The sequence below is a fragment of the Vombatus ursinus genome, unplaced genomic scaffold (genome assembly GCF_900497805.2).
Source record: "Vombatus ursinus unplaced genomic scaffold, bare-nosed wombat genome assembly UNPS02014832.1, whole genome shotgun sequence".
Taxonomy (NCBI): domain Eukaryota; kingdom Metazoa; phylum Chordata; class Mammalia; order Diprotodontia; family Vombatidae; genus Vombatus; species Vombatus ursinus.
In genome coordinates this window covers 12,504,827-12,649,005 of record NW_020954610.1, presented here as the reverse complement: position 1 = coordinate 12,649,005, position 144,179 = coordinate 12,504,827, and the positions used below count along the sequence as shown (strand labels likewise).

Below are 144,179 nucleotides of genomic sequence, written 5' to 3'. Positions count from 1 at the left end.
TTGTATATGAGAGATGTTGTGAAGGTAGAATCAACAGACCTTGGCATCAGATTGCATATGTGGGTTGAGTGTGAATGAAGAATTGAGGATAATGGCTAGGTTGTGAGTCTCAGTGACTGGGTGGATAGTGGTACCCTTGTTAGTAGTAGGGAAATTTGAAGAAGGTGAGGGGTTGGGAGGAATTAGAAACAATAGGTAGTTAGGGACCATCTACAAAGAGGTAATAATTAAAATATTTGGCCTAGATTATTAAGAGTAGAATGAGAGAAGGAAAAGCTCCAGGGAAAGATTTTTGGGAAATACTTAACATGAAGGGATAGAAAGAAGAAGAGCCAGGAAAGGACGCAGAAAAGGACTGTTGAAGAGAACAAGGGTAATTTAAGGTCACAGAAGTCAAGGAGAAAAGATATCAGAATGATCAGGTATGTCCAAAAGTCCAAGGAGGTCAAGAAAGATGGGGACTAAGAAAAGGCAGTTGGTTAATATGATATCGCGTAATTCAAGCATTTATTAAGCACCTACTATCTATCATATAATATGTGCAAATCATAGACAAAAAAGAAAATGCCCATAGCCTTCAGGAACTTAAGTTCTGCTGGAAGTAACACTGGGCCTGTTTTCAGAAGGTCTGGATTTGAATCCTGCTTCTGCCCTTTATGATCTATATCACCTTAGACAAATCACTTTTTTGCTCTGGACCTCAGTTTCTCATCTGTAAAATATAGTGTTGGAATAAAGAATCTCTGAGGTCTCTTATAGCTTTAATATTCAATTAGAGATTGGGTCTTTGACATTTGAGAGAGCTGATTTAATAGAGTAGTAGGAAGAGAACCAGATTCCAAAGGATTTAGAAGTGAGTGACGGGGGGTAAGGAAGTCTAGGCATCATTGTAAACTCTTGAGAAACATTCAGTGTTTATGGATGGATCATGTTAATATAGTAAAAAATGATAATATTCCTCAAATTAACATATTTAGTGCAGTGAGAAGTTTGTATTGGAGAGAAAGCTGGCATTGAAGACCTGACTTCAAATCTTACCTGTGATACATACTGGCTGGACAAGTCACTTAACCTCTTAGTGCTTTAGGAAATTCTCTAAAAGACAATAAGTTGCAGAGAAGGTTTTGTCCCTCACTTTTAAGAAGGAGTTTCCACACCCAGAAATTCCCTATGCCAGTGAAATCATAAATCCAGTCCCTGTCCCTTTCACTATTTATACAATACCAACTAAAATATAAAGGAGCTTCTTAATAGAATTAGACAAATCCATAATGAAATTTATATGGGAAAACAATTTGGCAAGAGTATTAAGGGGTACACTGAAAAGAAATGGCAGTGAGGGGCGAGGTTTTACATTCTCATGCTTTAAAATAGAATTGTTATCAAAACTGTATGGTACTAGGCAAACAACTGAGAAATAAATTAATGAAATAGAATAGATGTGCCAGATATCCAAGAACATTAAAATATGAATTTGATAAATCTTTAGAAAATGAAAGTTAGAAAAAGGAAATCATTATTAAACATATCGTTTTGGCAAGATTAGTTGCCAATTTGGCAGAAAAGGAATTTGTACCTGTATTTTACACCATGTACCCCTTTGAATTTTAGTTGGATGAGAGGGTCAAACATAAAACAAACTCTAGAAAACATGGCATGTAGTGAAATATTTATCATAGTAGTTGAGGGGGGATAACTTTCAGTTCAAGAAGTGGAAGGAATTGTTGGGGACACAATGATGTAAGCTGTAGCAAAATTGAAAAATAAACCTACAACTAAGAATGTTGTCATTTAAAAAAGAAAAATAACAGATTGGGAAAAATGCTTTTGGCAAATAGGAATGTTAAAAATATCTTTAATGTAAGGGGCTGTTGAAAAGGCAAAACAACAGCTCTTGTTCAAAATAGTTAAATGGTCAAAGGATGTGAACAGTTTTCAAAAGAAGGAACAAATTATTAGTAGCCACTTGAGGAAAAATCACCCTCATAACGAGATACAAATTAAAACAACTTTGAGGTATCACCTCACATCCATCAAACTGGCAAAAATAATTAAAAGTAATAAAACTGGACAGATAGGATTATGGTAAAACAGATGCACTGATTTATTGATGTTGGAATTGCAAACCTGTAGAATATTTTTGGAGAGCAGTCTGGCAGTACACAATAAAAATTACAAAACTAATATTGTTTGACCCATTAATCCCTTTTTTAGGAACCATGCCCATTGTTACACACACAAAAAAACCCAAACCTAAAAAAACCCCACAAAATCTGTTCAAAGATGTTCATGTTAATACTATAGTTAATTAAAAAAAAAATAGGAAGCAACCTAAGTGTGTAGTCCTAGAGGAATTAGAAAATTATGGTACAGTGGTTTCATGGAATAATATAAAGAAATAGATGGATAAAGTGGCAGGATTATGAAAAAATATCTGGAAATAATGTGAAGCAATAATAGGGATCAGAGGAATGTAGTGTAGGGGCAGCTAGGTGGTGCAGTGGATAGAGCACCGGCCCTGGAGTCAGGAGGACCTGAGTTCAAATCCGGCTTCACGCACATAATACTTACTAGGTGTGACTCTGGACAAGTCACTTAACCCCAATTGCCTTGCCGAAAAAAAGAAGAAGAAGAAGAATGTAGTATACACTATAATCATTTGACAAGATAATTCTGAAAATAAATGAGAGAAATGGACAGAATTTTAATGGGAGCTTAGAGTTTGGAACTGAAAAGATGTTATGCTTGAAATTAATTATTTTATGTGTAATTACTAAGTATTTTAATTAATACTAATTTTTAAAATATATTTTTAAAATAATTCCCAATTACATTTTAAAATATTTTTGTACAAATAGGTCCTTTTTCTTAGGATACTAATTTTTCTAATTAAACGTAACATTTTTATTGATAGGGAAGAGTTTAGGTAGTCACTTGGAGGGTAGGAGGTTTGATAAAAGGCTTCTTAATTTTTTTTTTCAGGAATCAGGAAGGTCAAAATTTGTTTGTAGGCGGTTCAGTTTGAATGAATGAAATTTATTAACTACCTCTTGTGTTCAAATATGTGGATAGAAATGAGACAGTACAGTTCTTCCTGTCATCTTCAGCAGATTGCTTCCTCAGTCATCCTCTGTCTTGAATCATACCATTTCCTATGTACTGGTTCCTTCCTTATAACCTTCAGATATTCCCAACTCTCCCTTGTCATTAAAGAACCTTCAGTAAACCCCATGTATCCTCTCAGTCTGTTGTTCTATATCTCTTCTCCTTTTCTCAACCAAACTCTCTAAAAAGAATTATTTACGCATTAACTGCATTTCCTCTCTTCTCAGTCTTCAGTTGTTTTCAGTCTTCCGTCATCTTAAACATGCAACTGAAACTCCTCTCTCCAAGTTATTAATGATCTCTTAAGTGCCACATTTGATGGTCTTTTTTTCAGTTTTCTTGGTGTATCTACTGCATTTGACACTGTTGACCAAATGTCATGCTCCATACTCTTTCCTCTGGTTTTCATGACATTACTCTTTCCTGTTCACCTGTCTGACTGCTTCTTCTCAGTGACCTTTGCTGGCTCATCATCCATATCATGCTTCCTAGCATGTGGGTGTTCCCCAAGATTCTGTCCTGGTCCCTCTTCCTGTATCCTTCTGTAATCACTCAGTAACCTCATCAGCTCCCATGGATTATTATTTCTATGGAGATGATTCCCAGGACTATATATCAGGTTCAAGTGCCTATCCTGAGGTTTAGTCCCGTATCATGATTGAATAGTTCAAAATTACTATGGCTAATGCAACTTTCCTGAAGAGCAAATCTGACCAATTGATTTCATTGCTCAGTCAACTTCAGTGGCTCTGATTGCTTCTAGAATAAAATACACATGCCTCTGTTTAACTTTTAAAGCTCCACACAACCTGACCCCAACCTAGGATTCTTACTTCATTAGACATTACTTGCCCTCCCCCTACTTTGTGATCTAATTTAACAGACTTTTTATCTTACAGACAATACTGCCATCTTTTATTCCTTTGCACTTAGACATGCCTGTCATTCATTCATTCTGTATCTCCACTTTATCTGTTCCTTTAAGATGCAGCTCAGACACCATCTTCAGCAAGAAGCCTTTCTGATTTTCCTCAACTGCTACTTCCTCATAGACTACCTTGTATTTAACTATTTTGTTTATATTTGTGTTTATTAACTTTATATTTTTGCTGTATATGTTTTCTTATGTGACTGTTTCTCCAATTAGAATGCACGTTCATTGTATCATTATTTGTATTTATATCCTCAATGCCTGGCACATAGTAGGCACTTCTTGATTGATTAGTTGAAATATAGCAATGCTGCCCTTAAAAATGACCTAGAAGGATGTGTGGGCCAAGATGTTGGAGTAGCAGGAAGAAGCGTAACAATTGCTCTTCTCCTCCTTCCTTCACCAACTCCTTCAAACAGATCTAGAGAATGTACCAGACCTCATCTTGTATGGGAAATCCAAGAAAAAAAATTGCAGAGAGTATTTTTTTTAGCCCACATTAGAATAGGGAGATAAAGAAGTGTGTGGATGCTGAGGATAAAATCTGGCTAGGAGCGTGCCAAGACACAGAGCATTCCAGGGCAGAGAAAGGCTGTGTCACAGGCTAAATGAAGCCCCAGATCCAGCGTGGAGGGGCCTAAACTTGTGTAGGGCAGAGGAATGGGTGCCAGCTGGTTGCTCTGTTACTCACCACTCAACAGTCACAATGCCAGGGCTCCTAGAAGTGGTAGTCTAGAATCAGGTGCTGGGCTATATCCTGGTCCAGGATTGAGTTCAAAAACAAATAGCAGGTAAATGGCTCCCAGGAGGTGAAAAGGGTCTTAACCCCTTCTAGCCCAGTCTGAAGCCTGCAGAGGAATAACACGAAAGAGAGTCCCAGACAAAAGGGAAGTTTACAGTTAGGTCACATTCAAAAGGTATTCGAAAAGGAATGGTATCTTTAATCTTTTCAGACCAATGTTTCTTCCTATGCCCCTTGCCAAGACCTTCATCCTAACTTTACTTTATACATCATCCTCTCTCATTCATTCAATATTTCTCTTTTAATGGCTCCTTTCCTGTCTGACTAGTAAACTGTAAATCCAATAGCATCTAAGTAGAATGCAAGATTCACGAGAGCACGAACTACCTCACATTGTTTTATTCAGTTCCATCAGCCATGGTTTGGTCTGGATGAAGCTAAATGATTTGTCCAGGGTCGCATAGGTGAACGTCAGAGGTAGTAGGATCTTTTCCCAGGTCCGCTCTGACTTCAATCAGTGTTCTTTCACCTGTATGAGGATGCTATTTCCTTATTATTATTCTTCCTAATATACAAGAAAGAGCCCTTGCTAAGACTTAAAAAATCTGAATCTACTCTCATCTTTGCTTAAGATCACACAAGCTATTAGCAGAATAAATAATGGTAAATCACTATCATCACCATGCCTCAGTGTCCTCATCTGTAAAATGGTCAAGAAGGTGATTTACCATTATTTTTCTACCTACGTTGCTTCTACAAGGGGAGAAAAACATGTAATAATATGGGAGTAGTGGGAGGTGAAGGAGGTTTGGATGTGTTTGATGTGTCCCAAGATTTTTGAGATAATTACTCTTGATTTTGGATTTATTTCTAGCAACTACTCTCCATGACAGATCATTCACATCAGAGATAAAATTATAAAAGTATGAATAAGAATTAAAAAAAAATCTTTAGAGTTTATTTTAAGTGCTGTTGGAAAGAGTTGAATGACTATCCTGTACCTATACTCAGTATCTCAGAGGCAGGGTACTTATTACAATTTCTGTATAAGTGAAATTATAATCACAGTATTTATGAAGTGTCTACTGTATTTCTAGTTTTATAGAGAATGTAAAAAAGTGGATAATGAGGTCCTTTTAAGGGAAGGACAAATATTCTGGACTTTTTGTGCAGTATACCATTAACAGCACTTAACTTCAGCATTTTTGGCATTAATCAGAAGCTATTAAGTAGAATTTTAAATTCTTAATTTGCATTTCGATGTGCGAAAATGGTGGTTGGTATTTAATTTTTGTTCTGTTGACATGGAGCATTTTCAGTGTACTTTTCTCATAGTAACTGTGTCTGATCATAAGTTTGTAGTAACTTTGGTTTAAAGTTTTGGTTTGAATTTCTCTATTTCTTCATACTGTTCCTTGGGCCTCTCTGAATAAGCAGATACTCAGAAACCCAGGTAATTCCAGATTGGCACTTTGCTAAGCAGTTTTCATTTAAGGATATCAGTGTTGCCAATGTCCAGATAGTTATTCATGCCAGAATTAAACAAGTCACTTATAATATTGCTTATATAAGCTAGTGTTACAAAAAAGAATTCCCATGTATTGTGATTAATATTTCTTTTTTTTTGAAGATTTTTTTTCTTTTCTTTTCTTTTCTTTCCTTTCCTTTTCTTTTCTTTTCTTTTCTTTTTTTAGGCAATTGGGGTTAAGTGACTTGCCCAGGGTCACACAGCTAGTAAGTGTCAAGTGTTTTGGTCTGAGGCCGAATTTGAACTCGGGTCCTCCTGACTTCAGGGGTGCTTTATCCACTGCGCCATTTAGCTGCCCATGTGATTAATATTTCTAAAGGTGAAAGATTAACTATAACAAACATTTTTCCCCATTTAATAGTATTTTATTTTTTCCAATTACATGTAAAGATAGTTTTCAACATTCACTTTTATAAGATTTTGAGTTCCAAATTTTTTCCCTCTCCCCTTCTCCCTCCATAAGGCAGCAAGCAATGTAATATGTAGGTTATACATGTATAATTATATTAAACATCTTTCCACTTTAGTCATGTTGTAAAAAAAGAATCAGAACAAAAGGGAAAAACCATGAGAAAGAGAACAACAACAAAAAAAGTGAAAATAGTATGATTTGATCTGCATTCAAACTCCATAGTTTTTTTCTCTGGCTGTAGATAGCATGTTCCATCATGAGCCTTTTGGAATTGTTTTAGATCATTGTATTGCTGAGAAGAGCCAAGTCTGTTAAAGTTGATCATCGCACAATGTTGCTATTACTCTATCACAAACATTTCAAGTTATATTGAATCTGCTATGATTTTCGTACAATGTAATGGAATTTTTCAAAATGTCTTAGAACTCCTAATTATGGAATGCAGTTGACAAAAATTTGAACCACAGCTCTTTCCTTTCCTGGCAAGAATCTTTCTTAAAAGGAAGGATAAAAGGAGGAAAGTTATACTAATGCTCTTTAGTCACTTGTTGGCAACTTCTCTATAACTTCTCCTTGTAAGAAGGAAATAAAATTAGGCAAAACAAAGTCATCTTAACCACGTCTGAAAACGTGTGCATTATTCTGCATGTGTATGCTACTGCCTCTCTGACAGAGGGAAGTGTTGTTCTTCATTATTCTTCTGAAGTCAAGATTTATGACTGCATTGATCAGTGTTCTGATGACTTTAAATGTTGTTTTCTATTATGTTATTGAGGATGTTGTGTCTGGTCTCTTGATTGTGCTTACTTACCTTTACTTCAGTAAATATGACCTCAGTTTTTTCTAAATTTTTCATATTCCTTGTTCTTAAAGCAATGGAGTAATATTCTTGCATTCATCCTCCACAGTTTGTCCAACTCTTCCTCCAACCAGTATTTGGTTTACTTTCAATTTTTTGCTACTATAAAAAGTGATTCTATAAATACTTTCATATCTGTTAGACTTTTACCATCTGTCTTTGTCCTCCACTCCACCAACCCCGGGTATATACTTAGTATTTGAATCACTGCATCAATGTGTATTTATAGTTTAGTAACTTTTGGATCATAGTTCCAAATTATTTTCTGTAATGATTGGACCCATTCATAGCTCCACCAACAATCCATGAGCGCACTCATCTTTCCACAATCCTAACAACAGAGTCTGTTAGGTATGAGATGAAACTTTGGAGTTATTTTAATTTGTATTTCTCTTAGTGATTTGGTACATTCTTTCATATCTTTTCTTTATTTTCATATATATATAAATATAAATCATAATTTCTATTTCTTTTGAAAAGTCTGTTCATGTTTTTTCATCACTTATCTGTTAGGGGAATTTATCTTCATTGTGTCAAGCTTTTTTTCAGTGATAACAAGCTGCTTAAATTGGGGGGGAGGGGAAAGCAAAGTAGACAAAAGTACATATTCCACAAGGACTGTTGCCATGGGACTATTTCTTTTCTTTGTATCCCCATTACTTAGTATAGTGCCTGGTACATAATAGGCACTTAATAGGTGCTTGTTAGTGGACTACTTTTCTGGTGGAAGTTTAATTGATATAAACAGTTATTACGTCAAGGAAGCCAAAGAACCTGGAAAAACACTTAACCAACAAACACTTGATCACCTTGCCTAGAGGAAAGACATGAAAACCAAGAGAAAGCAACACTAGTTTGGAATATAAACTCATTTGCAAAATCTCATGCAAGAAAATGACAGAAGATTGTGTGTATATCACCTCAAGACAGGTCAGAAATGATCATTTTGGGAGGGAAGGCACTTGCACTGTAATTCAGGTCCTCATCATCTCTGGCCTAGAACAGTGCTTCTTAAACTGTGGGACCCACATGGGGTCTCAACCCAGGGTTTAAGAAGTGCTGAAGGGGTCATGAGTGGAAAAAGTTTAAGAAGGCCTGGCCTAGACTATCATAATAGCCTCCTAATTAGATTCTCTGTTGCCTTGCCTCTGTACAACTGTCAGTGATTTTCTGAAAGTATAGGTCTGAACAGGTCACTCTTTTACTCAATAAAATCTATTAACCTGTCAGACAAAATGTAAACTCTTCTATCTGGCATTTAAAGTCCTTTACAACCTGGCCCAATCCTCCCTTTCTAGACTTATTATATATTACTCACTCATTCTGTGGTCCTGCCAAACTAGTCTTCTGATTCTTCCTTTAGTGTGGCCCTCCATCTCCCCTCTCTGGGCCTCTGTGCCTATAATGCATGCCTTCTTCATCTCAGCCGCTTAGAATCGTTCCTAGCTTCCTTCAAGGCTTGCTTAATTCAAGTGCTCATGTGACATCTACTGCATGACTCCATTACTACTATCCTTCCACCCTTCAGCTGCTCATTTCTTCATACACCCCCCCTCCCCAGTTATTTTGTTTATATCTACATATGTACACATTGTCTCTCCTTCCTAAGGTATAAGCTCCTTGAGGACAAACTGGTTTGTTTTTGACATTGCTTAGCTTAGTAGGCACTTCATTAAGGTGCCTATTGCTTTGTGCAATGACAAACATGTTGATCTTTTGTTGGGCTTGTTTTTTTATGCCGTTTTTACTCTGCTTTCTTTATCCTGTTTCACTTATAGGCCTTCTCATTTTCTTTAAATTCTTCATATCCAACATTCCTTATGGGATATTATTGCAATGCTTACACATCCTATAATTTTTCTTGCCAATATCCATATATAGAGCATATATCTAATTTCCATCTTTTCTTATTGTACTACTTCAAAATAATAATAATAACAACTTGAATTTATATATTGCTTTAAAGTTTACAAAGTTCTTTATGTAGGCCATTTCATTTTATCCTCACAACAACCCCAAAGTGATATATTATTCTAGTAATATCATCCCTTGATGAGAACCCTCCATTAAGATTCAGCTACTCCATCCTAACCTGAGGGATCTGACCTGGTGGTTTTTGTTGGAATCAGAACCCTATCCTGCACTATTCTTAGAAACTCAACAGTCTGGTAGAAGAAGCATCATTCCTTAGTCCAGAGATGTCCTTGAGATGAACCTCAAGCATAGCCAGCCGTGCACTCACATTCCAGCATCCCTTGAACGTTCCAAGGTTGAACCTGGTGACTCCCTAGGTGGCCTCTGCCCATCCCCAGATTTGTTTCACTTAACAGCACCCTTTACTGTACCGCTTTACGTTCTCTGCACACATTCCAGTTTTTCAATGTCACTCTTAAAATGTGTCACCCAGAACTGAAGATCATGTTTCAAGGATGGTCTGTCAAGTGGAGGACAAGGATTGTGATTGAATCAGGTTTTGCTTTCAGTCAATTAGGACCCTTCTATTTTAATACGAACTGCTATCCAATCTTGTCTTTACCATCCTGTGCTTAAAGTTATTTTTTTTTAACCTGAATTGAGAAATTTACATTATCAGGGGTCTTTTGGATTCTGATTCTGTCATTCAGTATAATAGTATTCTTAGCTTTGTGTCTTTCTCCAATTTGAAAGACGTGCAATATAAATAATTAAAATGGTAAGCAGGACAGAACTGAGCACCAAAGCTTTCTGGCACTAGAGACCTTCTGCCAGGTGGACAATGATTCATTAATTCTCTTTGGACTCTGTCATTAAACCAGATATGAATCCGCCTACATGTACATTGTACACATTTTTTTCAGACTTGTCCGCAAGAGTGTCATGCAAGATTTTTTCAGAATGCACACACTAGCCTTTCTGAAATCTAGACAGGGAACATTTGTGGCATTCAATTTAATTCAGACTGTTACCAATACAGTAAATGTATTACAATGAAGAATAATGTTGGTGTGGCATAACTTATTTTTGGTGAATTCTAGACTCTTGGTGATCTTCACTTATCTTCTTATGTGCTTACAAGCCATCTGTTCAGTATTTCTAGAATTTAACCTGAGTTTGACTTTAAATTTGCTTAGCTATAGTTGGCAAAATCTACCTTCTTTCCCCTTAAAAAGAAGAGTTAAGGAAAATTTGTTGGAATCAGAACCCTATCCTGCACTATTCTCAGTCTTATAGCACACCCTTCCCATTCTCAGCTATAGTTCATAGATTATCCCAGGTGGTCTACATATCACATCTTTAAGTTCTTTGAGCATCCTGCAGCTTAATTTTTCTACATCAAGAGGTTTGAACTTATTTATAGTTGCTAAGTATTTTCTCCCTGTCTCCTTACCAGTCTTTGGCTCTAGTTTACGTTTAATCATGTTTGTTCTACCCATTCTAGTCTGAAGATCATTCCCTTTGACAGAGAAGTTAGAACCAAAATGGCAGCTGAGCAGCTTCATTTTTTTTGCTGTCCATTAACACAATACCATCTGCTTAACCATTAGGCTTATTCCTTCCTTTATTCTTTTCGTATTTGGCAAATAGATTTCAAAGTTCATTTTATTAATTTTGACACTTTTCGTAACACTAGGCTCATTTTTGGGTTTTAGTCTTCGTGATGCTGTTTTTATAGATACGTGGTATTGTTTTGTATTTGCCCTTGGTTAAGTACCAGTACCCTTGCTTCCATCTTTTGTACACATCTATTTTTAATATAAATCCACCAGAATTCTGTGAAGCCATATTACTGTCTTACCATACTTTCCTCCTTTCCTGTGTAAACTGACCCACAGTGGTTGGTTTCTCTGGCCCTCTAGGACTGGATTCAGTTATGTAATAGAGAGGCCTCTCCAGGTAGCTCTTTTTGAGACAAGGAAACTAGTACCAGCATATAAGACACTGTTCCCCTATCCCAGAGAAGGACCAGTAAACAAATGCAGCCAGTTGATGTTTTCTCCCTAACAAAAAGGGGAGGGGAGAGAGAGACAGAGACAGAGAGAGAGAGAGAAAAAGAAAGAATTCTCTAATAGATAGAAAGTTGACCCAGGAATCAGGAAAACCTGGATTCACCCAGGGATGGGTTTCCCTACCTCTGACACAATTGGCTGTGTGACCTTGGGGAAATCACTTTACCTTTTAGTGCCACAGACAGCTCTCTGAGACTAATAGTTGCTGACCTTGCTTTGCTTATACTTAGGCCCTTCTTGTTTTAAGAGCAGTGCTATAAATATTTCTATTTAGACTGTTTTCCATGGGATATTTTTTGTATTGTTGCATGCTACTATTGTTGGTTTTCTTTTTTAAAGTTATATTTTGCTGTATTTTAGAATATAACTAGAACTAAATGAAAATGTATAACAATTCTCATTTAATACTTTCTCTATACAGGAATTGACAGAAGAAGGACTGCCTTTTCTCATACTTTTCCACATGAAAGAGGATACAGTGAGTTTAGATGTTTTCCAAAACGAAGTAGCCCGGCAGTTAATAAGTGAAAAAGGTAGATTAACTAAGGTTTCTCTTTTATCTTTGCTATTCTTTTCAAATATGCTTAAAGATATTTGGTATGGAACCTACATGTGAAAATCTAGTGAATAATTTTAGAGATATAGCCAAGTCATAATTTAGCATGAAAATAGAGGGGGACATTAGCAGAAGAAATAAAAAACAGTGATTCTCTTGACAATTCAATTCAACTCAACAAACTTTTATTTAAGTATCTGTTATGTGAAAGGCTCTGTACTAGGTACGAGGCATACGAAGATGAAAAACAGTGTAGCCTTTTCCCTTAAGGGAGAAGATGTACACAAATAACTATTATACAGTTTATAAAATGATGAAGTGAAAAGGAGGGCTGAAATGGTTTGAGAAAGCCAAAGAAGAGAAGGATCAGTTATGGCAGGGGGAATTATGAAAAAAAGTGAAATTTGAGCTGGGCTTCAAAGGAGAGAAAGAGTGTTTATGGGTTTGGGGTGGGGTCCAGTTCTAGCCATGAGGGACATCCTTCACCAAAGGATGAAGGCAGGAAAAGGCTAGAGGAGATTGAGAGAATTGTATAGTCTAGTTTGGATGGAGCATAGAATATGTGATGGGATAAGTGTTACTCCCTCCCACTGAATTAAGGCTGGTAAGATGATTTGGAGGCAGATGTGTAGGCCTCTTGATGCCAGGCTAATAAGTTTGTATTTATGTAATAGGTAAGGGGTTTTAGGCCCACTGAAGAATATTAAGCAGGGGAGTGCCATGATTAGATCTATCCATTACACAGATAACTTTGACTTTAGCTTCCAGTCATTAGTATGTCATAGCTGAGAGAAGCAGGAAACTTGGGAGGGAAAGTGATAAATTTAGACACTTCCTCTAGCCCTCAAATGACCCCTTTTTTAGTTCCTTGTTTTTTACTAAAGTTCCCCAATCTTATAACCAAGAACTGTCTGATCAGCAAATAGAATATATTTTTTACACAAAAAGAGGTTATCAAGTTGTTGTGGAATTCTCAGAGTATCAAGAAGTCTGTAGTTAGAAAAATAAAGAGACACGGGGCAGCTAGGTGGCGCAGTGGATAGAGCACCAACCCTGGATTCAGGGGAACCTGAGTTCAAATCCAGCCTCAGACACATAACACTCACTAGCTGTGTGACTCTGGGCAAGTCACTTAACCCCAATTGCCTTAAAAAAAAAAGAAAAGAAAAATATAGAGACAAAGTGAACTAAGAACATGACACAGTGCTATATACATAGTAGTTGCCTAATAAATTGAGTTGAATTGACTATCAAGTGGAATAGAATAGAGAAAATTTTTGATTGGATGTTGATGTTCCCCATGTAGATAAGTAAAAGTTGGTCATGGTATCATTGGCTAGTCTATGACATTTGGACTGTGTCCTTAGGACAGTTAGGTAATTTAATGTTAGAAAATTAGACATGAATTGTAACCTTCAAATTATAATCTCTTAAGGTATGATGTCATTTTGATAAAATAGAAATTTCACTCTTAAAAATCTCTAAGTAAAATATTTGCTGCTTCAAGTGGTACATTGGAAAATAGCTACAATTTTTAGTTTTTATAATTCCTAGATTACTTTAAATAACTCAAGTATATTGCTTTTATATTTCAGTGTTTTTTTTTTCAAATATAGTATTGGTCCAAATATATAATAACAGCAAACTTTTATTTAATGCTTGCAGGTTTGCAAAACATTTTACATATATTATCTCATTTTATCCTCACAACAACTCTGGTAGGTAGATGTCATTACTGTCCCTATTTTAATGATGAAGAAACTGAAGTAAGTAGTCAGAGGTTAACTGATTTGCCCAGGGTTACATAGCTAAGTATCTGAGGCAGGATTCAAAATCAGTTCTTCCTGATCTGGAGTCCAATGTTCTATCCATTACACCACACACTTTCCCCCAAATCTGGCATATACAAAACCCAAAAATATAGGCTATTGTATCATGTTTTACTTGATTTCCTTGATGAGAGGCTGTGGTACCCACTGACAATACTCAGCTTTTCCTTTGACCTCTCAAATGTGCCTGTGAAATTGTTGAGAGTGCCTGTTTGCCATTTCTACTGTAAGACACTAGGGCAGCTCTTGACCAACCCTATAGTCCCCACACATTCCCCCCTCACTTAGAACCCAGTTTTCACTCAATATACATATGTGGTTTTGGGTAATTTTGTGCAATTGTTTTTCATAGTATACCTCTGTTTTTTTCTTTCAAAGGGCTCTCATTTTAGACAGGTGACTTATATTTGAACTAGCATGTTACTGTTAACATTTTAGGAATGTAAAGCCAAATAATTCTAATCTTCTCTAAATACTCTTTCTTTCTAAGGTACAATAAACTTTTTACATGCTGATTGTGATAAATTTAGACACCCACTTCTGCATATACAGAAAACACCAGCAGATTGCCCAGTAATAGCCATTGACAGCTTCAGGCACATGTATGTCTTTCCAGACTTCAAGGATTTATCGTAAGTATCCATTTGAGGTTTTCCTCACTATTGACAGAAATAAAAAATTAACTTGAAATGTTTATGCATTTTTTCAGGTAATTCTGTATTGAAATAGTAATTTAATTTGGTAATTTGATGGGAGAGAGTACTTCCTTCCTCTACTCAATTGCATTGAATTTTACTTTTACGTGATAGTTGCTCCTGACAAATAATTTCCTATACAGAAATATCACTACAATTGAGCATGATCACAAGGATATTTTTAAAAGTCCTTTTCCTATGGAATGGTTTGATGAGGAGGGTAAACCAGGATGGTGAGAGGACTTAAAATTTTGTTATACAGGGATAAGTTGAAAGAACTGGGAATGTTTAGCTTAAATTAAGAGTGAGAAAATTGGGGGAAGGGGGAAAGAACAGGTGAATTCAAGTCTTTGAAGGGTTGTCCTGTGGAAGGATGAAATAAACTTACTTTGCTTGTCTTTAGAAGGTGGAACAAGATATAATCTATGGAAGTTGCAGTGAGGCAGATTTTAACTGGATTTAAAGGAAAATTTTTTGATTGAATTGTCTAGAAGTGAAATGTGATTCTCATCTCTGGGAATCTTCAAATAGAAATCATGAAATAATTGGTCAGGGATGTCTTAGGGGCAATTCCTGCTCTCAATGGATTCTTAGTTTTCTTTGCGAATTTCAATTGTATCATTATTACTATTATTATTTTGTAAAAGAAGTCTTTCTGTTAAGTAAAACATAATCTAACTTATCTCGTCGTCCTAAAGCTTGATGACTTGTAAAGAGAATTAGAGCCCAGGTTTGTGTTCCAAGGTAGCTGTTTCAGTATAAAGCTCTTGGCAAATCTTAAAGCACTATGTGAATGCAAGCTGTTATTATTATTGACAAAGCAGCAGGTTTGGAGTTAAATTGAATCTATCCATATGACCTTGACCTCCCTGAACCTCAGTTTCTTCATATGTAAAATGGGTTAAGAGGGTTGAACTCAATCAGTTCTAAGGTAATTTCCAGTTCTAAATCTTATGATCTTCACAAATGCCTTAACTTTCACCAATTGGAAAAAAAAATTGGTTCAGGAAGTATATATACTAACTATTCACACCTCATGTGTATTTTATGGGAAATTTGCCATTTACAGGAATAGTTGTGTAGAACAATAAATGAGAAAATATTCAAATAATATATCAATAATAAAGAGAACTTACTAAAAAAAACTTATAGTGTTTGGGTAACACTACAAAATAACTTTTATATTGACTTTTTATTACAGTAGCAAAAAGTCATTCACTTTGCTGCTGTGAAGTTATTTTAAACTTTGTCATACTAGTATCTTCTGCCTTCTTGGAAATTTTGATGTCGATTGAGCCTAAAGGAAGAAGTGGGCAGTAAGGGCAGGGTTGTTATTCCTATAAGAAAAAAGCAAAGAATAAATACTTACCTTAGGAAGCTGATTTGATTCTTGGTAGCAGAAATGATGGGTGATGAGCTGTCCTTTGATAAGACAGGTAACAAGGAAAAATCTCCCTTAAAGGGATGTTTTTAACACCCCGAAGTTGTGGGAGATGGCAGCTGGACATAGATTGGTGGAAAGGTACACTAGCTTCTACTTTAAAGGGTAACATTTTAAAATTTACTATATTGAATATAAAATTTTCAGAGTATAATAACATTACAGTGCTTGGGGAGTGAATGTTTATATCATATATTCATAACTGAATCTGAAATCCAGAAATCCTAAGGATTTCCTATCATTTTATTAGTTATGAATATTTTATTCTGTACCCTAAATTCATCACCTCTCTGTAATGATTACATCTTTCATCATTGGTCCTCTGGAATCATGAATGGTCATTATATTGATCATAATTTTGACAGTTTTCAAAGTTGTTTTTACAGGGTTACTGTTATGTAAATTGTTCTCCTGGTCTACCCATTTTATTCATCATTGGTTTATAAAACTCCTCAAAATTGTTCATTTTAAAAATATTGTTATAGTATACATTGTTCTTCTGTTTTTGCTTACTTCACTATGAATTAGTTAATATAATTTTTTTCATGTCTTTTTGGGCAGCAGTTTGGATTGTAATCATGGTCCTGTTCTAGCACAGTTTATTGTTCAAGTTCTCAAGAATATTTTGGTCTCTGTGTGTAGTTTACAGACTAGTCATTTGTCAGTCCATGAAAAAAAGCAAGTTTTTAATGTCTAATTCTAGTCCCCTGGTCATGTCTTATTAGGTACTTAGTATATGCTAACTTTTTGTAGCCTAAACTGACCTGTTGTGTAATTTTTGCTGCTTCATTGAATAATGTATGTTGATCACTAAGTCTGGACTCATTATAAATAATGAGCTCCTTTTATAATTTCTAGTTGTAATGACCCAGTCCTGAATTGCTGTCATAAATCCTTCCTTTTCCACAAACAAATCCCCATTACTCATTGTTGACATATGTTTAAGTTCATGAGGGTCTTGCTCATGGCATTGGGACCTTTTAATTCTACTCTTAGATTTTAATAATTTCATAAGCAATAAATACATTTTAAAGACTCTAGTAGCAGGTACCTGTTTAATAGCCTTTACTATTACAGTGTTAGGTTATGTACCATATGTTATGGGACTTTGTGACAGCTTATTCATTAATTACAAAAGAAGTAAGTTGCTCTTTATACCCCTGGGACTATTTGGCACACTTTTTTTGTGTCTTAGACAATGTATTATTTTCTTGTGGGTACCTGTAGATTTTTTTTTTCATTCTACAAACTGAATGCTTTATATAAAGTGCATAAACACATAAATCACCTATATTTCAGGAGATCACTGGTATTCTCATCTTTTGGTAATGGGTGATAATATATAATTTTAGTTACTAATATATAATTCCTTCTGTTAAAAAAAATGGGATTGGGCTTACATCTGAAAGGAAGCTGATAAAGAGGCCTTGCTAGTAATTCAGACAGCACTGCAAAGTATTTGAGCCAAAACTTACTTGGCTGATTTCCAAATTTGCCTTGAGATTAGACCTCCCTTGACATGACTGTTTTGTCAATTCATTTCAGTAATATGGTACAAGCTTTCTCTGTCTTAAGTCAACTTGCATTTTTATTATATTGGGTTCTTCAGTTATATAGATGACCAGAAATTTTCCACATCCTCCTTAAGGGGGTCTGTGTTGCCTTTAATTTCATTGTTTTTCAAACCTCTGGGGTAAAGTTTTTGATTAATGTTGAAATGTTTATTCTTTATGCTGCTTTGACTGCTTATGCTGCCCTAGCCTTTGACTTTGGCTTTCAATGGCTCATTAAAGGAATCTAGAATTTCTGATGTACTAATGTACGCCAGTTTCCTTTCCTCATGTTGCTTTGAGTTTGTTCACAAGGGGTTTAGGTTTTTTGTGACTATTTCTAGCTGTTGATGGCATCTTCCATCACCTTTCTGTAGATTTTAAATACTTTCCTCAAATTGCTTTTTCTACCATGGTGTTTGATCTGTAGCTCATTAGCTCCACCTTTCCCTTCTGTGGTTTTTACTGTGGCAACAACTGCTACATCTGTTGCTGTGCAGGTCCTGAAATATTTTTATACTTTATATCAAATTCTGCAGGAGAATGCTTGATGGTTATAATATATGCTAACTTTTTTTAATTACTCTGTTTTGATATAAATTGGTCTGATAGTTGGATTCATGCTTTCCCCCCAAAAAAAGCTTTTTTGAATTTAAGTATGGTCATTTCCCTTTCAAAATAATTTGAGACTTTAGTGGGGTTTTTTGTCATCTTTTTCATTATTAGGTATAATTTCTAGAATTTGCATTAAGTAAAAGTTTTCAACATCTTTAGCGTCTTCAATTTTTTCCTCTTTTAGATTTTAGTAGCCCATCAATTTCATATTTTTTTTATTTGATCTAGGTTTAGGGATGATATTCTTTCTTAATGATTGTCCTAAAGCAGTATGTTTTGTGACTTGGAACTGAGAGTGTCGTTGACAGAAAGCAGTGTTAGTATCTAGCCTGTAACTGATGAGATTTGTTTTTTTATGATCTAGCATTGGTGCATAATGTATGTATTTATAGCTTCAGTCCATTTCATCCATACTCATGGTTTGCCCATTTTAATTGTCAGTGCCATCTTCAATGAAGCATTCCCAGCACATGGAGTAAGAGTATTCTGATTTGTTTTGATAAAACTAAGTCTTTTTGTGGTACCAAAACATGAAAGAGTGTGCTCACTCCTGTCTTCTCTACAACAGTGAACATTGTGACAGTTTGAGGCAGGTCCAGCCTGCAAACCTGTATAGCATTAAAAGTATAAATTAATTTTGGTAGTATTAACATTTTTATTATATTGATGTGGCCTAGCCATGAGCACTGAATATTCCTCCAGCTATTTAGGTTGCTCTTTAATTCTTTAAGGAGTACTTTGTAATTGAATCTGTACAAGACTTTTGTATGCTCTAGGAGGCTGATCTCTAGATATTTTATGCATTTTATAGTTATTTGGAATGGGATTTCCCTTTGTATTATTGCTTCTTACAACTTTGGTATAAATTCCACTTGGTCATAATGAATGATTTCTTGGATAAATCACTGTAATCTGTTAGATAGGATTTTGTTTAAAAATTTTGAGTCAATGTTTATTAATGATATTGGTCTATAGTTTTCTGTTTATGTTTTATCTTTCCCTGGTTTAGGTGTCAGGACTATATTTGTCTCATAAAAGGATTCTGGTAGGGTTTTTTCTTTTTTAATTTTTGAAGTATGTGGTACTAACTGTGCTTTAAAAGTCTGATAGAATTCTCCTTTTAATCCTGCAGATCTAGGGTCCCCTCCCCACCCCCCACTCCCCATGGTAGTACCTTTATAACTAGTTCTACTTCTTTTTCTGAGATTGGGTTATCTAAGATCTCTATCTGGTTTTCTGATAGTTTGAGTATATGTATTTTTGAAGATACTCCTTTATTTCTTTGATGTTCTCAATTTAGTTAGCATATTAACTATACATAATATGTTCTGATTATTTGTTTTATTTCTTCTGGTTTTGCTGTAATTTCCCCTTGCTCATTTGCTACTTTTATTGATTTGATTTTCTGCTCTCTTCTTTTTAGCAGATTAGTAAAGGGTTTATTCATCTTTTCAAAAAAACACCTTTTAGCTTTATTTATCATTTCCATGGGGTGTTTTGTTTCCAGTTTCTTTTGCACTTATTTTAGGTTTATTTGTTGAATCTGTATTTTTATATGCATATTCAGTTCATTAATCTTTTCTTTTTCTATTTTATTTATGTACAATTGTGAGGATATGATTTTATCCCTGAGGACTGCTTTAGCTACACCCCAGAAAATTGTGATATGTTTCATCATTATAATTTTTACGTAGTTATCAATTATTTCTGTGCTTTGTTCTTTGGCCCACTCATTATTTAAGATTGCATTGTTAAGTCTTCATTTGGGTCTGTGTCTTTTGTTTGTGGTCTCTGAATCAGTTTCTATTCTTACTGCATTATGGTCTGTAAAGAATGTATTGATCATTTCTGCCTTTTTACATTTACTTGCAAAATATCTGTGCCCTAGTACATAGTCAGTTTTTTTAAAAGGTCCATGTGGTGCAGAAAAATATGTATGTTCTTTTGCTGTCTCATTTAGATGATGCCACAAGTCTTTTAACTCCAGTTTCTCCTGAAATTTGTTCAGTTCCATATTTTCCATTTTGTTTATCTTTCTGTTAGACTTACCCAAAACTGAAAGAGGGATATCAAGAGTCTCCTGTAATTATTGTAATACTGTCTATGTCTTCTTGAGGTTCAGATGTTTCGTTTATAAATTTGGAAGCTAAGGCATTTGGAGCATCTAAGTTTGTTACTGATATTGGTTTATTTTCTATGGTTCCTTTCATTATAATATAATTTCCTTGTTATCCCTTTTTAGTTTTTTAATATTTGTTTTTGCTTTGTCTGATAGTATGATGACAACTCCAGCTTTTTTTGATTCACTTAATGTATAGTAAATTTTTTTCAGTTTTAGTTTGTGTATGCCTTTGTTTTTTAAATGTGTTTCTTGTAAGCAACAGATTGTAGGGTTTTGTTTTCTTGTCCAATCTTGTCACTCCTTTTTATCTTATTGGATTGTTTAGTCCATTCACATTTAAAGTTATAAGAGTTAGCTTTATGTTTTCCTCCATCTGTCTCTAAAATTGTTTTTTTTCCCAAATTGCGATTTTCCCCCCTTTTGCTATAAATGCAGTTATTATGTTCCTTCAGTTACTTTAATCTTTTTTTTTTTAAGATGGCCCTGTTCCCATTGGCTCTCTTCCCCTTACCCCTGATTCCCTTTTTTTGATTCTTCCTCCTTTCCCTTTAGGGATTTTTTTTGGTTATTAGTTTCTGTTTCCTGCTTTTATTTGATTATATGTTTCTTTTGTTGTTGTTGAGTCATTTTCAGTGATGTCTGACTCTTTGGGATCCCATTTGGTGTTTTCTTGTCAACATACTGGAGTGGTTTGCCATTTCCTTCTCCAGTTTATTTTACACATGAGGAAACTGAGGCAAATAGAATTAAGTGACTTGCCCAGGGTCACATAGCTAATAATAAGTGTCTGAGGCCAGATTTGAACTCAGGAAGATGAGTCTTCCTGAATACAGGCCTGGCACTCTATCCACTGTGCCTTCCACTGCCCATATTTCTATATCTTTCTCTCCCCTCATTTTTCTTCTGAGCCAAGTAGATTTCCCCTTCTTCTCCTGCCCTTCGGCTAGTCTTATTTATTATTTTTTTAAATTTCAATTTTTGTGTCCCTTTTGAAAAAGGATTGCTTTCACTCTCTTTATTTTCTGTCTTCTCTTTCTGTTTATTCTAGACCCTCATTGTCTGATTCATGGCCCCTATAATCATCTGGTCTTTCTCCTTTCTCTGTATTCTTCATAAAATGAAAGCTCACAAGGTATGCATCAAAGCTCTGCCTTCTAGGTGATTTCTGTCATTGCCTAGTAGAGCTTACTTTGTGGATGCCCCTTTCCTATTGTGCCTCACTGTCAGAATAATGACAGTTAATGGAAGTGACAGAGAGGACATTGCCCGATGGTGAGGCACCTACCTCCGTGTATCTATACTCTCTCGTTGACCTTATTTTGTCTACATTTGCAAAGAAATTTCCTCCTTGGGTCTGTGATCTCCTATTCCTCCAAGTGCCAGTTGCCCCCAGGGGTTCTAACTCCCTTCCAAGATAAATAGATTTTTCAGGCTCCAAAACCCCTACATCTTATCTAGGGTAAAGTCTTCATCTCCCTTCATATAGGTACATTCACCTCCACAGTAAAGCCTCCGACTCTTCCTCTCATTTTCAATCTTTTCCCCTTCCTTCTCACCTACTCCCCTGTAGCCTGAAACCACAGAGGTCACCTCTGTCTTGCAGTTGACCCTGGATTTGACTCTGGTTCTTAACTCACTCCTCTGTGTCTTCCTCCTACCCCCCCTTCATATACTGTCCCTTATTGTAATGTAGTCCCACACACGAAGCATTCACCTGTATGCAGGGCATTGCCCAGTTCTGTCCATAATGTCCTTGTCCACCTTTTCACGGATGCCTCCTTCGGATGTTCACCTTTATCCCTGTCTTCTTGTGTACACTTAGTCAGAAATCTCTTACTGTGCTTTCTGTTGTCACTCTGTTCCAGATATCAATTCCTCTTCCATTTATGTTGTTTGGGGTATTTGAGATGCAAATGGTCTCTTCACTTCTGGATTCATTCTTAAAAATTTTCAAACTCTTTTTTATTATGAACATTCGTTGGTGGAGAGAGCACTAGACTTGGAGTCAGGAAGACTCAGATCCTTCCTCAGACACTTACTAGCTGTGTGGCCCTGGGAAAGTCACTTAACCTCATTCAGGCTTAGTTTCCTAATATATGAAACAGATATTAATTACACTTCTATCACAAGGTTGTTGTGAGGATCAAATGAGATAATATGTAAAGTGCTTCATAAACCTTAAAGTGCTATATAAAGAATAGCCATTATTATTAATATTACTTTTCTCTCGTTAATTTACTATAGGTTTAATTATCTTTTCTATGTAGGTGACACATAAATCTGTATATTGCCCTACTGTCTACCCCGAGCTTCAATCCTGCATCACCAGTTGCCTGGTGGACATTTTTAAGTGGATTGTCCAAGGGACATCTCAAATTCAGCATGGCCAAAATTGAACTCATCTTTTCTGCCAAATCTACTCATCTTTGAAACTTTCCTGTTTGGCTGCTTTTCATACTCCTGGGGTTTTTTGCTCTTTAGCCAATATATTATTTTTTTAAGTTTTTATAGATTTATTTTTAGTGATAGAAGTCGTGGCACAGCAGTAAAAGCTATGAAAGTATGTAAGCACATCATTGTTCAGAGGCATCATTGGAGTTCCCATTTTTTGGAAAGAGTTATGTGATTCTTGTTGTTAAGTAAGGAGGAGTCAGACTTGCATCAGAGAGGAAGTTTGTTGCTAGTCATGCCACTGGAAGTGTTTGAATCAATAATTATGGATCTTCTCCAGACCTACTACTTTTCAGTTTTTCAGAGAAGCTGGAATTTCATTCACTTCCCTGGATATAGCCATTTTGTTGTTCATTGTATTAATGGTATGTAAGCTTTCTATTTCACCTTTGATCCAGCTTATTTTTTCATTGTGTTAGATTTCTTGCAGTCATATAAATAACCAGAAATTTTCCACATTTTTCCTCCTTTCTCCTTTAATCTTTGTTTCTCGGGCCTCTTTAGTGAACTTTTTGATTGACATTGAATGTTTATTTTGTTCCTTGCACACTTTGACTCCTTATATTGTATTAACATTTTGACTTTTGCTTTTAATTGCTGATTAAAGGCATCAAGAATTTGTTACACTTTTGTTATATGGATTCCATTATGCATGTTTCTTTTTTATTATTTTTAATTAATTACATGATGTTCAGGTTTTCTACTATGCATTTAACTAGATATTGAATATTCCAACTTTTTTTTTTTACAGGTTTTTAATAGTTTTCTTAAGCTATTTAAGATGGCCCTGTTCCCATTGGCTCTCTTCCCCTTACCCCTGATTGCCTTTTTTTGATTCTTCCTCCTTTCCCTTTAGGGATTTTTTTGGGTTATTAGTTAATTTTGGTTATTAATTAAGAAAGCATTTCCTTTCTTCCCATAGTCTTTTCTGTGTCAAAAAGACCCAGCATGTTCTCCTTTATGCAGGCTTGAAATATTTTTTTAACTCTGTTAGATAATGTAGGAGAATGTGTTCATTCATGATGGCTATAACAAATAAGTTTTTAAAAATTGCTCTGTTTTGGTATAGTTAGTCTTTTAATTGAATCCATGCCATTATATTCACAAAGGACATTTTGGAATTCCATTCTACATATGCTCATTTTTAATATTGTTGTTGATTTGCCCAAGATTATACCTATATTTAAATGGAGGTATTAGGGCCCATACTTGGTAACCTGACTCTGGGCCCAGTGCTCTTTCCATTATACCAGTCATATGTCCCACTCTCTCATATTATTGTTTTGCATATGAGAGATTGCTGTGCACTAAAAGCCAATTTTCCTAGGACCCATTTCATGTTATAGACATATTACCATGGGCTACCTTATTCAGATTTCTAAAAAAGCCACAAGATGGCAATATCATGCCATAGGATGTTAGAATTAGAAGGTGCCCCAGTCATCATCTGGGCAAAAGCTTATATTTTATGGAAGAAGAAACTCAGACCCGGTTAGAGGAAGGGACTTGTTCAGGATCACCCAGTGAAGATACACTGGCAGAATGGATGGTTCCTTAATTCCTGGGTAGCATATTTCCCTTTTTACAATGCTGTCTCCCATAAAATAAACTTTTCTTTGCTAAAATTGAAATATCATCTTTCCATATGACCAAATTTGCAAATTAATGCTTTTATGATTTGAAATTATGGGAATGGATAAAGGTTTTCAAATTGTCCAGTGCTTCTTTACATCCAACAAAAATTTTTTTCTAAGGACTTTTCCTCCAGTTGTATATGTTTTCCAGGTAGAGGTTTATAGATTTTAAAAGGTAGAAGAAGTTAAGTTCTTTATTTGATAGTTTTGTTTGTTCCCACCTCTAAGACTCATTCTTGCACCTACTAGACACTCTGCATACCTACGGTTACACCTACAGTGATTTAAATATTACAAACAGAGGTACTTTGTTTCAGATTTCTTTGTTTCTTGGACACTTGAGCTATAATTTTGGCAAAGTCTGAATCTAAGTTTTGGCTTTCCACTTTCTTTCTTTAGATGCTGATTTATCAAATATGCAAAAATGCACCTGAATAGATGGGAACTAAAGACTGAAAAGCATGCAGAACACATAATCAGTATTTCAAAAAGATATCAGTTCTTGATGAAGGTGGGGTGGTTATTGGGGGTTCTGAGGGGAGCAGAAGGGGAAGGGTATTGAAATACTAGGAACTTATTGACCAAACCCCAGAATTATGAATTATAAATCTTTCAAAAGATTCCCATTCTAACCTAGGGAGTTTCTTGTTTACTTCAGCCTAGGTACCTTCCCTGTAAGATACTGCACCCAGTTTTCATCACTCGTTCATCTCATGACAGACCTCCGCTCAGAAATCTTCAGTGACTCCCTGTCTACCTAATAAAGTTTAAACTCTATTTCTTGGTTCAAGATCTCCCATAATGTGTTGCCTCCCTACCTTTCTGGCCTTATCTTGCTCATATTATTCCTTGTCATATATTATGTTCTCTCCAAACTAGACTAATTCCAGTCCCAATTTTATACCTCCATACCTGTGATCACATTGTATTTCCTCTGCCTACTATGTCTTCCCTTTACAGGCAGTCTGTTGAATTTTTGCCAAACACAAATACCTCCAAGAATTTTTTCCTATTAGCCTCAATGTACTTTGTTTTACACTTCTCAGATGTACTGATATGGTGTCTGCATTATAAGCACTTAATAATGCTCGTTGATTAATAGTCATGTATTACATGACTGTTAATTACATATTAATACAGATACGTATAGGTTTTCATTACCTGTATGTGTATTATTCCTCTGTTTGACTAGCGAATTATCTTACCTAAACTCTGGATCTACCTAGTTGCCCAGCATAGTAAGCAGCTCCCTCTAGGCACTTAGTAAATCTTTGTCCAATTTAAAATTGGCCCTAGTGATACTACACACTTATACACATGCAGAATGCACCCAGAAACAAACTTTGGTTGTTAATGACATGATGAACTTAAGTTTAAATGTATCTTGTTAAGATTAAACAAAGAGTGAAATAAAAATTTCTATTAGAAAACCTTCCTTTAAGCAGGAAAATAAGATCTGTAGTTGATCTCAAAATCCAGGAGCCAACAGTCAAACAGAAAGTAGTTTTACTTTAAACATGAAACTTGATTCAGTTTGTTAGCCAAATAAAAGACCATTTTGGTAATACTGAACCTTGATAGAAAATGATAGAAGGGCAATAGTAAATGTATTTTCTCCTTCATGACCCTGTGAAAAGACAAAGGACCCAAACATATTGGAAAAGAAATAAACTTTTTTCTCCCCCAAAGTGACCCATGATGGCCTCAGCCCTAAGCTAGAGTTGCTTTCCAGCAGAGGTCTACTGTTACACCTATTCATTGTTCTCCCACTATTATCTAGGAACTCTTAACCCAGATGAAGAAGAAAAATGTATTTTTATTTTTATTTTTTGGCTTTTTCGTGAGGCAGTCGGGGTTAAGTGACTTGCCTGGGGTCACACATCTAGTAAGTGTCAAGTGTCTGAGGCCAGATTTGAACTCAGGTCCTCCTGACTCCAAGGCCAGGGCTTACTACACCATCTAGCTGCCCCTAAGAAAGCATTTTTAAAAGCATATTTCAGTGAATTTACTTTGACTCTCTGCCATCTCTTGACCTGATCAGCTAAGAAATTGAAACATTAGACAGTCTACCCAACCTACTTCCCAAATAACACTAATAATACTTCACTTTTGAGTAGAGGAAAAAATCTCTGACAAAGTAGGTAGTCCTAAACTTATTAAAGTTAAAGCATGTAAACTTTCCTTTCTTTTAATAAATGGTAAATTAAAAAGTTTAGAAATATACTTTTTTGGCAATAAAATAAAAAGATACCAGGCACTTAGGTTTTCTAATGGAAATTTAAATCAGCATGAGGTATGCACGTATTTCAAGTATGTAATTGATTTGCTTACAGCTTAACCTGCTTATTACAAGTTTAAAGGATGACTAATTTAACTGTTCTAATAAAGTTGCACAACTGGAAAGTATTCTGACATTTCTTAAAATACCCATTACACTTCTGTGGACCATATCTTTATCATTTCTATAGTTTTGAATGAGAAACATTTATATCTGTAAGGCAGAGATTTTTAGAGTGTGGTTTGGGGGCTACTTGTGGCCCACAGGCTGGTCCAGAAGACAAGGATAGAACATAATCATGTTGGATTAATGTTCCTAGTCAGCACAGGGTGAAAAAAAGAGAAGGGGAACACTGTTCATGCTTAGTAGCTTTATTGCTGGTGTTGTTTGTCCTTTGTTTTCCAAGAGGACCAGTGGCATTATGATTGATGTCTTGATTTGAGTGTGAATTGGATTAAAGTGAGGCAGCATTGCCTGAAGTACTCAGCCTCACTCTCTCCTCCTTAGTGATGGCCCAGGATGCAGTGGATGACCTTGTTGTCTTTGATGCCTGACTAAGCTCTAAGCATTCCACAATTCCTCATCTGCCCATTCCACCAAGGAAAGTCTTCACTTGCTTGGAGTAGACTTTCACCAACAGATTTGAGGACTGTCAGTTATTTTCAACCTGATTTAGCCTGTCTGTTGAGATGGTTTACCAGGGTGTGGCCACTGCACATGCTGTAGCTTCTTGGAGTCACAGGTGAGAGCTGGGTGAATTAGGTGGGCATCAGAGGTGGATAAGCAGCCCTGAAAAGGGCTTGGCAAACTCTCACACCAGAGATGCTAACTGCAGTGGATAGAGTGCTGGGTCTGGAATTAGGAATATTCACCTTTGTGAGTTCAAATCCAACATCAGACACTTACTCGTGGTGTGATCTTGGGTAAGTCACTTAACCCTATTTGCCTCAGTTTCCTCATTTGTAAAATGAGCTGGAGAAGGGAATGGCAAAACACTATATTATCTACGCCAAGAAAACCTCAAATGGGATCACAAAGAGTCAAACACAACTGAACAACAACAACAAAAAAAATTGCTGGTAACTTCAAAAGACTGTGGGTAGATCTACCTGTGCTTCATATCCATTCCTCCATTTACTATACCAATGCAGAATGAATGAGACATGGGCTTTGTGGGTATTTGTTCCACTGAGGTGATGCTTTTACTGAAAAGTTTGAAGAAAACTACAATGAAAGTAACTTTAAAACTAAAACCTTCAATATAAATATAAGATATGGAGGGATAGTTTAGAAACCTGCTAACTAAATACTCAAATGACTAAGGAAACATTGCACACTCATATTGATGCAGTATTCTCCCAATAGGATATAAATCTTTAAAATGTTTAAGAGTATGTAAATTAGATTTATATCTATTTGATCAAGATTATTTAATACCAACCATTTTAAGATAAGCTTTGAACTCTGCTAAAGTTGTGAATAAATTAAAAGAAAAGCTTATAAAAAACAGTCCAATAGAGAAAGTTGGGGTGGAGAGGGAAAATGAGATGTTTACATCAGGAAAAATGTGCTTTTAATGGAGGAAAAATTATTTTAATATTCATTATATGCGTATTCACTTTCATCTTTAGCAAGTAAACTTACTAATTGATCCTAGTTATGTATTATTTCCAACCAAGTGTTAAAATGTAAAATTCATTGTTAGCTTCCAGGCCAAATAACAGGTCACAGTTTGAGGACCCCTGTCATTTTTTAGACTTTTCCCCCAAAGTGTTAATTAAGATGATTTGTACTTTCTCCCTTATCTTTCCCTTTCTCATATCTTTTCTATCTTACCCCAAAGTCAGATATATATATATATATATAAAATCTCCTTCCTGCCCTAGAAAACCATTAAGTCTTGAAGAATATTAAAGAATACCCAATTCTTAGAGCACTAGACTGAAAAGAACCTTAGAGATCAACTAGCCATAACTCTTCCTCTTCCTTAGTAAAGAAACTGAGTCCCAGAAAGTTGAAGTGACTTATTCAGGGTCACAGAGTGGGTTATTGGTAGTGCTAGGAATACAATCCAGATGTCTAGATCCCTAGTCTAGTGTCCATTCCAAGCCACTAACACTTCCTTTTGCAGAAGCTATTACAAAGGACCTTGGTGGCAGCTAAATGGTGCAGTGGACAGAACACCGGGCTTGGAGTAGGAAGACCTGAGTTCAAATCCAGCCTTAGATACTTACTGGCTGTGTGACTGTGGGCAAGTCACTTATCCTTTTTCTGCCTCAGTTTCTTCAGCTATAAAATGGGGATAATAACAGTACCTACTTCCCAAGGTTGTTGTGAAGATTAAAGGACATAATATTTGTAAAGCACTTTGCAAACCTTAAATTGCTATGTGAATTCTGCTATTTAGTCAAACCTATATTTGAACAAGAATCCTTTGAAGAACTGCCTGACAAGTGGTCATCCATCAGTGGCCTAACAAATTCCAGTGAGGGAGAATCTGCTACCTCTCAGGGCAACTCGTTCAACTTTTGGACTGTTCTACATTTTAGAAAGTTTTTCCTTGTATCAAGACTAATTTCTCTTTGCACCTTTCATCCATAGCTCCTAGTTTTGCCCTCTGTTTTCAAACAGAAAAAGTCTTCTCCCTCTTCTTTATGACAATGAACTATCAGACACCTGAAGGTGACATTCTTAGTTCTCTCAACTAATCTTCATAATGAATTAAAAACATTTAATAACCATTTACTATGTGCCGTGCATTGTGCTAAGCATTGAGAATAAAAATTGAGACAGTCCCTGTCCTCAAGGATCTTACATTCTAGTGGGGAAGACAACACATACAAGGGAATGGTAGCCAGGGAAGAAAGTTATGGTCCGATACAGAAGTGTATGATATGTGAAGACATCATCAAACCAGACTGAGATGTAATTGGAAAATTTATATTTAACAAAATAAAAATACAATAGAACATAGTATTAATATGTGTTTTCTAAATTAATATGCAGCCCTCAGGGATCCTTATTATGGTTTAGTGGCCCATTTCTGTTCGAGTTTGACATCACTGGCTTGGGGGACTCATGGTTGTAGTTTGTGCTTTGTTCTCAAAGAGGACCATGACATCACGAAGATGATGCCATGATTTACAAGTGAATTAGATATGTGAGGCAGGGCTGTGCAAAGTCATTGGTCTCTCTCCTCCAGAGCCATCTGGCTCTGGCAAGATATAGATCAGGATAGGGGCAGCTAGGTGGTGCAGTGGATAGAACACAGGCCCTGGAGTCAGGAGGACCTGAGTTCAAATCCACTCTCAGACACTTGACACTTAACTAGTGGCAAGTCGCTTAACCCTGTTGCTTAGCCAAAAAAAACCAAAAAAGATATAGATCAGGATGACTGGAGATGGACTAGGATGCAGTGGGAGACCTTGGCCTTTTTAAGCTAAGCTGTTTCTGAGTTCTCACTTTAACCGAAGCAACAACCATTTAGTCATTAGGGCTGTTCAAGAAGTGAGCCAAGGGGTGGGGGTGGGGGGCAGAGCCAAGATGGTGGAGTAAAAGCTGTGACTTACTTGAGCTCTCCACCAAACCCCTGCAATACCTATAAAAAATGGCACCAAACAAACTCTAGAGCAGCAGAATCTACAAAAAGACAATGAAACAAATTTCCAGCCCAAGACAACATGGATGGTTGATTAGAAAGGTCTATTGTGTCAGGCTGGGAGAGGAGCTCAGTTCAGCATGGGTGCGCAGGCAAAGACCAGGCCTCAGCGAACCTGGAGCAGGCCTCAGGGGACTGAATCATGGGCAGCTTGACTTCTCAACCCACAAATGCCAAAGACAACTTAGAAGGTCAGTAGGAAAGGTCTGTGACCACGGTGAGAGAGAAGCTCAGTTCAGCCCCAGTCCTGGCACAGCCCCAGAGTGGTGGCTGCTTCTGGAGCTCTTGGCCCACAGATGGAGGGGGAATCGAGTGGCTGATCAGAGGGGGATTGCAGGGATCTCTTTGCTGGTGCTGAGGCAGGAGTCTCTTGCTTTGCCCCTGCTTGGATCTGGGTTGCGGTCCTCGGTGGCAGTCCTGGGGTGAGGAGGAGTGCTGGTATGGTGGAGCTTGTAGTGGTGGTGGAGAGGGAATCCTTACAGTTCCAAGGGAGAAAAGAGTACTTGTGGTCACTCATAGACCAGAGAACAGGCCAGGAAAGGAGTAAACACCTCACCCTTAATTTACTTGGAAGAACTCAAAATTTACAGGTCCCTAGGAGTATCTCTGAAAACAGTTGCACAAAAACCCTGAAGTTTGAGATAGTACATTCTCTACACTGGAAGACCCCTACCTTAATAAAGAGTTTAAAAGTTAAGTAATTGGCTGGGAACATGAGCAAACTGTGCAAAAAAAAAAAAAAAAGTCAGACCATAGAATCTTTCTTTGGTGACAAAGAAGATCAAAACATACAATCAGAAGAAGACAACAAAGTCAAAGCTTCTATATCCAAAGCTTCCAAGAAAATTATGAATCAGTCCCAGACTATAGAAGAGCTCAAAAAGGATTTTGAGAAGCAAGTAAGATAAGTAGAGGAAGAACTAGGAAGAAAAATGAGAGTGATGCAACAAAATCAGCTTGCTGAAGGAGACCCAAAAAAATACTGAAGAATATTTAACACTTTAAAAAATAGTCTAAACAAAGTGACAAAAGACGTCCAAAAAGCCAGTGAGGTTAAGAATGCCTTAAAAAGCAGAATTGGCAAAATGGAAAAGGAAGTACAAAAGCTCACTGAAGAAAATACTTCCTTAAAAATTAGAATAGAGCAAATGGAAGCTAGTGACTTTATGAGAAATCAAGACATTGTAAAACAAAACCAAAAGAATGAAAAAATAGAAGACAGTGTGAAATATCTCATTAGAAAAACAACTGATGGGGCAGCTAGGTGGCACAGTAGATAGAACTTTGGCCTTGGAGTTAGGAGGACCTGAGTTCAAATGTGGTCTCAGAAGCTTGACACTCACTAGCTGTGTGACCCTGGGCAAGTCACTTAACCACGATTTGCCTCACCAAAAAGAAAAAAACAAAAACAACTGACCTGGAAGATAGATTGAGGAGAGATAATTTAAAAATTATTGGACTTTGTGAAAGCATTGATCAAAAAAAGAGCCTCAGGTGCAGCTAGGTGGTGCTATGGATAGAGCTCTGGCCTTAGAGTCAGGAGGACCTGAGTTCAAATCCGGTCTCAGACACGTAACACTTAGTAGCTGTGTGACCCTGGGCAAGTCACTTAACCCTGATCGCCTAGCAAAAAAAGCCTAGACATTATCTTTCAAGAAATTATCAAAGAAAACTGCCCTGATGTTCTCAAACCAGAGGGTAAAATAGAAATTGAAAGAATCCACTGATCACCTCCTGAAAGAGATCCCCAAAGGAAAACTTCTAGGAATATTGCAGCCAAATTCCAGAGTTCCCAAGTCAAGGAGAAAATATTGCAAGCAGCCAGAAAGAAACAGTTCAAGTATTGTGGAAACACAATCAGATAACACAAGATTTAGCAGCTTCTACATTAAGGAACCTGGACGGCTTGGAATGTAACATTCCAGAGGTCAAAGGAGATAGGATTACAGCCAAGAATCATCTACCCAGCAAAACTGAGTATAATCCTTCAGGGGGAAAAAAATTGACATTCAGTGAAATAGAGGACTTTAAAGCATTCTTGATGAAAAGACCAGAGCTAAGTAGAAAATTCGATTTTCAAATACAAAACTCAACAGAAGCGTGAAGAGGTAAACAGGAAAGAGAAATCATAAGGGGCTTATTAAAGTTGAACTGTTTACATTCCTGCATGGAAAGATGATATTTGTAACTCATGAGACCTTTTTTAGTATTAGGGTAGTTGGAAGGAAAAAAAATTATATGTATATATATATAGATAGATAGATAGAGGGCACAGGGTGAGTTGAAAATGAAGGGGTTATATCTGGAGAATAAAATTAAGGGGTGAGAGAGGATTATACTGGAAAAAGGAGAAAGGGAGAGGTAGAATGGGGTAAATTATTTCACATAAAACAGACAAGAAAAGGCTTTTACAGTGGAGGGGAAGTGGGAGAAAGTGAGAAGGGAATGAGTCAATCTTATTCTCATTGGATTTGGCTTAAGGAGGGAATAACATACACACTGAATTGGGTATGGAAATCTATTTTACCCTACAGGAAAACAGGGAGGAAGGAGATAAGAGAGTGGGGAGATGATAGAGGGGAGGACAGATTGGGAGAGGGAGTGATCAGAAGCAAACACTTCTGAGGAGAGACAAGGTCAAAAGAGAAAATAGAATAAACGGGTGGCGGGATAGGATGAAGGAAAATATAGTTAGTTTTCCACAACATGACTACTGTGGAAGTGTTTTGCATGACTGCACATATATAACCTGTATCAAGTTGCTTGCCTTCTCAATGAGAGTGGGTTGGGAGGGAGGAAGGGAAAAAATTTGGAACCCAAAGTTTTAAAAACAAATGTTGAAAATTGTTTTCACATGCAACTGGGAAATAAGATATACAGGCAATGGGGTATAGAAATCTATCCTGCCCTACAGGAAAATAGAAGGAGAAGGGGATGAGAGAAGAGCGGGAGATAGAAGGGAGGGCAGATTAGGGGAAAGTGTCTTCAGGATACACACCTTCTTGGGGTGGGGGGAGGGACTAGATGAGGAGAAAATTTGGAACTCAAAATCTTGTGGAAGTGAATGTTGAAAACTAAAAATAAATTAAGAAAAAAAAAGTGAGCCAAGGAATGGCTCTTTTAATAAAAAAAAAAAAAATCAAACTGGATGGGGAAGACCCTTAGGATTTTTGGCCAAAAGAGAAACAATTACTATTTACTTTCACTCTGAGGCATCAGGCCCTAAAAAATAACCCTTAAGTGGTGTTTGGGCAGAGAACTATTGTTGTCCAGTCAATGAGAGCCAGAGTGAATTGGGTTTAAGGCATGGTCTTTAAGAAAGAAATGTAGCCAGTAATCCCAAGATATCAAGGTAGATTTCAGCCATCAAAATTTACCTTCCTTTGGGCAGAGCACCCTCAGGTAAGGGCATGATACCCCATGAGGAGAGGAGTATGTTGCCCGACTAGAACTGGCCAGTTGGGTCACCAGTGGGGTAGCTCTGACTACTCACAGGTTGTGGTTTGTCCTTTGTAATCAAAGAGAGCTGTGACATAAGGAAGATGATGCCATGACTTGCAAATGAATTGGATTTAAGTGAAGAAGGGCTGTGCAAAGTCACTAGCCTTACTTTCTCCTCCAGAGTCATCTGGGTCCAATGGCAAGATATATATAAATCAGGACGACTGGAGATGGCTCAGCCTTGGGGGAGTTACAAAGATGGTAAATAGAGCAGTCGGGGCCACTGTAGGCAGGACAAAAAATGATTGAGGTAAAAATGGGAATGGGTGATCCCAGGAAATAGAGTATGAAACACATCTTACTTGAGGAACCGTTGGGTCCTTTACCCTTCTGGCTGTCCTCAGCTTATCAGAAGCTTTCCTAAAATGTGGTACCCAGAAATGAACACAATACTCCATATGTGGTCTGACCAGTAAGACTATCACATTTCTTAGTCCTGGACATTATGACTCTTAATACAGTCTAAGATCATGTAGCTTTTTTTGGTTGCCATAAGGTGCCCTTGACTCATTGAGCCTATTGTCCACTAAAACCCCTGGGTCGTTTTCAGATGAAATGTCCTTTAGCGATGCCTTCCTTATATTTATGAAGTTGCCTTTTTTGTAAGGCTTTACATTTTGTTGTTGCTATTCATTCATTTTTCCATCATATCTGACTCTTCATGATCCCATTTGGACTTTTCTTGGCAAAAATACTGGAGCCATTTCCTTCTCCAGCTCATTTTACAGATGAGGAAACTGAGACAAATGTGGTTAACGGACCTGCTCAGGGTCACACAGCTAGTAAGTGGCTGAGGCCAGATTGGAAATCAGGAAGATGAGTCTTTCTGACTCCAGACCCAGCACTCTATCCACTGCACCACTTCACTGTCCTTTAAGCTTTACATTTAGCACCATTAAATTCATCTAATTAGATGAGCTGCATGTTCTGGCTCAGTGGTATCAGAGTCAAAAAGAAACTGTACATAAGGATCTCTGAGACCATATGTTGATTTGAAAAAACCATTTATGAAAGTGATCTATGTTCTGTTGTATTTATTTTGTTAAATATTTCCCAATTACATTTTAATCTGGTTGAGACTGTGCTTCGGCGCACAGGGTCATGTGTTTGACACTCCTGTTCTAGCTTGTCCCAGTCTTTTTGTATCCAGGTTCTGCTATCAAGTGTGTGAACTCTCCATCCTAATTTTGTGTCATCTGCAGATTTGTTAAGTATGCCATCAGGGCATTAAATCCATATAATTATTAAGGATGGGTGGAAGTATGATAGAGACCCCTGGTAAAACACAGGACCAAGCAACAGTCCCAAGAACAAACTACAGAAAATCTTCTTTGAAATTAACATCGCTTATTAATGATTTACTCTTTGGGTTCAGGAATTTAACCATTCTAAATTCTCCTAATTATATTGTTGTGTAACTTAACATCTCCCCTCCCCCCCAGCCCACTTAATAGTACATTCACTTTTATAAGATTTTGAGTTCCAAATTTTTCTCTCTCCTCCCTCCTTCTATCTGCTCTCCCCTCCCCAAGACAGTAAACAGTCTGATATAGGTTATACATGTACAATCATGTTAAACATATTTCCATATTAGTCATGTTGTGAAAGAAGAATCAGAACAAAAGAGAAAAACCATGAGAAAAAAAAAACAAAACAAAAAATAGTGAAAATAGTAGGCTTCGATCTGCATTCAGACTGCATAGTTCTTTCTTTGGGTGTGGATAGCATTTTCCATCATAAGTCTTTTGGAATTGTCTCAGATCATTGTATTGCTGAGAAAAGCTATGTCTATCATAGTTGGTCATCACACAATGTTGCTGTTACTGTATACAGTGTTCTCCTGGTTCTGCTCACTTCACTCAATATCTGTTCCTCAGTGACATCATGTCCACATTTTTCTAAAATCTTCCCGCTCTTCATTTCTCATAGAACAGTAGTATTCCATTACATTCATATACTACAACTTGTTTAGCCATTCTTCAACTGATGGGCATCCTCTCAATTTCCAATTCTTTGCCACCACAAGAAGAGCTGCTATAAATATTTTTGTCCATGTGGGTCCTTTCCCCTTTTTTATGATCTCTTAACATCTATCATTTTCATAAGAATCCAATGAAAATATTTTAAAATTTTTAATTTAAGATCCAAGTAATCTATATAGTATTCCCCTAATTCTTCAGTTGAGTGTCAAAAAAAAAAAGATTAGACCAGCGTGACCTGTTCTTAATGAAGTCATGCTGATTCTTTATGGTTACCTCTTCCTTTTCCTGATGTTTACTAAGCATCCTTTTAATTTAACAACCCTAGAAATATTTATCAAGCACCTAGGAGAGGCAGCATTGAGTAGTGGAGAATGTATTAGATGTGGAGTCGGGAAAACTTGGGTTCAAATCCCACCTTAAAATGACTAGCTTTACTAAAATTTATGTAAAATTTCTCTTTAGGCCTCAGTTTCCTCATTTGTAAATTGAAGGCATTGGACTCATGAACTCTAAGGTTCCCTCTAGCTCTAGATGTAAGGTCTTATGTTTGAGGCACATAAATTCTAGAACTTTGCCCCTAATGGAAATCAAACTCAGTGACATCATTTACAGACTGTTCCTTTCCTTTCTTTTCTTTTCTTTTTTTTTTTTTTTGGATATCATGATAATATTTACCCGTCCTTAATCCTGTGGTACCTCTTGTTCTTCAAAATGTTTAAAAATTTTTTCAGCAAATGAGGATGAAGTTCTTCTGTTTCTGTTTACTTTTACTCTTCAAGTATGGCTAATCCTCTAATGAGGGGCAGCTACGTGGTATAGCAGATAGGGTGCCAGACCTGGAGTCAGGAAGACTCATCTTCCTGAGTTCCAATGTGGCCTCAGACACTTACTAGCTGTGTGACATTAGACAAGTCCCTTAACCCTGTTAGCCTTAGTTTCCTCCTCTGGAAAATGAGCTGAAGGAAATGGCAAACCACTTCAGTATCTCTGCCAAGAAAATCCCAAAATAGGGTCACGAAGAGTCAGATACGACTGAAAACGATTGTACAACAACAGCAAAACCTCTAATGAGTTTCCTACTTTATCTTAGGTATCAGTAATATCCTATTTGCCATTTTTTTTCTCTCCTTTGCAGCCCAAAGATCATTCTCCTTGGCAGAGAAAACAGAGACATTATAAGAGTTGAGAAGCTTCACTAATTTTTCAACTTGTGATTGTAGATGGTGCTTTTGAAACATTATTAATTTGTTACCTTGAAGGTTTGATCATTCATAAATTTCGAGTTGCCCAGCAAAAGCAGCTCATGCTGTTTGGATATGATATAGTCTTTAGACCTTACAAGAACAGCTAAGAGTAGTTTTCATCTTAAGCATTATAGAACCTTTGAGATTCATGGATAGAATTGGTATTTTAGCACTTTGCTGTGGGGGACAGTAGATGATGTCAGATTAAATTTAAATTGATCTCTTGGTGTTTATCTCTGGTCCATGTGCAATTACTTCAGCACCGGAGAACCTTTCACAGGCATCCTGTCAATACAGCTCCCTGACGGTCATTTGTATTTGTAAACTGTGCATTTGGCACCTGCTGTTCTCTGTTGCTCTATGGCTAGTGGGGAGTCAGAATGGGTATACAATGAAGTTATTGGTCAGTACAACTCAGTGGGAGTTATTGAAGGAAAGAAACAACACTTGCATGCCCTCAGGAGAGGATAAGAGAGAAAAAGAAAGTGGTAACATTAATGCATACCTTATTTTCTTTAGCTACCAGAAAATAATTAATGACAGGAGCAGCCAACCAGTTGTATCCATAGCATTAAATTGTTTGTAGCAATCCCTCGTTGTTGTTTTTACTCTAAAAATACATTTTAATAATCTAACCTGAATTTATTTGGCTTCTTTGATTTTAGGATTCCAAACAAGCTTAAGCAGTTTGTATTAGACTTGCATTCAGGAAAACTGCACAGAGAGTTTCATCACGGCCCCGATCCCACTGATGGCGCCCCTGGACAGGTAGGAGTTCACTTGGTCTTTCAATAGCATACTTTGCTCCCAGGAGTGGAAAGCGGAGCTCTTTTCCTCTTGCATTGAGTTAATAAGTTTCTGTTGTAGAAAGAAATGCTGTCAAGCAATCTTGAAGCAATGGCCAAAATTGAAATAAGCAACAACAAAAGACCATTTATGTTGAGAACAAAGTATTAAATAGTATCTGACTAGAATGGTATAAGGTGGCAGGATTTAGAACAGAAAGATTGGTGAGTTTAGTAGTGGATTCTATTGTTTAATTACCACCTGTGGCTAACAGATTGATCACAGTATATAGAGAATAATGATTTAATTTTGAATTTTTCTGATCTCATCAGTATAATATTGCTTAGAGTTTATGATGAGTATATTTTTATGTAGTTTTCATTTTGGGGGGGATATATATTATTACCTTTCTGAATACTCAGGAGGTAATAAGTAACCTGTAGAAGTTGTTTCATTTTGCTTGTTTTTGTTTTTGAAACTGATCCTCCCTATTTCACCCAGGCCAGGACTGCAGTGGCCCCACAGGCCTGATCCCAATACTAAACTGCACAGAAGCTTTAAACCTGTTCTTTTTTTTCTGACTTGAGCTGGTTGGCCCCCTTCCTTAGGCAGCCTTGGTAGCTCTCCACTTCCTGAGGCTCACCATATTTGTACCAGACATAATGTGGACACGCAAACAGCTTTAGTCCTGCTGCAGCTCAGATCTACCAAATTCAAGTAATCCACCAACCTCAGTCTCCTCCTGTAGCAGTGATTACAGGTGTGCACCACCATGCTTATCCCATTAGATTTTTTATTTAAAAGTTTTTAGCTTCTTTATGTTCTCGAAATAAGTATTTTTGTAATTCACATAATTTCTATTCACTTTTTTCCTACCTTAACATCCCTTCATTCTGCACAGCTGTGGCGTAAGTCACTTTTTCTTCTAGGATATCCTAATTTTTGCCTCCCTTGCCCCTTAAAAAAAAAACAAAAAAAACAAAAAAAACCCCAAACCCATGTTTCTTTTCATTTAACTTCTTTATTTAGTGGTTAAATTCTTTTCAGTGACAGGAGCCCCCGTTAGAGTACTTTAGAGTTCCTTTTTTCATTGAAAATTTGAATTCAGGAATTTTTTTAATAATTTGAAAACTATAGAAGCTGATAACCTCATCCTGCTGAGCTTTGAAGAAGCACTCCAAGGTTTTTTTCCCTAAATGTAAAGTATGGTTAGTGTTTTCCAAGGCTTGGTCAAAATGATGTGCATCATAACATACCAGTTAATATTGTCACTTGAGCTTGGTGAAGCTAAACATCTATTTAATGAGATGGGGAAATTGGAAATTGAGCATGACAAGAAAAAAAATCAGAGGGATGGACACAATGTCATGTATATGGCATAATTTTATTGGTTTAGAATGCCTTTGCTTCTTCTTGATGGTTCAAAAGACAGGGTCTTTTTCTTTTCTACTGGTGTACATTGTAGAATATTATTAAGGTAAATTTTAAGTATTAACATGTTAGCTTTTCTCTTTATCTCACTAAGTTTTAGGCTATTGTACCATTTAAGTAGCTTCTGCAGAAAGGCTACTATATAAATAGGAAATTTTGTTAAGTGGGGTCAGAACTATATGGCTTCTACAGAGTACATTAAGAAAAGGCCTAGGTTGTCTAGCTATTAGGGCATTCTCTCCACCCAACAGAAATGTGTCTTGTCACCTAACATGTCACCAAGAAAAACTGGGGTCATTTCTGAAGTAATTGAGACTGGGAGAGGCTGTAATTTTTTTCAAAAGCACTTAAAATAAGGAAAGCAGCATCCAAGTCCTCTCCTTTGGAAAATGAAATCAATGGCTGTCCCCTCAAATAAAGTGACTATCTTTAGTCAATAAACCATCAAGTATTTATTGAACTTCAACTCTATCTTAACTCTGTGCTCAAGTTACAATATAACCTCAAAGTTGAAATATATTATATTTTTATCTTTTACAGCACATTCAAGATGTAGCAAGCAGTCCACCAGAGAGTTCCTTTCAGAAACTAGCACCCAGCGAATATAGGTATACCTTATTGAGGGATCGAGATGAGCTTTAAAAACTTGAACAAAAAATTGCAAGCCTTTCAAACAACAGCATCAACTTATGTGGTGGAAATAGTAAACCTATATTTTCATAATTCTATGTGTATTTTTATTTTGAATAAACTAAAAGAAAGGTTTGGGTTTTTAATTCCCCTGACTCAAATTATATGGTTTGGTGGGTCATCCAATATACTTCTTTTTTAAAGTCCTATTAATATTTAATAAGAAAAATGCATCAGAGGCCCATCTTCACTTTGGATCTAACTAACCCTGACCTCCAAAACATTCATAAATCTAATGGAAGGTAATATTGCCAGAGACAATATGTTTTTAACTTGCACTGCTCCATTAAATAAGAATTGGGATGTTTTCTGTGTAATCTGGTAGTATGTACACTCTTTTCCCCCTTCCTTCCCATAGGAACAGTTCTCTTGGTACTTTTCATTGTCACATTTCTCACAGCAAAGAGGGTATATATTCTGGATACTTGGGAGGGGAATAAATTAAAGTTTTACAGAACTTTGTGTTGTGTTACTGATTCGTGGGATGCTGCTTGTGAAAATTTGATTATAGTCTTTTGGGATCTTTGACATGTAACCTAAACCTATTACTGAAGAAGCCAGAAAGCCCCGAGTCAGAAATTTGGCCTGACATTGTCTGAGCTTAAAAAGAGAAAGAAAAGGGAAAAAATGCTGTTAAGCTTATAAATGTTTACATAATAATGGCTGTGAGAGGTATTTCAAACTATTAAGAGTGATTTATTCATAAATTTGGAAAAAAAATTCTAATTCAAATGAATACCAGTGTTTCTAATGGGGAATACAACAAATAAAATCTCTTCAGTTCCTTGTGTACATTTAGAGTAGATCTTCCCTTTAGCAAATTTTGATTTGTATGACTATCTAAGGTAGTACTAACCCAAAACCTCAGATTATGATCTAAGTTCATCTTACAAAGTGTTCCTCCACCCAACCCCAAGTACCCACTACCTTTTCTGGGTCTCCCACTGACCTGAGTGGGTTACTGAGATGGCTGCTACTCAGCATTCTGTCCACTGGATTCTTGATGCAGGATGTAGAGGAAAGCAGCGCAAGAAAGAGACCAAAGCCAACAGAGTGGTGCTTTGCTGGCTTGGGCTGGCACTGTATGCATCAGGAGTCTTTTTATACTTTTTATACTAATACATATAAGTCAACCCCAGTTTAGGGGGAAGGATGTTTTTGGGTTTTTGTTTTGTTTTGTTTTTTAATTTAAAAGGCTGATTTATGTGCCATTATATAGAGTATGTAATGATACCTGTAACACCTACCAGTTCTTTCAAAATAAAAAAAAAATCTTCATATTTCTGCTGGATATTTAATTATTTTGTTCTTTCAAAAAAGAACCAGCTTAGTCAATTCTGGATATATTCTAGATAGATAGCAATCTTTTACCCAATGAAGGAATATTTAAATATCTTTAGTGGGAGCAGTCAGTCTCTATTTGAACACTTACAGTGATAGGAAGATTACATCCCTACACAACAGTCCATTCTGTTTTTGCATGGTTCAGTTATGAAGTCTTTTCTTAACCCTCATATAACTTCCACATATTGATTCTAGTCTTGTCCTCTGGAGCCTTTTCACAGATAATAGGTCTTCAAATATTTGAAGACAGCTACCACATCCTCTGTCTTTCTTTTATGCTAATGGCTTTCAGTTACTTCAGTAGCCCCTCATTTGATATCCTGGTAGTCCTACTGACTATTTTTCATTTTGTCAGTGATACTGCATAACTGGACACATTAGTCCACACATGGTTTGACCAGAATAGAATACAGTAGCACCATCACATTATATTTCTGTTAATGTGAACTGAAGCTTCTTAGATTTTTGTGTTGTTCCATAGGAATATAAATTTAAAACTAGGTAAGACTTTAGAGGTTATCTAATCCAATATCTTCAATATACAAGTGAAACTGAGGCCCAGAAAAGTTAAATGACTATCCAAGGTCACATTGTAGAGCCAAGATTCAAACCCAGATCCTCTGATTGTAAATCTGTTGCTCTTTCCATTGCTTCATGCATCTTCCCCATCATTTTAAGCTTTCAGTTCATGAAAATCCCCAAGCTTTTTTCCCCCCTATACTTACACATTTGATATTTTTGAACCTAAATAAAGAACTTTACATTTGTAAAATTATTTGTTTTAATATTTGGCCTGTTGTTACAGTCTGTTAATGTTTGATACTAATTCTATCCAGTATATTCGCTATTCCTCTCAGCCTTGTGTTATTTATGAATTTGATGAGCATTCCAAATATATGTTTAAACCATTTAGAAAAGTGTTGACCAGAATAGAATCGAGAGCTATGACACCCTACCAGAAACCTCTTTTGGTTGACATCAAATCCATCTTACATATACTCTCATTCAGTCCACATATCTTTTGTGTTTGTTTAGGGATGTTGCAAGAAATTTTTTTTCAAATTCTCAGCTGAAATCTAGACACTGCATCTTTAGTATTCCTTTTGATCTGCCAATTTAGTGAAAGAAAAAAGGAAATTACTTTGTGACCCACATTTAGTATATTTATTGTGATGAGTCTGGATGCTATATTTGAAGAGGAATGTTTGCAAAATATAGTGTGTTCATGAGAATAAAATAAAAAATTTAGTGATCATTTTATAAATGAAAAAACAAGCCCAAAGAGGCTAGTTTGCTCAAAGTCACTTAAGTGATTAGTGACAGGCCTAGGTCTTTTGACTTGTGGGTCAATTTTCTTTTTCCTATGCCAGGCATTTTATGGCTAGGGTTGAGGAAGCATTGTCACAAGGAACAAGTGGACACATCTGGGGATGTTTGGCCTTGAAAGGAGAATACTTAAGAGACACAATCACTGTCTTTAAAAATTTGAAAGGTTGTGGAAGATAAGGAGGTTTGTTTTGTGTTGCCCCATAGAGGAGAAATAGGATCAACGAAAAAAAATTCCTAGGAGCAAGAAGGCATATTTCATCTGAATGTCAGTAAAAATTTTCCAACATTTAGATTTGTCCAACAAATGGTGAAAGATTATGAACAACATTTCATTCCAAAATGGCAAAAAAAATAGTTGCAGAGAGGTATGCATAAGACTCAACTGAGCCAAATCATAAGAGACTCTGTAAATGAAACTGGGAGAACAATAGACATCAATCAGATCTGCCAAAATTTCTGTGGCAAAAAAGAATGCGACTATCACATTTGAACTGCCCCATCTCAGTGCTAAATGTATTAGGTGAGGACATGGTGGTGGCACTTTGAAAGGCAGGAAGAATGGTTGGACTTGAACAAATATATAATAGTAGAAATTAATGCCAAGATGGGTGTAGTGGCACCTATCTGTATCCTCTGCTCCCCAGGAAATTGCAGCTGGAGGATCTGAGCTAAGGAATTCTGAGCTGCAGTAGGCTGAGTCAATTAAGTGTCTTCACTAAGTTTGACATCAATATAGTAAGCTCCTGGGTGGGAGGGGGAGGTTGCCTTAGGAGGGGCAAATCCACAGAAATGAGGAGGGTTAAGCTTATGACTAGCCCCTGAACTTTCAGCCTGGCAAGATAGGGATTTAAAAAAGAAAAGAAAAAAAAAAAAGACTTTCCCTGCAAGAGGCAAAGTCTTAGAGGTACTTAGGGATCAATTCAAAGAATGAAAAATCCAGTGGACTGGAAAAGACAGCTGACAGTACTATGACCAAAAGAAAAAAAAAGGCAACTTGAGAAGACTTTAGCAACCAGTAACATGCCTATTTTTGCTTTAAGGTCTTTATGAGAATGAACTACAACATTGAGGACATCATTAATGCAAAACATGAGCAGGGAGCATGCAGACTTTGGGAGATTTTCTACTGTAGCTCACATCTTTGTAGTTCTACAACTGAGATGTAGAGAATGTAACATCCCACTGTACATTGTTTGTTAACTTACAAAGCTAATTTGACTTAGCAAAATACAGCTTTGAAGATTCTCAAACACAAAAGTGTCTCCTAACACATCAAAAACATAGATGAGAATGTAGTTCAATCCACTGAGTATCAGTGTCAAGAAGGCATAAAACAGGAAGATATGTGCTCACTGAAGGTGACCATCAGTGTCACCAGAACTTAGCACAGTGCCTGGCACATAATAGATGCTCAATAAATGTTTATTGATTGACTTAGACAATCTTGGGCAAAATCCAAGTAAAAATAGAATTACTTATCGGTGGCCAGGTTCTCTGTATGTTTCTCTTTGTGTTTGATGTGCTGATTATGTTGAACCCTAGAAAACTGTTGGGCTTCCACAACCACTCATGAGCTTGGCCTAGCCATATATACTGGGAAAAAAACCCAAAGAAGATGAAAAACACATTTCCTGGGTGAGCAACCCCATTAAGGTAGTGTCTCTGTGTGTGTGTGTGTGTGTGTGTGTGAGAGAGAGAGAGAGAGTGTTTTGAAAGGATGCTACAGATGGTCCATTGTCTGAACTTGGAAACAAACATGATTATAGGATTTAGAAGTTATATTTATTATGGGATTTTAGATTTAGAATTAGAAGGGATCTTAAATCACCTAGGCCAACTTCCTCATTTTATAGATGAGAAAACAGACCAGAGAAGTTGACTTGCTCAAGTCATGCACTTAGCAGGGAGCCAGTAATCAAGGACTTCTGACCCTAAATCCAATACTTGTTCCATGCCACCATATCACCAAGAGATTGGGCTGCATTACATTTTAGGAATGTTAATTATCCTGTTTATGCTACATTACTATAAACTCTAGAACATTAAAATCTCAGAAATTACAAGTTGGAAGGGTCTTCAGAAGCCATCCAGCCCAGCCTACAAATGATAAAGAATGTTCTCTGGGATATCTCCAACAACCGAGGGACCTTGCTAGAAAAGCTCTAGTTGGGCTACTTCCCAAAGCTGCCAGTTTGACTTTTGGATAGTTCTAATGGCAAGTTTTTTGTATTGAGCCTAAATCTGCTTCCTTGCCCCTTCTACTCCCAGCTTCTAGTTCCTGCCCCCTGATGCCAAAGAAAAAAAAAACTAATAACCTTTAACACATGACAATTTCTCAAGTTATTGAAGATACTTAACATGGCCCCATTAAGTCTCATTATGCTAAGCATCCTCAGTTCCTTATTAACCACTCCTTGTATGGCATGGCTCAAGAGTTCTCATCAATCTAGATGCCCAGCCCTTAATGCTCTGCAGCTTGTCTTTCTGAAAATGTGCCCAGAACTGAACACAATACTACAGATGTGGTTTGATCAGGACAGAGTGCAGCGGGACTACCAGTTCTAGACAGGTCCTTGAGGTAGCCTAGTTTCACGAGTTGTTCTGGCTGCCACATGGCATACTGTGTCACGCAGAGGCTGCATGCCACTACGACCTTTAGATCTTTTCCACACAAACTTTTGTCTGGTAATGCCTCCCCTCTTGGGTGTTTACGGAGTGTTTTTTTTTTTTTTTAACTCAAAGGTAGGACATTTGCCTCTATTGAATTTCATTATTACAGACAGAGGTAATATAGTCCAACCATAACACTTTAAAGATGAGTAACATGGGTTCCAGAGAGGCCTGCTTAAGGTCCCACAGATCTTACTAGATTCACCCCATCATTCCGGCCTATAGAAATCTTTTTTGGATCCTGACTCTATCACAGGATGTTAGCTTTCCCTTCCCACTTTGTGCCATCTGCAAATTTGATACAAAATTCTATGCCTTCAACCTAATCATTGATTTAAAAAAACAAACAAACAAAAACAAAACTGTTGAACAGCACAAGGTCTAGCTCTCTAGGGCAGATCTAAAGATCCGTCTCTCCAAGGTGACATCAAGTCATTTATTAGTACTTCTGGGGGACAATCATTTTCAAAATCCATCTCATTGTACTGTTATGTTAAATGCTTTGCTGAGATCTAATTAAATGATCTCTGCAGTATTCCCCTGATCTATTAGTGTAATAACTCTGTCAAGAAAGGAAATGATGTTAGTCTGCCACGATGTCCTGATAAAGCCATGCTAGCTCTTCATGATCTCAAGAGAATCAAAATTGCAGATGAACCAAGAGACAATGGAAAGGTGTTTAGTAGATTAAAGCATGTTGCATCCTGTTACCAATGATGATTTGTTTTTGATAAACAGCATTAAAGACACCAAGGACAAAACAAAATGTGGTAGGCTGAGTGTAGAACACAACAGACAACACAGATAGCTTGAGTGTGTTGCATTGGTATCCATGAAATACTGAAAGAAACAGAAGGCTTCCAGTGAATTGGGTGGGTTCTTTGTGGAGGGTTTATGGAAAGTCTTGCTCAAGACTTGTACAGTATGAGAAGACAGTCGTAGGTTGCCATACGTACCAGTCAGAAGAGGAACCATGCTGATGAATGGGTGAATTAGAAATATTTAAATAGAGCTTTGATGACCACTTATCAAAGATATTTTGTAAGAGTTCCTTATGTCTTTGGGAGGTTGAATTAGATAACCTTTAAAGTCCCTTCATTCTCTAAAATTTATTATTGTTTTGCACTAATTTGCTGAGCTACAAATTATTCAAAATGTTAGTTTTTACTAAGACACAAATCAGAATTTTACGTTTAGAAGGTCTTAGATATCTTCAGTACATGGGTTTGGTTAGTGGCAAGACAGGTGAGACCAAAAATGACTGAAACTTGAAAATTAGATAGATCTAATAGTGGATGGGTGAATGGGTCTGGTCTCTGTTAACAAACATGCAATAGAAGGAAGTTTATACAGGCATGCAAATCCAGCAGAAGTCAACAATCAGATCCCTCAAAAGATGGGCATCAGTAAGGAATATAGAGACATCCTGGGTGGCAAGTGGTAATCATAAAGAAGGTTTGGCAACTATGTAGATGCTCTGGCTGGCCAGTGGAGCACATTAGTCAAGGAAGAGGTCATCCAGCAAGCTTGGTCCCAGGAAGCCAAGATTCAGCTACATCCCTGAGCTTTAGTGGTAGGACTATGGTCTCAGAGCAATTGGAAGAAGTTAAAGATAGGACCCTAAAGTTCTAGAAGAAATGGGCTAACAGGAGTTAAGTCAGAGTCCTGGGTTCAAATTCTGACTTCTACTTAACTACCTGTAGGAATTTAGTCAATTATTTTACTTCTCTCTCAGTCGAACTAGATAACCTCTAAGGTCACTTTGGCTTCTAAAACTATGATTCTGCAACTTTGGGAAAGTCACAACCTCCTTGAATCTCAGTTTTTCAGTTCTAAATGTGGGGACAATACTACCTGTACTACCTACCTCAGAATGCTGTTGTGGGGCATCTCAAATTCACCTCTTCTCCCAAACCCTGCTCTTCCAAATTCTGCTATTTCTGCCAATGGCACTGCCGCGTTCCAGTCATTCAGGTTCACAAAGGTGGAGTCATCTTCAACTTTCACTCCCCATATCTGATTAGCTCCCATGTCCCTTGTCCATTCTACCTTTGAAATCTCTGTCATGTATTTCCCCTACTTTCCCTTCACACACACACAGCCTCTACCCTAGTTCGGGCCCTCATCACCTACTGCCTGGACTATTGCAATAGTTGGTCTCCCTACCTCAAGTTCCTTCTCTCCCTTAATTTGTTTTCCACACAGTCACAAGCAAAAAAACAACTCCCCCACAAAAAAATCCCCAAAACTCCACTAGCTCACTTTTGCCTCTGAGAGTAAATATAAACAACTCTGACTGGTTTTTTTTAAGCCCTTCACAATCTGACTCCAGCCTTCCTTTCCAGGCTTGTTACCCACTACTCTCATTCACACAGTATTGATTCCTGGCTATCCTTTTGACATGTCTTCCATCTCCTAACACTCCATTTCCCAACACTTTGCCTTTGCTGCGCAAGCTGCCCCTCCCACTTGGATTATACTCCTTTCTTATCTCTGCCTCTTAGAATCACTAGCTTCCATCAAAGCTCAGCTTATGTTATTTCTGCATTAGTTTTCCTGTTCCCCCAAACTGCTAGATCTGGCATACCCCACCCTGCCCAATTTACTATGTATTTTTCATTTAATAGCATGTATAAATGTTGTTTCCCCCATAGAATGTAAGCTCCTTGAGGGCAGGAATTGTTTTTGTCTTTGTATTCCCAGTATCTAGCACAGTGCCTGGCATAGACGCTTAATAAATGCTGCTTGATTGATTGACGCTCATGTGACATGTGTTAAATTCTTTAAACTTTAAAATGTCAAATAATTAATAGCCATGATGATGATGATGATGATGATCTTGATGATGATGATGAAGCGCCTAACTGAAGCTGGGCCACAGGTACAGAAGACAGATAACCAGTTACTGGAGATCCGGGGTATTAGTTCAGTGGTCAGTGACAAGGACACAATGAACCAACACACAAGATTAGAAGGGAACCAGCAGCCAGACCGACTTGGTACTAAGCTGCCTGATCGAGAGGTTGTGTTAGCTCCAGACTGCTAGGGCAGGGTTAAACCTACCAGTGGTGATGATGGATACCCAGTTGTAGGCACAGAAAAATTACCTTGTACTCGGTAGGATTCAATAAATGTTTTCTGAATTAAATTGAATTGAAACTACATTAATTTCCTTTATTAGATTATGTTTTAAAGGAAATGCTATTGACATAATAGTAAGCCTCCCCAAGCGTAGTACGTACTCAGCCTGCCATCAGCACCCTCCTTTATGCTTTTTTGGAACCCCATCATGTTGTGAACCACATCCCTTATGTAATTCTCCTTCTGCCTGCCCCCAACCCCTAGAATTAAGTGTAAACTTGATATTATACTAAAGACAATCTTCTTCCTAATCTATCTATATACCTCCATTCTCTCCCTGTTCCAATGTATATTACTTTTGTTAGTTTTTCTCATGCACATCAGTACTCTGCTCAAAACTCTTCTTCAATTGTTCCCTAGTAACTACTGAATTAAACTTCAAACTACTGACTATTTAGGGCCCACTAATGTTTGATTGAACTCTGCTCTTCTCTAAGTACTCTATGCTCCAGCCAAACTGGATCAATCCTCTCCCCATACCTTTCCTGAGCCCAGCTGGAATGGTATCTCCTCCATGAAGTCTTCCCTGATTGCTACCAGTTCTTAATGATCTTTTCTCCCATTGATCTTCACATGCCACTTTGAAATTCTCATACACTTATGTCTTATTTTGTATTCTAGTTATTTAGAACTGTTCAAGGGCCTTGCAAAGAATTTGGGCTATATTTATGTTTCTTTCAGAGTCAATCAACAACTATGTGTATCGAATTCAAGTAAGTTTCCCTCTTAAAGAATCTGAAAGAACTAAGGGAATACCTCTCTTTTCTTCAGCTTATCAGAGATAATATGATGTTTCTAGACAGGATGGAATTTTTTTAAAGTTAACCATGTGGGAAAAGATGCTCAGGAGGCAGAAGAGAATATGATTCAGTGTCAAGGGGGTGCAAAGTGGAACAGAGGAAGAAAAGGAGAGCTCTCAACTGTTTTCTTGGACTAGGATAGAGTATAGCTTATGAGAGACCAAGTAGAATATATACATACACACACACACACACATATATATATCTATAGTGTGTGTGTGTATATATATATATATATACACATTATATAGTCTTGATGATGTGATCAAGAGGTATTTAAACTTAACATAAAAGCAAAGAGAGAAAAGAAAATGGCAAAACAAGGTAATAAACAAAAGCTCACATTTACATAGCTTTTTTATAGTTTACAAATTGCTCTTATCATATTTGAGCTTCACACAGGTCTGTGATGAGCAACCAAAGCTCTGAGAGGTTAACTTCACCAAAGTTGAACAGCTAACAACGGTGGAACAAGAACACATATTCAGGTCCTCCGCTTTAGAATCTTACACTCTTTCTACTAAACCACACTCTCATGGAAAGCAAACATAAGATTTCCAAGAGGAGCCTGGACGATCATATGTCAGAGATGTAGAACAGGCTTTCTCTCAGGCATGGGTTGGACTAAGTGAACTCTGAGGGCCTTTCCAATTCTGACTCTGTGATTAGCAGTGTGATCTACTAGCAGTCAACACATACCCCTGAAGTCATCTCCTGACGCCTCCTTCGGGAACGGAGGTGATACTGGATTCTTAAAGGTTGTGACATGCGACATAAGCTTTTGTAGGTATTACTGATATGCAAAGTGTTCATATACACACCCGAGGATTTGTCATCTGAGAATCATCACCCAAAGACTGAATACCAGTTTGATTTTTTTTTTTATCAACTCATGAAGCCATCTGCCAAAGCATGGATGGTTTTTGTAGGTGATAAATTATCGGAGGGCAGAGATCTAGTGTATGACTATCGTTATGAGTGGATGAATGATGGAGCAGATCATGGGATTTAAGAAGGCTAAGGAATTGGGAGGTTAGGGAGTTTGAAGAGTATCATGACTACCCCTCCAGGATGAGTATGTCAGGGGGTATGAGAGAAGTTACCACCAGTGCTGCATAAGATGGCTGGAGATACAGTGTAATAGGAGGTTGAGGGGCTGCAGTCAGGAGTAAGGACAGGCAGATTTCAGTAAGGGATAGTAGGTAGAAGGAGTGTTAGAAAATATGAATAAACACACACATACACACACACACACAAGCATATTCCACTCCAAATGTTCAAATGGACTATTTGTGTCCCACTTGCAGTAGAGCCTTCTAAGTTCATACTGGTCTGATCAGCCACAGTCAGACACACTGTGCCTTGACCCCACCATAGTGATGTAATTTTGGTCCTCTTCAGTGAATCATATCAGTAGGTCTCTGGCCAAACACATCTTTACTGTCATCAAGGTATCTGGCTATTCACTACTTTTCCAAAATCATTAACTTCAACTGGGAAAAGGAATGAAAATGCCACCTATGCCTTCAAGTGTTTCAAGTTTCCTACCTAGGACTTCAATACCATTAGAGAAATATTCCAGCCTCATTTTGGCTTTATCTTTCTTTCCCATGTGAATCAGCAAAAAGGGATAATGTTTAGTAGGTTTTATAAGTCTTTTCTAGCTCTCTGTCTCATCATCCAGGAAGATGGTACACCTCCCAATAGGCCTTGTTAGCTCAACAGCCCCTGTCCAGGGTTTATCTTTGCACCAACTACCACTTCATGTGGATGGAGTTTCCTTAATGGTACACTCCCTTTGAGGGGTGTGGCTTTTCCTTTCCATTCCCCCTCCAACCAGTCAGAAGGGACTGGGGGGTAATAACTTTCTTTTCAAAACCAGGGGCCAAAGGGTTACTCTTTGAAAAAATGGGAAGGAAAATTCTTGCCTTTGTGATCTTAGCAACCTGCTGTTCTTACCAGCTTATGATTTTTTTTTAGGGGTATCCAAATTTTGAACTCATTGCTAGGCTTATACAGTCCAATAACAATCTATCTACATTGCCTAATTGTTTTTAATTAGCTCTATCCAGGGCTAAGGGCCCTCCCCATCCAAAGACAAACTGAATTCTGAAATAAGACAAAAAGGGGAGGGAGGAAGGGAAGAATGGATGAAGATGCACACTGGTCTGAAGAAGTGAAACTGAGGGAATTCACACTGCATGTCTTCCATCACCAAGCAGAGAGTGATGTCACTCGTTGGGAGTGAGGGTGCACCTCAGGATGAGGACTTAAAGAGAAGGTTTGTAATAGCCCCTGAGGGGATATAACAGGGAAAGAACTCAGCAGGGAAAAGACAAGGTAAAAGGTGACTTCAAGCTTCTAGTCTAGGATAATAAATTCACAAGAATGAGCAGCTAAGGTATATAGATTATGTAGGATATGCATGTGTAAATGTAGTTTGGACTATATTTCTCCCAGATTTGCTACCTTATACATGCCCACACTGAGACCCATTTCCCACTTTTCCCCCCCAAAGGCTTCTCTCTGAAGTTTATTCCCTTTTAATTAGTTTTCTTTTACTACCCGTGAGTTTAGTATCATCATAACATAAGCAAAGTGCTTCTCAAAGCTTAAAGCACTATACAAATGCTAGCTATCATTTTTTTATATTATTTGGATATTTCACTGTGTACATCTCTTTCAGACCCTTTATGCAAAAATTAAGACCTTTCTCAGTGAGAATCTCCATTCAGAAAAATGCCCACTTGTCCCTACCTGCACTCACTGTCTGGGGTTCATCCACAGAGAGATTAGCCCTGAGCTATTCAAGGTTAAGTGTGTTCTATTTCTTTTTCCTACAGCTCCTTATCCTAGGAAGCAGTCATTTTTCTTACATAGAAATCTCACCTCCATATCTGTTCTACCATTGAGGTAGATAACTGAGGTCCTTGTTTCTTGGTCCACATATAGCTAGCTTCCTGCTCTTGTTAAATATTTTTAGTTCACCCTGTGGCCCTGGGAGAGAACAAAGAAAACGAGGTTTAAACCCCTGACTTGGACCACTTTAACATTACAACAAACTCAAATATCTGAGATGAAAATTCACTCATGTTTTTGAAATGTTGGCAGATGAAATCTGATCCATGCTCTAGAAAATGTCAGCATTCTGGATCCAAGGGAAGGAAAACATTACACATTCACTGATGTCCCCTTCTCATTGTGTGAATTTATATTTTCTCCCTATGTTTTTTGTTTGTTTGTTTTTAAAGAGGCCTCAGAGAATAAAAAACTCCTTCATTCCTCTCCAGGCTCCACTTCTGACTCTCTAGACTTCTTCACAACTCTCCAACACTGATGAAGCACCTACTAAGTGCAAATCCCCACAGTAGGCACTGGGGATAAAAAGACCAAAACAGATTTGTCTCTGTTGTCAAGGATGACATTCTTACTGGTAGAAAACAACATTTAAAGTAGATGAATAAATGAATATATTTGATGAGGTAAAATGCAAGAACAACTAAAGGGATCTGATTTACTCCATTATGTTTAAGTGATGTACACAGGCTTTGGAAAGCTTTTATACTTTATAGCAGGGATTCTTAACTCTTCTGTGTCATGTACCCCTTTGTCAGTCCTATGGATTCCTTCTTTGAATATTTTTAAATGCATAAAATACACATGATTATAAAAGAAATAAATTATACTCAAAGTTATTAAAATAAAACTGACTCCAGCTAATGAACTACTACTCTATACCTATAGACATATAACTTATAATTGAAGAACAAGTGTTTAGAAACAGTTTTACAAAAAGTTGTCACTAAGCTCTTTTAGGACAGGAATATAATTCCCATTATAACCATTGTTCTGTGGGAAAATCAGTTGTAACATATCAATTTTCCAAAAATATAATTTGAAACAACTTCTCCAGAAATACATCTTAAACATGGTTACTGCCGATGTAGAATTCAACTCTGAAGGGCAGTGAATCTCTCAAACAAAAGTACACGCAGCGCTTCCTCCACTGCCCCCTTAATGGAGGCACCATAGTACAATTAGAGGATCTAGGTTTGAATTCCCTAAACTCTGTTACTTACAATTTGTGTGCTCTTGGACTAATTGACTTCTACGGTCCCTTGAGGCTCTAAATCTATGCTCTTATGACAGACAGACAGACAGACAGATAGACAGATAGCTACCTAGCTAGATAAAGCATTTACCTAGTGCTTACTACGAGCCAGGCACTGTGCTAAGGGCTGAGAATACAAACAAAAAACCAAAATAAAATTAGACCCTTCTTTCAGGAAACTTATATCCTAATAACAGACCTAAATGCAGTAGAGGAAGCGGGATAGGAGGAAGGAATGAGTTTGGCTGGCTCGGGTTACTTCCTCAAATGAAGATTTCAAGGAGTATCACCAATCAGAAGAGGGGGCTACAGAGGTAGAGGGATCCTCCAGGGTGAGAAGGATGCTGGGCCATGATAGAGAAACCCAGAGAGTCAGGAAAGGGGCTGGAAAGAAGAGTGAAGGGGGAACTGAAGCTTGATATTGGCCAAGTGAAGATGAAGGCTTCTTTTAATCTTATGTGTATATATGTAAAGTATGGGTAAAGTAGGCAGGAACTCCCCTTATGGACCTCCTCCCTCATTTTCAGGCTCTGGGGCTAAACTTCTGGGTCTGTTCCCTATTGTTTAGACAAATAAGTGATTTGGGAACCATAAAAAGTAATGTAAATGAGGTATTTTTATTCTTAGTACCACTGTTGGAAACAAGTTAGTTCTAAAGGTAGTAATCCAAGAGTTTAGCTAGTGAGTCTCATCTCATTTCTGAGTCACTGAAAAAAATACCCCCATACCCCCATTTGCTTTATATATCTCAACTGCAATGGCTCAAACAGTGCCATCTAAGAGGCAAGGCATGGAGGATGCCCAAAGTGTTAAGATAGATGATTGGGAGAGGAATAACATGGGAATAATCAGGAGGCCACATGGAAGTAAAAATGATGGTAACATAGAATTTAGCAAAAAAAGGTGAAAGAATATAGAATATAGAGATGCCAGGCATAGAACACGTGTAGGAAACTGGAGCCATTCCACAGTTACCACATAACATCATCATAGCCAGCATTCATATAGCATTTTAAGGTTTGCAAAGTGCTTTACAAATATCATCTCTTTTGATTCTCACAACATCCTTGGGAGGTATGTGCTATAATTATTCTCATATTACAGATGAGGAAAATGAGGCAGGCAGTGGCTTGCTCAGGGTCACATAGCTAGTAAGTGTCTGAAGGTGGATTTGAACTCACGTCTTCCTAACTCCAAGCCCAGTGAACCACCATCCACTGAACACCTACCTGCCTACGATAACATTATTTTTGCTGAGAAAAATTTAAGTGCTCAGCTAACTCCAGGGGTAGTATCTTTATTATCCTCAATGCTCAGCACAGTGCCTGGCAGCCACATTATGGTACTTAAAAGCTTGTTGAATGAAGGATTGATTGAATGTATCCCAATTTAAATGCTTCTACCAAAGCCTTGTGACAAGGAAAAGACTGGAAAACTAAAAACAAAATCATAGTGCTCCAAGGAGCCATATGAGTACTTTCAGACATAAATACTAACACAATATTGGATTAAAACCTGGCAGGGTGATATTAGAAAGGAGCCAATAGATATCAAAGCAGATAGCAAAAAATACAAGGACAGTCCAAACAAAGGGGAAATAGTGCTCTCTTTCATTATACTTCGCCTAACTGGTGAAAATGAATAAAAACTTTGATAATAAATCATGGTTCTCTCTAGATCTGACACTAAAGGCAAAAAGTAATGATAAACAGAAATTCCTAGAAATAAACTCAATCCTAGAGAAATCATAGGACCCTCTAGCTCACTGTGATATCACGTGACCCACAACCCTCAAAAGAGCTGCCTTGGCCACTGCATAATCAAACTGGATGGGTATGTGTCACAGGCCCTGCCTCTCAGGGTAGGCAAAGACCTGTTCCCCTCTGCTCAAGGAGCACTAGAGTAGGAGGTAGGTATTGTCTCTCTCCTCATCTAAAAGATAAATGCTACAGACAGGCAAATTGTTAAAGGGAGAGGGAAAGAGGGACAGACAGAGGGGGAGAAGGGGAGGGGGGGAGAAGGGTAGAGAGAGAGAGTGAAAGAGAGAGAGAGAGAAAGAGAGAAAGAGAGAGACAGAGAGAGACAGAGGAGAAAGGGGGGAAAGGGGAAGGGTTTTAGGAAGAGAGGTTACCAGCCAAGTGCAGCCCAAACCCTTGTGAAATCTTCAGACATTAAATAGCTTATTAATAATTAGGGTAGATCCTTGATTGGCTAGACAGTGTTTGTGGTAAGAGGTGAAAAATAGGCAGGCCATTATTTTTACTTGAGAAACCTGAGTGTTTTGTTCAAAAGGTACTTTGTGAGCAAGGAAAAAAAAGTAATTCCTTTCCATATGATAGCCTTTCAAATATTTTTATGACTACTATTACACACGCTCCAAATTTACTCTTCTCTAGGTTAAACATTCTTAGTATCTTCAACTGATTCTCCTACGGCATAGTTTAGATCAGCGGTATCAAACTCAAATAGAAATGGGGGCTACTAATTTGTATATAAAGATCTCTGTGGGCTACATTTTGACTGAGTTTTAAAATGTAATGTTATTTCTGTTTTATTGTATTTGTTAAATATGTTCTTAACTGCATTTTAATCTTGTTTAGGCAGCACATGAGTTTTGCAGGTTGCATGTGGCTTGTAGCTCACATGTTTGATACCCCTGGCTTAGATTCTTGACCACCCTCCCATGTATGCACATAAACTTGTCACTCTCCTTCCAGAAATGCAGCTCTTAAGAACAGGATGCAGGACTGGAGATATGAGTCGTGACTAGTGCAGAATCTAGCAGGGTTATCCATTAGACAGTAAGCTTGCTGAAAGTAGGGACTGTCTTTCGCCTTTCTTTGTATCCTTTGCTTGGCAAAGTGCTTGGGATAAAGTCAACCCTTGATAAATGATTGCTGACTGACTAATTTCCCTTGATCAGCACACTACACTTCTATCAACGAAGCCTAAGAATGCATTAGCTTTTTTGGCTGTCAAGTAACATTACTGACTCACATTGATCTTGAAGTCCACTAAAACTTCCAGGTCCTTTTTACATCAATCTGATGAGATAAGCAGGTTAAGTTCTCTGTTCTCTTAAAATGTTATTTAGGGGGAAGGGATTCAGAGCAGGTTACCTCCAAGGAGCACACTGATGTCCTGAGATTGAAAGATGCCAAAGGAAGGTGTCACCTGGGCTCTGTCCCCTCTCTGACTTAAATGCTAAAACAAATTGATGGGGGATAGGATCTTTTTTGTGTTGGAGGTTCAGGAAAGTAAGTATGGAGAGAAAGAGCTATAAAGTGCTTATTACAAACTAAATTTCTCGCTACAGATGGGTTGAATTAATCCTTTAAAGTAGAGAGCTTTCCATAGGAAGAAAGATGCAAAGGATACTAGAAGATGTAGAGAGACAGATGAGCAGGGATGTCTGTGACTGGCAAAATAAACCTCCTACCATTTGTTTTCTTTATTTAAAGAGATGCAGAAGAAAAAAGGGAGGAAAGAAGGCAGGGTCCAAAGTAATAAATTAAAGAACTTGGAAGAAAGGTAGGGGATGTCTTGACAAAAAAATCCCCCAAAAACAAATTATGAAGTATTGACTGTCTTTCCATTCTTTTTACAGTTCTGGGCAGGGCTGTGTTGGACTGGGCTTCATTCACTTCAGCAATCTGGGAGTGTGCCAGACTGAAGCAGTCTCACCCATTGGATACATGCTGAACATGATGACATCTCAATTGTGCCTTCACCCAGAGGTCAAGTTTCCAGTTTCCTGATGAGAAAGGCTTATGGAGTAACCTTCATTTTCTTTCTATTGGTTGAAATAATTTCCCACAAACTTGCCAATTCTTAAGATCTTCAAGTCAGAGTAAATGAGGAAAGCATTTCTCTCATAGCCATTTTTCCCCTCCACCTTGAACTAAACACTGACAAACAGATTAGCATATGGATCCTAGTCCTTGTGAAGGTCATAACTCAGCTACCACATAGTCAGGTAGAAAATTTGTAACTTGTCAGTCTTTGAACTTCACCTGAAAGGCAGTTCTCAACTCACCTGGGCTCCTGAATCACTAATATCCCAATTAATACCCTGTCAAATGACAAAATGTTTCCTGATCCCAGTTCCAATCCATGTGATTGTCTACATTCTTTATATCAATAAGCTTGTCTTCCATGAGCTGATTGTGTGTCCATCATTGTTGGCAAAGGACATCATCAACACTGCTGCAGGGATCCTAATGAAACAGGTCTAGTTTCAGCTGGATTTTTTGTCACTTTGCCTAGGAAGATCTGGACAGCTGGAAGTGATCGCAATCATTTTCTGTTTCTTTCTTTGTATCAATTTTCCACCTGTGAAGCCCAACAACCCACCACCAACTGCAGCTGCAATTCCTGCCTTGAAGCCTGCAAAGAGGCCAAGCGGACCCCCTACTACTCCTCCAATGATTGCACCTGTCACAGGCAGAGCTGCCAGCTTGTATTTTGCAGCCTGTAAAAAAAAAAAAAGAGAGAAAAAATTCAATTTGGAAATGGAATTGTGAATATTTGCTTGTGGGCATGTATATTTTCCCTTCATTACTCCTGGCAATTCCTCTTTAACTCTTATATAGTTAACTCTCACAATTGTACTTATGAAAAAAAAAAGGTGGAATATTCCACAGGTACGAAGACTGGGTGCTGCAACTGCTCATGACTTCAGGACTCAGATGGGTAAAGACAGAATGGATCATTTAAGTTGCCTCCAGCTGACTTACAACACAATTAATTCACTAATTATCTGATGGGTTTATTTAAATGAATGGCAATAGCCACTGAATGCCCCTAGAGCTTTTCTGTCACCGTGGGTCATGCACCTGAGATTCAAAGCCTCTTGGGGGGTGAGGGCAAATGGCACACGTGGTCCCAGAGCTGTACAGTGTCTGGCAGGTTGATTCATTTTGCCTTTCCTCGGTTCTTGCAAACTAGCTAGGGCCCTTCTCCTTTTTGATAATTCCTCTGAGGTATATAACAGAAGTGCCCATCACCAGAAGGCTTCAGTTGATTCTCTTTTTGCAAAAAAAAAAGGGAAAAAAAAAAGAAAAAGAAAACAGTCCCTCTCGACAGAATGACTCTTGGGGTAGAATATTACAACAATCATTGATTTCTTTTACTACCTATGTGCCATTTCTTCCTTATTTCCTTAATTGCTGGTTCCCTCAACATTAAAGAGGGCAGATCAATGGGGTTAATACTGAAGATTCCTGGGAGGCAGAGGACCATTGATTTGTCAGCAGGAGCAGAGCCTTACCTTCCTCAAATTTTTGGTTCCCTCTTCAACATTCACAGCAGCACTGTTGACATGGTCTTCAATGCTGTCAATCTTCTCCTGCTGAGACTAGATGCAAAGGAATTATGAGGGAGATTTCCTGCTGGGAAGCAGCAGTAAGCCAATACACACTATTTTAATTCCTGTAATCAGGGCCCTCATGTACTGTAGCCATGCAGTCTTAATGGTGGTTCATTAAGAGCATCTGATAAAGCATACTGAAAAGTACAAATTTACTTTTTTTTTTTAAAAAGGGAAATTTAACTACTAAGTAATAAAAGGGTAGTACCTTTGTAGCCAAATACATCTCATATTAAATTGGGTTCTTTATTAATTAATGTGCTGTTATCTGAATGAATGAACCAAATCCCAAGAGGAAAAATGCCAAACAAGTACCTAGGTGGCATGCTGTGCTTGCTTCAAAAAACAATTCCCATTCTGAAATTGTGAAGATTGGGTTTAAAACAGGGACAGGTTACATTACAATTAAAATGCCACTGAGTCAAGAAATACAAATTAGTACTTCTGATCTCTCTGAATGAGATATGCTTATTTTAACTACCACAAAAGGCATTTCCCCTTCTAACCTGCAATGGAGTGCAGTGTATGAACTTAGTGGTCTTAGGTTTTAATACTTTAATGCATCATAAAATGACAAATTAAAATATTTCAAATTTAGAGAAATGAGAGAAAATAGCTAACTAATGAGTCAATGTCAATTTAATTAAATGTAACAGTCAAAAGAAAGTAGTAACTATATAACACAATAGGAATTGACTTTAAAATTGACAGAGAAAAGAGTATATCTTTGGAGCCAACTGAGTTACTTAGTAATAATTCAATCTTAGGCCAATTTTAGTACTGTTTTAATACCTTATATGAATACCATCTTACACTGATGCTGTAAACAGAGAACACAATTATAATCCCAGCTGCCATTCCATCATGTAACCTAAGAGATTGAAACATCACAGTCGATTCTTTTCCATAGCTGGCATGTTTTCTGTTGTTGACATTTTCTCCCCTTCATACAACAACATATTTAAGTACTCAATGCTTTCCTTGTATTTGTTCCATCTTGCAATCTACATTTCTACCTAGATCCCTCTACTACCATAGCTATCAGGGCATTATCAGTATTCCATAAGGGAGAAGCTCACATGCAACCTCTTCCAGAAACCACCATTCTTCTTCACAGCCCATAAAACTTTATTTCCTGACCCTGCCCTTCATTTGGAGTACTTCTCCCCCATTTGGTGTATGACATACCTTGGTTATGCCCCATGCACTATCTTTTATAACATTCCTTCTCTTTTGATAGTCATCTCTTTCCCAGATGTCAAACCTCCAACTGAAGTCGTCCCTTTCAGAGCCTTTAGAGAATGAGGACCTGGTCTAGTGATTCTACCCACTGAACTCCATTCCTAAAAATGTCTAAAATGTAAAGGTCCTTAACTATTCACTCACAAACTTCTGGTCAATCATGAAGCCCAAACTACTGGACTTCAAGAAATCAGAAAATGGAATTTCTAAAAAAGAAGGTACTTCTATGCCTCCTTCTCCACTTGGGATTTTTACATGATTGCTACTAATTATTGTTGATCTCCAGGGTTCAGGGAAATATAAAGGAACTTCTTCCCAAACATATTAGATACTGGATTGGAGATAGCACAGTGCCTTAGCCCAGAGCATATTCTTAGCAAATATTTGTTGAATGAATTATAGTTATCTTAAAATAAGTGGATTAAATTAATTTTAAGTATTTTACAAAACCCTTTGGAAATAACTGGAGATATCCCAGAAAACCTAAAAGCAAAACTAGAGTTGTAAATTACTAGATGTTAGAGCAGTTAGAACTCTGCCACAATTATGAGTAAGTACAAAAATCCTACCTTACTCTGGGGAACCATACCCTAGGCTTTAATGACCCGGACCATGGCATCAATTTAAAAACCAAGATGGGTAGTCACCCCCCAGCTGCACTGTTTTATGAAACCAACTAACCTTTTTGTATCTTAAAGTGCTATTTTTAGTTTGCCATGTTGAATTCTATTCCCCACTTGCTTTTTCTTGTCTGACTTCAATCCCTCATTAAGCATACACATGTGACGGACTACCAAACTGCCAAGTGGAGATGCAGTCTGCTCTTTCTGGGGTTGAGGGATTATAGGATCCTTAGCAGTTAGGCCCAAACTCTAGCAAGAGGCTGAAATTATGAGCCCTTTTTATGGTTTTTCCCCATGCATACTTTCTTTATATGAATGTTTTATTAGTATTTTTAATTAAAGCTAAATTTCCAAAGCAAAAAAAAAAAAAAAAAAAAACCCAACCTGGTAGATTGACATACTTAACTCTGAGCTAATATTTTCCCCCAAAGTAATAAATGTATATTTTAATCTCATGTATTCAATAAACAAATGCTAATTTTTAAGGAAAATGTGCATAATTTTTTGGATATAATCTGCCACTATTGCCAGTGTCAGAAGATTCTGAATTTCTCAAAACTACTTGGAGCAGGTATGAGTGACAGGTTTGCTAAATGAAGGGTAGTCTAATTCTGGAGAAGAATATAAAAATGACTTGACAACACAGAACTGATGTACCTTTCAGAAGTTAAAAGGTAATTCTACTTAAGTTATACTGAAGGAATCTAGACCATCAAATCAGCTAATTTCTGATTTCTCAGGTTGATGAGTCTTCACCTTCAGGAAATGCCTCATCCTGACCCTAGTGAGGGATGTGATTAGATTTAAGCCTAAGAAATCCCAACCTTTGTTCTCATCTCTGCCAGGAAAGAAAATATTTTCAAGTATTCCATGAGAGAGTTGAAGGCTTCTGTGAACTTTATCAACAACTCCTTAAAGATTATGAATCCAGAGATTATATGCCACACTATCCCAGGTCAGCCATCAGACACTACTAGAATTGGAGGTTTATTCATGTCACAAAATGCCTTTGATTTGATGAGGCCGAGTGGGTCTTTTATTTCAAAAGAAAAAATTACTACTTATTGTTCTTAATAAAATCTTTATTATAAATATATACCTCACCCTTCTACAATTGAGAGAATAAAAAGGAGAAGAAAAAAAAAGCAGTTCAGCAAAAACCAACACATCAACTAAATCTGTAAGTATGTGCAATGTTTCAGCACATCATCCTCCACTTCTATGTAGATGAGAAGAATGGTACATTTTCTTATCTCTTGCTATGGGAAAAACTTGTACTTTTATTTTTAGTTATAAATTGTTCCAGCTTACAAATGGACACATTTTCCTGCAGAGGAAGAAAGAACCCCTGGAGGGCAATTGTGCTCACATTATTCCTGACTCTAGTCAACTTTCTGATGATGAGGATCATGACACCATAATGGTTCACACTGCACAATCCTTGCTGATACCTTTTTTTGCTTTGTTATGTTTTGTTTTTTAAAAGTAGCAGTGGTCTGACTAACATGTCCTTTCTGAGGCTCAGATTTCCTCCTGTTTTTTTTTTTTTTTTCAGGACCGTTCTTGACAAAAGGACTGTCTGTGGGTTACTATCCGTGAAAGAAAGGTCAGACAAAATGAACATGTCCTTGGCTTCTTGAGGTACCAACAATAAGGTGACATCCTCATCTGGGACTTCAAATCTGCTGGCAACAATTTTCACATTCACAACATTCTTCCATTATACCACTTTCCCAAACTATGTTTTCAAATTCTTTACCTAACTCTAATGACAAACTATACTGGTCTGCCACTTAGAGGAAAAAATCAAACAAACAGGCTGCTATTTTCCATGGAGAACAAAGTCTGGCTGTCTATATAACCACTAACCTAAGTATCCCTTCCAGGAACTCAATTACCAGTACCATATGACCTTTGCTATTATTCACCAACTCTCAGTTACAAAATTCAAGTTGGGCACTCTTTCTCCCTGCCCCCAACACCTTCATGTCCCCTTAAAATTTATTGTATGTCTGTCCAGACCAGATTAACTTTTGTGCAAGAAGGTTTACTATCTCTTAAACTCCCAGTGATAGAATAAAGACAGGAAGAGTGCCAGGTCTGCTTTTTTCCTTTTCTTTTTTTTTTTTTAATGAGGCAATCAGGGTTAAGTGACTTGCCCAGGGTCACACAGCTAGTAGTGTTATGTGTCTGAGACTGGATTCAAACTCAGGTCCTCCTGACTCCAAGGCCAGGGCTCTATGCACTATGCCACCTAGCTGCCCCCAAGAGTGCTAGTTCTGATGCACTGCCGTGGCCAGAACCCCATCCTAGGAATCAGGAGTCCTTGTTTCTAATCCCAGCTCTGTTTCTAAATCGTTACGTAACTTTTGGTGGTCACTTATGCTCCTACCAAGTGGACAACCAGCTTCTGTTGAGAGATCTCCAGGTCAGACCATTACATTCTTGGACAACTTCAAATGTTAAGAAATTCTTCTTTATTTTGAAAACCAAGTCTACTTCCTTATAATGTTTACTTATTGTCTTAATTTTTCCCCTTTAAGCTAAGGAAGACTTTTTTATTAGTGGGGAAATGGATGAGTTCATCATATTTATGCATATCATAAGATTATATTTGAAGACAAAGATATCTTTCCAGTCCTCCTTCTCTAAGGCTTATTTCCAGCTACACATCCCCTTCCTACAGATCATCAATAAACTCTCCAGATTTTTACTCTTCCTTGTTGGTCTGATTAATATCAAATGCCTACAGATGAAAGACTTCTATGACATCATGCTATCAATCTTGAGGTTAAAGCAAGATTGTTATACTCACATTCACTAGCAGAGAGAAATCAGTAATTAGCTGGTTGAGTTCCATCAAATCCTAAACAGAAAAAAAATGGGTATTACCTTATTTTCATGAATTATAGTCAATAAGAAAGGAGAATGCTTCTTAACATACCGCTTCTAAAGTTTCCCAGGATTCTGCAGCATTTTGATCTTGAGGAATCTCAGGCAGGGATGAATCCATCTGGACCAGACTCTGGGGACCAGCTTCAGCTCTGGCAGTATGAAATGCTTCTGATTGAAAACATTACCACACGTACAAGCTTATTAACTTCATGAGAAAAAGTGGCAGTGTGGAATTAGTAACAACTTTTCTATAACTAATTCTAAAATATATTTATTGTGTAAAGTCATTAATATTATTAACTATCTCTACATTGGTTCAGATTTATTTTAAAATAATTATTTTCAAAGAATCTTATTGTTACAGATATTGTTATCTAGGTTTGCTATGAAAAGAAAATGTTATAAAACTCAATATCTAAAAATATCTAAAAGAAGACTGAATGACTGCTAACTGTCTGCACTCATCAGTCAGAGGTAGCTGTTGAGGAGGAACTATACTGAACTACAGTCTGTCCCCTTAGGGCCCAGGGAAAAAAGGAACCACTCGAGTAACTCAGTATTTAAAACACGTGTAAAACACAAGTTAAGTCACGTGTGGACATTTAACCTGGAGAAGAGACAATTCGGGGAGAGGGAAGGAATAACAGCAGTTTTCAAATCTCTGAAGCACTAACATATATAGAAATTAGCTTTGTTTTGTTTAGCTTTACTGGGCAGAACTAGGACCAATAAGTGTAAGTAAAAGGAAGGTAGATTTCAACTATACAGAAGGAAAAGCCTCAGAATGATTACAGCTATTCTGAAGTAGAATGAGCAGCCTAACTTCCCTATCTGTGGAGATCTTCACATGGAGGCTGGACAATCACTAATTGGGGATGTTGAAGAAGGGATTCATACTTAGGTACGGATTGTACTTGATGACTTATGAGGTCCCTTCTAACTCTCAGAATCTGATTCATGCCATGGCTTAAATAGGGCTTAAGAGGAAAAGTGCATTTAGAAACAGAAGCATTTATCATTTTCCACATTGCTTACTATGATTCCAACCATTTCTCTGGCTACTTTAGTAATACATATCTAGCCCACAAAGAGATTAAAATTTGAGAACTCCTACACAACGAGATTCAAATAAATTGCATCAGAAGACAATGAATCTAAAAATGGGAAAAGAACCCACATGTACAAAAATATTTATAGCAGCTCTTTTTGTGGTGGCCAAGAATTGGAAATTGAGAGAATGCCCATCAGTTGGGGAATGGCTGAACAAGTTGTGGTATATCAACGTAATGGAATACTATTGTGCCACAAGAAATGATGAGTAGGCAGACTTCAGCAAACCTGGAAAGACTTACATGAATTGATGCTGAGTGAAGTCAGCAGAACCAGGAGAACACTGCACACAACAACCTCAACATTGTACGATGACTAATTATGATAGATTTAGCTCTCCTCCTCACTGCAAGGATCTACTCCAAAAGACTCATAATGGAAAACACTATCCACATCCAAAAAAAAAACTATAGAGTTTGAATGCAGATTGAAGCATATTATTTGATCTCTTTTTTTCTTTTGTTTCTTTTTTCTCGTGGTTCCTCCCATTGGTTCTAATTCTTCTTTACAACATGACTAATGTGAAAAAATGTTTAACATGAATATATATCTACAGCCTATATCAGATAAGAGAGGAGGAGAAAATTTAAAACTCAAAATCTTATGGAAGTGAATGCTGAAAACTAAAAATAAATAAATAAATAAATATTGTTTTGTTTTGTTTTGTTTTTAAAAGAAGGCAATGAAACTCTTACCATATGCATCATTTATTAATGTGGGGACCTTTTAGTCACTGGGAGGACAGGGGGGTGGGATGTGTTATTGAGCTCTAGTTCAAGCCCAGACACATGTCCCACCCCTTTCCCTATCTATGTTCCTGGTTCTCCTGCAGAGACTTTTGTAGCACAGAATGCTGCCCACCATGATGTTGGCTGTGTAGTCAAAGTGAGCGTCCTTTGGGCAACAGCAAAGACTAGAGAAGCTGAACTCTGAAGCCTAGAGCCAGGATTTCCACAGCCTTGAAAACGGGGAGGAAAGACTGAGGTGTGGTTTGAGTTTTGTAGCTAAACCCTGAAGGTAGCATAGGGGTACTGACTCAGTTCATGGGTTTGTTTGACCTTTTTTTGGATTTCAGATGTCCTAAATCATGGAGACAGCTGAAGTTTCATTATCTTTCATTCACAATTCTGGTTTTGGAGAGATTTGAGAGGATCAGAGAAAACGTCTAGTCCTCCCCTCCACTTTGTTAATCATACGACAGAGAAGTTCAATTTATTGTTTTTTATAGCACAGTAATATTCTATTATATTCATGTGCCACAATTTGTATAGCCATTACCTAATAAATGGGCATCTACTTTGTTTCCAGTTCTTTGCTACCACAAAAAGTACTGCTGTAAATATTTTGATGAATATGGAGTCTTGATTTTTGTGAGTCGCCTCTCTGGGCTATATACCGAACAATGGAGTCTCTGGGACAAGGGCTGTGGATATTTTAGTCACTCTAATTACATAATTCCAAATTGCTTTTCAGAATGGTCTAATTCACAACTCCACCAATAATGTATTTGTGTGTTTACCTTTCCACACTGACTCCAACTCCTTCATTATTCCCATGTCTTGTCATCTCTACCAATTTGCTGGGTTTGAAGTTAAGTCTCAGGGTTGTTTTGATCTGTATTTCTCTTACTATTAATGATTCTAAGTATTCTTTCATATTATTATTAAAAGTTTTAATTTCTTGGAAAGTTGTTCATATCTTTTAATTACTTACCTATTAGGGAATGGCTTTTGGACATACATTTCTATTAGTTGTTTATATATCTTGAATACCAAATTCTTATCAGAGATATTTGATGTAAGTTTTTTTTCTCCTCAGCCCATCCCCCTTTGTTTCTTATGCAAAATGCACTAATTTTGTTATGCAAAAAGCTCTGAAATTTTCAAAATAATCTATTTGGTTAAGAATCTGTCCCCTGCCCATAGGTATGAAAGACATATATGATCAGCACATTCTCTTCTAATATGATCAGCAGATTCTCTTCTAATTTTTTTAATGGCATGATCTATAATATCCATATTATGAATGCCATTTTGGATTTATTGTGGAATAAGGTACAAAATGTTGGTATAAACTAATTTCTGCAGACTGCTTTCCAGTTTTCCCAACAGTTCTTATCATACAGGGAGTTCTTTCCTGGATAATTTATGTCTTTCAGTTGATCAAATGCTAAGGACCTCATATTTCTTAAGGGGGAAATATATTACAGAGACATAGAACTCTGTTTACCTTCAAAAATATGAATACGATTTTTTTTTCCTCTCAAGGAAAACTCTATTTGACAAGTGATCTCTAAGAACTGCTCAGGAAGGCTAGGATAACAATAATTTAGTATGATAAAAAGGGATAATCTAATGAAAGGGTAACTTGTAGGCTTGCCAGAATTACTTTTGAACCTTAAGTTTCTTGAATATGCTTTACTTGATTTTATGATTTAAATGGCAGAGTAAAACATTACTGACACAATTTAACTTTTGCATTCTATCATAGTATCAATGCCCTGGTATTTTAAGATCTCTAGCTGGTTTCATAACTGCTTAAAACAGCTAAGTTATAGTACAAAGAAATTTTCATTTTCACTTCAGTTCAATACAGAAATTACCCTGTAATTTCATTCCACTTAAAATTAATATAATATGAAACCCTGTCTGCAACTTCTTTAAAGAGTTCCATAATTTCTAAGAGGAGGACTTTACTATATATTTACTTTAACACTGTAAAAAAATATACACTGAGGTATTTATTTTGCTGCTACTCTAGACATTTTTTAAAAAACCTTTGCACCATTAAGACAGACAAAAATATATTAGATTCCAACAGGATATACAATAATAAGGAGATAGTAATCACATAAAATCATTCATTTTAAAATGCAGAGACAGGAAATGTTTGGCATTTTAAACAAGCACAAAACTTCTCTCAGTAATAATTTTAAAAACAACAAAAAACTTAAGCCATTTGCGTCTTGCTTAAAACCAAACTACGTATACATCTTAGTTCAAAAGGTAGCTTAGAACAAAGAGGCCCATTCTCTTTCACAAAAATGCTGTTGTGAACTTGAAACACTGAATCACTAATCAATGTAAGGCATGACTGGCAGACAAAACCCAGCCAATCCAATTTACTGTGATCTTCGTAATTCATATATTCCAAGTTATGTTATAAAACACCATCTCAGTGACTGGACCCAGTGACTGAATTTTTTTTAGACTGTTACGTAAATGATGAGGTAAAACACAGAGACAGATTACCACTGTAAGAAAAGAAGACTGAAGAATTCTTATCTCAATCACACAAGGTATAAACTTGCAATTGTTTTGTATGACTCGACATAGACTAAAGTTTCCTTACCCACACTGATTTTACAGATTATATGCTACTACAACTAGAAAAGATGAAGAGAATATGTAACACCTAACATTCTTTTTTAAATTCCAGAATTTATATTAAAGTTGCATTTCTTCTAACAAAAGTTAAGGCACAAATTATTATTCTAGACTACATACAAATATAGCCTACTTAATAACATTAATTAGCTCCATAAAAACATTAAAGGGGACACTTAGGAACTAAGTTATAAATGTGAAGTACATTCCTGGGTGGTCAAAATTTAGACCAAAAAAGTTTAAGTCTAAAAAAAATTGATAGCTGGTACATAATTTTTATAATGGTAATACGGACTCCCCTCTTTATATAAATTCCTCTTCCCCAGTTACTCAAGGTTTCTTATCTGATGGGTGGAGTGAAGAGCAGCTGCCCCATAAATGCCCCTCTAATTGTCTGGCAGATCTGGGAGTACTGGTTCCACAGTGAAGGATGGAGAGGTGGGGGAGAGGAAGAGAGGAAATATGGTATAAGGAAAGGTAGCTCTCTTGACCCTATGCTAGTCCCAGATAAAATGTCTTATCTTCCCTTTGTGGCCCATCGTACCCCTATATTCCTTCCCTCTGAGTACCCTAGGGCCTTCTGAGGAATATCTATTTCAGTTCAGTTGGGACAGACAATGAATAGCACAAAAGGCTGGGAAAGGGAGGCTTGCATGTAGATGTCCCTTGTGAATCACTAGTACTTCTGTGGTCCACAATTGATATCTGTTTGACCTGAATATTAAAACTTCCTGGTAGGCTACACTTTGTTCTCCAGTAATAGGAGGGTAGAGAGAATTTTTACCTCTAGGGATCAGTTGCCATTACAGCAAGATGGTGCTAAATAATAATGAGGCCTGGTTAAAATGCATTAACTATGTTACTGTGAAACGGGTTCTTAACCTTTTGTGTGTCATGGACCTCTTTGGCAGTTTGGTGACTCTTCTTAAAATAATGTTTTTAAATACATAAAAATAAAAGATATAAGATTACAAAAGAAACCAATTATATTAAGTACAGTTATAAAAATATTAAAAGTTCCAAATTCATAGCTCTCCCGCCTCCCAAAATCTATCCATGGACCATCAGTTAAGAATTCTGGCTGTGAAATAACACTGGTTGGGACAACAAAACATTTAATCAAATGGTCCACAAGTCATTCCCTGCCTCCCCCAAACTTCAAGAGTGATGATTTTATCTGGAGTCCATAAAATCATAGATTTAGATCTAGAATGAACCTTATTTTATGATATAATGAACCTTCATTTTATACTTGAGAAAACTGAGGAGGCCCTGAGAGGTTAACTGAATCGTTCAAAATCGTACACATACACAAGTTATCAGAGTTGGTATTTGAACCAAGATCCTTTGATTCCAAATCCAGGGCTCTTTACAGGGCAAGGTTATGCACAGAATTATGAATTTTCAGGCAATTTTGTTATATCACAAAGAGTTTAATTGTAAATACAAATTAAATTTGAGTAACTCTATTGTTTTCCGTATTTTGTTAAGTTTGAAATATTCTCATCTAATCCTCTAAATAGGCCCTCAGTTTAGGTTTAATTAAGGAAAATTTCTGAGAAAAGTATAAATCAACAGAAAATCCAGGCTTTCAATGGGAAGTGCCAATACAAGTCTCCCAGAGTTGCTATTGAGTTGACATAATACAGAAGCCATTCACATGCTTCACAAAACTGTTTTTCACCTTGTTATACATGTGATAAAATCTCATAACCTATCAAATTCAATATTCTGGTCTTAAGTTTCCAGCAGTTGTAAGATTGGATTCTTTTCCTTTGTTACCATTTGTTTAAAATGTAATACAATTTTATTCTCATTGGACTAGCAAAGTCTGTATGCTAGGGAGGGAGTGCAGAGATCTTGAGAAGGGGAGAAGACACTGAGTCACTTTGAATGACTTCAATACAGTTTCCCAAACATAAAAAATATCACTTATATGATACGTAAGCATAGCAGTTCTCTCGATGGGAAGCAATATGCTAAAAATGAAGCTGGTGACAAAGGTGAGACAGAGTGGTATCTCTCAGAGTGAGCAAGATTGGCAGATTTGCTTTGTGAACTCAGATTATGGACAAAAAGAACAGCCAAATCATCAAGGGTGCCCTCTAAATTAATGAACTTATTTTATTCTCTAGAAAAAATAAAACATTCTCATCTCTTTTTAAATTAGAAAATTATTTGTATGTTCTTAACCCTGATTATAGTAATGTAACAACTGTTTCTAAAATCTTGAGAGATGTTTCTAATTTATCATAAAATAGATTTAATTCTTAAAATTAAGGCAAAATTGTTTAAAGAATGCAAACAGTATACAAATAAGCATTTTCATATGTGATATCATTACGGAACTGAGCATCCAAAGCAAAAGACAAGAAAAAAAGAAAAGGAAGAAAGTATGAGGAATTGGAGGAAGCCACATGAGGAATATATGACACCTTTGTCCCAAGTCACAATAAAACTTTGAGGGCTATGTTTGGTACAGAGGAAAGAACAATGAATTTGGAGTCAGGGTTTGAATCTCAGATCTGTTACTTTCAAGCTCTATGACCTCAGGAAAGTCATTAATACTCTCGAGCCTCATTTCCTTCACCTGTAAAATAGAGATAGTAAGGTATGCAAAGAATGATAGATGTGAAGAGGACCTAGGTTTGAATCTTGGCTCTGCCAGTGGTCACTTGTATGACCACAGGCAAGTTATCTTACCTCTCTAGAAAATTTTTTCATTTCTAAATGAGAGTTGGACTGGATTATCTGTAAGGTTACTTCCAGTTCTAAATCTTCTGCCTGTCCTACTTACATGTTTGTTGTGAAAATTAAATGAAATAACTTTTGTAAAAAATTATAAAGCATTAAAACCTATTTTTGAAACTAAAACACATTAGATACATGTAAGCTATTACTGTGATGAAGAATCAGTAAATATAATTATCATTATGAATAATAACAGTAATAAGAATGGTGGGTAGCACTTGTCACTAGAATCCCCTGAGGGCTGAGGCAAGTTGTAGAGGCTCCTACAAGGCTGAAGAGGATGTCCAAGGAGTTAGCAGATATATGTTGGGATGGGAATGGGGGCTCTTCACAATGCTCACCAAGTAAAAAAAACCTTGGGTCTTTAAAACAGTATTATCATTATAAATGTTGTATTGTCTGAGTTCCCAATAAAAGACTTAAGTCTTTATACTTTGAATTCTGGCATCTGAGAAATACATATTGTGTGTTATAAATAGTAACAACTGCAGCAACAACAATAGAGTTTTCAATTATTTCTGCAATTTTCTCCTACAGTTGTTCACTTAAAAGATTTTTGGATTTAAGGCAACCTGGAAGAAACTCATTCCTGCTAGCCCCAGGATCCTGGTGGCAGTGAACAAGTCCTTCTAGTCTTCAAGGCTGGCAATGAACTCACAGTGGAGGTATGGTTATGTTTACAATTGGTTTATAAGGAAGAACTAAAAATTTCCTCATGAAATTTAGTAAAAATTATACATTATACATCCTATCTCCGGTACCTCATGAAAATCTGCACCAGGCTGAGGTGGTTTTTTCTTCATTTGGGGAGTTGTAGTTGGGTGGGGTTGTTAATCTATGGGGTTTTTTTCCTTGTCAAAAAGCTCCATGCCCTTAAAAAACAGAAAAAGTAGAGAAAAAGAAAGACCACTCCCTGTTTCTTCTCCCTTATGCTCTAATGTAGAGGTATCAAACAGCAGCCAGCACTGAGGTTCACAGTACCTTGAACACTGTGGAGTGAGGCTGGAACCAGATTAAAATGTAATTGGAAAATAGTTAATAAAATAAATAAAAACACAATAGAACATAGAAAAAGTTACCATGTGTTTTTCTAAGTCAACATGTGGCTTGCAGAGATCCTTAAGGATGTATGGTTTAGGGTCCCATTTCTATTTGAGTTTGACACCACTGCGCTAGCAACAGCAGCCCATGCCTAGTTTTAGCTCTTCCCTTTTCATTTCCTTATTCAAATCCTGAGAAGTGAATGGACTATGATCTCAAAGGGTTTATTGTGGTTCTAAATGCTAGAATCCCTACTGATCAATGAACAATGTATTATTTATACCCTCCAACATACAGCACTGCCTCAAGTCGCTGAGTTACACAGGGTGGGCCAATCAGCCTAGCTGAAGCAACAAGGCACCCTGAGGGAGAGACAGGAAGCAGCATGTACCAGGCCAAGTCAAACCACCTCCACCACCTTGACCACTATGTCCCCTTAAACCCTGATACAGACAGGCTAGGATCCTGTACCCAAGAGCACGGGATAGCAAGGCTTCCACCCAGTGCCTTCATAGAGAGGCAGCCTGACAACTGCTCCTGCAAATGCTACTGCCACACAGACTGAAGATCTAGAAAAGTAAGTTCTGGCCACCAAAGTCCTTGTTATTGCCAAAATATTAACCATCAGAAACAGATAAGATTTTGTCAGTGCAGATGTCATTTAAGAAGAGACATGACCATTTGCTTTGCTGCTGTACCCTAAGGCCACTGGGCTTCTCCATTTGACATGAAACTGAAATTTTCCACATGTACTGTCTTCCCCATTACAATGTGAGCTCTTTGAGGCCAAGGACTATCTTTACTGGGCATAGTATAATGCACATAATAATTACCTAAATTATTCATCTTATTACTCATGCTCTACTTCACAGGACTGCTGTGTGAAAACACTTTGTAAAACTTACAAGTGCTATATGATTGTGACATACTATAGCAACAATTGAAGCAGCTAGATGGCTCAGTGGATACAGTGCTGAGCTAGGTGTCAGGAAGACCTAAGTTCAAATATGGCCTTGAACACTCACTAGCTGTGTGACTCTGGGCAAGTCACTTAACCTCTGTTTGCCTAATCCACTGGAGAAGGAAATGGCACACCACTCAAAAAAAAAAATTTGCCAAGAAAATCTCAGAAAGAGACAGACATGACTGAACACATAACAATACTTACTACCATAATTTCTCTAATCACATAAATTTAAGAATGGGGGAGGGGTGGACTTAAGTGGCTTTGAAGGTGTTGACAGAAGTACTGCAGTAACAATATGCAAATGATGGAACTAAGTATTAGGATAATCTCATACAGAGACAGAAAATTCAGCAGCTGAGTTCAAAATTTCTTTTTGTTGTCAGGTAGCTGGGAAATTCTATGGTGACTGACCTAAGTAAGATGTCTGAAGTCGGCTTTTTTTTTTTCCTCTTGAAAGGACCCTCTGAGATCTCTGACTACCAAGGCCCAGTGGTCACTCTGACCACTGCATACATGTTTAAAAGAATAGGGAAAGGTTTGCCATGTACTGTCAAGGGCAAAACAAAGACCTTGTGACAGATTAATTGCCAATGAAACTCTTTACTGTGTACCCAGTCTGGCACATAGATTAACATTCAATGACACAAAGAAACACAGAAATAAATACACAGGGAAAGTCTGCAAAGGACAACAGACCAATAATACCACACCACTCTCTCACGAATAAGTGTCACCTGGCTAACTCATCCTCCACAAATACATAGCTTTCTGAACAGCAACAATAGATCAGACTACTAAACACTAACCCTTAATGTTTTGGTTTTTGACTTTTTGTGCTACCTAAAAGCAAGCCTCACAGAGGGAGAAAGGCTGAGATAGTCCTTGGAACTACTATTCCAAGATACTATCTGCTGCCTTTACATCTCAGCTACTCACACTGTCTTAGAATAATAGCACAACCTCCCAAGACCTAACTGCCACTCCTGGGATTAAGGATAGAGTTTTGGGTTACCAGCTAGCACTCACGAAGGTTGCTCTTCAACTGCTACAATGAGTTGTTGCTGGTTGGCAACCTTATCCTGGGCTAGCAATTAAATATAAGTAAGGCTGTCTCACTCTCTGAATCTTTTGGCAGATTTTCTTTCCTACCGTTTACTTGTTTACTCACCGGGTAGACTGTGTCAACAGCCCATTCGATTATTTCCTATATATCTTCATACTTTCTGGGTCCTGCCTAGATACGTGAACTGCCAGCTTCTGTACTTTCTCTTCCTGTGTTCTCTCCACTCGATAGAAAGACTTGAATTTTAAAAAGCCTTATCATACAGATGTTGTTCCTCATGCCCACTCTCAAGGAAGCATGGTACAATGGAAAATTGAGGAGTCAGAAGATCTGGGTTTGAGTACTGGCTCTTAAGTTTACAAAGTATGTGACAGTGGGCAAGCAACTTAATTTCCATGGGCTTGTTTCCCCATCTTAAAAGGAGGATAACTCATATATTACCTATGTCATAAGGTTATTATGAAAAAATATAACCATTGTAAACTGTAAAGTTCTATGTAAATGTAAGCCATCAACATTATCATCACTGTTAGTGTTATACAAAGGCTTCTCAGCCTGATTTACTCATTGCCAGGAACTTGCTGGTCAGCCATATCCTGCATTGGACCTTGAAGAATCACAGAATCTTAAAATAGGTAAGTTCCTGGATTTCTAGATGTTCACCAACCATATCTTTAATAAAATCTTAGAATTTTAATGATGCCCTAGAATTTCCCAGGAATTTTGGCCATGCTTTTTTCTTCTTTTGTTGACTGAAAGATTTGTCTTTTTCTAGTCCTATGTAGAGTCCATTCTTTTTTTTATTCATTTGTTTATTTTTAGTTTTCAACATTCACTTCCACAAGATTTTGAGTTTTAAATTTTCTCCCCTTCCCTCCTCGCCTCCCTCCCCAAGACGGCATGCAATATACACTCATATTAAACATATTTTCACATTCGGCATGTTGGTAAAGAAATATTAGAACCAATGGGAGGAACCATGAGAAAGAAGAAACAAAAGAAAAAAGAGATCAAATAGTATGCTTTGATGTGCATTCAGACTCCATAGTTCTTTCTCTGGATGTGGATAGCATTTTCCAACATGAGTCTTTTGGAGCTGTCTTATATCCTTGCATTGCTGAGAAGAGTTGAGTCTGTCAAAGTTGGTCATCTCAAACGTGGCTGTTACCATGTATAATGTTCTTCTGGTTCTGCTCACTTCACTCAGCATCAGTTCATATAAGTCTGTCCAGCTTTTTCTGAAGTATGCCTGCTCATCATTTCTTGTAGCACAATAGTAATCCATTACACTGATATACCACAACTTGTTCAGCCATTCCCCAATTGATGGGCATCCCCTCAATTTCCAATTTTTGGCTACCACAGAAAGAGCTGCTATAAATATTTTTGTACATGTAGGTTCTTTTCCCTTTTTTATGATCTCTTTGGGATACAGACCTAAAAGCGGTATTGCTGGGTCAAAGGGTATGCACAGTTTTATAGTCTTTGGGACATAGTTCCAAATTGCTCTCCAGAAAGGTTAGATCCATTCACAACTCCACCAACAATGCATTAGTGTTTCAATTTTCCCACATCTTCTCCAACATTTATCATTTACCTGTTTTGTCATGTTAGCCAAGCTGATAGGTATAATGTGGTATCTCAGCTGTTTTGATTTGCATTTCTCTAATCAATAGTAATTTTAGAGCATTTTTTCATATGACTATAGATAGCTTTAATTTCTTCATCTGAAAACTGCCTGTTCATATCCTTTGACCATTAATCAACTGGGGAATGACTTGTATTCTCATAAATTTCCGTTCTCTATATATTTTAGAAATGAGGCCCTTCTCAGAGATACTGGCTGTAAAAATTGTTTTCCAGCTTTCTGCTTCCCTTCTAATCTTGGTTGCATTGGCTTTGTGCAAAAACTTTTCAATTTAATGAAATCAAAATCATCCATTTTGTATTTCATAATGTTCTCTAGCTCTTGTTTGGTCATAAGTTCTTCCCTTATCCACGGATCTGACTAGTTAATAGTTAAAACTGAATAGTTAAAACTATTCCTCGCTCTTCAGGTTTGCTTACAGTATCAGCCTTTATATCTAAATCATTTGGTGTAGGGTATAAGATGTTGGTCTCTGCCTAGTTTCTGCCATACTATTTTCCAGTTTTCTCAGCAGTTTTTGTTAAATAGTGAATTCTTATGCCAGAAGCTGGAGTCTTTGGATTTATCAAACAGTAGATGGCTAAAGTCATTGACTACTGTGTCATAAATGCCTAACCTATTCCACTGATCTACCACTCTATTTGTTAGCCAGTACCAAGTAGTTTCGATGATTGCTGCTTTATAATATAATTTAAAATCTGGTAAGGCTAGGCCACCTTCCCTTGCGCTTCTTTTCATTAATTCCCTTTTGTTCTTCCAGATGAATTTTGTTATTATTTTTTCTAGCTCTATAAAATATTTTTTGGTAGTTTGATTGGTATGGTATCTATTGTAACTTAATTTAGTAAGAACTATCATTTTTATTATATTAGCTCAGCCTATCCATGAGCAATTGATATTTTTCCAATTATTTAGATATGATTTTATTTGTGTGAAAGGTGTTTTGTAATTGTGTTCATATAGTTCCTGGGTTTGTTTTGGCAGGTAGATTCCCAAATATTTTATAATGTCTACAGTAATTTTAAAAGGAATTTCTCATTCTATCTCTTGCTGTTGGGTTTGTTGGTAACATATAGAAATGCTGATGATTTCTGTGGGTTCATTTTATATCCCACAACTTTGCTAAATTTATTTATTATTTCAAGTAATTTTTTATTTAATTCTCTAGGATTCTCTAAGTATGCCATCACATCATCTGCAAAGAGTGATAGCTTTGTTTCTTCTTTGCTCATTCTAATTCCTTCAATTTCTTTTTGTTCTCTTATTGTTAAACTTAACATTTCTAGTACAATACTGAATAACAATGGTGATAATGGACATCCTTGTTTCACTCCCAATCTTACTGGAAATGCTTCTAGCTTATCCCCTTTACGTACCAAGTTTGCTGATGGTGTTAGATAGATGCTACCTATCATTTTAAGGAAGACTCCATTTCTTCCTATGCTCTCTTGTGTTTTTAATGGGAATGGGTGTGTATTTTTGTCAAAAGCTACTCAGGTAATCATATGATTTCGGTTAGTTTTGATGTTGACGTAGTCAATTAATGCTGATAGTTTTCCTGATATTGAACTAGCCCTGCATTCCTGGTATAAATCTTACCTGGTCATAGTGTATTATCCTCAAGAGAAGTTCAGGTTATCTCTTTGCAAATGTTTTATTCACAATTTTTGCATCTATATTCATTAGGAAAATTGGTTTATAATTTTCTTTCTCTGGTTTGACTCTTCCTGGTTTAGGTATCAACACCATATTTATATCATAAAAAGAATTTGGTAGGACTCCTTCTTTGCATATTTTCCCAAATGGTTTATATAGTATTGGAATTAATTGTTCTTTAAATGTTTAATAGAATTCACTTGTAAATCTATCTTGCCCTGAAGACTTTTTCTTAGGGAGTTCAATGATAGTTTGTTCAATTTCTTTTTCTGAAATGGGGTTATTTAAGTATTTTACTTCCTCTTCTGTTAATCTGGACAGATAATATTTTTGTCAATATTCATCCATTTCACTAAGATTGTCAAATTTATTGGCATACAGCTGGGCAAAATAAATAGCTCCTAATTATTATTATAATTTCCTCTTCATCAGTGGTGAATTCACCATTTTCATTTTTGGTATTGGTAATTTGGTCTTCTTTCTTTTTTTAAATCAAATTAACCTAATGTTTACCTATTTTACTGGTTTTTTTCATAAAACCAGCTCTTAGTTTTATTTATTAGTTCAGTAGTTTTCTTAATTTCAATTTTATTAATCTCTCCTTTGGTTTTCAGAATTTCTAATTTGGTATTTAACTGGGGATTTTTAATTTATTCTTTTTCTAGTTTTTTTTTAGTTGCATGCCCAATTCAATGATCTCCTCTTTCTCCATTTTATTCATGTAAGCATTTAACTTCTTCTAAGAACCACTTTCGCTGTATCCCATAAGTTTTGATATGTTGTCTCATTATTGTCATTCTCTTAAATGAAGTTATTGATTGTTTCTATGATTTGTCATTTGACCCACTCATTCTTTAGGATTAGATTATTTAGTTTCCAATTAATTTTTAGCCTATCTTTCCATGGCCCTTTGTTACATGTAATTGTTTTTGCATCATGATCTGAAAAGCATGCATTTAATATTTCCGCCTTTCTTCACTGGATTGTGATGTTTTTATGCCCTAATACATGGTCAATTTTTGTGTAGGTGCCATGTACCATCGAGAAAAAAGTATATTCCTTTCTATCCCCATTCAGTTTTCTCTAGAGGTCTCCCATATCTAACTTTTCCAAAATTCTATTCACCTCCTTAACTTCTTTCTTGTTTACTTTGTGGTTAGATTTTATCTAGTTCTGAGAGGAGGAGGTTGAGGTCCCCCAGTAATATAGTTTTCTTGGCTACTTCTTCCTGTAACTCCCTTAACTTCTCCTCTAAGACTCTGGATGCTATACCACTTGGTGTATATATGTTTAGTAATGATATTACTTCATTATCTATGGTACCTTTTAGCAGGATGTAGTTTCCTTCTTTATCTCTTTTACTTAGATCTATTTTTGCTTTCGCTTTGTCTGAGATGAGAATTGTTACCCTTGCTTTTTTTTTTACTTCAGCTGTAGCATAACATATTCTGCTCCAGTCTTTTACCTTTACTCTGTGTGCATCCCTCTGCTTCAAATGTCTTTATTGTAAACAACATCTTGTAGTTATTATAGTTTTTAATCCACTCTGCTATTCACTTCCGTTTTATGGGAGAGTTCATCCCATTCACATTCATAGTTATGATTACTATCTGTGTCTCTCTCCAACCTATTTTCCTCCCATTTATGTTTTTCTCTTTCTTTTCTCCCTTTGTCTCCTCACTAAAGTTTTGCTTTTGAACACCACCTCTCTCAATCTGCCCTCCCTTCTACCACTCCCTCACTTTTCTTCCCCCTTTCCTTTCCTACTTCCTATAGAGTAAGTTAGATTTCTGTACCTAACTGATTATGTTACTCCCTCTTTGAGTCAAATCTGATGAGAGTAAGGTTCAAACAATGCTCATCTCCCCTCCCTTCTTTTCCTCTACTGTAATAGAAAATCTTTGTGCCTCTTCAAGTCACATAATTTACCCTTTTCTGCCTCCTTCTTTCTCCTTCTCCTCCCAATGCAGTCTCTTTCTACCACTTAGATTTTTTATCATCACATCAAAGTCAACTTATACCCACACCCTCTATCTATGTATACCCCTTTTAAACATAGTAATAAAGATATAATTCAAGAGTCACAAGTATCATCTTCCCTTGTAGGGATATAAACAGTCTGCCCTTACTGAATAACATGTTTGTTTTTTTCTTTTTTTTTTTTTAGTTGTTTGTTTTTTTCTTTCCTGTTTACCTTTTTATGCCTCTCCTGAGTCTTGTATTTGAAGATCAAATTTTCTGTTGAGCTCTGGTATCTTCATCAGGAAGGTTTGGAAGTCCCCTATTTCACTGAATGTCCATTTCCTCCCCTGAAAGATTATGCTCAATTTTGCTGGGCAGATGATCCTTGGTTGTAGTCCAAGTTCCTTTGCCTTACAGAATATCTGATCTTTCAGTGTAGAAGCTGCAAGGTCCTGCATAACACTGATTGTGGTTCCACAATATTTAAATTGCTTCTTTCTGGCTGCTTGCAGTATTTTCTCTTTGACCTGAAAATTTTGGAATTTAGCTACAATATTCCTTGGCATTTTCAATTTGGGATCTCTTTCAGAAGATGATCACTGGATTCTTTTGATGATTATTTTATCATCTGGTTCTAGGGCATCAAAGCAATTTTCCTTGATGATTTCTTGGATGATGCTGTCCAGGTTCTTTTTTTCATCATGGCTTTCATGTAGACCAATGATTTTTAAGTTATCTCTCCTGAATCTATTTTCCAGGTCTGTTGTTTTTCCAATGAGGTATTTTATATTTTCTTCTATTTTTTCATTCTTTTGATTTTGTTTGACTGATTCTTGCTGTCTCATAGACTCATTAGCTTCCACTTGCCCACTTCTAATTTTTAATGAATTGTTTTCTTCAATTAGATTTTGTACCTCCTTTTCCATCTGGCCCATTTTACTTTTTAAGGAGTTCTTCTCTTCATTGAGTTTTTGTGCCTCCTTTTCCATTTGACCAATTCTACTTTTTAAGGAGTTGTTTTCTTTTTCTTTTCTTTTCTTTCTTTCTTTCTTTCTTTTTTTTTTGATGAAGCAACTGGGGTTAAGTAACTTACCCAGGGTCACACAGCTAGTAAGTGTTATGTGTCTGAGGCCAGATTTGAACTCAGGTCCTCTTGACTCCAGGGCCAGTGCTCTATCCACTACACCACCTAGCTGCCCCAGGAGTTGTCTTCTACAGTCAATTTTTTTTCCTTCCTTTTCCAAGCTATTGATTCTCTCTTGCATAACTCTCGTTTCTTTTCTCAATTTTTCTTATACCTCTCTTATTTGACTTTTAAAATCCTTCTTGAGCTCTTCTAAGAAGGAGTTTTGGGCTTGAGACAAGTTCATATTCTCATTTGAGGTTTTGGATGTGGATATATTAACAATGCTGTTGGTCTTTTGAATTTGTGTTTTGATCTTTCCTATCCCCATAGAAAGAATCTATGGTCACTGTCTATTTCTGCTTTTTGCTTATGGTATTTGTGTATTTCCTAGCTTTCAAAGTTGAACTCTCCTGCTAGAGCACAAGGGCACTTTTCCAAGCTTGTTGTACCAGTGACCTGGTCACTGGCTTTGTGAGCTAGGACTTCAGGTGCTAACAGTTGGAGGCTGTAGGGGTCTGGCAGCTTACCTGGGGTCAACAACTGTTGGGGTCGGGGTCTGGCCCCTAGAGGGCACCTGCTCACCTGAGCTGCTCTGAAGCACCAGAAGAGTTGGCTACTGGAGGCTGCCTGCTTGCCTGGAGCTTTGCTTCCTGGAATTGTGCTGAAGCACATGGAGGTTTGGCTGCTCCGGTTTTCCTGCCTGTGCTAAGGCATTTGTGGGGAGGAGTATCCTGCTGTTGGTGCTTGCCTCCTGTACCACCCTAGGGCTCAGAATCTTCCTGCTGAGGTGGGGCTTGCCACTGGCTTACTGGGACACCTCCTATCCTGTACTACTCCCCTTCCACCAGCGTGAGAGGGACCTTTCCTGTTAATCCCCCAAGTTTCCTGAGCTACAAGACTGCTGCACCCCATCTTTCTGCTGGTTCAGTTGTTTCAGGGTTTTTCCTTGGGTGATATTTTCTGAGTTTTTAGGGGTCAGTAATAGAGGATGGGTGCGACTTACTTCTTACTCCACCATCTTGGCTCCTGGAAGTCCACTCCTAGAGTCCATTCTTTCAAGTCTTTCAGATATCACTCTTCCAGTTCTTTCAAGTATCCAAGGATATGGTTAATCTTGGCCAGATGATTTCAATTCTTCAAAAGTAGTTATGTACTCTCATACTATCTCCTTACTCATCCTAGGTATCAACTTATTAGCCATTTTTGTTGCCCTTTCTAGTCCAAAAGTTACTTCCTCTTGGTTTTCATATGTTGTGGTCTCTCTCCAAAGATGATTTCAGAATTGAGCCCCTCCTGCTAATAGGGCAGTCTTAGGAAGGGTATCCCTTTGAGTTCAATCAGGAAGAATTTCATTTCCCTATTCTCCAGTTAACATGAAAGTCCTTTTGCCTGCACTATAGGACCAGGTGACCACCACCACCACCAATACACCAAAATCAAAGACCTTAATGGGACAAGGATGGTTACAACACAAAGCACTGAGGTTTCCACTTCACCCTACTGGTCTAGTCTTAACCCTTTCCACGGCCTTTCTCTCTATCTTTCTCTACTATCTCTGTGTTTCCTGCCTACCAAATGATCAAGTGCATAGGTTATGGTTTGCTTGATATTGCCAACTCTGAAAATAATGATAATGATGTCATATTTCTACAATGTTTTAAGGTTTGCAGAACACTCTCTTCACAACAATCCTGCAAGCTAAATAGCCAAACTATTTTAATGTCCATTTCCCATGTGAGGAAACTGAGGCAAAGAAAAGTTACGTGACTTACCCTAACAGCTTTTTTCTAAGGACACAGCTAGTTAAGTATCTAAGCCGATATTTGAATCCAGGTTTCTTCACTCCAAGTCTAGCACACCTTCCACTAAACTGAGTAATTGCTGAACTGTCTGCAGTAACACAACTTTAGAGTTCTCTTGCATATCGATCTGCCCCTCAATATCTGCCATCCCAGGGGCACACACACTCTTCTTGGTTCTGAGTTTGCCTTCTCTTTCAGTCTTTCAGGTAAACAGACATTCTCATGAAACCCACCCATGAGAAGTGCACTCTCAACTATTCCTTTAGCTCATTCGATCCTTTTCAGAAAATTAATAACACTGCCTCTTTCCAGCCAAAATGGCTCTTAACTGGAAAAATTCATTGATGTATGTAAGCAATAGTCTCATTCCTCTGCTCTAAAATAAGCAATAATGGTATAATGTAAAGTTCCCTGGACTTAGCGTCAGAAAGAACTGGATCTGAGTCTCTTCCATGACACTTACTAACTATGTAACCATAGACAAGTCACTTTTCTCTCTGATTCTCAGTTCCCTCATCTGAGAATTTTTGAATAATACCCCATATACCTCAAAGGGTTGTTGTGAAGATAAAATATGACAATTTATGTAAAGTGAGTTGTAAACTCTAAGGAACTATGATGGTCAGCTATCATCATCTTGTCAGTTATCATCATCTTGTTCTCATCCTTTTTAATGGAGTTCATTACAGAAAAAGGTCTGGGGACAAGTTATACTATTTTTTAAAAATCTAATGTTCTAAGGACATTTGCACAGATTGATGATAAGATTCTTGTAGCTGAATAAAAGTACTACAATGTAAACTCCTGATGAGGCTCATTGAAAGCCCCAGTATAGCTCTAGGAATGGATTAGAAAAGAAGAATGATATGGGCCACATTTTTGACTTAGAAAACCACTAGTTTATATAGATATTTTTAATTAATACATCAACACATTAAATCAGATAGGAGCCACATTTTAATTTCATTCGGGCAGAACTCAGGAGTGTTGTGGACTGCATGTGGCCTAAGGGAAGGCTGTATGTTGAACTAGGTGACACAGAAACAAAAGATGTCAATAAAAATGTATTTTAAAAAATAATGGTCTAAAATTACCAGCATTATCCCGTTTCCACAAACAAATCCTCATGACTTAGCCATTCCTTTTAATGATTCTCTGTTACCTGAATTTATCCAAATATCACTTATGGAAGAGGAACTTTCTGGTGTACTCTTGGATCTTAGTGGTTTCACAGGCTCTTGTGTTACAGCTGACAAATCCAATGTTGTATATCTGTTACCAGCCTTAATATCATTTGATGTGATGTCTACTTATTCGTAAAGTATTTCGGTATACTTTTATCTCTTTTACCTGTGCTTTAAGGAGGCTTATCAATCCTCTTCCTCCTATTTGGTATGGAGGATGCAGTGTTTCTGTAGCTGCCTCAGGTTGACAGGCACTATGTTTGGGTAATATTGCATGGTTTTTTTGTTCGGGTATTTTTCAAATCTCTTACGGTCTATTTTACCATTCTGAAAGTTTACATTAAGGTAGGTATTGTGTAGGTATTAATTGCTTTAAATATGTTCTTCTTATGGAGCTTTAAATTCAGAATGTCATTAAGTGTCCTAATGGATTCAACCATAGCCTTCTTTTTGATATTTTTATGCTCAATGTGTCATGCTGGGAGGAAATTGAGGTATTTGTATGTATCACTTTCATCCACTGGTTCACTGTAACCTCCAAATTCAAGCTAAAAGCCTTCAGTCTCTATATTTCTTTGGCACATATTAAGAATTTTACATTTCAGACTAAAAGACATTTTGATATTATTGGAGAAAGAATCCAAGAATGGAAGCAGTTTTTAAATTTTTCAGTAGATCACATAAGCTTGATATTATCCATATATATCAAGTAGCTAAAAAGATGCTTTGGTTCTACTCCTTTAATTTGGAAGCCATACTTACTTTGATTTAGCAGAGAAAAAAATACATTTAAGACCTATCAGAACCAAAGTAGACATAAATTACCTCCCTAAAAAATTACATATTTTAGACTAGTTCTGACATTATTGTGATGTTGACATATTTTAAATAGACAGAACCATTTTCCATGTGGACATCCGATATTCTAGTGATCTTACTCTTTTGGTGTTTATTTTATACATTTGTAGTTTATAAATAAACCATGAGGGAGGCACTGAGTCAAAGGCTTTTTGATGTTATTGTTACTGGTCTGCATCTGTGATTTAATTGGTATAGGAAACTTCCAGGGAAGAAATTCCCCCTAACAAGACAGACTGGTAACTGTTCTGCAACTCGAAGTCTCAGTTAGCCCAGAGTCACACAACTAATATGAGTCAGAAGCAGGACTTGAACCCAGGTCATCTTTACTCCAAAATTGGCCCTCTGACCATTACGTTATGTGTCTCTCATCGTAATTATTAAATATCCAAAATGAAGCCACTGCTTTCTGTGAGGATGCCAAACCTAAGCAGGATCTTGGCCTTAAAATGTTGGTAATCACTGGCAAGGGAACTTTCCAACTCAGGAAGCCTCTTCTACCCATCTCCAATTTGTCAAAACACAGGAACAAGGCTAGGAAGCTCACACTGGCTTAACAATTTCTGTTTCTACTGGCTTTGGAATGTAAGAGGAGAAACACTGGTGGCTTTAGCAGCCAAAGCCACTGCAACTGGAGACCATGCAGGAATTTTCAGGATCTCCTCCATACTATTTCTGCTGCTATTCATAAAGTCTGTGTATTGCCTCTATCAGACTCCTCTAGGGTTAAGGATGAGAGGAAGTGGAGATTTGAGGTGGGGAGAAACAGAGTGAAAGCTCCATGATGAAGCCTTTAATAAAGTGACATTCAAGAGAATGGGGAAGAGCTCATTATTACCCAAACTCTTTCATTTTTGCTGTATCTAAGACCTTGTGTGGCTTACAGGATGGTCTGGAACACAAGATTCTCCCAGAGACACATATAACATAGGAGAAAACAGTCACACAGAAAAATTCACCTGACTGCAAAAGACGTTAAGAATATTATTGCTCCCCTATAGATAGAGTGCTGGGCCTGGAGTCAGGAAGACTCATCTTCCCGAGTTCAAATTTGGCTTCATATACTTACTAGCCATCTTAGTCTGGGCAAGTCATTTAACCCTCCCAGTTTCCTGAAAAATGAACTGGAGAAAGAAATGGCAAACCACCCCAGTATCTTTGCTAAGAAAACTTCAAATGAGTCATGAAGAGTTAGATATGACTCAATACGACTGAACAACAACAAGAAGAGCTCTCACTGGCTCTCTCATTCTCAAACAGCTCTGCAACTATAGTTGGCCAGCCTAATAAACACCAACCTATAAGTTCCTCCAGCTTTTACCTATTGCCTATAGGCAGCTTCAGAATTCAAGAGAGGCTGATGTAGTCCCTAGAGCTAATGACCATAGCTGCTACTTGCTATTCCCATAACTTAGTTGTCCTGGCTTCTTTCATATTACATAATCACTTGGCCTGGTCTACATAACTGATATTTCTACAATCTCAAATGTCATGTTGTCTGGGTATATAAGCTTGCCTCCTGATCAAGGAACTAAAGAAGAATTATTCTCTATGTATGCAAAGAAATTCAGCTTTTTTTGCCATCACAGGACAGCAAAATAAAGTCTAACCCATATGACAGCAATAGTTGTAACCAATCAGAGTGGGGTGGTAATGTCCACTGAGTGATCACCTTTCAGTGCTAGAACTGCTTTTCTCCATAAATGCCACCACTGAACAGTTCCATAGAGTGGGAGGATTTCAGAACAGTTGAAAATACAATTATCTTTTATAAAATATGAATTAGAAAATAAAACACAGTGAAGCCCTATTTATTTCTTACAGTAACAATTTGATTTCCATGTCAATATGGGGGAAAGCAACAGTTAAAACAGTTAATGCAAGTATAAAAATGAACAGTCTAGTTGAGAGAAAGTGGGGGGAATTTCAGGAGAAAGATTTTGGGAATTTTCTTCTGGGCAAAAGGCTGATTATTGGCCACAAAAGAAAGCTGGATAGAAGAAGGGGCCTGGAATCTAGACAGGTGAAATAGGAGGTAACTTTCACTATTACATACGCATCAGCAACGCGTAAACAGACAATAAGGTATTCACAGAATCACAGAGTTTGAGAGTTGGGACGGACCTCAGAGGCCATCTGGTCTAATACACCTAGGAAAGGAATCTCTGCTTCATGGTGGGGACGGCTAACAAGCGACTGTCCTGTCTCTGCAAGAAGACCTCCAGAGAGAGAGAGCCCATCCACCTTTCAAGGCATAGTTGGATAGTTTCAATTTTTAGGAAGTTTTTCCTCAATTAAAGCCCATACTGGTCTCTGCACCTTCCACTCACTGCTCTTGTTTCTCTCCTTTGGGGGAGTCTAATCCTTCTTCCAAATGACAGCCCTTTAAATACCTAAAGAACGTTATTGTCTTTCCTGAGTCTTCTCTTCTCTAATCTTAGTATGCTCAGTTCCCTCAACCAAATTTGCTAGTGACATGATCTACAATGATATTTAGCATAATACATACCTCCTACAGTCATTGATCTTGTCAAAGGAGAGTGAAGTGAGGTTCCATCATCATTAAACTGATTTTTAAGTTCTTCTGCAGATTGCAAGTGAAGTTGGAGAAATTCTGCAATTGCACCTGAAGCTGCTTCTTTAACAGGATCCATCATTCTTTTCAGAACTCCTCTGTCATCCTTATGGACTTTCAAACAAAGCTTCTCCATTTGTTGGATGTTAGAGCGGAGTTGCTACAAGGAATTAAAAAAAATCACCACAAATACTTCAGTATTCAACATTCAACTTGTACTGAGCCTTTACCCCTTATTATGTGCAATGACACTATGTTCCAGGGATATAAAAAGATTTTTTAAAAAAAGGTCCTTGATCTCAAGTAACACATAATCTAGTCAGGAAAATAAGACAAATATTCAGATAAATATTATTCAAATTGGAATAGAAATGCTTACTAGAAGTATAAAGTGACAATGGATCAGGTGAGGGATAAATCACATGAAGCTGAAGTGGTAGCAGGAAAAGCATTATGCGAGAGACAGCAAATGACCATATCCTGGATGCAGACAAAGTACTTAAGAAAAAAAAAGGAAATACCTTCTTGGGCCCTAAACTTGTAGACCTACATATAAAGTGATGGCAATAAACATTCCACTATCTATTTATAAAAAAATGTAATACAATAATCCTTCCTCAAAGCTCAGCATTACTTAGGCCTATATTAAGAAGTGAAGAAGAATTAAGAAGCCTCTTGATGAGGGTGAAAGAGGAGAGTGTAAAAGCTGGCTTAAAGTTTAACATCAAAAAATTAAGATTTTGGCAACTGTCAACATCACTTTCTGACAAATGGAGGGAGAAGAAATGGAAGGAGTGTCAGATTTTATATTCTTGGGCTTAAAGATCACTGAAGACAGTGACTGCAGCCATGAAATTAAAAGATGCTTGCTCCCTGGAAGAAAAGCTATGGCAAATTTGGACAGCATACTAAAAAAGCAGAGACATCACCTTGTCCACAAAAGTCAGTACACTCAAAGCTATGTTTGTTTGTGTTTTTTTTCCAGTAGCAATGGATGGCTATGACAGTTGGACTATAAGGAAAGCTGAGCACCACAGAGTTAAAGCTTTTGAATTATGGTGCTAAGAAAACTTTTGAGAGTCCCTTGGACAGCAAGGAGATCAAATCAGTCAATATTTAAAAGAAAGCTGAAGCTTAAGTACTCTGGCTACATAGGGAGATGGAATTCATTAGAAAAGACCCTGATGCTGGGAAAGAATGAAGGCCAAAGGAAAAGGGAATGGCAGAGGATGAGATGGATAGGTAGTGTTATAGAAGCAATGAAGATGTACTTGGACAGATGAGAGATAGTGGAGGACAGAAGGGCCTGGTGTGCTATGGTTCAAGGGGTCATGAAAAGTCAGACATGGGGTAGCTAGGTGGCACAGTGGATAGAGCACCAGCTCTGGATTCAGGAGGACCTGAGTTCAAATCCGGCCTCAGACACATAACACTTACTAACTGTGACCCTGGGCAAATCACTTAACCCCATTGCCTAACCCCGCCCCCCCAAAAAAAGTCAGACATGACTGAATGACTGAACAACAACAACGATCAGGTAAGGGCCTTATAACTAAAGAGGAAAACTTTAGAGAAGACCCAGGATTGTCAGTAATCAAAATGACTGAGTTTTGAGAGGCTATTTAAAAAGACAGCCTAATGAAATTGGGTCCAGGATATTTTTACCCTAGATAATAGAAAGCTGGTAGATGAGGGAGACTATACAGTGGACAAAGGAGCTTTGTTCAGAATTTAAACTGTGAAACCATACTGATTTGAACTAAATGAAAGAGGAGGAGGAAGCCTATCTGAATTATAGACATCTAAATTTAAGAATGGATTTGTAAAAAACATAGTTTTACTACCTTCAAGTACAGTACCTCAAAATATGCCTAATAGAGTAGTAGTCATAGGATCATAGATTTAGAACCAGAAGACACCTTATACATCATTTAGGGCAACCCCTTCATTTGATAAACTCTGGCCCAAAGATGTTAAATGATCTGTCCAAGATCACATGTAATTAAGTAGCAAAGCTACAATTTGAACCCAGGTCCACTGACTACAAATTCTGTACTCGTTCCTTCTAGATAATTTTCTTTAGTGGAAGTAATTTATAATAAAAATAATTCACATTCATTTAGTGCTTAATAATTTACAAAATAATTTCCTCATAAGAACCCTATAAGGTTAGTTAATGCAAGTGTCATAATTAACACATTTATGCATGCACAAATGCATGCTTCTAAGGCTGAAGATTAATAACATCTTATTTCCCCAAATATCTGCACCTGGGGATTTCTGAAAATCAAAGAAGCACACGTCAGATAAGAGACTTTGTATCAAAGGGAAAAGCTGGGAAGCCATTTTTGGAGTTGGCAAATCACCTCTGCAATTTGAATACAAACTTGGAGAATCAAATCATCCTTCCTGAATCTTGTCCTCCTAAGGCCTTGGTTGGCTATGAAGAATATTCTTTAATAAGTTTAATAAATCACATTTGGAGATAAAAATCTCATGCATGGGTTTTCTCTTTTTCTTTTCTTGGTATGGATGCTGAACTACTCACTTGTGGAGAAGTCTTTGCCACCAAATGTGGAAATTCAAATGGTGGGAGAAACTGGTCAAGTTTCCTCACTTTACATTTCTAGAATTCACAGAAAGAACCTCCATGCAAATTGTTGTAGTATACAGATCTAATTTAACATCATAGTACAGATATGTAATTTCCCATAGTATTAAGATACTATAAGGGCAGCTAGGTGGCACAGTGGATAGAGCATTGGCCCTGGAGTCAGGAGGACCTGAGTTCAAATTTGTTCTCAGACCAGACACTTGGACACTTGACATTTACTAGCTGTATGAACCCTGGGCAAGTCACTTAATCCCAATTGCCTCGCCAAAAAAAAAAAAAAAAATGCTATGCAAAATCTTCAAATGATGGGCACAGAGAGGCAAAGGCACACTGATCTGCTGAATAACGAGATCATACTAAAAAAATTCTCCAGGGAGAAAAAATGATTAAAATCACCACTATTGGGGACAGCTATGTGGCACAGTGAATGGAGCACTAGCCCTAGAGTCAGGAGGACCTGAGTTCAAATCTGGCCTCAGACCAGACACTTGATACTTACTAGCCGTGTGACCCTGGGCAAGTCACTTAACCACATTGCCTAGCCCCCTTCCCTCAAAAAAAAAAATCACCTCTATTTATTAGAAAGGGAAATGGGTAATTAAGATGGATGTCTAGGGGACTTGCTAAAAGTGAAGAATTAATATAAAAAGGCTTTCAAATTTATAAAAACACAAGTCACTCCCCAAATGATAAATGGTCAAAGCATATAAACAGGTAGTTTTCAGAGGAAGAAATCAAAGCTTTCAATAGTCACATGAAAAAATGCTCTAAGTCATTACTGATTAGAGAAATGCAAATTAAAACAACTCTGAGATACCACCTTGCGCCTATAGAATGGATAACATGACAGAAAAAGAAAACAACAAATGCTGGAGGGGATGTGAAAAAGTTGAGACACTAACACTGTTGGTAGAGTTGTGAACTGGTTTAACCATTCTGGAGAACAATGTGAAACTATGCCCAAAGGGTTATAAAACCCAGCATACGACTACTAGGTCTGTATCCCAAAGAGATCAAAGAAAAGGGGAAACATGAAAATATTTATACTAGCTCTTTCTGAAGTAGCAAAAAATTGGAAATTGAGGGGATGCCCATCAATTGGGGAATGGCTGAACAAGTTGTAATATATGATTGTGATGGGATACTATTGTGCTACAATAAATGCTGAGCAGGATGGTTTCAGAAAAACCTGGGCAGATCTATATGAACTGATGCAAAGTGAAATGAGCAAAGCCAAGAGAACATTGTTCACAATAACAATAACATTTAATGATGATCAACTGTGACGTAGCTATTAGACTTACTATCTTTAGCAATGCTTCAAGACAATAATGCAAGCCAATTCCAAAGGACTAATGACGAAAAATGCCATCTACCTCCAGAGAGAGGAAATTGATGAATAGTGAGTGCAGATTGAAACACACTTTTCAAAAACTTTATATGTCTTGGGGAGGGGGGAGAAGGGGTTGCATGTATTTTCTTTTGCAACATGGTTAATACAGAAAGGTTTTGCATGATTTCATATGTAAAATTGATATCATATTGCTTGCCTTCTCAAGGGGTGAGGGAAGGGTGGAAAGGAAGAGAATTTGGAACTTAAAATTTTTTTAAATGTTAAAATATTTTGACATTTAATTGGGAAATAATTTAATAAAATATATGTGTATATATGAATACATGTATATATATATGTAATATTCACACACATATATACACATACACATATATAGCCACTATGGTTCAGTGAATAGAGCACTAGGCCTTGAGTCAGGAAGACCTGAGTTCAAATCCAGCCTCAGACACTTACTAGCTGTATGACCCTAGGCAAATTATTTAACCTCTTTTTGCTTTAATCCACTGGAGAAGGAAATGGCAAACCACTCCAGTATCCTTGCCAAGAAAACCTCATGTACTATGGTCCATGGTGTCACAAAAAAATCGGCACGACTGAGCAACAGCTACTACATAAAAATGACTGAATAACAACTATATTTATATCTATATGTATATATCTATATCTATCTAAAGGGGGAGAGCTCCCAGTAGGAGTCCTTGATATTTTTCCTAACTGAAAGGTTAGGAAATAGGTATCCCTATCCTTGGTTATGTTAGCCTCCATTCTGACAGCTGATGTCAGGTATTTTGTTTTATTTTATTTTAAAATATATTTGTTTTAAATATTTTATTTATTTATTTTTAAAAGTTAACCACCTGTTAAATCTGCATAATTTTGTTGCAACAACAAAGTTGCATAACTTTGGAATCTCGCAACTTTATTTGTACTTACTTCTCTTCGTTACAACAGGAATGAATAGCTAAAGAAGACAAAAGATATAAATATATATGTACAAACATACATATATCTATGACAAAACATATATGACAAAAAATATAAACATAGTTCCACTTATACCAGAAATGAACATAGCTTAGGAGCCCCAAGTGGGTGGTTCTAATCAACTGGTCAATCTCAAAGCTCAATTTAAATTACTATGGGGTTGGCACAGCCTTGCCCACAAGTTTTCACACAATCACCATGAAAACTGATGTCAAAGTTATACAGAAATAGAAAGTGATTCCATCCCAGAGAAAGGATGAAGGAATATTGTTTTATAAAATAGAAAAGAATGTTTTATTTGGTAGATATCCACTTCCAGATGTGGTCATTTAAGAAAACTCAAAGTTCAAAATTACATTTTGCAAATCTTCATTTAAGCACACTGCACAAAAATGGATAAAGGCCCCATCTAACTTTAAATTAAAATGCTAGGACTGGCAGAATGATTCAGGACATAGTGAGGTTAATGAGCTAAGCTTCTTCATATATCCAGAGAGCTTAAAGAAGGGAATAAGCATTTATATAGCACCAACTACGTGCCAGGGACTGTACTAACATCTTCTACAACAATCTCATTTGGTCTTCACAACAGCCTTACAAGACAGGTACTATTTCTATTTTTCACAGTCAAGGAAACTGAGCTCACATAGCTACTAAGTGTCTGAGGCCACATTTGAACTCAGGTCTTGACTCTAGGCCCAATACTCTATATTCATTGTCTTTAGTGCTTAGTATGGTCAGACTCTATTTGACTCCTTTAAATTCTGGATAGATGTGGCTAGTAGATTGTTTCTGTCCCTTCAAAAGGAAATGAATTCTGGTTTATCTTTTTTGAAAAAATCATCCCCCCTACCCTCAATCTTGCATAATTCTTGAGACCTGAATTCGACATTCTTTTATTTTGACCTTGGCTTATATGTGAATTCCCTTTTGAGGTGCAATGTTATTCTGGCTTTGCTGTCTTTCTCTGGTAATGTGTTGATTCCCGGCCAATCTTGCAACTTTTTAATTGAAGTTGTGATTATTCTGTGTTAATACAACCTGCTTCCTCCTTATTCATATTGCTGCTATCCTAAGTGTCTTTCTTTGCTGTTGACCTGGATTCTTCCTTCTGGACTTCATCCCAGGCTGACCTCTGGTATAAAAAGAGCTTGACTATTCACCTGAATCCCTACCCTTGGTTACGTTAGCCTCCATTCTGACAGCTGGCCCAAGTATATCATTAGCAACTTTGTACCTTGCACCTGTTCCTGGTTCTCAGATGTCCACCAGAAGCTAATTTTTAGCATTATCCCACTTGAACCTCAGGTTAGCCTTATTGCACTGGCAGCACCTATTCAGAACTGACAATCACTGTGCTTATACACAGGAGGTGAGCAAGAAAAATCTGCTGGCAATGAAACTGGTCAGTAGCCTCCAAATCAAATAGGATAATGTACTGCAGAAGTAGGGAGCAGTAGGGGAGGGAAGTCAAGTTTGAAAAAGAAAGCTCTGCTCATCAGCCTTTCTAATGACATGAAACTACACCAGGGGTAGGGTACTTCTGGCCACTAGACTGGATCTAGTGATGCCACATTGGCCACTACCATTTCACCACTAAGGCATCCTGGAAAGTAATTTCCTTTCCCCAATTGATAAATGGTCAAAGGACATGAACAGATAGTTCTCAAATGAAGAAATTAAAGCCATCTATAGTCATATGAAAAAATGCTCTAAATCACTATTGATTAGAGAAATGCAAATCAAAATAACTCTGAGGTACCACATCACACCTATCAAAATGACCAACATGACAAAACAGGAAAATGATAAATGTTGGAGAAGATGTGGAAAAATTGGAACACTAATGCATTGTTGGTGGAGTTGTGAAATGATCCAACCATTCTGGAGAGCAATTTGGAACTATGCCCAAAAGGCTATAAAAATGTGCATACCCTTTGACCCAGCAATAGCACTTCTAGGGCTATATCCCAAAGAGATCCCACAAATGGGAAAAGGACCTCCATGTACAAAAATATTCATAGTAGCTCTTTTTGTGGTGGCAAAGAATTGAAAATTGAGAGGATGCCCATCAACTGGGGAATGGCTGAGCAAGTTGTGGTATATGAATGTGATGGAATATTATTGTGCTATAAGAAATGATGAACAGGCTGACTTCAGAAAAACCTGGAAAGACTTGTATGGTCTGATGCTGAGTGAAGGGAGCAGAACCAAGACAACGTTGTACACGGTAACAGCCATGTTGCGTAATGACTAATACTGATAAACTTAACCCTTTCTGGCAATACAAGAATCTAAGACATCTCCAGAGGCCTTGTGATGGAGGATGCTATACACACCCAGAGAATGAACTATGTAAGTTGAATTGCTATTTTTTTTTCTCTTCTGTTGAGTTTTGTTTCCTCTTCCTGATGGTTCCTCCTATTGGTTTTAATTTTTACTTAAAACATCATTAATGTGAAAATGTTTAATATGAATATAAATGTATAGCCTATATCACATTGTGCGCTGTCTTGGGGAGGGTGGTGGGGAGGAAGGGGGAGAAAAATTTTAAACTCAAAAGCATATGGAAATGATTATTGATAATCAAAATAAATTAATTTAAAAAAGAAAGTAATTTCCTTTTTGGGAAGCTGTTGTAGTTATTTTCTTTAGAGTAGAATTAATAAAAGGTTATGGAAAATAAAGGACATCAGTGAAAATAAGTAATTTCCACCAAAGTCTATTGTAACAAAAGCACTTTATCTTCTAATAAAACTTCAGAATATGTCTCCCTCTTAGTCTCTTTTCCTACTTTCCACTTCTGCTTCTCCCTTTCCCTCTGTGGTTCTCTCTTTGCCACTTTATCTCTTATCCTCTCAGTTGTCTTTTTCTTTCTCTTCCTACCTTTCCCGCCTTCCCCTCTTCCTTCCTTTCCCTCTGTTACATTCTCTAGTTTTAATTACAAAAGTAGGTGAATCAATTGTTTCTATTTTTTGTAACAAAACAACAATCCCAAACCCCACAAAACTATTTCTATACAACTGTATCACTTTTTATTTACTTGTCTGTATTTATTTTTCCGTATACATATTGTTTTCTTCTAACAGATTATAAGCCCCTTGAGGGCAAGGACTGTTTCATTTTTACCTCTGTATTCTCAATACCTATCATGATAGGCACATGTGCACAATGTGCAAAGGCACATAGTACTTAATAAATGTTTGTTGGATTTAATTATTTTTTACTTAAATGTAGCATTTAATTGTTTTTAATCTGTGGATATGTGGTCTTTAATAGAAAGGAGGTACCCCAATACTTCTCCTCCAAATTAAAATTAAATGAAAGCTAAAAGGGATGAAGAAATGTATTAAAATGGCACAACCAAGTGGAATAACAACTTAGTTTGATTTAAGGTTTAGCCTAGTCTTGACCTCTCCTGAACTTATTTTAACCTTTATACACTGTATATTTAGATGGAATGGTTTCATTTTCCTCATCTGAAAAAGAAGAGGTTTGAACCAGATGAGCTCTCAGATACTTTTCCAGCTCTATAACGTTATGATGCATTTTTATTTCATTTTATATTCTGTCCATGTTTACTTATTCAGGAGATTTTCTTTGAGAGCAATCTGATCTATTCCCAATCTTGTTGCTAATAATTTTTATCTTTTGTCATCTACTCTAAGTTTTCTATATCTTAATATTTCAAGAGAGCTGTGATTTAATTGGTATAAGTACTTCTTCCACAGATCAGAATCCCTCTACATTTTAGTAAATGAATTGCTATAGCCAAAAAACCTCATCATTTATTGACCAGTCTTCCGATGATACACATCCATCTTCAACTTTTGCTAGGCTGATCCTCAGATTAAAAAAATATAGTTTATAGCTAAACTTATATTCACAGCCTCTTCAACTTAGCAGGACCTGTCAACATTTGTGCTATACTCACATAATCTTTAAGGACCTAGGCTGATCTTCATGACATGATGAGGCAATAGTGAAGGTCTTTAGTTACACTATCTTTATCTATGCTATTAAAAAGTGAAAGAAATCATATTAGATTTGTAAAATAAGGGTCAATGGAATAGATTTAGCATTTTTTTTTACCATTTTGTAGTATAAATTCTTATTTCCCAGACTTTTTAGTCCATGACATAAATCTGTCAAATGCCCATCCAAATTAGAACGTTCAAAGCCAAAATGTCAGTAAGGTATAGGGCTTGAATGCCATAAGCAGAACAAATTCTGTTCTGGCCTGTCCATTGAATAAGAAAGTGAAAGACCTTTAGTTGTTTTTATTGTGGCAGGGTTGGAGTAAACAAGCCACAACTGAAATCAATATATGAAAACCAAATAAAAAGGAACTAAAGGGAAACAAAGTCTAAGTAAGCAAGCTAATGAACAAATCTAAAGACACAAACCAAGCAAGAGGGCTTTGACCTCCTTCATGGGATCCTATACAAGTGAGCAGGTCTAAATCTGTAGCACAGATGGATATAACTATGATTCAAGAGCAGAGACTAGCTGCCCTCTCCTATGATCTTTCACTCCCCATTGGGAATGGGCTGACAAAGGTTGGTAGGTATGTGTTGAAAACCAGAAGCAATTCTTACTTTGGAACTCTCTAGGAGGTTGGAGCAGCTGCTTATGGCAGAGAGATCACACTGACCATAAGCAGAATCTAGGATGACCTGGCAATTTTCCTTTCTTTAGCTCAGGTCCATTTACCTAGTGACTAAATTTCATTAGCAATGATTTCAAAGCTTGCCCTGAGCTTTTCACATTAGAGATGATCACAATGCCATCTTTAGTGCCCACATTACATATGTCTTTGATGCTACTTGTTCCACAGTACAACACTGCTTCTCCTCCCTGACAATTAAAAAATTCCAAAAAGAGTAAATACAATGCTTTTGTACTTTTATAGCATCTTTCTTGTAAGGAGCTCAAAATGCTCCATATATATTACCTCATCAAACTTTATCACATCTTTGTGATTTATTAAATATAGTAACATGAAAACAGTAATATATGAGTTTTCACTTTTGTCGTTGGAGCTTTAATAAGTCTATGGCTTCATTTTTGTGGGTACTCCTTCCACCAATACAGATCATAACTCCTTTGTTTCATCTAAATTCTATCCACTTTTTTTCTCATAAATACACCATATCGTATATACCCAATGTACTAGAATCCTATTCCTAGTTCTTTTGGTATTTCAGTATACCAATATATCATTGTGGCTATTCACATTTTATCTATTATTCTTGCTACATGACCACTCACCCTGTTTTGACTTCCTGATAATCTTTGTCATTATTGTTAATATGCTAGAGTCTGCTTACAACCATTACATGTCTTTCCATTTCTCTCTGGATTATTTAGAAAATTTAAGTTTTTCTGAGGTTTTTATGTTCCATGGTTCGTGGCCATATAGCATCATCATGATGCTACTAACATTGAGTTGGGAATTTGTAGCACTGGGCAATCTGAAATCTGAAAGAATTACGTGATTTCTTAAATGCAATTTAGCCCAATACCCTTCTACTTAATTGAGGACTATTATTCATCTACAGTACTTGTCCAGGGACAATTTGCTGCTACTTGAAGGTGGCTGTTGCCTCTGTAAGTGATGCTGCTATTAGCCATATGGAACTATCCAAGAATGTAATGGAAAAGAAATGAGAGGTATGCAAGAGAGAATCAATAGCTTGGAAAAAGAAGGACAAAATTTGACTGTAGAAAACAACTCCTTAAAAATACAATGGGCCAAATGGAAAAAGAGTACACCGAAGGAAACAATTCCTTAAAAAGTAGAATTGGTCAAATGGAAAAGGAGGCACAAAAACTCAGCGAAGAGAAGAACTCCTTAAAAAGTAAAATGGGCCAAATGGAAAAGGAGGTACAAGAATCTAATTGAAGAAAACAACTAATTAAAAATTAGAAGTGGTCTAGGGCTATATCCCAAAGAGATCCTACATATGGGAAAAGGACCCACATGTACAAAAATATTCATAGCAGCTCTTTTTGTGGTGGCAAAGAATTGAAAATTGAGAGGATGCCCATCAATTGGGGAATGGCTGAGCAAGTTGTGGTATATGAATGTGATGGAATACTATTGTGCTATAAGAAATGATGAACAGGCTGACTTCAGAAAAACCTGGAAAGACTTGTATGGTCTGATGCTGAGTGAAGTGAGCAGAACCAAGTTGTACACAATAACAGCCACGTTGTGCAATGACTAATATTGATAAACTTAACCCTTCCTGGCAATACAAGCATCTAAGACATCTCCAGAGGCCTCGTGATTGAAAATGCTATCCATATCCAAAGAAAGAACTATGGAAGTTGAATTGCTATTTTTTTTCTCTTCTGTTGAGTTTTGTTTCCTCTTTCTGATGGTTCCTCCTATTGGTTTTAATTTTTACTTACAACATCACTAATGTGAAAATATGTTTAATATGAATGTAAATGTATAGCCTATATCAGACTGTGTGCCATCTTGGGGACAGTGGTGGGGAGGAAGGGGAAGAAAAATTTTAAACTCAAAAGCATAGGGAAGTGATTATTGATAAATCAAAATAAATTAATAAAAAAACAAAAAAATTAGAAGTGGGCAAGTGGAAGCTAATCACTCTATGAGAGCAAGAATCAGTCAAACAAAATCAAAAGAATGAAAAAATAGAAGAAAATATAAAATACCTCATTGGAAAAACAACAGACCTGGAAAATAGATCCAGGAGAGATAACTTAAAAATCATCGGTCTATATAAAGGCCACGATGAAAAAAAGAGCCTAGAGAACATCTTCCAAGAAATCATCAAGGAAGATTGCTCTGATGCCCAAGAACCAGATGGTAAAATAATTATCAAAAGAATCCACTGATCATCTCCTGAAAGAGATCCCAAATTGAAAACGCCAAAGAATATCATAGCCAAATTCCAAAATTTTCAGGTCAAAGAGAAAATACTGCAAGCAGCCAGAAAGAAACACTTTAAATATTGTAGAACCACAGTCAGCATTATGCAGGACCTTGAAGCTCCTACATTAAAAGATCAGAGGGCTTTGAATATGATATTCCATAAGGCAAAGAAGCTTGGACTACAACCAAGGATCATCTACCCAGTGAAACTGAGCATAATCTATCAGGGGAGGAAATGGACATTCAGTAAAATAGGCGACTTCCAAACCTTCCTGATGAAGATACCAGAGCTCAACAGAAAATCTGATCTTCAAATACAAAACTGAAGAGAGGCATAAAAAGGTAAACAGAAATGAAAAAAACAAACAAACATGTTATTCAATAAGGGCAAACTGTTTACATCCCTACAAGGGAAGATGATATTTGTAACTCTTGAGAACTCTATCTTTATTACTATGTTTAAAAGGGGTATACATAGACAGAGGGTATGGGTATAAGTTGACTTTGATGTGATGATAAAAAAATCTAAGTGGTAGAAAGAGATTGTATTGGGAGAAGAAGAAAGGGAGGAGGCAGAAAAGGGTAAATTATATCACATGCAGAGACACAAAGACCTATTACAGTAGAGGGAAAGAAGGAAGGGAGAGGAATATTGTTTGAACCTTACTCTCATCAGATTTGGCTCAAAGAGGGAATAACATACTCAGTTAGATATAGAAATCTAACTTACCCTATAGGAAGTAGGAGGGGAAAGGGGAAAGAAAAGGGAGGGGGTGGATAGAAGTGAGGGCAGATTTAGGAAGGCAGTGGTCAAAAGTAAAACTAATGAAGAAGAAAAGCATAAAGTGGGGGGGAGAATAAGATGGAGAGAAAGACGGATAGTAATGATAACTATGAATGTGAATGGAATGAACTCTCCCATAAAACTGAAGTGGATAGTAGAGGGGATTAAAAACTATGATTCTACAATATGTTGTTTACAAGAAACATATTTGAAGCAGAGGGATACACACAGAGTAAAGATAAAAGGCTGGAGTAGAATACATTATGCTTCAGCTAGTAAAAAAAAAAAAGCAGGGGTAGCAATCCTATCTCAGACAAAGCAAAAGCAAAAATAGATCTAAGTAAAAGAGATAAGGAAGGAAACTACATCCTGCTAAAAGGTACCATACACAATGAAGTAATATCATTACTAAACATATATATACCAAGTGGTATAGCATCCAAATACTTAGAGGAGAAGTTAAGGGAGTTACAGGAAGAAATAGCCAAGAAAACTATATTACTGGGGGACTTTAACCTCCTTCTCTCAGAACTAGATAAAATTTAACCACAAAATAAACAAGAAAGCAGTTAAGGAGGTGAATAGAATTTCGGAAAAGTTAGATATGGTAGACCTCTGGAGAAAACTGAATGGGGATAGAAAAGAATATACCTTTTTCTCAATGGTACATGGCACCTACACAAAAAATGAGCATGTATTAGGGCATAAAAACATCACAATCCAAAGAAGAAAGGCAAAAATATTAAATGCATCCTTTTCAGATCATGATGTAATAATAATTACATGTAACAAAGGGTCATAAAAAGACAGACTAAAAATTAATTGGAAACTAAATAATCTAATCCTAAAGAACGAATGGGTCAAACAACAAATCATAGAAACAATCAATAACTTCATTTAAGAGAATGACAATAACGAGACAACATACCAAAACTTAAGGGATTCAGTGAAAGTGGTTCTCAGAGGAAGTTAAATGCTTACATGAACAAAATAGAGAAAGAGGAGATCACTGAATTGGGCATGCAACTAAAAAAAGCTAGAAAAAGAACAAATTAAAAATCCCCAGTTAAATACCAAATTAGAAATTCTGAAAACCAAAGGAGAGATTAATAAAATTGAAATTAAGAAAACTACTGAACTAATAAATAAAACTAAGAGCTGGTTTTATGAAAAAACCAGTAAAATAGGTAAACATTAGGTTAATTTGATTTAAAAAAAGAAAGACCAAATTACCAATATCAAAAATGAAAACGGTGAATTCACCACTGATGAAGAGGAAATTAAAATAATAATTAGAGGCTATTTATTTTGCCCAGCTGTATGCCAATAAATTTGACAATCTTAGTGAAATGGATGAATATTTACAAAAATATAAACTGCCCAGATAAACAGAAGAGGAAATAAAATACTTAAATAACCTCATTTCAGATAAAGAAATTGAACAAACTATCAATGAACTCCCTAAGAAAAAGTGTCCAGGGAAAGATGAATTGACAAGTGAATTCTATCAAACATTTAAAGAACAATTAATCCGAACACCATATAAACTATTTGGGAAAAGAGGTGAAGAAGGAGTCCTACCAAATTCTTTTTATGATATAAATATGGTGCTGATACCTAAACCTGGAAGAGTCAAACTAGAAAAAGAAAACTATAAACCAATTTCCCTAATGAATTATAGATGCAAAAAATTTAAATAAAATATTAGCAAAGAAATTACAGCAACTTGTCTTGAGAATAATACACTATGACCAGGTAGTATTTATACCAGGAATGCAGAGCTAGTTTAATATTAGGAAAACTATCAGCATAATTGACTATGTCAACATCAAAACTAACAGAAATCATATTATTATCTCAATAGATGCAGAAAAAGCTTTTCACAGAAATACAATACCCATTCCCATTAAAAACACGAAAGAGCGTAGGAATCAATGGAGTCTTCCTTAAAATGGTAAGTAACATCTATCTAAAACCACCAGCAAGCATCATATGTAAGGGGGATAAGCTAGAATCATTTCTAATAAGATCAGGGGTGAAACAAGGATGTCCATTATCACCACTGTTATTCAATACTGCATTAGAAATGTTTGCTTTAGTAATAAGAGAAGAAAAAGAAATTGAAAGAATTAGAATAGGCAAAGAAGAAACAAAGTTTTCACTTTCTGCAGATGATATGATGGTATACTTAGAGAACCCTAGAGAATCAAGGAAAAAAACTACTTGAAATAATAAATTTAGCAAAGTTGCAGGATATAAAATAAACTCACATAAATCACTGGCATTTCTATAAACTACTAACAAAGCCCAACAGCAAGAGATAGGAGAAATTCCATTTTTTATTAATTTATTTTTAGTTTTCAACATTCACTTCCACAAGATTTTGAGTTCCAAATTTTCTCCCCATCTCTTCTCTCCCCCTCCCTCATGACAGCATGTATTCTGAATACCCCTTCCCCCAATCTGCCATCCCTTTTATCACATACCTCCCTTCTTTTACCCTTTTCCTCTTCTATTTTCTTGTAGGACAGAATAGATTTCTACACCCCATTGCCTGTGGCATGTAAAAACAATTTTTCCCAGTTGCATGTAAACACAATTTTTCACATTTGTTCTCAAAACTTTGAGTTCCAAATTCTCTCCCTTCCTCTCTCCCCACCCACCTTCACCGAGAAGGCAAGCAATTCAATATAAGTTATACACATGTAGTCATGCAAAGCATGTCCATATAGTGGTCTTGTGAAAGACTAACTATATTTTTCTCCATCCTATCCTGCCCCCCGTGTTTATTCTATCCTCTCCTTTGACCCTGTCACTCCTTAAAAGTGTTTGCTTCTGATTACCCCCTCCCCCAATCTGTCCTCCCTTCTATCATTCCCCCTCTCTTATCCTCTTCCCACTTGTTTTCCTGTAGGGTAAGATAGTTTCCATACCCAACTGAGTATGTATGGTATTCCCTCCTTAAGCCAAATCTGATGAGAGTAAGATTCACTCATTCCCTCTCACCTCTCCCCTCTTTCCCTCTACTGTAAAAGATTTTTCTTGCATCTTTTACTTAAGATAATGTACCCCCATTCTACCTCTCCCTTTCTCCTTGTCCCAGGACAATCCTCTCTCACCCCTTAATTTTATTTTTTAGATATCATCCCTTCATATTCAACTCACCCTGTGCCTTCTGTGTGTGTGTGTGTGTGTGTGTGTGTGTGTGTGTGTGTATTCCCTCCAACTACCCTAATACTGAGAAAGGTCTCATGAGTTACAAATATCATCTTTCCATGTAGGAATGTAAATAGTTCAACTTTAATAAGTCCCTTATGATTTCTCTTTCCTGTTTCAGGCTTCTCTTGAGTTTTGTATTTGAAAGTCAAATTTTCTATTCAATTCTGGTCTATTCATCAAGAATGCTTTAAAGTCGGAATCACTGAGTGAGGCGGAGCCAAGGTGGCAGAGTAAAAGCAGTCAACTTGCTTAAGCTCTCCCCCAAAGCCCTCCAAATATCTGTAAACAACGGCTCTAAACAAATTCTAAAGCAGCAAAACCCACAAAAAGACAGAGTGAAACAAATTTCTAGCCCAAGACAACCTGAATGGTTGATCAGAAAAGGTATATTGCACCAAGCAGGGAGAGGAGTGCAGTTCTGCGTAGGTGCGCAGTGAACCTGGATCAGGCCTCAGAGGACTGAGTCGCAGGCAGCTGTGGCAGATTCCAAACTTCTCAACCCATGAACACTAAAGACAACTCAGAAAGTCAGTAGGAAAAGTCTGTGTCTGCGGTGGTGAGAGAGAAATGCGGTGGGGTCCCAGCCCCAGCCCCTGAGCGTGGCTCTGGGTCAGCAGCTGCCTCCAGAGCTTCCGGGCCACAGACTGAGGGGGAATCGAGTGGCTGATCAGAGAGAGATTGCAGGGATCTCTCTGCTGGTGCAGGATTCTCTCACTTTGCCCATGCTTGGATCTGGGTCACAGTTCTGGGTGGTGGTCCTGGGGCAAGGAGGAGCACTGGTGTGGTGGAGCTTATAGTGGCAGCGGAGAGGAAAACCTCCTTACAGTTCCAAAACAGAAAAGAGTGCTTGTGGTCACTCATAGACCAGAGCACAGGCCAGGAAAGGAGTAAACACCTCAACCCTGATCATAGCACCTTGGAAGAACTGAAAATTTACAGGTCCCTAGAAGTATCTCTGAAAACAGCTGCACACAACCCCTGAAGCTTGGGACAGTACATTCTTCACACTGGAAGCAGACTCCTACCTTAACAAAGAGTTTATAACTCAAGTAACTGTCTGGGATCACAAGCAAGCAGCACAAAAAGAATCAGATCACAGAATCTTTCTTTGGTAACAAAGAAGATCAAAACATATAACCAGAAGGAGACAACACAGTCAAAGCTCCTACATCCAAAGCCTCCAAGAAAAATACGAATTGGTGCCACGGAAGAGCTCAAAAAGGATTTTGAGAAGCAAGTAAGAGAAGTAGAGGAAAAACTGAGAGTGATGCAAGAAAATCATGAACAGCTTGCTAAAGGAGACCCCAAAAATAATACCTTAAAAAATAGCCTAGGGCAGCTAGGTGGCACAGTGAATAGAGCTCTGGCCTTGGAGTCAGGAGGACCTGAGTTCAAATCCAGCCTCAGACACCTAATACTTACTAGCTGTGTGACCTTAGGCAAGTCACTTAATCCCGATTGCCTCACTGAAAAAAAAAAAAAGCAAAAAAAAAAAAATAGCCTAACCCAAATGGGTTTTGCCAAATGGCAAAAGAGGTCCAAAAAGCCAATGAGGAGAAGAATGCCCTAAAAATGGAAAAGGAAGTCCAAAAGCTTACTGAAAAAAATACTTCCTTAAAAATTAGAATGGAGCAATTAGAAACTAGTGACTTTATAAGAAATCAAGACACAATAAAACAAATTCAAAAGAATGAAAAAATAGAAAACAATGTAAAATATCTCATTGGAAAAACAACTGACCTGGAAAATCAATCCAGGAGAGATCATTTAAAAATTATTGGACTATCTGAAAGTCATGATCAAAAAAAGGGCCTAGACATCATCTTTCAAGAAATGATCAAGGAAAACTGTCCTGATATTTTAGAACCAGAGGGCAAAATAGAAATTGAAAGAATCCACCGATCTCCTCCTGAAAGAGATCCCCAAAGGAAAACTCCTAGGAATATTGCAGCCAAATTCCTGAGTTCCCAGGTCAAGGAGAAAATATGGCAAGCAGTCAGAAAGAAACAGTTCAAGTACTGTGGAAACACAATCAGGATAACACAAGATTTAGCAGCTTCTACATTAAGGGACCACAAGGCAGGGAATATAATATTTTGAAGGGCAAAGGAGATAGGATTACAACCAAGAATCACCTACCCAGCAAAACTGAGCATAATCCTTCAGGGGAAAAAATAGACATTCATTGAAATAGAGGAGTTTCAAGCATTCTTGATGAAGTGACCTGAGCTGAACAGAAAATCTGACTTTCAGATACAAGACTCAAGAGAAACATGAAGAGGTAAACAAGAAAGAGAAATAATAAGAGACTTATTAATGTTGAACTGTTTACATTCTGCATGGAAAGATGATATTTCTAACTCATGAATCCTTTGTCAACATTAGAGTAGTTGGAGGGAAATAATTATATGTATGTATGTATGTATCTAGATAGACAGACAGACAGATAGACAGATAAATAGAGGACAGATAAATAGTGAGTTGAAGATGAAGGGCTGATATCTAGAGAATAAAATTAAGGGGTAAGAGAGGATTATACTGGGAGAAGGAGAAAGGGAGAGGTAGAATGGGGTAAATTATCTCACGTAAAACAGACAAGAAAAGTCTTTTACAGTGGAGGGGAAATGGGGGGAAGGTGAGAGGGAATGAGTGAATCTTATTCTCATCAGATTTGGCTTAAGGAGAGAATAATATACACACTCAATTGGGTATGGAAATCTATCTTACCCTACAGAAAATGGGGGGGGAAGGGGACAAGAGAGCAGGAGGACGATACAGGGGAGGGCAGATTGGGGGAGGGAGTAATCAGAAGCAAACACTTCTAGAGAGGGACAGGGTCAAAAGAGAGAATAGAATAAATGAGGGGCGGGATAGGATAAAGGGAAATAGGATTAGGGTTTCACAGTATAACTACTATGGAAGTGTTTTGCATGACTACACATGTATAACCTGTATGGAGTTGCTTGCCTTCTCAATGAGGGTGGGTGGGGAGGGAGGAAGGGAGAAAATTTGGAACCCAAAATTTTAAAAAACAAAAGATTAAAAAAAATTGTTTTCACATGCAACTGGGGAATAAGATATACAGGAAATGGGGTATAGATATCTATCCCACCCTACAGAAAAATTGAAGGGGAAAGGGATAAGACAAGGGGGGGAGAGACAGAAGGGAGGGTAGATTAGGGATATTCAGAATGCATTCCATTTTGGGGTAGGGGGAGGAACAAGATGGGGAGAAAACGTGGAACTCAAAATCTTGTGGAAGTGAATGTTGAAAACTAAAAATAAATAAATCAATTTAAAAAATTTTTAAAAAGAATGCTTGGAAGTCCTCTATTTCACTGAATTTCCATTTTTTCCCCTGAAGGATTGAACTCAAGTTTTGCTGGGTAGGTGATTCCTGGCTATAATCCTAGCTCTTTTAACCTCCAGAATATCATATTCCAAGCCCTCCGATCCCCTACTGTAGAAGCTGTTAAATCTTGTATTATCTTGATTGTGTTTCCACAATACCTGAATTGTTTCTTTCTAGCTGCCTGCAATATTTTCTCCCTGACCTGGGAACTCCGGAATTTGGCTATAAATTCCTAGGAGTTTTCCTTTGGGGATCTCTTTCAGGAGGTGATCAGTGGATTCTTTCAATTTCTATTTTGCCCTCTTGTTCTAGAATATCAGGGCAGTTTTCCTTGATAATTTCTTGAAAGATGATGTCTAGGCCCTTTTTTTGATCATGGCTTTCAGATAGTCCAATAATTTTTAAATGATCTCTCCTGGATCGATTTTCCAGGTCAGTTTTTTTTTCCAATGAGATATTTCACAATGTTTTCTATTTTTTCATTCTTTTGATTTTGTTTTATAATGTCTTGATTTGTCATAGAGTTATTAGCTTCCATTTGCTCTATTCTAATTTTTAAGGAATTCTTTTTTTCAGTGAGCTTTTGGACCTCCTTTTCCATTTGGCCAATTCTGATTTCTAAGGCATTCTTCTCCTCATTGGCTTTTTGGACCTCTTTTGCCATTTGGGTTAGTCTATTTTTAACGTGTTATTTTTTTCAGCATTTTTGGGGTCTCCTTTAGCAAACTGTTGACTCGTTTTTCGTGATTTTCTTACATTACTCTCATTTCTCTTCCCAATTTTTCCTCTACTTCTCTTACTTGCTTTTCAAAATCCTTTCTGAGCTCTTCCATGGCCTGAGACCAATTCATATTTTTCTTGGAGGCTTTGGATGTAGGAGCTTTTACTTTGTGGTCTTCTTCTGATTGTAGGTTTTGATCTCCTTTGTCACCAAAGTAATATCTATAGTCTGAGTTTTTTGCCTCTGTCTGTTTATGTTCCTAGCTAATTTCTTGATTTTTTAACTCTTTGTTAAGGTAGGAGTCTGCTTCCAATGTGAAGAATGCACTGTCCCAAGCTTCAGGGGTTTTGTGCAGCTATTTTCAGAGATACTTCTAGGGACCGGAAAATTTTCAGTTCTTCCAAGGTGGTATGATCAAAGGAGAGGTGTTTACTCTTTTGCTGGCCTGTGCCCTGACCACAAGCACTCTTTTCTGCCTTAAAACTGTGAGGAGGATTCCCTCTCCACCACCACAAACTCTGCCACACCAACGTTTCTCCTCACCCCAGGATGACCATTCAGGATTGTGACCCAGATTGAAGCACGGGCAAAGCAAGAGAATCCTGCCACAGCGCCAGCAAAGAGATCCCTGCAATCCTCCTCTGCTCAGCCACTCGATTCCCCCTACCATCTATGGACCAAGAGCCTCCTCGCTGGGACTGTGCCTGTGCTGGAACCAGACCATGCTCCTTTCTCACCTAGGTCTGGCAGAACTGTCCTACTGACCTTCTAAGCTGTCTTTGGTGTTTGGAGGGTGAGAAGCCTGGAAGCCACCACAGCTGCCTCAGTCCTGAAGCCTGCTCCAGGTTCACTGAGGCCCCATCTTTGCCTGAGTGGCCCATACTGAACTGCACTCCTCTCCCAGTGCCTCCCAGAGGTACAACCTCTCCCTGTACAACAGACCTTTCTCATCAACCATCCAGGTTGTCTTGGACTAGAATTTGTTTCACTGTCTTTTTGTGGGTGCTGCTGCTCTAGAATTTGTTTAGAGTCATGTTTTACAGGTTTTTGGCAGGATTTGGTGGAGAGCTCAAGTAAGTCACTGCTTTTACTTAGACATCTTGGCTCACCCTCCCCCCCCAGAGAAACTCCATTTAACATTACCGTGGACATTATAAAATATTTGGGAGTCTACATGCCAAAAAAACTCTGAAACTGTATGAACACAATTACAAAACACTTTTCACACAAATAAAGTCAGATCTAAATTATTGGAAAAATATCAGTTGCTCATGGGTAGGCTGAGGTAATATAATAAAAATAACAGTATTACCTAAATTAATTTACTTATTCAGCGCCATACTAATCAAACCACCATAAATTATTTCATAGAGCTAGAAGAAACAATAACAAAATTCACCTGGAAGAACAAAAAGTCCAGAATATCAAGGGAACTAATGAAAAGAAATGCAAGGGAAGGTTACTCAGCCATACCAGATATTAAATTGTATTATAAAGCAGCAATCATCAAAACTACTTGGTACTGGCTAAGAAACAGAGTGTGTATCAGTGGAACAGGTTAGGTATGCAAGACATAACAGTCAATGAGTATACTAATCTACTATTTGATAAATCCAAAGGCTCCAGCTTCTGGGATAAGAAATCACTATTTAACAAAAATTGCTGGGAAAACTGGAAAAGAGTATGGCAGAAACTGGTCATAGAACAATATCTTACACCCTATACCAAGATAAAGTCAAAATTGGTACAGGATTTAGATATAAAGATTGGTACTATAAGCAAACTAGAAAAGCAAAGAATAGTTTACCTTTCAAATCTATGGAGAAGGGAAGAATTTATGACCAAACAAGAGATAGAGAACATCTAGGGAATTAATGAAAAGAAATGCAAGGGAAATTAAATTACCCTGTCTCAGGAAAAAAAAAAAACAAAAAAGTGGACAAACCATAAATGAAGTCCCTAAGGAAAAAAAAATCCCCATAAAGAACAATTAGTTCAATATGATACATACTACTTGAAAAAATATTTAAATGAGTCCTACCAAATTCCTTTTACAACACAAATATGGCATTGCTAACTAAACCAGGAAGAGCAAAAACACAGAAAGAAAACTATAGACCAATTTCTCTAATGAATATCGATGCGAAAATTTTCAATAAAATACTAACAAGGAGATACTAATAGCAATGCTAGCTAATATCAACAGCAATAAATCACAAAATTCATACAGTATAACCATGTAGGATTTACACCAGGAATGAAGGGCTGGTTCAATATTAAGAAAACAATAAGCATAACTGACTATATCAATAACTAAAACAACAAAAATCATATGATTACCTCAATAGCTGTAAAAAAAAAACTTTTGATGAAATACAACATACATTCTTATTAAAAACACTAGAAAGTACAGGAATAGATGGAGCTTTCCTTAAAATTATAATTTTATCTATCTAAAGCCATCACCAAGCATTATCTGTAATGTGGGTAAGCTAGAAGTTTTCCCAGTAAGATCAGGTATGAAGCAAGAATGTCCATTACACCATTATTATTCAATATTATGTTAGAAATGATAGTTATAGCAATAAGACAATAAAAAGAAATCAAAAGAATAAGAATAGTCAGTGAAGAAACAAAACCATCACTTTTTGTGAATGATATGATTGCATACTTAGAGAACCCTAGAGAATCAACTAAAAAACCAGTCGAAACAATTAATAATGTTAGCAATGTTGCAGGATACATAATATATCCACTTAAATCACCAGCATTTCTATACGTTACCAACAAAACCTAGCAGGAAGAGATAGAAAGAGAAATTTCATTGAAAATAACTTCAAATGTTATAAAATACTTGGCAGCCAATTTGCCAAGACAAACCTAGGAACTATATGAAAACTTTTCACACAAAGACAGATCTAAACAACTAGAGAAATATTAATTGCTCATAGGTAGGTAGAGCTAATATAATAAAAATAACAATTCTATCTAATTTAATTTATTTAGTGTCATGATAATCAAACTACCAAATATCTTGATATATTTTATAGAGCTAGAAAAAATAACAACAAAATACATTTGGAAGAACAAAAGGTCAAGAATATCTAGGGAATCAATAATAAAAAAAAAGTGAACGAAGGTAGCCTAGCAGTACTAGATTACATGCAATTAAAAAGGTTTTGCACAAATCAAACCAATGCAGCAAAATTAGAAGGAAAACAGGAAACTGGGAAAAAAAAAACATTTTGACCATTAAGATGTTGTTTTGCTGTAGAATAATCAGTCTGCAGGAATTTGTAGATGGTTCTATAGAAAGCAAGAAGTATTGCTGTTGTTGATGACATTGTGTTTTTCATCAGTGAATTTCAGGTGGCATTACATATATTAATTAGCTTTCACAACACTCTGATAGTATTTGCGTCAATTTTTAAGATGGAGCAAATGAATCACAAAGAGGTTATGAGACTTCCTTAACACAGCCAAGAACAGAATCTAAAACTCTCTATCCCTTCTACTAAATCATGAGACATTCTTTAGCCTTCAAAGACACAACTCTAAAGTAAAGAAAAATGCCTGCCCACTTATAAATAGGTCACATGATGATGTCCTTTTAAAACCAAAGACAATTCTTGCTTTTGAAAGTAAACAAAATTTTTTATAAATCAGATCCTGCCTTGTGCTTCTCTACCAAATGTTTAGCATTCGTTATATATTCTACATAGTATCTTGTCCACTGTGGGTGTTTAATAATATTTACAGCTTTAGGAATATTACAAGTTTCCTCAGCGTGCAAAAAGGGCAATTTAAGAAATAAGATAAAATTATTTTGAATAATTATAGGAATGGATGAGCCTAGTACATCTTCCTATCCTCAAGAAAAATGGACCACATTTAAAATACTCCATAGAAATAACTTTAATAATCTTATGAGAAATCTATTTTACTAGCTAACATGCCTCAAATAAATTCTTATATCTATATAATCTTTGCTGCTGCTTAAGCCCACCTTTCATTACATATTTAACAGATACAGAATATAACTTTATCCTATGCTAAATAAACTCTTCTTACTGACCAATATTAAGCCATAATTCTGCTTCTCCTACCTCAGGGTAGAAATTCATAAAACTATTAAAACTAGAAAAGATCTTAGAAACTTCAGAGGCCATCTAGTTTAACCTCCTTATTTCAGATACATGGAAACTGAGGCCAAAGGAGTTTAAGTGACTTGACCATGGTCACATAAGTATGAGAGGTAGGATTTGAACTCAGGTCCTCTGACTCTAGAGCCAATGGTCTTTCCACTATGCTATGGTGCCTTTTAACCAACCTCTTCCTTTTACAAAGGGGGAAACTGATGTCCAAACAGAAAGAAAACATCTTTCCAAGGTCAACAATGATGTCTTAATTGCCAAATCTAATGACACCTTTTCTCAATTGTCATCCTTCTTGACCTCTCTATAGCCTCTGACACTGCTGATAACTCTCTTCTGGATACCTTCTCCTCTCCAGTTTTAATAACACTGCTTTCTCCTGGTTTTCCTCCTACTTATCTGATTGCCCCTCCAGAGTCTTTGTTGCTACATCTTCATCCAGGTCATACCCACTAATCAAAAGTCCTCTAAAAGTTCTGTCCTAGCTCCTATTCTCTTCTCCCCTTACTAACTTGCTTGGTAGTCTCATCAGATCCCATAAATTCAATTATCATCACTATGCAAATAATTCCCAAATCCATATTATCCAATTCTATCCTCTCTCCTGCGTGCCAGGCCCATACCACTCACTGCCTTTTGTTTATCTCTAACTCAATATGTCCAAAACAGAACTCATCTTTTTTTCATTCTCAAACTCTCTCCGCTTTCCAAACCTCCCTATCACTATTAAGGGCACCACCATCTTCCCAGTCACCTAGGCTAACAACCTTTATTTCATCCCCGACTCCATTTGCACTCCACAGATCCAATCTGTTGCCAGGTTCTGTTAATTTTACCTTCACAATACCTTCTGTATACATTTTCTTTTCTCTACTCATCCTGATAGAGGCTACTCTCATCACTTCAGGCATGGACTACTGCAATAGCTTTCTGATTGGTCTCCATGTTTCAAGTCTCCCCCAACGCTAGTTCACTCTTCACTCAGCTTCCAAAGAGATTTTCCTAAAGCACAGGTCAGACCATGTTTCACTTCTTCCCCACCCCCCTACCCTTCATCCATAAACTCCAGTGGCTCCCTATTATTTCTAGGATCAAATACAAAATCCCTCTCACTTAAAACTACCTTTGACCACCTGCCTCTTCATCTTTCTATCTTCATAGACATTACATTCCTCCACATACTCCAGTCAAGCAATATCAAATTTACTGATGTTCCCAGAACAACACGCTCCGTCTTTCAACTCTGTGCCTTTTCATTCACTTGACTTCAAGATTCAGCTCAAATTTTACTTTCTTCAGGTGACCCTTTCTGGTTCCACCTACTGTTAGTAATTTCCCTTTGAGATTACCTTCCATCTACTCTCTATAACTTATATGAATAGAAGTGTTTACATGCTGTCTTCCCCATTAGAATGTGAACTCCTTGAGGGCGGGCAATGTTTCTACCTTTCTTTGTAATCTCAGAGATAATATTTATAAAGCTTTTAGCACAATGCCTGGCACACAGAAGATGTTTAATAAGTATTTGTTTCCTTCTTTTTCCCTTGTCTTCTCAGAACTTAGCAGCACAGTGTCTGGCATATAGTAAGTTTTAATAAATGCTTGCTGACTGATTTACTGACAGAAGTTACTGACCCCAAGCCACAAGACCAGTCAGTTGCAGAGCCAGGACCAGAACTATGGTCTTTTAACTCTATGTTCAATGTTTGTTGTTGAGCATCTTTCACCACAGGGTATACTTTCTAAGCCTGACTCTTTAGTTCTCCAGAGACCCTCTAAATTCTTTCACCCTTCACATGGTGTGAATGCCAGAAATGAATATAATAATGTAACAAGTTAACAACCCACATTTATATGGCTCTTTAAGGACCGCAAAGAACTTTGCTCACAATAGTCCTGGGACATAAGTAGAGAAAGGCTATAACATGGAATAATTGAACTTTATAGAAACATAAGCTTAGAGGATTTTGAGCTAGAAAGGACCCAGAGGTCACTGAATCTAACTCTCTCATTTTACAGATGAGAAAACTGAAGCCCAGAGAGGTAACTTGTTTAAGATTAAAAGAGTAGAGGAGCAGCTAGCTAGGTGGCACAAAGAATAGAGCACTGGCCCTAGAATCAGGAGGACTCGAGTTCAAATCCAGCCTCAGACACATAACACTTACTAGCTGTGTGATTCTGGGCAGGTCACTTAACCCCAATTGTCTCATCAAAAAAACAAAAAACAAGATTAAGAAAGTAGGAAGAAAGTCAGTCAGTAAGCATGTATTAAGTATCTACTATGTACTGGGCCCTGTATTAAGCACTGGGGACAAAAGAAAGGCAAAAAACTGTCACTGCTCTCAAGGTCCCACAGTGTAATGGGGGAGATAACATAAAAACAACTATGTACAAACAAAATATATACAGGACAGACTGAAGATAATCAACATAGAGATGGCACTAGAGTAAAGGGGATCAGGAAAGGCTTCTTGTTGAAGGTTGAGTTTTCACTGGAATAAATGTGAAATCTTGTATTTGAATTTAAAAAAAAAAGACTTCAGAAGTACAAGATGGGGGTGGGGGTGCCACGGTTAGACTGCAGTTTGTCTGAAAAAGATCTAGAGAGGTTTAGTGAATCATGAACTGAATATGAATCAACAGGATGATATGGCAGCCCAAAAAGTTAATGCAATCTTGGGCTATGCTGAAAGGCACAGTTTCCAGGAATAAAGAGATGATATCTCTGCATTCTGCCCTGGTCAGGCAACATCTGGACAATTTCAGGTTTGGACACCACAGTTAGAAAGGATGCTGATAAGCAGGAAGGCAACTAAGAAGGTCAAATGCTTTGAATCTATACCATATGAAGGACAATTGAATGAAGGGGGCATTTTTGGTCCTGAAAAGAGAAGGCTCAGGGAAGATAATAGTTTCAAATATATCAAGGGCTCTCATGCAGAGAGGCATTAGACTCGGTCTTGTTTATCACTAGAAGAAGGAACTAGGAGCAATGGGTGGAAGTTGCAGAGACAAATCTATTTTTGAAACTAGGAAAAAAATAAACCTCCTAATAGCTTTAATTAAAGCTACTCCAAAGTGGAACAGGCTGACTTACGAGGTAGTGGGCTTCCTATCACTGGAGGTCTTTTGGCAAAAAACAAATGAAAACTTGCAGGATGTTTGTTTTGGGATATGGGTTCAAATAGATGGCCACTGAAGTCCTTCCAACTCTTGAGATTCTAAGATTTTATAAAAACATCCCCAAATCTAAGACAATATCTAAAGAATTGCCAAAACAAATACGAAAGTATGACCAGGAAAGCATACTGTACTGTAATATACATGAATCAAAGGGTTTAGAGGTCAGCAAATCAAACCCTCAAAATTCTAAGGATTTTCTGTTTGTCATTTCTGACAGAGAAATATCTATTTTTGTTTCTTTGATGCAAGAATCTTTTCCATTGGTAGTACATGTACTTATTTCACAGTTTTGGAGTGAACTAATACCTACCAAGCAGCAGCAGTACAATATAAGAAGTGACTAAACAGAAAAGGACTAGAACCAAAAGGAAGGTAGGGGGACATGAGATTAGTCTAATCTTCTAGGATCACATCTTCCCAAAAGATTCTACTAGGAATGGCACATTAGTGAGAGAACAGTACAGTCTTGAGAATAAATGGATAATATATCATTAAGCCTGTTTAAAGCAAATGAAAGAATTACCTACTCTAACGAGATAGGAATTAGGAGCCCAAACCATGTTAAATCTGGTCAATTGAGAGTTAATGAAAGTTCAAAGATGAACTCGTTTTTTCTTTCCAAAACTAACTCTCCCTCTCAAGTGCCCTATTTTTGTCAAACGGAACACCATTCTTTCCATTTCATATCTCCTCTGTCTTCCCTCTTTAATACATCTTTAATACAACTGCCAGATTAAATTTCTTTATGCATTATATTCAACTGCAAATAAAATCATGGGACCAAAGTTTAGCCAGACTCTTCTAGCTAGTATTACTCTGATGCCTCATCATGGTGTGGAGGTGACCTTGGGTTTTTGAAAGCTATACTAGTGAAACGCAAGCTTTGACAGATCCTGTTAAGTTAGAAAGGTTTTAAGCATGGGCCCAGTGATGGACTGCATGTCCATTGTTCAAAGTCCAGACTAGTTTAATTTGAAGAGGTTTATTGCCAGCATAGAACAAAGGGTGATGCATTTTTAGGCCACCAAAACTCTTGAAGACCATTTACTAAATTTTAGAGTTACTCACTGGAAGGAGGAAGTACAAAAAATTACAGTCTTGAAGTATTGAAGAAATGCACATAGTTTTGGTCACTTCAACACTCTGATCAAAGCCCTTCAATGGCTCTCTATTACTTACTAAAAAAAGTTCAGAATCCTTAACGGATCACTCAATTCCCTCCATAATTTGACCGTGCTCACCATAATGCTAGCCCAGTGGTGTCAAACTCAAAAAGAAATAGGGTCGGTGAGCGTACATAAGAATCCCTGCCAATAGTACACTGACTAAGAACATCACATATTTCATGTAGTTCTATGTTCTATTTTTTTGTTTGTTATAAAACAAGAACATATGGATTGCTATTTATGTTCTCGTGTTTTTATTTTGTTAAATATCCCTAATTACATCTTAGTCTGTTTCAGGCCACAGGCCAAGGTGTGTGACACCTCTGTTCTAGCCAAATCTGACTATTAACTACTCCCCATACACAACCTCAAATTTTGTTTTCACGCCTTTTCTCACTTTCCCTATACTGAGAAATCCCTCTTCTCTTCCTACTGAATTCTTATCCATCCTTTAACGCCCAAATGAAATATTTCATCTATGAAAATTTTCATAATTCCCTCAGATGATAATGATCTTTCCATCTTTGGATCTCATAAAATATTGTGCTTGTATCTTTCTTACACATTTTTCACGTACAAATGTTTGTAATTGAAAAAAAAATACTTCTGCTTAGTGCATTCTGCGCTCTATGATAACAAGAAACATACCTTAACCAAACTATGTATCTTGGCCAGCACCTAGTGTTATGCCCACATTAGGTATTTAATGAACGCTTACTGTGAAAGAAAGCCAAATAGGGGCAGTTAGGTGGCACAGTGGATAGAGCACTGGACCTGAAGTCAGGAGTACCCGAGTTCAAATCTGGCCTCAGACCAAACACGTGACACTTAATAGCTGTGTGACCCTGGGCAAGTCACTTAACTCCAACTGCCTTAAAAAGAAAAAAAAAGAAAAGAAAGCCAAATAGATCACCTTTGCAAGTTTCCAAAATACCTACTAGATCGTCCTTTAGGACTGCCCTCTGAAGGAAAGATGAAAGCATACATTAAAAGATAATTTCTTGTAGGTCTAACCTCTTCAAAGAAACACAGAAAGAGGAAAAAGATATATATGTACAAAACTATCTCTAGCAGCTTTTTTCATGGTAGTCAAAATTTGGACACTAAGAGGGTATCCTTCTATGGGGACTGGCTAAACAAATTGTGTTAAATGAATGTAATAGAAATTACTGTGCCATAAGACATGGTGAAATAGACAATTCTAGAGAAAATTAAGATCTTTATGAACTTATGCAGGACAAAATCGCAGAAGTAGAACAATTTATACAATGATTACAATATTTTAAAGAAAAACAACTTTGAATGACTTTAGAACTGGATTTTAAGATTCCTGAGATCAGGAACTGTTGTTTGCCTCTTTTTTGTGTCCCCAGAACTTAGCACTGTGTGGGGCACATAGTAGTGTTTAATAAATGTTGACCGATTAATGAAACAGACCATTTCATCTTAAGATGAAGAACTTAAAAAGCAGAAAGATATATACAATATTCAGACATGGCTAATGTAGGGGTTTGTTTTGCTGGGTTACGTAGAGAAGTATTGAGGAATTTGTTTTTAAATTTAATTTGCTTAAGTTGGGGGAGGAGGGATTGAGGGGGCAAACTATTTTTTAAAAATACTCCTACTTGAAATTGTTTTTAAATTAAAGGAAAAAAAAGAAACATAGTTCCTGGAAATACAGGATAAAGTTCTCTCCAGAGAAAATAATGCTTAGTGTATAGATGTTCCAGGAGAACTATCTACATTATATCTTCTTTATATCAAGATTTACATAGTCCTTTTATGTCCTTATATGAAGATGGTGCCAGTCAAAGGGAAGATATTCAATGGCTAAATGAATGAAGGTACCCAAGAATTTAAAATGTGTCTAATTTATATAATCTCTTGCCATTATCTTAATATCTTACCCTAGCTGACTGAGAAGGAAGCTGGTGAGAAGCTATAGTTTGGAAGTGCTACACAAAGCAATATGTCTTCAAGTCAACGTTAGTTAAAATTTAGGAGGTTCTAATCTCTTGATAAATTTAATAGGCATAAGGCATTTATTAAATGACTTCTATGTGCTAGGTACTGTGTCAAGCATTGAGAATCCAAAGAAAAGTGAAAATAGTCCCCCAAACAGTCTCTGTCCTCAAGGACCTTATAATCTAATAGAGGAGCCAACATGAAAACAACTGTGTACAAACAAGATATATACAGGATAAAATTGGAGATAATCTCAGACAGAAGGCACTAGTATTAAGCAGGACCAGGGAAGGCTTCTGTAATGCCTCCTATAAAGTCTACATTAAAAACAGATTTGAATAAATTCTCCTATTAGTCATCAACACAGGGCTTTTTAAAAAATTCTGTTATTACAGATGACAAATGTCAGGATCATTCCAACAGTGTTAAATTTTCTTAAATTTCATTTAATTTATAAGAATAAAATATATGAATTTATACATATCTACACTTGATCATATTTCTATAATCATCAAGAAGTAATTATTCTGTGTTAATTGAAATTTCTGGAAAATAGCTTATTATGTGCCTAGAGATTAAATGTAGAGTGGCTGTGCATATATTTGTCTAAAACCTGCAGTGGATGCCTTGGGTCAATATTGACTTATGGATTCCTAATGTACTTTTAAAACACATAATTTTGAGAGCAAAGTGTGCTGTAGAGAACATTTGGTATCACAATAATTAATCTGATTTCTTTTTGCAGACAAACAATGCAAGTCTGTTAGTAAATGTTTAAACAGTTTAGAGCAAACACATTCTAGATACCATATAATTTATTGGCGTTCCAGAGCCGTAAGTATTTAATTTAAAATAAAGATCTAGACAGTGTTTTACTCATATCAAGGTAAAATACTTATTCTAGTGCACTAATACCAGCATAACAATACTTTCACTTGTCTTTTAAACATCAAAAAGCAGAATAAATAATGCAAATAAGAATCATTAGTTCAATCACAAAAATAAGGAATAGATATCAAAGGAAAGGAAGTTTGATACTATCACTTATCCAACATTCATTTAGCAAGTATTATGTATCAACTATGTATTTGATACATAGAGTACTGATAATTAACAATGTAAACTTAAAGTTATAAGTCCCATTCACAAAATCTCAGTGATACTCTTAAGATGACAAGTTTTTATTCATATTAGTTGTACAGGAACATTCTGAAGTATCACAGAATACTGTTTCTCATTGCACTGTAAAACTTACTTAGACACTAGTATGTCTTTTTATATGCTATGAAGAACAATCAGTTTCTAACATCCATTTAGAGGATGTCCAATTAGCTGGTGATGCGAGACTAGCGTTCAGGAGAAATAATGAGGTTGGATATATAAATCTGGGAGTCATCTGAATAGATTATAATTTAACTCAGGAGCTAATGAAGTTATCATGAAAGAGTACAGAGGAAAAAAAGGAGACCCAGGACAGTGTCATTCCACAGTTAGGGTGCATAACATAGATGACGATTCAGCATGTGAGACCAAGAAGGAGCAGTCAGGAAAGCGGAAGGAGAATCACCCTTGTTTAGGCCCATCATCTTTTACCTGGACTACTGCAATACACATCTAACTGGTCTCCCAGTCTTCAGAGTCTCCCAATTCCAATCCATCCTCCACACAACTGCTAAATAATACATATTCCTAAAGCACAGGTCTGAGCATGCCACTCTCTTATTCAATAAACCCTAATGGCTCCCTATTACCTTTAGGATCAGATATGAATTTCTGTTTGTTTTCTAAAGTCCCTCACAACTTGGTCCCAAATTACCTTTCCAAATCTGTTATTCATTACTCCCTTTCTTGTACTTTGTAATCGACCCAGATTGATCTCCTCGCTTTTCCTTACACATGGCACTCTATCTCCTATCTCTGTATCTTTTTCGTCACAGTTTTTAGGTGGTCCAATAATTATTTTTCCCCCCGTTACAAACTTGAGTAGTCAATCAAAACAAATTTCTACTTTGGCTATGTCCAAAAAAGCTTTGTCTCATTCTGCATTCTGAGTCCTTTACCTCTCTATCAAGACCTGGGTAGCACGTTTCATCATTAGTCCTCTGGAATGGTAAAGAGCTCAGCATAACAGTATCCCATTACATTTATATACTACAACTTATTCATCCATTCCCCAATTTACTAGCATCCCCTTATATTCTCATTCTTTGACACCTGAAAAAGAGTTCTAAATATTTCTATACCTCCTTAGTTTGTTTTGCTTCGGATTAATCCTTCCTTGAACCTGCCATCTCTTTAAACCTCTTTCATTCCTTTACCCTTACACTATTTCCCTGTTGAAATTACTTCTGTACTCAACTGTGTGTATATTCTTTCTCTTTTTGACCACTGTAGATGTGAGTATATTTCAAGTATCAGCCACTGCCCTTCTTGCCCCCTCCTAGTTTGCACTGATGTGTACTTAAACACAACATAATTTCCCCTAACCTTACTTTTCCTTCTTGTCCATCTCTCCTATCCCCCAGTGTCTTTTTCCTCCATTCTCAAGATAAAGCAGAACCACTCTCAGGCTCTGTTTAATTGGACTCTCTCTATGAGCCCTGATGATGATAGAGTTCAGAGGGGATATAGGCATCATCTCCCTTATTGGAATGTAAGCAGTTAATCCTTATCTAGTCCTTTATCATTGTTTATTCATGTTTACCTTTTTATGTTTCTCTTCACTCTTGTGTTTGAACTTCAAAGTTTCTCTGGAGCTCTGATCTTTTTACCACGAGTGCGTGGAAGTCCCTTATTTCATTAAGGGTCCATTTCTCCCCTGTAGCATTATACTCAATTTTGCTGAGTAAGTCATTCTTGGCTGGAAGCCCATATTCTTTGACTTCTGGAATAATGTATTTCAAGTTCTTTGTTCCTTTACAATAGTGGCTGCTAAATTGCGTATGATCCTGATTTTTGGCTCCTCAGTATTTGAATTCTTTCTTTCTGGCTGCTTATGGTATACATACATACATACATGTATACACACATACATACATGCATACACACACACACATATGTAAAATTTTTTTTTACCTGGAAACTCTGGATTTTGGCTATAATGTTCCTGTGAATTTTTTTCTCTCCTTGTTCTGTTTTCTGTGTCACTTGTTTTTGCTATGAGATATCTTACATTTTCCTCCCAGTCTGTTAACTTTGTTTTTAATATTTCTTGTTACCTCAGAGCCCCTGGCTTCTATTTGGTTCATTCAAATTTTTAGGGCGTTTGTTGTTTGGACAAGGTTTTGTACCTCTTGTGCCAAACTTAATTCCCTTTCCAATTCTTACTTCCATAACTTTAAATTCTCTTCCACTCCCCCCCAAAGTGCTCTTATTTCATTTATAAAAAAAACAAAAACAAAAACATTTTTAACTCTTTTTTAAACTCTTGCCTCATTTCTTCTAGGAATTCTAGTTGATTTTTGCCTAATCTTTGTATTTCTCCAAAGCTTTGCAAGTAGATGTTTTGGAGCCATTCTCTTTTGGGTTTGTGTCTTGAGCTGCCTTGCCACCATAACAGCTATTCATGATGTGATTCTTTTTTTTTTTATTTTAAATTTGCTCATTCTTTCAGACTTGATGTTAGGTCTGAGCTCTTTAGTATTTCTGGAGGGAAGGTCTGGACTAGGACTGTTGTTGCTGCTTTCTTGGGGTATAGAGTGTTGTGTTATTCTAGGATCTCAGGGACCTTTAAGCTTTCTGTGCCCATTAAGAGGTCTAATTCATGGCAAGGTCTTATTGCTGCCCTCCTGGTCTGAGCTCTGCAGACCTGAGTATGGGTCTAAGGAAGAGCTGATTGCTGCTAGACTTGGACCCTGTCAGTCAGCTGGAAAGTCTGTTGCTTCACAGTAGCAAATTATAGGCTTCCCTTTGGTCTGGGATTCCTGCCTTGGTTATTCCTCTGCAGGCTGGGCTAGATGCTGGAAGTAAGACAGTGCTCTGGAGTCTGACCCACAACATTGCTGCTGCTTGCTTCTGAACTTCTTCCTTTCTCCATACACTGCTCAGACTCTCCCTACTCTGCACAGGTCTCCCTTTCAGTATGCACTGGATCTATGACTTGGAATTGGGTAGTGGGAGACAAAGCTGCCAATTTGTACCTGTCCCCATTGAGATTCCCCTCATAGGTCTAAGATCTCCTGTTTTGCTGATGTACACCTCTCCTTGGGCATGGGAGTGCTCAGTGAGGTCTGACCAAGATAAGGAGAGTTAATTCAAGTAATGTCCTTCAAGAGACTGAACTTTTAAAAAAAAAAGTCTGAAATTTGGAAGAAGGGGAGCACTCTGAATCTCCCCAAGATATTAGTTATTAATAACCACTTCTCTCACAGCTAGCTAAAAGGCTCAGCAGATTCAGAGTGACTCCTTACCTCTTTGAGTCTGGGGGGACTAAGTCTGAGATCTACTTTGGTATAAATCCAAGACAGCAAAGGTAATATGGGCAGATAATTTTTGCTGTATAAAAGATCTAGAGTTTTCTGGAGGACTTCAAGGTAAACAGAAATCAACAGTACAACATAACCAAACAAAGTTGATCTCAAGTTATAATAAGAAAAGGATATGTACACCAAATGGGAGAAGTTTTATTTCTAGTGTACTGTTCCTGGTCAGACCACATTTGAGCACTTTGTTCAGTTGTCGAAGCATATTAGGAAAAATATTGAAAATATAGTTTCGATACAGAGGAGGATCAACCAATCAGGCAACAAGCATTTATTAAGCACCTATTATGTGCCAGGCACTGTGCAAAGCACTGAGAATACAAATACAAGGACACCAAGGTCGTGAACGTGTGGTGGCACTAGAAGAATGGTAGTGCTTTTGATAGAAATAAGGAAATTCATAAGAAGGGTGAGTTTGGTGGGAAGTACAATGAGTTCTGTTCCTTCGTGGCACCTCACCTATGATATTCTCACAATGGGATTTTAGCTGGAAGTTGAAGGAAGCAAGGGATGCCAGGAGACAGAGATGATAAGGAAAAGAATTCCAGGCATAGGGAGAGCCAGTGACAATGCCTATGGTTGGGAGACACATGTTTTGTGCAAGGAACAACAAAGAAGCTAGTGTCATTGTATCACAGAGTATATATGGGGAGTAAGCGATAAAGAGGATGAAAAAGTAGGAGTGGGTCAGGTTGTAAAGAACTTTAAAAACCAAATAAGGGATTTTATATTTAATCCTGGAGATGACAGGGAGACACTGGAGTTTATTGAGCTGATGTTGGGGAGAGGTGACATGGTCAGACCTGCACTTTAGAAAGATCAATTTGACAGCTGCGCAGAGGAAGGACTAGAGTAGGGAGAGACTTGAGGCAGGGAGACCAACCAGAAAGCTACATTAAGAAAATGTCTGGGCATGAAGTGATAAGGGCGAGCACTAGGGTGGTGCTACAATAGTGGATCCATGCCAGTACAATGTCAGAGAACAGAAGGGAGAATAGATGATAGATGTTATGAAGGTAAAATTGGCAGGACTTCACAACAGATTACATAATTGCAGGTGAGAGAGTAAGGAGTCAAGTAAGATCCCCTATGTGTGAGCCTGAGTGAATGGAAGGATGATGATGGTGCTATTGATAGTAATATGAAAATCTGGAAGAGGGGAGGACTTTGGGGGAAAGATAACAAATTAAGTTTTGGATAAGCTTAGTTTAAGATGTCTATAGGACATATGGTTTGAGAAAAACAACTGAGATTTGAGACAGGAGATTGAGAGAGAGGGTAGGGCTGGATAAGTAGATCTGGGAATCATCTGCATAGAGATAATTAAACAAATGGGTATGCATGAGATCACCAGGTGATGTAGTATACAGAGAGAAGAAAAGAGGGTGCTGGATAGAGGCTTAAGGGGAACTTACAGTTAGTGGATGAAGATCTATCAAAGGAGAATGAAGACGAATAGTCAGACAGGTAGGAGGGAAACCAGGAGAGAGCAATGATATGAAAACCTAGAGATAAGAAAGTATGAAGGAGAAGAGGGTGTTCAAAGGATCAGAGGCTACCATGAGGTCTAAGAGACTGAAAATTGATAAAATCTTCATTAGATTTGGTAAAAGAAATGAAAGCACTGATTATAAACTCTTCAAGGGGATCAGCCACAAAAGGAAAAAGAGATATGGGATGATAGATAGTAGAGATGGATGGATCAAGTGAGGGTTTTTTGAGGAAGGAGATGCAGGCATATTTGTAGGAAGTAGGTAAGCAATCAGTAGACAGAGAGAGACTAAAGATTAGTGAGGATGATTGAGGGACAATCTGAAAAAGAAGATGGGACAGAATGGGATTATTTGTTACATAGCAGGATTAGGAGAAGGGCTACCTCTTCATGTAAGACAGGGATAAAGGAGGAGATAGTGGTGGAAAACTGAGTGATGTTAGATGAGGGGGAGGAAATAATAATATAAAGAGGTTTGTAGAATGGCCTTAATTTTTTCAGTGAAATATTAGGTAATATTTTCAGCTGAGAAGATTGGAGGAAAGGGGGAGCCATGGAAGGTTTGAAGAAGGATGAAAAAGTCTGGAAAAGGCACTGGGGCGCATAGGATAATGAATCTATTAAGGAGGTATAAAAGGATTGTTTTGCCACAGTGAGGGCCCATTTGTAATTATGTAAACAAGTTTGTAATAGAGCCAATGACACAGTTTCATGATTTTCTCCAGCTTTGTTCAGTAGCACATGAGTAGGAATGAAGGCAATTTTATTTTTAAAAATTAATTCTGTGAGACACTATTCTGGCCATAGTCAATAAGGGATTTGTTTTGCTTGAATATGCATATTTGCTACAAAGGTTTTTTTCTTTTTTTCTTTTTCCCAGCAGAGGAAGAAAAAAATAATAGGAATAATGCAAGGTGAGGCTTGGCAGGGCAAGACCAGTGATAGGATGAGGGGACAAGGGATTTCAGAGAAGAGAACAGTGTATAGTTGAACTACGGCTCATCAAGGGGTGAAGTGGTGTATATCCTGTGCAGGGGTGATGGCCTGGAAAAGAACTGAGGGATGAGAAATCATAGTAAGGACAAAGAACAGGATTTAGGGTTGCAAGGCAAAGAGAGAGGCAGAATGATTAAGAAAATTTTAGAGTTCAAAACATAGAGGCAGAACACTTGTGAGTGATAGAAAGATCCAGGTTATTACTATCTTTGTATACATCTGTGGTAGGGTGGTGAAAATATGCCACAAAAGGTTTAGTTGAACAAAATACATATGCTTAGCCTACTAATTTTCATTATCTTAGATTAGCTGTCTTCAAGTGTTTGAAGGGCTGTCATGTGGAAGAAGGATTAAATTCCCTCTACTTGGCAGAATCAAGAAAATAATACACACAATGACAACAATAATAATAATAGCTAGCATTTATATAGCATTTTAAAGTTTGTCCATATGATTCTCACAACAACCCAGAAAATTGTGCTATCATTATCCCCATTTTACAGATGATGAAACAGAGCCACAAAGAAATTAGGTGACTTGCCCAGGGTAATATACTTAATAAGTGTCTGAGATAGGATTCATACTCAGGTTTTCCTCATTTCAAGTACTACTTTCCATGCTTGCTGCCTCAACAATGTAAATGAAAAGAACCCCTACAAGATGATCGAAAATGCATATTGCAAAATTGCAAGGAATAAGTTTGACTCCAAAGAAGAGATATGAGAAAACATTTTCCTTTATTCCTTTGTAGAGGGGGTGAGTCCTTGTGTGTATAATATTTCATATATTGTCAGTTTTTTTTGATATACTGATTGGTTTTGTGGATTTCTTTTCTCTTTTTTCTTTTCTTTCTTTTTTTTTTTTAAAGTTACTTGCTATAAGGAATGGCTTTCTGGGAGGGGAGGGAGATGGAATACAAGGGGAAATTTAAATGATTAAAAAAAACAGAAGATATCAACAAAAATTTATTTTAAAAAATTCATTCTGTGAGACACAATTCTGGCCATGGTCAATATGAGATTTGTTTTGCTCAAATATGCGTATTTGTTACAAAGGTTTTTCTTCCCCTTTTTTCTTTTTCTCAGCACAGGAAGAAAAAATAAAATGCTTGCTGATTGGGAAAAAAAATAAGTTAAAATTAATTCTCCTTGACCTCACAGGGCAAAAGTAGGAGCAGTAAATAGAAGTTGATAGGAAAACTTCTTAATATTAGAGCTATCCAGAAGTGAAACAGAATTTTTTGGGAAACAGAGTTCCTTCTTGCTAGGTACCTTCCAGTGAACACTGGATTATCACTTGCTGGAGAAGACATGGAGGGAATTCCTGTTTAAGTTTAGTTTGGACCAGATGACTTCAGAAGTCCCTTCCAAGATTTTGGAAGTAAAAAAACTGCCCCAATCCACAATACACATATTATTTTAGATGTTTTCTAATGGAAGTCTCATAAAACCAAAAATATAAAAAATTATACCGAGATCTTTATATGGATCAACTGATGAATTAAACAGGCTTTTGTTGAGAAATAAAAGCTTCTCAAAATTTTAAGCTATATCAGTGACATCTTCTCAACAGTACAAAGGCATGACTATGACAAAGGGATCTCTGTTTGCTAATAATTGACATAATACAATTACCCATTTCATAAACCACAGACTGTGTGAGAAATAACTTTGACCAAAGGATTAGCTTCATAAATAACTTTTTTATATGCATCTAAATAATGTGACAAAAAGAGAAAGGCAAAACCCTAAAATGATCTTTTATATTTGCCTAGGCAGTAACAGCTAAAAATAAACTACTTCTTAGTTTGGGCTATTAGCAGTACAATTTAGAGGGATTAGCTTTATTTTCATCCTTAGGATGGAAGCAACATTTTATAATGCCTTTATGATAAAAAGATGAAACAGTTGTGTGATTCTTATAACTACCTCACCAAAAATAAATTATTATTTTTTAATTTTTTGTAGATTCAACACATACAGTTTAATATCCTTACCTGAACTGTCCGTCCTGCATGGATATGCTCTTCGTGCAACCGGTCCCAGAGTCTGCATCGCTGATACTACACAAAGAAAAAAAATACCAAAAAAATGCAATTTTTCATCCTTAGGATTCAAGAAATTCCTTCAGGTTCTGAAATTTTCAGTAATAATGTCCTTCTTTAAGATGATTTTTTTTCTCTAGGGTATGGCTTTAGACCTTTGCTATAAGAGAACTATGCTTGGGCCTGAGATCCTATACGCTATTTCAGAAGCAAATTAAGTTATTTCTCCAATTTATTACAACTACTAGTAGTACTCTAGGGACAGTACACATTTCTCGAGAAGCAGAGAAGGGAAGTGGAAGCTACAGGCCACAATTGAGATCTACAGGCCTTGCTTGAGATCTGTGTGAGCTTTGAGGAAGGGAGATAGAGCAAAGGAGTTAACTTGGAGATGACAAGATCACAAATTCAGAGCTAAAAGAAACCTTAAACTCATCTAATCCCACACCCTCACTTTGCAGATGAGAAAACTAAGGTGCTCAGAGATACAGGTAAAGTTACAAAACAAACTAGTGAAGTGTAACTGTCCTGAATGAAGTCTTTGTCAATCCCACTTGATTCTCATGCTTTTTCTCTGTTGATTTTTTCAATGCATCCAATATTTAGCATGTTTGTACATAGTTGATTATATGTCATTTCCCCAAATGGACTGTGAGCTCCTCGAGTGCTAAGACTATCTTATACCTTTCTTTGTATCTCCAATGCTTAGTAGCACAGTGCCCAGTACTACACTAAGTGAGCTTTTAATAAATGTTTATAGCCTGACTACCAGTCAGTCAAGGTATTGTTCCACTGTGATTAAGTAAGTTCTTCAACAGTCTTTCTGTGACACATACATAAGACATAAACTGCTGCACAATGGAGAAAAACCATACACTATTAGTGAGCTGCAGGAATCATTTATCTGTTCTCATCGTTAAGAGTCTAGACACAGGAAGTTACCAACTTACAAAGGTTTTGTGTTCCAAAAGTTCAAGTTTAGAACTTAGAATAATTTTTCCCCAAGAAAAAAATTCTGAATGATGCTTAGGTTCCAGGTTAGTCCACAAAAGCTTATTTAATCCACAATGTTGCTGAAATAGCACATATTTACAATGGAAATAGCAAACATCATTGTAATATTAGTAAATGAACAAAACAAAAAAATAAATTAAGTGGAACAAGAAACAATGTCGGTACTTGCTCCTGAAATGATGGAGAAAGTCAGGAAATCATGTAGAACTTGTCCAATATAGAGTTATGCTGCCAAAATTCATCTGGGCCTTATTAGTCAGGGGCCTTTTTCATAACAGGTACAGATTCACTATCTAATGCATCTCGGTGCCAATATCAAGCCCCAGCAACTACCTCTAACAAGTACTTTTTTGTAGAGTTTATGTACTTTATTTTGTTTTAATTTTTTTATTCTAAGTTCAAACACCAAAAAAGTACATTTTGCATATTCACAGTCAGAAATACAAAAAGGATTGTATATAGGAAATTGTCCATCTCTATTTCACACTGCTTATATTATTTTTTTTGAAGTACACAGGAAATTCCATACACTACTTTCAAAACTGTCCCCCTTCTACTCTGATCAATACAATGATCCAAGACAATTCCAAAGGACCCATGATGAAAAATGCTGTGCACCCCCAGAGAGAGAACTGATGAACTCTGAGTGTAAAGTGAAGTGTACTTTTTTTTACTTTATTTTTCTTTATTTTTTAACATGGCTAACATGGAAATATGTTTTACATGATTTCATATGTATAACTGATATATTGCTCTCCTTCTCAGTGGATGGGGGAGGGGTTGGAAGGAGACAGAATTTGGAACTCAAAATTTAAAAGGTTAAAAATAAGTATTTTTTAAAAGATTTAAAAGATTAAAAAAAAGAAAACAGAACTTTATTCTGTTCTCCTCTGTGCATTTTTAAGTGTTCCAATGGCCCACTTTTTGGAAGGCAGCACTATTGCTAAGCCCTCTTACCCCTTACTTCCCCAACTGATTGAGAAAGGGAAAAAAAACAAAAACTTATACAAATAACATAATCAAGAAAGTCTAGTTCTTGAGTTAACGTATTTCTATATTAAATTGTGTGTTTGTACATACGTGTACATATATATGTATGTTTAAATGTTTTAAGTAAAAATGAGGTTCACTTGATACTTGATACTCCAAATCTTCCTCCATGTTTTATACACTCTCTTTTTGGATAGCTCTGGTTACTAGAAAGTTTTTTCTTACATTAAACCAAATTGTGCCTCCCTTCCAACAATCAGTCTCAGTTCTCCTTTTCTTTCTGTAGCAATCCCTCTCCTCCTGTGTGTGTCTGTGCTGCATGCACATGTGTGTGTGTATGTATGTGATATACATATATAATGTCTAATGTATATATGTCATATATATATGTGTGTATGTATATCATGTCTAATCTCTTTTTTACCTGTTAGCTCTTCAAATATCCAAAGATAGCATTTTGCCATTTTGTTGTTTACACTTTCTTTTTCGGTCAAACCTAAGTTCATTCTGGGCTTCAGGCCTCCTTGACCTTATTCTTATAGGCTATACTAGTTTGTTTGTTTTTAAATTTTTATTGTTGGTTATATGTACCTGCTTCCATCTTTTGAACATGTCCTTTTAAAATCCAAGCTTATCATAGATCTCCCACTGCAACAACATGGGTCTTTTAAGAATATCTCCTTTTCTTACTGAGACAATATTTTTATTGTGTCGTCAGAATTTCACTTGAAAACCTACCATTTTCCTCAATCATCTTTCTTTTTGGCATCTCAGCCTATGATATTATACCTATCTTTTCTCTGAACTGTCTGAAATCAGCTTGTCTAAAGTATGCCTATTTATTCATTCTCCTCCTCAGCTATTACTAACTAAAACATGGCACAGTCATATTTCTCTAAGGCTCCAACTGTTTCCACTTCACCAACCTATTCTTTCTTTACTGTTGGTTAAAATTAGGTCCAAACAGATCCCCTTATTCTTTCTTTTACTTTTTGAAAGACAAAATTGTCTGCTGAAAAGAAATTATCTCATAAATTCTTGCCTGGATAAGTTAATTTTAATATACATTATGGTATGTAATATAAGCTAATGGTGATGATCCTATGACAGAGAGCTCCAGGTGTTCACAGTACATTGCTTTCACTGTTTTCTACAGATATAGGGTGATTTAATTAAAGCTTTCCTCCAATTTATTCTGTATTTTTTTTTAGAATAAAATCAGGTGGCTGATGTTCAATATAATAAATATTTTATCTTTCAACACTTGGCTTTCTCCAACAATGTGTTCTTTTGAAAGTAAGTCATTGTCTGATTTCTAGGGTCCTCAATATTTTCTCTTTGCCCACAGTGAACTGTACTCTAGTTAAACTTCTTTATGCATATACGTATACATACACACACATATAAAACATACCTTTAAAATGTGCTGCTTAATTCTGTACAGATGGAAAGTCATAATCCATTAAATAATTAAACAATTATCTGAAGACCTATTATGTATAAGGCGCTGTATTAGATGAAGACCAGAAACCATCTCTGGAAAAAGACCAAATGACCAGGGACATGAAGTAAATTGCAGTCAAGTATTATATGCTAGCATTGAAACTAAGTGCTTACTTTGAAACTATACATATACAGTGCATATGCTATATTATTTGGAGACTTTCTGTAATTTCACAAATACTGGAACATAATAATAAAGCAAAGTAAACTTCCTACAAAAGACTGAAAGATTTAGCTCAAAAGGAATTGAAAGAATGAGGAACTGAGGGACTATAAGAGGGAAAGACATTAAGAAGGAAAATAGCATTAAATATAAGGGGAAAGAAAGGGAGAAAGGCTATCCTTCTTGTTCAGTCTGCTTTCCACAACACCTCCTGAGGTTTCTTTCCCTAGTCCTTTGCCTTACACCTAGTATTCTCCCCAATTACATTCCCCAAAATGAACCTCTCTTCATTCCTTCCTCTGAAGCAGCTGAGGTCCCCCTCCCCCGCTGCCAGAAAATATCTCCTGAATAGTTTATGACTTCTGTTCCCTACAACCCCTAGTTTGTCATTTGTGGGCAAATGTCTCCAAAAACTGAAGAGTTAATTTGTGGCATATATAGCATTATTTAGCAAACAACCGGAGGTGGGGGGGAGAAGAGAATGAGGGGAAAGGTAGAAAAGAGAGTCAAACACACATCAGCTGTGTACTAGGGAAGACAGAGATCCTTTATCTGCCTACGAAAGAAAATGATTTTAAGTCAAAATGATAGGGAAAGGGACATAACTATGGCTAGGCAATAACGCTACTGCCAGAGACACTGTAGTGAGGGCTGTATCAGGAAATACAAACACAGGCTCCAGAGTCCAAGGTCAAAAAGAGAAGTAGATCTCTTTTGACAGGGCAAGATGGGAGAAGTCAGAACAGGAGAAACCAATGCAAGCTATGGATATTACAGCCAGGTCAGAAAGTCAAATCAAGGTATAAGGTAACAGAATGCTTGGGAAGGTCTAGGCCAGAGGTGGGGAACCTGTGGCCTCAAGGCCACATGTGGCCTTCTAGGTCCTTGAGTGTAGCCTTTTGACTGAGTCTAAGTTTTACAGAACAAATCCTTTCATTAAGGGGATTTGTTCTGTGAAGTTTGCATTCTGTCAAAGGGCTACACTTGAGGCCCTAGAAGGCCACATGTGGCCTCGAGGCCACAGACAGATTCTCCACCCCTGGACTCTAGGCAATCTGTCTGAACAAGATTTGTTTTGTTTCTTCCTCTTCTTTTAAAGGGGTGGTATGCTTCTAGGCCACATGCAGCAGGAATTTTAGGGATCTTTACTTGGTCTGTATGGGGCCTGATGGCTCTACCTTTTTTCAGGTTTCTGCCTCAAGATCTCATCCTCCATTTCATCCCCACTTTCCTGCTGCTCAACCACTGGCCACCCAGTATAATCAATGTCCCACCTGATATCCCCTCCAATCATGAAGTTCCTTATCTACCCAGTCTCTGGCCAGTTTGGACTCCATGACATTACTACTATTGCCAGTTCCTTCATTTTGCTATCACTATCAATTATTCTCCCTCCATCCCCAAAGTCACCTCTAGGCAATATGTCTCAGACCTCTTTTTCTTCTCTAAAATGCTGCTTCAGAATGAAATGATGAGATTAAGATATCCTTTTGTAACAATGAAAATAAATTTATTAATTATCAACAATCAATTAAATTTATGTATTATCTACTACGTACCATGAACTATGCCAGGTGCTGGGGATAGAAAGACAAAAACAAAACATCCTATATATCCCTGGGGAGGAGAAATGCAATATTTGCACAGACAAATATATAAGACGAACACACAGAATAAATACAAAGCATTTTTTTTTTAGGCCATTGGGGTTAAGTGACTTGCCCAGGGTCACACAGGTAGTAAGTATGAAGTGTTTGGTCTGAGGCTAGATTTGAACTCAGGTCCTCCTGACTTGAAGGCCAGTGCTGTACCCACTGCACCATCTAGCTGCCCCAAAATACAAAGAATTTCTAGAGGATGGAGAGAGCACTGACAACTTGGGAAATCAGAAAAGGTCTCTTGTAGGAGGTAACAACTGATTTTAAATGTATATACAGTTTTATTTATCATCTTTCCTGAAGAAAAAGGGGTTGCTAACTATTAGACTCTCAAGTCTAAAAACTTGCTGAGACACAGAAAAAATTAAGCCTAGAGCTGAATTCAGACAACAAGATGGCTGTTCCTTACCACTGCAGTACAAGAAAATGTATAAACGTTATGTTTGGATAGGTTCTGTATTTTAATTACTAATAGTCTAATAAATCAATATGGACTAATAAAAAATCTACAGTCTATGTCCCTATATCCTTTCCTAAAGAAATACTCTATGAGTGACATATTTGCAGAGCAGAAAAACCAACAGACAAAATAAACCCCATTGTTAAATCAACAAGAGCCAGGTGTTTTAGCAAAGCATCTCATCTAATATTTCAAATTTAGTTAAAATCCACAATAAATATTAAGTAAACCTATGTAACTGTTTCCTCATGACAGAAAATGAAGGGGCTCACCTTCTCAATATTTATCTGATGTTTTCTCAACCTTTCCAGGTCTGTTGGGATTACCACTTTAATGAATTTCTGGATAGCTGGCTCAACACGGCGCAATTTCACTCTTTCTTCATCTTCAGACATCATAAAGTGGAAGTGTGTCACCACTTGCCCAAACTGCTTTCTCCACTTACATGGGAAAACCTAAAAATAAATATTTATTTAAGCACATTTGCTAATCAATTTCCATGACTTAATTTAAAAAAAAAAAACCAACCTACTTTATAATGCTCTAAATAAAGTATAAGGCATTTATTGAAAATGTAATACTGAATGTAAATAAAACTCAAAGTGAAAATCTACCCCTTAAGACTTCTGAGGAACAATATTTTGTACCAAACATAGAAAACAAAATGTTTCGCTTTCTGACAATAACAAGGCAATTATGTAACTATATGCTGAAAAATACTTTAGAACTTACATGTAGTTAAAAGTTTCCAAAAATGAAATTCCTGTTAAGATTTCTATAACAATTTTGTGGTGGTTCTCTTCATCTACAATGCAACTATTTGCATTAACATTCACTAACATTTCACTCACATTTATAAACAGATACTTTTCTAGCTTTCTCATGCAAAGTTGTACATGTTCTATAAATAGTATATAAACGTACAGACAAAATTTTATGTTATTAAACAAAGGTTATTATTCATTCATTAAACAAGTATTTATTAACTACTATATACATGCTAACCACTTAGTTCCTTCACCTATTCACATCCCATCACCTATTCACATCCCATTACCTACTCCTCTACCCCAGCCACACTCAATGAGGGTCATATCCTTGACCTTACCATCACCCACAAACATACCACCTACAAGTTCAAAAATTCTAGAATCTCCTTAATGACCATAATCTATTGGCTTTTCACCTCTCCTTCTGCCTTCCCTTACTCTTTGTATATATCATGACATCTAATTCCTTGATCCCTCAGTTATTTCCCCAGTCACGACCCCCGCATTAGCCACTCTCTCCTCTTTTCCTCATTTTGACCAGTTCAAATCTACACTCTCCTCTTCCTTTGAGTCTCTAGATCCTTTACCATATTGCTGATCGCACTCTGCCAAGCCCGAGCCTGGATCATTCCTACCATTCACTGTTTTAACTTTTACAAATGCTGTCGAACTAAGGTGGAAAAAAACATGCAACCAGTACGATTCAGTCCATAACAAATTTATGTTACACAGTCTCACTTGGGTCCTCACTGCTGCTAAGCAATCCTACTATACTTCCCTCATCAACTCACTATCCCACTCTCCACAAAGGCTCTTCCAAAACTTTTCATCCCTATCAAACCTCCAATGGCTCCCCCTGTCCCCACCGTGTCAGCCAAGAATCTTGCCTCATATCTCACAAATAAAAATTGAGGGCATTTGCCATGAGCTCTCTCTTCTCCACTCTTCCTCATTTCGTATCACTCATATGCCTTCTGCCATTATTTGCTCCTTCTCACATAAAGAAGTGGCATTGTAACTTACCAAGGCTAACCCCTCTACCTGCAAAAGAGAACCCATTCCACCCTTTCTCCTCCAACACATTGCCCCCCTCTGTCATCCCCATACTTTCACTTATTTTCAATCTCTCCCTCTCTACTGGCTCCTTCACTACTTCCTACAAACATGCCCATGACTCCTCTATCCTGAAAAAACCCTCACTTGATCTTTCTATTGCCAATAACTATTGTTTTATATATCGTCTACCCTTTGTGGCTAAACTTGAAGAGGTTATCTACAACAGGTGCCTCCGCTTTCCTCTCACTCTCTTCTTTAAGTCCTTACAATTTGGCTACTGACCTCATCATTTCACCAACATTTTTTTCCCTCTCCAAAGTTGGCAATGGTCTCTTAATCGCCAAAAGCAACAACAACCCAAACAAACCCAACCAATGGCTTTTTCTCAATCCTCATTCTCCTTGACCTCTCTTCAGCTTTTGACACTACTAATTATCCTTTTCTCTTTGATGATATTTTCTCTCTAGGTTTTCAGTCACCACTCTCTCCTGGCTCACCTCCTACCTCTCTGACTGCTTCTTCTCAGTCTCTTCTGCTAGATCATCATCCACATGTGTCAAGTCATGTCCTCTAACTGTAGGTGTTCCTCAGAGCTCTGTCCTGGGCCCTCATCATCTTCTCCTTCTATACTACTTAACTTGGTGATTTCATTAGCTCCTATGGTTTGAATTATCATCTCTGCTGATGATTCGCAAATATACCTATCCTGCCCTAACGTTTTTTATCTCTAGTGTCACATCTTGAACTGCCTTTTAGACATCTCAAACTGGATATCCAGTAAACATCTTAAATTCAACATATTCAAAACTGAATATATTATCATCCCCCCCCAAACCCTTCCTATTACTATCGAGGGCAATGCCATCTTCCCAGTTTCCCAGGCTCACAATCTAGGTATTTGCCTTGACTCATCACTATCTCTCAAGCCCCATCTTCCCCTCCCCATCTAATCTGCTGCCAAAGCCTATCACTATTCACTTTTGTAACATCTCTTAAATACACTCCTCTTTTCTGAAGCTGCCACCACTGTAGCCAGACCCTTATCACCTTGCACCTTAACTATTTCAAGAGCTTGTTAGTGTGTCTGCCTGCCTCAAGTCTTTCTGGATGCCAATCCATCCTCCATTCAGCCACTAAAGTGATTTTCCTCAAGTTCAGGTCTGAACACATCACCCCCTTACTCAATAAATTCCAGTGGCTCCACACTACACCTTACTTCCTGCCATTTATCCTTCAATCCATTGACACCAGCCTCCTGGCTGTTCCACAAACAAGACACTCCACCTCTTAGCTCCAGGCATTCTTTCTGGCTGTCCCCCATTCCTGGAATGTTCTACCTTCTTACCTCTGTTGATTGGCTTCCCTGGCTCCCTTTAAGACCCAACTTAAAGTCCCATCTTCTATAGGAAGCCTTTCCCATCCCCTCTTAATTTTAATGCCTTCCCTCTTCTAATTATTTCCTAATTATCCTGTATATAGCTTGCTTGTACATATTTGGTTTTTGTTGGTTGTCTTCTGCATTAAATCAAGAGTTCCTTGAAGGCAAGGACTGTCTTCTTCCTCTTTTCGTATCTCCCGCACTTAGTAGAATACTGTAAGCCTTAGTAAATGCTTACTAAATTATTGACTAGCTACTATGCTTAAACACTTCAAAGATCTGTGACTTCATCGATATGAGTATGACCTTCACTGATTCAGAATGTAATCCTTCTGTGATGTGGTAATTGGTCTTTGACAATCAGAATCATAGATTTAAAGCTGAAAAGGATCACAGAGGACACAGAAAAGTTGAGGTCCATGTAAGTGATATAACTTGTCCAGTTTCAAAAAGCAATGTCAGACAAGACTTGAACTCATATCTTTCTGACTCAAGGTCATATTTTCTGTCCAGCTTTGTTTTAATTGTGGTTGAAAATCTTGTCATCCTATAGTTAGACTAATGATGAATCTCTATAAAAACTGTATCTAAGTAGTGGGGTTTAGCTTCCAGGTGCTCTCTTAGTTAATATCTAGGTCAGGCCTGAACAACCCGAGGCCTTTGGGACCCTTACAGCCCTTGGGCCACTTGTGCTGCCAAAGGATTTCAGGTAGCCTGTGAAAAATGTACAGGAAAACATCCTTTGCATGTGGAGGAAATCCTTTGGCGTGCTGCCACATGAGTGGCCTGCAGTGGTTATGCAGGCCTGATCTAGATGATCCCAAACTCACCATATTTGGAGCATGGCAGGGTTAGTAAAATATGGGAATTTGTGGGTGCAAAGTTTATTAAATAACTCCTCCCCATTTCTCTAGATAACTGTCATGTAGAAGAGGGATTTGATTTGTTCTACTTGGGCCTAGTGAGCAAAGTAGGACCAATGGGTAGAAATTGCAAAGAGACAAATTTTAGGTTTGATAAGAAAAAAATTCCTAACAATTAGAGCTATCCAAAAGTATAATTTGTTGGCTCAGGAGGTTATGATTCCTCCTTCTCTAGCAATCCTTAACCAAAGGCTAGATGCCTATTTGTTCAGTACACTGTAGAGTGGACTCCTAAGTACCAGTTAGACTAAGACCTCCAGGATTCCTTCTAACTCTGAGACTGTACTTTAAGACTCAATGAATTTAGAAAGCCTGAAGCCAGATCTCCAGTCCATCATTAGGGCTACACTTTGAAGCCTGACAATATATGCTACAGCATGCACCGTGCTGGAACTGACATTGAGAACCCAGAATCTTCTGTATAGCCCAATAAAGCACTGAGGGACTTTATCAAAGGACCACTACGTTTTGCACATAAAAATGAGTCCTAAGGCAGCAAGTCAAATGCCTGTTTGGAAAATTAGAGATACAGTCATCAAGAAAGTGCTAAGACATCAAGTTGACAGCTTGAAAAACTGAAGGTGTAGCAATCAAAAAGAATTACTATTACAATGTCTAAACAATCATTGTTCTAGGTGCTATGGGAGAACACTGAGAAGTTTTAAGACCTGCTGGTTACAATCTTGCTGAGGAAATAGGCTGAAGTCTTATTACAACAACTTCATGTTGTTTAGTATCAACTAGGCTCTGATTGCTGCTGGGAAATTCATTCATTAATCTTTAGATGTTTCCTTATCATATTCCCCACAAAAGCTGCAATGAAACCCCATCCTTACATTTAGTTGCAAAATAATTATTAATCCTTTTTTAAGGCTAACTTCTCCATCTAATTTCCATCTTTTTCTGAATGCTTAGTAACTCATTTCATTAAAGAGGAAACCAATACCTAGTAGAGGTGAAATCACTTGCTCATAGTGACACAAGTAATAAAGTAGTAAAGGTGGGATTTGAACTCGAGTCTTCTGGCTCTAAAATCATTGTTCTTTCCACAACATCTTGCGGACCCTTTGCTCCCACATTTATTCCTTCTTTCTCTAAACTCTAAAATTTCTTTGGTGGCTCATCCCTTTTCCTTAAGACATGCACAGTATTATACACAGATTTGAATCCTGGCTTAGCTACTGACTCCCTGTGCAGCCCTGAACATATCACTTTACCAGTACAGGCCTGTCTCCTTGTATGTAAAATGAAGGTGTGGACTAAGTGATCTCTAAGATTTTTTCCAACTCTAAACTCTCTTATCCTACGAGGTTCCCTCCCACCTTATAAAAACCTACTTGACCCTGTTAATCCCTCTAGCTTTCATTCTATTTTGCTCTTTCCTTTTACTGACAATCTTTTTTTTTTTTTTTAACTAGGCAATGGGGTTAAGTGACTTGCCCAGGGTCTCATTGCTAGTAAGAGTCAAGTGTCTGAGGCTGGACTTGAACTCAGGTCCTCCTGACTCCAGGGCTGGTGCTCTATCCACTGCACCATCTAGCTGCCCCTGACAGTCTTTTAAAAAGAATGGTTTCTACCTGATGATTAGCCACATAACTGTCAAAGTGATATTCTTAAAGCACAGGTTTGATCACATAGTTCCCCTTTACCAGCGACTCCCTGTTACCTCTAAGGGCAAATTCAAATTCCTCTGTTTGGCATTTAAAATCCTACACTACTTGGCCTCAACTTGTCTTCCTAAGCTTCTTTCACATCCTAAGACAACTAAGCTTACTCCCCTATATGTGTTCTACAGTTCAGTTAAATTGGCCTTCTCGCTATTCCTCTCAGGAAGATATTCTAACTCCTATCTCCATACCTTTGTACAGGCTGTCCCCCTTTCCTGGAATACATCTCTTCATTATCTCTACCTCCCAAAATCTGGTGTTTCCCACAGAACTCAGCTCAACTATTATCAACATTAGGCTTTTCTTAACCCTCTCCAGCTGCTAGTGCTTCTTCCACTGAATTATTTTTTATTTCTATTCATATATGTATACAGTATGTTGTTTATCCCGAGAAGACATAAGCTCCTTGATTGCAGGGACTATTTTTTGTCATTCCTTATAGCTCAATAATATTTCATTACTTTTATATACTATAATTTCTTTAGCTATTCCCCCAAATTCTCCTGCCCAAAATATAGGGGAAATGAGGGATGGATCAGACTGTGATTACACTGCAATGGTGAGACAGGAGTGGACCAAGTTGGTATTCTGGATGTATTTTCCCATAGAAATAGTTATAAAGTGGTCAAGTTCAAGAGTACTTAGTATAGTTAAGAAGTTTCACCTACATCTTTAATCATTCCATCCTAAGACAACTTTAGGTAAAACAATACTGCAGTGGGCAGTTAGCTTCCTATCAACAACATGATAAATGGGAGACACATTCTTAGCTGGTGAAAATTTGGGCCAGTTTAAAATAGGTGAAAAAGCTAACTCTTATTGTTCAGTTGCTCCAGTCATGTTCAACTCTTCACGACCCCAACTGGGGTTTTCTTGGCAAAGATACTAAAGTAGTTTTCCATATCCTTCTCCAGCTCATTTTACAGATGAGGAAACTGAGGCAAACAGGGTTAAGTGACTTGCCCAGGGTCACACAGCTAGTACATACCTGAGGTTGGATTTGAACTCAGGTCTTTCTGACTCCAGGCCTGGTGCTCTATCCACTACCTCACCTAGCTGCCCCTACTGGCTCTGTCACCTGGAAGTTCACTTTTAATAGTGGGGATATGTAAATAACTGTTGTACATAAAATGTTAGACAAAACAGATAGAAGATAATTTCAGGAGAAAGACACTGGAAGGGAGAGCAGGTGAAAGGCAAGAAGGGCCCTGGAAAAGCCAGATCAGTTATTTAAACTGACACCTGCACAATATTTTAAGAATTGTAAAGTATTTTATATGCATCATTATCTTATTTTAGCTTCCCAATAGACCTGACAGATACTACAGGTATTATTCTCTGTCTTTTGGATAAGGAAACTAATTCACTAAAGGTGAAACTAGATCTCTCCAGGTACAGAGACTGTCTTTACAAAGATTTTGTCTTATACTTCTTTGTACATCCCAGCTAAAGATATGAAGGCCTGAGGTAGGGGGAATTCAGAATTGATGTCATTATTTCCATATCATTGCCTTTCCTCATCTGACCTTCACATTACTAAAGACTGAAATACATGCTGTCTTTCATTTAAAGTAAAATTTTACATTGGTATTGTTTATTTGTACATTATCTTCCTTTGTAAAAGAATATAAGCTTCTTGTAAAATAATCTTGAGATTATTTTCTCTTTTTTGAGTCTTTGTATCCTAACAAGCGCAGTGCCTGGCAAATGGTACTTGCTTAATACTCATGGACTTCTAATGTCTGAATATATCCTTTCCCTGCTCTTCTATCAAGCCATTCCTTGTAATAAAGAATAAAAAAAGAGGTAAAGAAGTATTTCGGCAAAACTAATACATTAACGAAATCTAATTGTCTATGCAATGTTCCACATCCAAAGTTCCCTACTTCTACCAAAAAGAGAGCTAATGGTCTTCTACTTCTTTTCAATTTGACTCTACGCAAATACTAAAGTATTATAATAATATACAAGAAAAAATTTAAAGTAACATAAGTGATTTTTATAAACATATCAGAACTAATACATCCAAATGAGTCTGTTCCAATAAAGCAACCACTTAGGAGGCTTTATTACAATGACACTACTACATAAATACTTTTATTATTTCCTTCAAAGTGTGTCATAGATATAACCAACAAGATGGAAGACTAGACTTTTTTTCCCCAGTCCTAATGAAATCTCAAAACTCCTCGATACAAGAATTATGAGCAAGAAGTAAGGAATTATTGATGGCTCCTCAAGCCAAGATACTAAGAAATCTAACAAGGTAACAATCCAATAAATTAATCCCTCATCTAATCCCTCACCCTAACTCACTCATTCAGCATCCTTTACCCCACCAGCCCCTATTATGCTCTGGCAGGGCAGCACAAACCATCCTACCAGCTTATGTTCTTGGGATCCACTCAGCAATTTCCTTGATGCTGCTATAGTCTCTGACAATGTATTCTATCTCTACTTTCACTCCATCCATCTGATGGCAGTAAGCAACAGACTTCAACTCTGTCCACCCCCTTGTGGAGGGCGGCCGGTAGATGAGTGGGTACAGGCAAACAAGCTGCTCCTGAGGCTGGTGTCAAATGTAAGTCAGGCTATTACAGGCCCAAAGAAAAAGGGACTGGAAAAAAAAAAAGGGGACTGACATCCAGCTGGGGTCAGTTCTGTCCCCAAAGAAATCACTTCAGGGTAGAGGCTGAAGCTGTTGAAGAGTGAATTTCCCAACCCTGGAGGACACTGAAATAACTTTGAAGTACAGCCACCAAGGGATTCTTCATCAAAGAGGGAGTCAGGAAGTAAGTGATAGATAAGGAAGGGAAAAAATGAAATTACCAAAAATCTGAGAATGAAGAAATTTTGGTCAAAAACCTAGAGCACAAACTGATAATTCAACAGGGGCCATATTCAAACAGAAGGGAAGATGGCCACCAAGACATCTAAATGAGTTCAAATATCTCTAAATAAATATTGTAAAAGAAAAGAAACTGAACTAACACCTAATGAAGCAAAAGAGCCTATGGATTCCAAAAAGAGCATGGAACCAAATTGAGATGTTCCCAAATTGTTCAAGAGAGAAACAAGAGGGGCAGCTAGGTGGCGCAGTGGATAGAGTACCGGGCCCCAAAGTCAGGAGGACCTGAGTTCAAATCCAAATCCGGCCTCAGACCAAACACTTGACACTTACTAGCTGTGTGACCTTGGGTAAGTCACTTAACCCCAACTGCCTTAAAAAAAAAAAAGAGAGAAACAAGAATCTTGAAGGCAGGTATTAAAAGGGAATAAATAGCAGAATTTATGACCTACAAAGCAAAACAGAATAACTTGAATCTAAGAAGCAAAATAGAGAACAAATGATTAAGAACATAAATATAATGAAATGAAGGTCAATCTGAGAGAAGCAAAATGCAATGACCTCTATCTCTATGCAAGCAAAACACACTGATCTTTTTAAAATTATTTTTAATTTTTTTAATTTATTTTAGTTTTCAACATTCATTTCCACAAGATTTTGAGTTCCAAATTTTCTTCCCATCTCACCCCTCCCCCCACCTCAAGACCAGCGTGCATTCTAAGTACCCCTTCCCCTAATCTGCCCTCTCTTCTGTCACTCCCCCCCTTCTTTTATCCCCTTCCTGTTCTATTTTCCTATAGGGCAGGACAGATTTCTATACCCCACTGCCTGTATATCTTATTTCCCAGTTTCATGTAAAAACAATTTTTAACATTTGTTTTTAAAGCTTTGGGTTCCAAATTCTCTCCCTTCCTCCCTCCCCACCCACCCTCGTTGAGATGGCAAACAACTGGATACAGGTTATACACGTGTAGTCATGTAAAACATTTCCATAGTAGTCATGTTGAAAACACACTGATCTTGAAGATAGGCTGCAGAGACAATCTAAGAATCAGAGTTCTTCTAGAAGAATATAAGTCAAAAACCAGAAAACCATAATGCATGAAGCAATACAAAGACAAGTGCCCAAAACTTGTGGGCACTTAAGAATACAGAAAACAGTTGTAAAGAATCCACAGATCATCTCTAAGAAAAAATCCTATACTACAAATTCTAAGACATAGTGGTTATATTTAACAATTTTAATATCAATCTAAACTTCTATTAAGCATCTATTATATGCCAGCCTCTATGCTAAGCAATAGGGATACAAAAAGGCAGAAGAGTGTCCCTACCCTTAAGGACCTTAAAATCCAATGAGTGAGATTAACAAACAAATATATACAAAATAAGATATACACAGGACAAATAGAAAATATTTAACAGAGAGAAGGCATTGGAACTAAGAGCGGTTGGGACAGGCTTCCTGTAAAAGAAAGGTTTTTACTGGGAACTTAAAGAAAGCCAAGAAGGGTCAGTTGACAGAGCTGTTCCAGGCATGAACAGTTAGAGAAAATGCCTAGAGCTGGGAAATGGAAGGTCTTGTTCATAGAACAGCCAGGAGGCCCGAGTCACTGGATCCAAGGGTACTTGTCAGGGAGCAGTTAAGTTTAAAAAGTCTAGGAAGGTAGAAAGCGGCTAGATTATGAAGGGTTTTGAATGCTAAACACAGGAAACATTAGAGGAAAAAAGTGAGGGTGAAATTAAATACTGCCTTGCCCACTGTCACAAAAATAATGGGTAGAAGTGGGATTTAGACCCAAGTCCTCTAACTAGGGAGTCTCTGTGCTCTCTCCCCTGTACAATGTGCTGATGCCAATGAAAACTCCTTCGTAGTTCTATATTTCACCAAATATCAACATCCCACAGAATCCCAACTCTCCTTTACAACTGTCACATCCCCATCGCCGTCCTTTACCACATTTCTCCGTTACAGGCAGTCTACCAGATTTCCTATCAGAGGCGTATTTTTAGGGCTGATTTCCCACCCAGGTCTTTTTCAGTCATCTCCAGGGAGGCCACACGAAGCCACCACATCATGGTCTTCCCTCAGGGGACACACGCATAGAGTCTCCTGTCACTTATCTTTTCCCTTTCTCTCTGAGAGAGTTCCATTGACTTCACTAGTGACAGGGCACATGGATTTCACCACCCACGCACCCAGTGCTTGTCCCCAACAATTCCCCACACGTGTCACTCCATTACGTCACAGGGAAAGGGAAAGAAGGATGTCTATCTCGAGACACTCCACTACGTCACAAGCTCAACCGCCCCGCCCCCGAGGCGGGGGGGGGCGCGTCAAAACCACTTCCGGTGCCTTTTGTCAAGCCTCTACAAAGCTCCCTCAAGATAGAAACCGAAATCCTAAAATTAGTTACTTCTTTAGCTCAGTCCCCGCCGGGGGGAGGGGGCATTGGTCCTAGCAGGGAAGGCCGAAGTCAGCCACCCCGCCCCTGCTCAGCCAAGTCCTCGGGCCAGATCTCTTCCTGCTCCTCCCCTCTGCGCGCACCTAACGGCCCCGCGGCCCGCGCGCGCGGGTCCCTTGACAACCCCCCTCCCAGCGTTCCCCTTACCTCGCCCTCGGACGCTTGCGGGGACTGGGGCCTCCCCCGCGTCCCGCCCCCCTCCCCGCCCCAGCCGGAAGAGGCTGCGAGCGAGGTAGCGCAGGCGCGGTGGTGGCGTGGGGGAGGGAAGCCTGGGGCGGCTGACTGACCTTGCTCGCTTTAGAGCTCGCCAGCCAGGCGGGGGCTGGGGGGAGGAGGGCGGGGTGGGCGTGGCGCGCTCGTGCACACTCGTTTCCACCGGCCCGGCGCCGAGTGTGCGCGTGTGTGACCCAGCGGACGCCGCCACACCCCGGTTCTGACAGGGGGCTTTGACCGCCTTCCCAAGTGACGTAAGTAAGGCCGAGTGTTTGGCCTTGGGCTCATTAAAAGCCGCGCGCGCGAAAGCGTGTGGATGATCAAAACCAAGTCTGAAGGCCGAAGGAGCCGAAGCTGCCGGTCCTGAAATACGAGGCCCACCCCTCGGGTAAACACGCTGACACACCCACACACCCACACAAGGCTTGTGCTCTTTGCCACGCCCTCAGCCCCTCCCACCCCGGAGGCGCGGAGCTTCTAAGTCTCCAGGTTTGGGTTTTTTCCCTTTTTCTTTGGACACTTTGGAGCTGCGGTGACTTAAACTTCGAGGAACCCTGGAGCTCATGAAAGTTTCCCAGGCCATAGAAAACTTTTTTTTTTGTGGGGGTGGGGGCTAAATCGGAAAAACAAGGAGTTAGAGAGCTTAAGAGTTAAGAGTCCCAATAGACATAGTACATAGATTTTTAGGTACCTCGAGTCATTTGAATATATAATAAATAATACACCAATTAAAAGATTTTTTTCTTAAATTTTTTCATCCAGGAGACTTCTCCCTTCCCCCCTTTTTCTCCTAATAGAACTACACAAGAAAAAAAAAATTTAACCACGAAGAAAAAGAATTATTCCAGAGATGGAGAAATGCAAAATGTACCACCCACCCTGCCTTTCCACTCTATCTGTAATAGAGATACTATGAAACTGATATAGCAAATTTGTGGGGATGCACATTTCTGCCACTGGGGTTTTTTAATTTTATT

General features: G+C 37.3%; 2 protein-coding genes across 4 annotated transcripts in view; one reads left to right on the top strand and one right to left on the bottom strand.

Annotated features, from left to right (window-relative positions):
• Nucleotides 1-40,483, top strand: part of LOC114025755 (endoplasmic reticulum resident protein 44) — a 119,039-nt gene extending 78,556 nt beyond the window's left edge. The window contains exons 9-12 of the mRNA XM_027839246.1: nt 11,985-12,096; nt 14,439-14,580; nt 37,785-37,887; nt 39,877-40,483. Coding sequence (XP_027695047.1) covers nt 11,985-12,096; nt 14,439-14,580; nt 37,785-37,887; nt 39,877-39,978 — 459 coding nt within the window. The 3' untranslated portion in view covers nt 39,979-40,483. The remainder of the gene's footprint in view (nt 1-11,984; nt 12,097-14,438; nt 14,581-37,784; nt 37,888-39,876) is intronic.
• Nucleotides 40,484-56,832: 16,349 nt separating this feature from the next.
• LOC114025787 (syntaxin-17-like) lies at nt 56,833-143,329 on the bottom strand. Of its 3 annotated transcripts, none has more exons than XM_027839305.1 (8): nt 143,277-143,329; nt 132,155-132,337; nt 126,047-126,112; nt 86,613-86,838; nt 63,599-63,717; nt 63,470-63,520; nt 58,691-58,777; nt 56,833-57,892 (listed from the first exon to the last, which is right to left on the bottom strand). In XM_027839305.1, the coding sequence occupies exons 2-8, from the start codon at nt 132,278-132,280 to the stop codon at nt 57,659-57,661; spliced, it is 909 nt and encodes a 302-aa protein (XP_027695106.1). In that variant the 5' UTR covers nt 132,281-132,337; nt 143,277-143,329; the 3' UTR covers nt 56,833-57,658. The 3 variants fall into 3 exon arrangements, with proteins under 3 accessions (XP_027695106.1, XP_027695104.1, XP_027695107.1); XM_027839303.1 differs by lacking the exon at nt 143,277-143,329 and adding an exon at nt 143,137-143,205; XM_027839306.1 differs by lacking the exon at nt 143,277-143,329 and adding an exon at nt 142,942-142,962.
• Nucleotides 143,330-144,179: the final 850 nt, after the last annotated feature.

Bases quoted from the DNA above. Each gene is read 5' to 3' on its own strand.
- LOC114025787 (XM_027839305.1), bottom strand. From the start codon at position 132,280: ATGATGTCTGAAGATGAAGAAAGAGTGAAATTGCGCCGTGTTGAGCCA. The intron at 86,839-126,046 runs GTAAGGATATTA...AATTCCTTGTAG, and splicing joins ATGCAGGACGGACAGTTCAG to CAACTCCGCTCTAACATCCA. The intron at 57,893-58,690 runs GTAAGGCTCTGC...TTTTTTTTACAG, and splicing joins GAACCAAAAATTTGAGGAAG to GCTGCAAAATACAAGCTGGC.